General features: G+C 45.2%; 2 protein-coding genes across 3 annotated transcripts; one reads left to right on the forward strand and one right to left on the reverse strand.

Annotated features, from left to right (window-relative positions):
• The first annotated feature begins 22,043 nt into the window (after positions 1 to 22,043).
• Gng12 (G protein subunit gamma 12) lies at positions 22,044 to 119,667 on the forward strand. 2 transcript variants are annotated; one of them, XM_059257914.1, is made up of 4 exons: positions 22,044 to 22,105; positions 53,411 to 53,463; positions 117,363 to 117,481; positions 119,197 to 119,667. In XM_059257914.1, exons 3-4 carry the CDS (start codon positions 117,389 to 117,391, stop codon positions 119,320 to 119,322), a joined length of 219 nt encoding a protein of 72 aa, XP_059113897.1. In that variant the 5' UTR covers positions 22,044 to 22,105; positions 53,411 to 53,463; positions 117,363 to 117,388; the 3' UTR covers positions 119,323 to 119,667. The 2 variants fall into 2 exon arrangements, with proteins under 2 accessions (XP_059113897.1, XP_059113898.1); XM_059257915.1 differs by lacking the exon at positions 22,044 to 22,105 and adding an exon at positions 53,181 to 53,244.
• Positions 119,668 to 138,045: 18,378 nt separating this feature from the next.
• Gadd45a (growth arrest and DNA damage inducible alpha) lies at positions 138,046 to 140,373 on the reverse strand. Its single transcript, XM_059256705.1, has 4 exons — positions 140,194 to 140,373; positions 139,999 to 140,100; positions 139,644 to 139,881; positions 138,046 to 138,733 (listed from the first exon to the last, which is right to left on the reverse strand). The coding sequence occupies exons 1-4, from the start codon at positions 140,235 to 140,237 to the stop codon at positions 138,620 to 138,622; spliced, it is 498 nt and encodes a 165-aa protein (XP_059112688.1). The 5' UTR covers positions 140,238 to 140,373; the 3' UTR covers positions 138,046 to 138,619.
• Positions 140,374 to 144,179: the final 3,806 nt, after the last annotated feature.

Raw genomic sequence — 144,179 nt, forward strand, 5'->3', positions numbered from 1 at the left:
AGTATTTTTACCTCCACGTTCCTGTCACTGGTTAAAGACAAGATGCAGACAGTAAGCCGTGTGGTGGTGGCGCATACCTTTAATCCCAGCATTTGGGAGACAGAGGCAGGTGGATCTCTATGAGTTCAAGGGCAGCCTGGTCTACAGAGTGAGTTCCAGGACAGGCTCCAAAGCTACACAGAGAAACCCTGTCTCAAAAAAAAAAAAAAAAAAAAAAAAAGTGTAGAAAGAATGTTAGCTACCAGGCACTTCCAGCTGTCCTGTGCCCAGGCAAAGGACATCTTGAAGCTGAAGGTGGTAGTTTGACCATGACATGTAGATGCTAGCCGGCAAGAAGTACACTTGGAATCAGTGTTCTTAAAACTGGAGAAGGATCACAAGAGAAGACAACCAAATGTTAATGGAAATATAAGAACAGGCAAAAATGAGTGCTTGATGATCCAACTATGATTTCATGAGTGAAATTACTAACTGCAAAGGCATATACTCATTTATATGAAACAAGTGAGCCTATATATATTATATATACATAATGTATTATATATACTATCTATATATAATACTATATGCATATATATCATATGTATAAAATTTATATATATATAAATAATAGGAGGCATGGATACATGGAGATGGAATGTGAGTTATCGAAGTTCAGGAAACAGGTCCGGAACCATGGGTAAACGCACAAACTGTGCAAATACCCTGCATTTAAAACCTGACTCTGCCCCTTTCAGACTGAGTGGGTTAACTTTGCTGTGCCTACCTACTAGGGTTGCCAGGAGAATGAAAAGATTTAATATATGTAAGGCTCTTAAAGCAACATCTGCCACACAGGAAGTACTAGTTAAATGTTAGCTCTCACTGTTCTTGCCTTTTGGCTAAATGATCAGAACTTCCCAACTCTCTGTAGTACACTTGTCCCTCAGCACCCACAGGGGATCGGTTTCCGGACCATCCTCCACTGATACACTAAAATCTAAGGACGGAAAACTCTCAGATCAAATGACATAGTATTTGCATATAACTTACCTACATCTTACATATGATAATGGTTTAATTATTCCTAGATTATTTGTTATCTAGTTCTACACAGTGTAAATGGTAATTTTGTTAGACTGTAGTATAAATGAAATAAATAAAGACGAGAAAAGCATACTTGTTCAGAACAGACTTAATTTTGTTTTCAAATATTTTTCAATCTGTAGTTGAATCTGAGGGTGCAGATCCCACAGATATTAATGATTAACTGCATTTTATTCTTAATTTGTTGCAGGCTGATATTTTAGTACAAAACAGAGAGAGAGAGAGAGAGAGAGAGAGAGAGAGAGAGAGAGAGAGAGAGAGAGAGAGAGAGAGAGAGAGAAATACAAAATGGGGGAGATGGGAAAAAATAAAAGGCCACACTTCAAATGACTTGATTTCAATAGACAATTTCTGCAAAAGTTTGTACATGATCTTGGATTTTGTTCTCTCCTTATGGGGATAGCTGTTTATAGGCTGTTCTGTGGTTACAATTTGAAGAGCACTGAACCAGGCATTCTTCAACAAGCCACTCTGGTTGTTTCTGTCACAGACTAATGAGAGGAAAATTAAAAGTACAGGAAAACACTTACCTGAGCTAGAGAATGGTCACGAGATACAAATCACTGGTATGACTGTAACAGACCCTTGTTGTGTCAGGCCGCTCTGTTTAGGTTGCGTCCTTGAACTGCCCCTATTTGAATCAGCCAACTGTATCCTAACCCGGTACAAAGTAGGAAATAAAGGGCAGGCTGTGGTTTGCACCCCAACAAGAACATTCTCTGGAGGCTGCCAAGCAAGGCATACTGAGTAAGTGTAAACAGGAATGGATTTAATGCTATCAGTGGGATTCAGTGCCTAGATCCCAGCATCCCAACAACTCACCTCTCTTCCACAATGAAACTCCAGTGACTCACCCACTTCTTGTATTTATTTATTTTTTGATTATCACAAATATGCATGTGTTTCTTGTTTGATTTCTCATTTTAAAGAATATGTTTTATTTATTCTTTGACAATTCATACATGTATCTTGATCACACCCAACTTCCTCTCCCACTCTCCCATCACAACCGTCAACATGTTTCCGACTTCCTTCTTTCCTTCCTTCCTTCCTTCCTTCCTTCCTTCCTTCCTTCCTTCCTTCCTTCCTTCCTTCCCTCCCTCCCTCCCTCCTTCCTGTAATGCACTGGTTCCAATTAGAGCTCCCTGCTCTCACCCAATACTTTAAAGAAGGACTCTGCCCACATTGGTTCTTAGTGACCTACTTTGGCCTTCTATCTCTACCCTGCTAAACGAGAAAGTAGATACCTCGGAGTGCGCTAGCAGACTGCTGATTATTACCATTTCTGCTGAACTCGGGCTTTTTGAAAGCAAGCCTCCCTTGGGTTGGTATCTATCACGTTTAGCATAATACTTGACATGCAACAGGTGCTTCGTTTCGTTGGATGACTGTCAGCAGCTATTGTGGAAGCAAAACTGGCCCTTCAATCTACCAAACTCTAAATTCATACCAAAAAAAAAAAAAAAGACCAATCTGATCCAATTAATTTATTACGCACAACTTTGCCAAGTATGGGGCATTCGGAAGCACAAATTTCACGGGAATCTAGGGGGAAGGCACGGTAGATGATGTTCTTAACATTTCACCATCTGGCTTTACCTCCTTTCTTGAGAAACAACATTCCCGTGGCCCCAGAGCCCTTTAAATACGATGGTGGCCGTTTCCTCAGACCTTTCTGGATCAGAGCCTCACTTTTGTGTAAGGGTTTGGCAGACCTCATCTCAGGCAGGGCACTGCGGAGGACTTGGGCGGTGAGTGGTGATTGCGGCGCGTGGGTCCTACCGCACCGCAGCGAGGCGCACCAACCTTGCCGCGGTCACGCGTGTCCACACACACACACACACACACACACACACACACACACACACACACACCCGACGGCCGCAGCAGAGCGCGGCGGCGACGGCGTCCCGGGCCGGTGGTGCACCAACCTTGCCGCGGGCACGCGTGTCCCCACACACACACACACACACACACACACAGTGGTGCACCAACCTTGCCGCGGGCACGCGTGTCACACACACACACACACACACACACACACACACACACACACACACACCCGACGGCCGCAGCAGAGCGCGGCGGCGACGGGCGACGGCGTCCCGGGCCGGTGGAACCCAGCAGAGGGGGTGGCGGCGGCCGCCCCGCCCCCCGGGCCGCGCGCCCCGCCCACGCGCGCGGGGAGGAGCCGGAGCGGAGTGGGGAGGAGAGGTCGGGCGGTCCCGGAGCGCAGAGAGACCGACTCCCTGGCTGCGGCGGCGGCGGCAGCGGCGGCGGCGGCGGCGGGTGAGTGCCAAGCGATCGCGGGGACCGGGCCGCGGGGACCCAAACAGGACGGGGCGGGACGCCTCCACTTAGGGGCCGCCGGCGGGCCCCGCGAACCGGCCGTGGGCTGGAGCGAGGGAGCGGAGGAAGGAAGCGCGGGCTGCGGGCGCCCTGGGCCGCGGGAGGGGAGTGGGAGCGAGGCCCGCCGCGGCCCACAGACGCGAGAGCCCGCGGACACGAGCGACCCCCGAGGCTTGGGTCTCTGTTGCCACCCAGCCCGGCCTCGACCCGCCCGCGGGAGGCCGGGGAGTCACCGCCCAGCTCGCGTTTGGTGCGGGAGGAGCGGGTCCGGGCTGCCACGCACGCCCCACCTCTCCCCGCGACGGTCTCCGGACGCGCGTGGACTGGCAGCCTGGGTGCTGGAGTCCGCACAGGGCGGGTGGCGGCGGGGAAGGAGAGGATCGTGGAGAGAACTCGGGTGACACTCCACGAGGGACCCTGCGGCGGTGACTCAGACAGGAAGGTCGGAGTTTAAACTTGAGCCTTGCGTGATTTATTTCTTTTTTTTTTTTTTTTTAAATGTAGCGCCGGACGCTTAGCCCGTGGGTTAGAGAAACTCGTTTTCATTTTAGTAAGGGCCTGCCAATTAAACCTCATTTTAAGACGCCATTGCTAGTGTCTACTGACACTCATTTATCCTGGCCATGGGTGTCTTGTAAACTTGACTTAAATCATTCATAACTTTCGCAAAGGGAGCCGTGATTCTTGTTAAACTTTGAGCAACTGGGGATCAGCTGGAAGGATCTGCCAAGGCCTGTGGTTTCGTGGTCCTGTGCGGGCGTGGCAGTGCACAAACAAGTGGGTAGGCAAGGAAGCAGCCCCATGCCTGAGCTGGAGGGGAGGTCTGTGCCCATGTGCCAGGGCACGTTTAACCGCGGCTCCCAGTGGAAACACTGGGGATGTCTTAGGCCTTGTTGGACAGACTTCACATGATTCGCCTCATTCCGGCCAGTTATTTCCTCTCCCCTCGGCTGTCTTTGGACACTGTTTATATTTCCTGGGGCGGTCGTAGCGTCTCCTGAATAGATTGTCTATAATGAATCTTTTTGGATGTTGTCAGAGCCAGGCTCTGTGTCTGTGTGTTCTCAATTTTTAAAGCAATAGCTTGGCTTTGTTTTTAGAATGCTGGTCACCCTGCTGCACCATGGCTTGGCACTTCAGACCATGGATGTAAATTACCACTGGATTCCAGCCCTTCCCCAGGGAAGCCGGGAAAGCAGGCCACTCTAGAACAGTGGGGTTAAATCTAGCAGTCACTTTCAAGTAAAGAGGTTCTCCCGCTTTTTAGAACAAAAATGTATATGTCGGCCAGGCCATTTTCCAATAAATAAACACGTGGTTCTCACATATTTTTACTTTTTATTTTTGTCTGTTTCATACATGTGTACCCCCTTACTCTCTTTCAACCCCCTCCCACTGACCACCCACTTCCTCCTAGCCCCATTTTAAAAAGCAGTCAATTGCAGATTGCTAACTAGATAAGATAGTCAGACCCTTTGCCTTCCTTAGCAGTCAGCCAGCACCATAAAGCTATGGATTAAGTCCAGTGAATGCTGAACAGTAACTACGATGCCTTTGTATTTAGCACAGGCAATTTACTAGGAGTCGAACCCCAGTGCAGCGCACAGCACTTAGGTGTGTAGAGAACTGTGTAAAAATGAGGACCAGTGCTTCACAAGAGACTGCCAGTGTGGTATGGAAAGGCTACACTCTGTGCAGAAAGCGCTGGGCTTACTTGAAAGACAAAGTCTCTGACAGTTGGGTTGCTCTTGTCTCTTGTGACAGAACCTGTGTAGTGATCTGGTTGTGAGAGCGGAGGACTTCAGAGTAAAGGAGAGCTCTGGAAAAGTTAGCTAGTGCCCAATCATTTTTATTCCAAACCTCTCCCTAGTAGGAAGAAAATGAGACTGAGAATAATAATATCACTGACGATGCTGGGTTTTCATGAGGTACGTTGTTTTGTTGTTTTTGTTTGTTTCGTTTTAGTATAAGCCTTACCTAGGAAGGTAAGTTCTTGAAGTAATTTTTTTTTTTTTTTTTTTGGCCCTGACTGGGAAGAGAAAGGGTTTCACAGGGGTTTACTGTGTAGACTTTCTTGTCAGACCAGGATGAGAACAGTATTTAGCCTTCTCCAATCTGATTTGTAAAACAGGGATAATAGTGCTCTCTATTTCTAGAGTTTTAGTGAAATTGTGTCAGCTAGGTGTTGGAAAACTGTAGACTGAGAATAACTATGGTAAGTGCTTAGAATGATCGCTTTCTTTCCTTTTTTAACCTCCTTTACTCAGTCAGCAGGATAAATGGGTAAATTGTGCTAGCCAGAACCTTTTGGAAATGCCAGATACCACAGTTTTAAGTTCCAAAGAATGATGAATGCTGGCATGGTAATCACATCTGTAATCTCAGCAGATGGCAATGCTGAGGCAGGAGAATTGCTGTGAGTTGTCAACTCCAGTGTGGACAACGTAGTAAGTTCCAAGCTAGCCTAGTCTAGAGTGAGATCTTCCTCAAAAAACTAGAAAGTTGACCAGATTTGTGTGTGTGTGTGTGTGTGTGTGTGTGTGTGTGTGTGTGTAAATATGTATAAGCTTGTATGTCCTGTTTCTGCCACAGCAGTATGAATAATAATGATTGATGGACTAATAATTTTAATTTGCTTTTGGTGTTGTTAAATACATAATATTTTTAGGGCTAGGCAATTAGGAACATAAGTTAGCCTTTAAATTTAAAGAGAGTTTTTATTTCAAATAGTTATATTTATTAACTTGGATAGGAAATTGAATCAGTAACGGAAGCAGCATTTGTCGTTAATCAAGTGTGACTTTTCAAGTTTGAAAGTATTCGGCCCAAGAGTATGTTGTTTGCTCTTGTGTGCATGGCTGTCCGAGGCCAGCAGGTAAGCCATGAGAAGTGGGGACTAATCGTGTTCATTTTTGTGAGAGTGGGTGGTTAGTTAATTCAGGGAATTAGCTCATGGAGTCACTGCATCATTTGCTAAAATTTGCAAAATTCTTAATACCTATCAGATGCCTGGAATCCAATTGATCTGGATTGTAGCTCATGTCAGTGATAGAGACACAGAAATCCTAGTTTATAATGATTTCCAGTAGGAAGGGTACAGTGTTCATTATGAATTGTTTTGGGCCCATGACATTGTACCCTGTTGTAGTGAAAGACTTGATTGAATAAATTACCGCTTGCTTTCACTCCTAGAAGATTAGAGCATAATGATGGATTGCTGGCTTGTGTTCCTAGGCATATAGATTGGACGACTTGGCTAATTTCTCTGTGCTTCTGTTGAGGTTGTGGGGAATCATGAGTTTGTCTTCATACACCATGTGGAACATTGCCTGACATGGAGTCTGTATTCAATAAGTATTGGCATTAATACATCTTTGTACAAATAATGAGCATGCATTACTATTATAACAGGAAAATGGCCACACAAAATTTTCATATTTTTCTCAAATCCAAAAAGGCTATTATTATTCAAAACACCCTGCCAGATTGTGCTTACAAAGTAAGAGACTATGCAGTGATTAGGCAGTAGTATTTTATCTTTTAAATATGAAATGGGTTGTGATATCAACTTACTCAGCAAATTGATTCTAGATCTTAATTTCATTTTCCTTTCTAACTGCTAGTTTATACATGAAGTCTGTTTTGGGTTACACAGTTGGAAGACAGGTACAAATATAGTGCATTATTCACAATTACAGCTAGCTATGTATTTTTATGAAGGCTTGAAGGAAATACAAACAAGTGGATGCCTCCATTTTCTCCCAGTAAGCATGTACGTATAACAAATCATTTGTAATATTTGTTACTCAAAATAAGTTCTGGTCTTTAACTGCATGTAGCAGAATTTTGTTGCCTTGGAAAAACACACCAACTTTTGTGACATATGAATGCCATCAAATTAAGTGCCAAGGCCTTTGCAGTAAATGGGAAGCCCTTCAGAAGTTTTTAGGTTTATGTTTGTAAGAGGATGTGTGTGTGTGTGTGTGTGTGTGTGTGTGTGTGTGTGTGTGTGTGTGTTACTGATGATTGAATCTACGGCCTTGTACATGCTAGGTGGTGCTGTACACAGCTACAGTCAGGGGCCTCCTATGGCCACCTCCCAAGGACTGGGGTGACAGATCTCTGCTGCCGTAGGAGAGATAAGAAAGAGCTGTGTATAAGCCAAGTCTGAATTCACAGAAGTTGCTACTTCCCAGATCCAGGTCCTCTGCCTTGACAAGCTGCATTTGTAGAGCACCTCCAGTCTGCCCTGGATGAGGAAGAATGGGTGCACCGAGGCTAACAGGAACATTGGATAAATAAAATGTGGGTGCAGCACAGTTGAGTGCTTCTCGTCATTAAGCTACCGTACCATACACCCTGGGCCTTTTCTAGGCCTTTTCTGAGTCCAGACCTTGCTCAGTTCTCACCAAGGCCCACATGAAGCTGGTGTTCCTTAAGCATCCAAACCTCAAGGGGTAGAGCAAATTTTCCCCCAGAGTTGCCGTAATGCCAGAGCTGATTCAGCACTCTGCCAAGAGTCATAGGAGAGGCCCATAGGATCAAAGGAGAGAGAGCAGAGGGCTTAATGCGGGTGTGTGTGTGTGTGTGTGTGTGTGTGTGTGTGTGTGTGTAATGTACTTTGGAAAGCTGTAAATCAAGTCGAGAGAGATAGAGAGGACTTCTTACATGAGAGACAAGCAACCAGAAGAGAATTATGGGTGCCTCTCCACTGGGGCTCACTGCCTCTTCAGCCGTTGTAGTTAGTGCCCCATATAACATCTGAGACTCAACAGGCCTGAGATACATTCACAGGACAGTCTTTCAGAGACCTGTCTTCCCACAATTCCCAGAGGAAGCCTTGGCTGGGCAGAAGAGAAAACTGGCCTACAAAGTCCCGTCCCAGAGCAGCTCCTGCCAGCAGGCGCACAGCACCCTACATTTTCTCTCAGGGCCAGGGGAGCAGTAGGCAAGCAGCTTGGAGCGGGGCAGAGGGTGGAAGTGATTGAACTAAAGATGACTTCCAGCTGGATTCTTCCGTTTGTGCCAAGTCTCTCTTGAAAATCCTTTCTAGTGTCACTTAAATGTTTGGTTTGTCATGGCAGGTTTTATTGGGTGTCGTAAAAATGCTTTGCTTCGAGTGTCTGGTTGCTGTCCTCCACAAGGAGGGATTTTGTCTTCTTTTTTTATAGGTCTACATTGCAGAAAGTTACTGAACAGTGAGCCAGGGTGTTGCAGAGCTTTCAGACTTGATATGTTGTAGCTAAAAGAATTTCTTTTCTGGGTCTGTCTGAATGAATCAGTTGTTAAGAACTCAGTGCTTTTCACATTTGTTGACTTTAAGATTGCGCCTGTGGGGCCAGGGAGTCAGAAATTCATATATTATGTATCCTTTCTTGCAGAATAGCCTGTTGTCTGTCATTCCTCTTGCAGACAAGGTCATGTAGTTGACATTTGGCTGAGAAGAGAAGTAGGAGCCCAGGTTGGATTTGAGTGGGTGTGGTCACCAGTGGTCACTGAAGTGTGGGCTTCAGTGCCATGGACTGCACTTGGGTTTCCTCTGGAGAGCCGTCATGCAGCGTGGCTGTGTGCAAGCCCCTACGAGACAGAGGGACACTTCATTGATTGATAATCTGCAGATTGCTTTTTAGCTGTAGGTGCTGCTGGCCAAGGTACCCCTGGCTACTGGGCACGAAGCCAGTAGTTCCCACTGGAGTGCCACTGACTCAGATCTCAAACTCATGGTAACTTCAAATTTTGTCCACTAGAATCTCTGGCAAGTTAGGAAAAAAAAAATAGGCCAAACTGGGCATGGCAGTATATACCTATAATCCCAGCACTTAAGGGGCAGAGGCAAGAGGATAGCTAGAAAACTGAAACCAGCCGTGTCTACATAGTGATTTCCAGGCTAGGCAGGGCAGCGCAGTGAGACCCTATCTCAAAAACAAGCCTCCTCACACCGTCAAAACACAAAACCCCAACAGAACATAACCATGTCCTGCAATAGGACTGTTCTTCTAGGATGGAGAGGTGTTTCTTTCTAGTTCTCTTGGGGGTTTTGAGTAGTGGTGATGGGCTTTGCTTTCCTAACCAGAGAAATGTAGTGTCTGGCAATAGCTCTGCCTCTCAGAGCCTGTTCAGTTACAATAGCCTTCTAAGTGCTCTGAGCTGTAGAGTGTGGCACATAGTAGGAGCTTGATGAATGCCAGAGGAATGAGGAAATAAGGCCATGTTCCCTGAATGTGTACCAGCAAGGTACGTGAGCCACTGTCCTTTTTTTTTTATTTTTATCAAAAAAGAAAATTTAGTTGTATTTACTGGGAATCACACCTTCAGCGGTCCCCAGATCCTTGAATGACTTCTTTCTCTTGGAGTCATCATGCTTTCAGGGGCAGCTAAAGACCTGGGTGCCCTTGACATGGTGTAGTGTTGATGGCACAGCAGCATTCTGGGCGTCACCTAACACTTGCTGAACTGGAACAGTGCCTACATTCCTCTGCAATCGTCTCTGCCCCCTGAAGCACCCCAATGTCTGACTGACAGAGGGAAGGGAGTCGTAGGAACTGCTGGGGATGTGGAGAGGGATTCCTGTTAGGTACTGAACAGATGCGGCCCTGCTCTTTGGGATGAGATGGTGACTGTGGGACTCTGGGACTGCATCTTTTGGAAAAGCCTTCTAATTTGGGAGAGAAGTGGGGAATCTAGTCCCAGATCCACCAGAGCTTACCGGATCTACCAGAACTTACCTGTGGGTTTGTCTGCGTCTCCCTTCCCGCCCGCTGGCCCTTACCGTTTTCTCTCTTCAGCAGCTTCTCCATGGTTGCTGTCAGAATTAGCTTCCTCTCCTGCGTGTTTTGGGAGGCATCTGAACAGCAGGTGTGGACAGAGCCCTGATGGTGGGTCTGGCTATCGGGCCTTGCCTGTGTGAAGGTGAAGGGGCTGGTCGGTTCTCGGCCCTTTGGTTCACTGCTGTTTTATGGCCAGACCGCCTTGTGAAAAGATGCCAGCATGTCTAAAATACCGAATACTTTCCACTTTTAATTTGGTCAGATGGAGTCGGTCATCTTCAGTCGAACTTGTTTCTCCAAAGCGGAAATAGCAGATGACAGTTCCTCATAAAGATTTCCTACGACTTCCTTAAACGGCAGGCTCATCTGCTACATCTCCATGGGATCCCAGTTTTTAAAATCCCACGAGTTTCAGCTCTTGAGGAAACTCTGGTGCTGTGCATCTGCTCGTGCCTTGCCTCCTGTTGAGGTACTTAGTCTGTGAGCAGAACGCCTCAGCCACTACCTGGTCCAGATTGCAAACAAACACTCTGGCATGCTCCCTGGGAGGTAATGCTGGCTTTCTGCCTTTGCCTCCCCTTTGCCTCCACTTCCCTGACTTCCTCCAGGCCATAATACACTCACAGGGACTCCAGGCCACCCACACCCAGGAGGACAGAAGTCATCCTCTCCACACTCACTGTGCTCACCTCCTGAACTCTGGACTGACTGAGCTGCTCTGACGTACAGACTCTGGCCTGAGGACTTGTTGCCCACACCCAGCTCCCCTAGTCCCCTTCTAGGCTGAACTCCTGGAATTTGTTTTTGGTTTTGTTTTTCTAAGCTGATCATACTCTATTTTTCATACTCCTAGGGACAACTTCTTCATTAATAACAATAATAATAATAATAATAATAATAATAATAATTTATCTGTACTTCCCCAAGTTTAACAATCATATTAGAAGGGACAAATATTGAAACATGCTTCCATCCCTTTCTCATACAGGCTTTTCCCATACCACAGGTATCAACTTGTAAATATAAGCTATTAAGAATGTGTATATTGTGTTTCTTCCCATTCTTTCATGTAGATGGTTTCTATGCTGTTTTAAATTAGCAGTGTGTCAGTAAGTGCATAGAAGTGGCTTCTCTTTCAATAGCATCTGTCTTTCATTGTGTGGCCACTTCGGAGACCATTGTCCGCCCCTGGAGCTGTGGGTTGTATCTGATCCCTTGATCTTACAGTGCTGTGAAGACAGGTTAAGTTGTCATTTTGTTTGCTAAGGACAGACTCCCGGAAGTGGTCTGCTGAGCCACAGGACTCAGTGATCACCTTGGGTGAGTGTTGAGTCAACGTGCTCCTCAAAGACCACCAAGGGAGTGTCAGTTCTTTTTTATTTTGCTAATCTGGTTGGCGAGAAATGACAATTTAGAGTAGTGATTTTTTTTTTTCATAATTAGAAGTGAAGTGGAGGTTTGAGTTAATTGTGGGTCTTTTGTCCAGGATGGCAGGTTCTCCTGTGGCTCTTTGTAGCCTTTCTTCTTGTGTGTAGTCTGTCAGAATTTCTTAAATATAGACTTAAGAATGCCGCCTGGGTGGAGTGGGCTGCCAGACCATTAGTACAGAATCAGGCAAGTACAAAGTAGGGTTTTGTTGCATTTGCTAATGTCTGAATTACAGTCTTCAGCTAATGGGGTTATTAACCTGTGGCTTCTCCAAAGCCATGAAAAAAAAAAAAAACACACACACAAAAAACTGTCTTCCAGCCTAGAATTTTTCCTCCTTCTACACACACACACACACACACACACACACACACTCAAACCCTCAAACATATACATGTACACACACAAGTGTGTGTGTAGGGGATTGAAAAAGAGGTTAAAACACATAGATTCCAATGATATTTCCTGCAAAATCTTTTCAGAAGTCTAGAATTTTCCACATATTTGTATCTCTAGAAAGGTTATACAGGTCAAATTTGTTTGTTGCTTTGCTCTGTGTATTATATTAGGCTGTTCTGTTTGATTTTTACAACCAGGGAGTTATTTGGTCCTTCCAAAAGCAAAAATGGCTTAAGACCAGCAGTCTAGGAAGATGTTGCATTCTGCTTTTGTGGTGCCCTTTTTTAAAAAGATTTTATCTGTCCATCCGTCCATCCATTTGTCTATCTATTCGTGTGATAGTATCTGTGTGAGTGCACGTCATGTGCACACTTTGAATCTTCTAAAGCTGGAATTACAAGTGATGGCGAGCCTTCTGGTGTGGGTGCTGGGAACTGAACTCCGGTCATCTGGAGAAACAGGACTCCTCTTCACCCCCAAACCATCTCTCCAGCCCGCTGAGATGCTCTTTAGTCATATTAACCTTTTTGGGTGTTGTTAATATAAAACTAATTTTCATTTTTAATGTTTTTTTTAAGTTTTTTTATTTTACGTATATTGGTGTTTGCCTGCATATCTATGTGAGGGTGTCAGATCTTGGAGTTACAGACAGTTGTTAGCTGCCATGTGGGTGCTGGGAATTGAACTTAGGTCCTCTGGAAGAGTAGTCAGCACTCTTAGCCACTGAGCCATCTCTCCAGCCCCCTAATTTTCATTTTTTAAAAGACTGAATTCTATCAAAAGAGAGGGAATCTGATTCAGTGAAGAGGAAGCTATGGTCTTTTTTTTTTTTTAAGAAATTCATAAAAGGCAGTCCTATATAAAACTGGTTTACCACTACATTAAAAAAAAAAAAAACCAGCTGGGCATGGTGACACATGTCTGAAATCTTACCTTTCAGGAAGCTGAGGCAGGATGATCGTAAGTTCATGGTTAGCCGAGGCTGCAAGAGAGATTGAAGCCACTGTGGGCTGTAAGCAAGACTATTCTCAAAAACAAACAAAAACCCTCTAACAACAAACTATTTCTCAGAGCTCCCACACTAGCAGTAGTGAGGAGTGACCTGTGAAAAGAGTGCGCGCTCGCTCTCTCTCGCTCTCGCTCTCTCTCTCTCTCTCTCTCTCTCTCTCTCTCTCTCTCTCTCACACACACACACACACACACACACACACACACACAGGCACGCACGCACATGTATATGTATTTAATATGTGGTTCTTTTGTGAAAAGCAATGGAGTGCTCTAGATGCTTAACTTTTCTTCTTGCACTCATTGTAATGTGACATTATGTCACGTGACATTGATGTTCTCTGCTGTAGAGTCCACTCCATAAGGAAAAGTATATGACCTATTTATCCCAGTGCCTAGAAGGATACCCAGCACCTTTGTGTGTCTAATCCTTAGTAGACTAATGAATGTTTCTGAGGGTAAGCACCTTTGGGTCTTTGTTCAACTGTGTCTGGGATCCCATGTTAGATGTTGGCCTGGGCAGCATCCTTTGGCCTTTATGGTATATTCTAGCCATTGGGAGCTTTGTGGAAGTATACTCAATGATTTAGAACTCAAGCCTGCAGTCTGAATTACCTGATGGCTAATCTACTGTCCATTTACAAAACAGTTAACCCTATATTTCAACTCATCTAAGATGCTGTCAGTTGTAAAATATGCCTCTGGACCACTAGGGAAAAGAAATGCTGTCAGTTAAACCATATCAAACATCAGCATGAGAGGGTTAGTTTTAGATGACTGCTGTAATAGGTTATCATAAACCGGGCTTAAGACAGCGCAGATGTTTTATCTCACAGTTCTGTAGGTCAGAAGGTGTATGTGACTGTTGTGTCTCACTGTTAGCCAGCTTGGCTCTTACAGGAGGCTCTGGGAAGAATCTACTCAGGTTCTTTTGGGCTGTTGCTAGACTTCAGTTCCTTGAAGTTTGTTTCTTGCTGTCTCTCAGTTGGGGCCGTCCTCACTTCTTAGAGACTTTTCTGGTATATGCCATTGGGCTTGACACCTCAAACCCAGCATTAGCAGACTTCCCCTGCCGGCCTTCCTGCTCTCTTTTCCCTAGCTAGGGAAAATTCTCTTTTTCTGGGGCTTATTTGGTTATATTGAGTAGATTTAGTCTACCCATAGCTTGCTTTCTTTGCTTAAGGCCTGGGCAAAGTCTGGTTTGCCCTGTAGCAGCGTTCACAGGTTCCAGGGATTGGGCTTTGAACATCTTGGGAAGAAAGTTCCCTGAAGAGTCATCCTAGTATCAGAAGTGGCAAATGACTATCTCTGTCTTAGGCGTAGAGGAGCAACTGGTTTGTCTAAAGTACTGGGCATGATAGAAAGTATGCTTGAGTGTTAACTCTTTCCATACAGATGCTGTGATCACCGTGGTCCCACATGCCTACCACCTTAATCTCAATGCATTTGTTGAACCCTAGTTGAAAGAATACATTTTGCTGACAGTAAACTTGACAGTAACAAAGGTGATGGTTACTACCTAAGTGCCAGTGGTAGGCATGTGCTAGGACACTTTCTTACTCCTTTTGGGAACCTGAGGTAGGGTGCCCCAGCTCCATTTACAGGTTTGAAGTAGGTTTGGAAAGGTACAATAATCAGTGATAGTGACATTGCTGGTCTGAATCCACATATATATGATTCTGAAGTTGGTATATTTTTTATGGGTCCATGTTGCTTGGCTCACTGTCCCTGACAATAGCATATGAAAAATGCCACAAGAGAGGTGTCCACCCACTAGATCAGGTGGTCTGCTAGCTAATGGAGGAGATTCAGGGGAGGCGACGACATTTTCCTCTGATGTCTCCCTTGGTCCTTTGCTACTAAATGTCTATGAATTAGACAAAGACCCCGAGTCCTCATCCTTTTAAATACACAAATGATCTTTTTAAGTCAACAGAGCAGTTGTCTGGTCTGTAGAGATATGGTTCTAAATGTGATATGAACAGTTCCTTAGTAAAACCACACTAACAGTATTGATTCAGGTCAGGATAAGTACTGTGAAGGCCATAGAACTGGGAGTGAGGGGTAAGAGGTAGCTGTCAGGAGAATAGGAGAGCTGCCTTAGTGAAACCTCAGGAAAGACCTCTGTGCAAGATGATACTTTTGCCAAGACCTGGGTGAGCAAAAGGCATCCCAAGCTTAACAGTAAACTGGTTGCAGCTGAGCATAAAAAGAACCAACCTTCCTTCCTTCCTTCCTTCCTTCCTTCCTTCCTTCCTTCCTTCCTTCCTTCTTCATTCCTTCCTTCCTTCCTTCTTCATTCCTTCCTTCCTTCCTTCCTTCCTTCTTCATTCCTTCCTTATTGCAGGAGTAAGGGAGAAGTCCAAAGAGCCAGATAATAAGACTAGGATAAAGTTCATTGAGAGTGCCTGCGTAGCATGTGAAAGGCTGTGGGTGCAGTTATAAGCCACACACACACACTTGCCATGTGGTAGCTTGAATGAGAATGGGCCCCCATAGTCTCATATGTTTGAATTCTTGGGCCCCAGTTGGTGGAACTGTTTGGGATGGATTAGGAGGTGTGGCCTTGTTGGAGCCAGTGCATCACTGGGGATGGGCTCTGAGGTTTCAAAAACCTATGCCAGGCCCAGTGTCTTTCTCTCTGTCTGCTGCCTATGGATCAGGATGTAAAGCTCTCAACTGCTGCTCCAGCACTATGCTGTCTGCTTCCCATCATGATGATCATAGATTAACTCTCCAAAACTATAAGCAAGCCCCCAATTAAACGCTTTCTTCTATAAGTTTCCTTGGTCATGGGGTCTTGTCACAGTAAGAAAACAGTAACTAAGATACTAGGTTTAATGAAAATGCCAACAAGACTTCATAGAGAAATGGCTGTTCACAGATAAGCTGTAGTGAGCTGGGAGCCTGTACCCTACCCTGGTCATGACCTATGTATGGCCAAAGGGTGAAAGTTTTTTTTTAAACTATTTTAACTCTTGTTTTTAAAACCATTTTAAGCGTACCAAAGCAAAGCATATGAGGAGGAGAGTAGTTTGGCAGAACCAGATAAAAAGAGGGGATACCTGAGCTCAAAATACTCAGGGATTGGGGCACAGATTTTGCCAAGAGAATTACATTCAGGTAAACATTGTTGAAAGCTGATCTCATCTTCCCCTTTGAGTCTGCTTTTCTTTTTACCTCTTTCTAGATCATTTCAGGACCTGCCGCTCCCTGCAGGATGTCAGGATCTGAACTCCCGAGTTATCTGGAGCTCTCTCTCCCCGATGCCTCCCTCCATCCCACACAACCCTGTCCCTGGCCACTTACTAAACAGCTTCTGCCTCGTGCCTGACTTTTGCATTCTTCTGTCATCAGGTGATTTCTCTGAAATGAAGATCTGAATGGTCACTTCCTGAATGACAGTGGGTTTCCCTGAAATCACCCCAGTCCAGTCCTTAAAGACCCTTCCTGTCCAGGTTCAGGGCCAGCTGTGCTTCTCACCAGTCCTCCAGTCTCAGAAGCATTTGAAGCATTTTGTCTCAGTTTCACTTCCTGTAAAATGGAGGTGACAGTAGCACCTACCCCACATGTAGACTGTAGATTTGAAAGGAGTGAATAATGAGATTCAGCAGTGCCCGGTATACAGATTCTCCGTGAACATTATTAGCCAGCTGCCCTCTGTGTGGCAGGCTTAGCTGGTCCAGCCTGCTGCCTTCACATCAGCCTCACCCAGCCCTTCCAGCAGACAACAAAGATAAGTACAGAAATTGAGACGATACGGTTAGTAATCTGTGTAGCAGCCTCACCATCAATGTTGAGCTGTTAAATCCAGTTTTAAACTGGATTTGCATATTGTCCAGCTTATAGGAATTCATTTTTATTGCATTTTACAATTGCATTTACACAAATATTCTTATTTATTAGAAATAAATAGGCAGGTCTGTTCCTATGCCTCCTCTTTCTGCTAGAGTTTCTTGCATAGGCATACTAAGCACTTAGCATAAAGTTGAGGACACAAGGAGGTTAATGCCTTACTGTTGAGAAGTTTTCCTTAAATTAACCAAAGGGTTTCTGCCTCTTTGACCAGCCTCATTTTGTGGATTGTTGATACATTAAGAAGATGTGTATGAAACACCAGTGATTATTTGCTCTCCTCTGTCCTGAGGTCCATGAAGCTAATGAGGGAGACAAGATCTGGAAACAAAGAGTGTAAGGACAGTGCAGGGGGGCCTGGGCCTGGCTGGGGAAGGGGTTGGAGGAGTCAGGAACGGTGTCACAGGTAAGGCCGAGGCAGCGTGACAGAAGATGGACGTGCATGCCTTAGTGTCGAGCCAGTGGCGGAAGCCTTGCTCTAACACTCTAGCCTCCCTAACCCCGAGACCTTTCATTTGTGACCTGAGGCTAGCAGCATCTGCTCCTCTCGAGATTGTCCTGAGGCGCACAAACGCGTGCGTGCGTGCGTGCGTGCGTGCGTGCGTGTAAAAGTGCCTGCCATCAGAATTTGTAAATTACTGAGCATGACTTTGCTCTGTTTTAACTCATCTCCGGTCACATTAGTATTTTTTTTTTTTCTTGTCTGTGTTTACTGTAGCAAGCTAGTCAACCAGTATGCTAATGATTACCTTGGGCTAGGTAGTTTTGCCTATATTTCTGTCTTTCTTCTAGATATATTTTTTTCTCTTGAATTCAGTGGTGGGTTTTTTTTTTCATTCATCTTTACATTGCTAGTGACAGGCTGTGTTTCTAGAATATAAATCTATAGAATATAAAGTATAAATTATGATATTTATAGTATAAAGAAGTCTCTGTGTCTAGAGAATTTGTGTTTAATTAAATTAATATAACTGAGAATTGGATAAAAGTTTTGGGAAGAATTGGGTCAAAACATTAACCTTACAGATAGGGAAACTGAGGCACTTCTAGATAGCTTCTGCTATTTGCCCAAAGTCATAAAGCTAGCAGGTAAATGGCAGAGATAGGATTAGAACCCCATTCATTTTGTTTTCCTGGCTTTGTGTTGTCTTATCAAGTCAACCCCCAGAAGTAGGAGCTTTGCAGATGATGGGGGCAGGCTCAGTCCCGCTTTGTCACCTGGCTTTACCTTGCCTGGAATGGCTGAATGGGCAAGAGCTTGGCCTAAAGGAGAGCCTTAGGAAACACCCTCTCCCCGCCCAGCTCCCTGCCTGCTGCCCTGAAGGTATTTATGGGTGTGAAGGTCCACCTGGAAACCTAGGGAGAGGCTGGGAAGGGTGGCCAGCTGCAGCCGCCAGAGAGGGGAGGAAGGGGGAGGAGGCGTGGTCCCTGAGAGTGAGTGATCTGGAACTAACTAGTGTCAAGGAGGAGGAGCCAGATGGAGCTCTGGGGATGGGAACGCCACGGTAAGAAGTCCAAAGGGCAGTGGAGTCTGTCACAGACTACTTCTCGGTACACAACCCTTCCTACCCTTTCAGAGCATTCCTTTTTACCTTCTGCTGGGAAGCATGTTCCGGGCTTACTCACTCTGTGTTGTAATCTTTATTGTGTGGGCAGGCGGAGGGAAGACTGCACACCGAGAAAGCTGCCCTTCACTGCAGTAAAGCTAAGAGTTCTTTGACTTGGTGTTCCTTTCAAAGTGTTGTTTTGTTAGGAAGAAAACAATGCTCAGAGGGAGTAGGGTCCAACAGCTTTTCTGAAGCAATGTTCCCAGGGTATGGGTCACACACTTGTCTGTGTGCTAGCATCCGCTGGGAGTGACTGAAAAATCACAACACCCAACCACACCCAGACCTGTGGAGTCAACCCTTCTGGGTGTGATCCAAAGGCAGTGTCCCTGGGAAGCTCAAGCAAGGAACAGTGTGAGAACCTGGTAGGGAGGCCTGTGGAGTCTCTGCGTCAGGGATCAGAGACAGGAGAGACTCAGCCTCTGGCTGCTCAGAAGTTGTCAGGTGATGTTTTGTTTTCTTCATCTATGTATGAGGTCGAAGAGGAGCCTTTCAGCCCACGTCCATGTTCTTTGCTAGCCTCTTCCTTGAAACTTACTGGGACTTGTGTAATCCACCCTTTAAAAGGGGTGGGGTCAAACCAGAAACTTCCATATTTAAATTGTTGCTGCATCCTGCTGTATAAATACAAAACAGAGTGCCCTCAGGAAGAATGTCTCTCTCTGTTCTCTTTTCTACACAATAACACCACAGCTCAGCACAGGTGAGGCCCACGAGTACAGAGTGCCATTGGCTGAGGCTCCGAGGCCAGGTCGGCCTAGGAAGTGCTTTTACAGAAAACTGAGGATCTTGGAATTCTGGGACATTGTTACTATCGACCACCTTGTTGTGACGTGGAGCCTGGGAGCAAACTGTTCGTTGAGGGCCATGTGGACCTCTACATTTTACTAGAAATGGCTTTCATGCGCAACAAGAATTTTATGCCCAACATATTTATCCATAGCTATGAAGAAGAGAGCTTGGAGTATTTTGTGTTCACATGAAGTCTGCAGTCGTAGGTTCAGGACCAGGCAGGCTGATTTTGTTTTCTTTAGTTTTTGAAACAAAGGTTTTTTTTCTTGTCTTGAGTTTTTGATCCATATGTGTTGTTCTCTGGAGAGCAAGAAAGTTTCAGAAGAACCTGAATGTAGGTAGTCCTTTAGAAATTTTATGATCACAAACCTGTTAAAAATTAAAAATGAAATCTCAAGGATACAACTTGGTTTTGAAATTTTCTTATAACAGTTGATTATGAGAAGGTGTGGCATTTGTTTTATTTTCCCTCCCTCCTTTCCTTCCTCCCTCCCTCCCTTTCTTCCTTCCTGTTTTTTTACAACTTTGTCTCTGTAGCCCAGGCTGGCCTGGAACTGACTTTGTAGTCCAGGCTGGACTATTGATTTTCTTGCCTTGGCCTCTCCAATTTAAGGATTCAGGGATGAGTCACCATACCCATCCATGTGCCTATTCTTGACCAGCTATTGCCACCTTCTAAAGAAAGTGCAGCAGATTTTACCAAAGAGAAAAGTACGCCTAAGAGAGGTATAGTGACTTACCCAAAGGATGACACACCGTTCATGGGAGCACACCACCTCAGGCTCTTTGTGTTGTTGATGTGCGTTTTAGTTTCTGTACCTTTGGAAGATTGTCTTTTACTGGTCACAAGATGGTGTATAAAACACAGAAAGTATTTTCAAGCATTCTAAAGCCGGGGGCTCAGCAGAGTCAACATCTACAGCACAGAGTCCAAGGAAGAGAAAGTAGAACCATTCCTGGCAGGTTGTGCTTTCCTGAGAGCCCAGTTCCGTGCAGTCACATGTTAACCGGTTTATAGCAACTTGAAGGACTGGAGTTACCAGGACCCACTCAGTCCGTTTACTGTAAGGTGCCCTTGCTAGGAACCCAGCTGTAATTGCAGTTTTGCTGGTGGATAATGTCTTTGGGTTTTTTGGTTATTTTACCAGAAAACAGTGCTGAGGGAGTTTAAGAGTAAATGTTGGGGAAAGTGGCAAAATTAAAAGATTGACGTTCCCTGGAACTTCCAAACAGAAAAGATTCAAAGCTGGCAATTTGGAAGAGTGTTAGGGACATGTCTGGAAACTGTTTGCTAAGAAAGCCCAGTTCTTTTTTTCTTCTTGGTTGCACGTCCCTGAAATGTTTTCTAATGATCTTTTAAATGTCCATCGTCAGTATTAAAAAGGGGCTTGCGTACTGGCAGCATAGAAGCCTGACAGGACTTAAATCTCAGCCCTTCCACTTTCTACTTGTGTGACCTTGAAGAAGTTACTTAACCTGTCCATGCTTAGGTGTCTTTTACTGCAAAATAGAAACGACTTACGTGAGGTGTGAGTCAATTACCAGTGTGCTTATGACTGTGCTTGGCACTTCCTATTGCCATTTTAATTAACTAAAGCTTAATTAATGTAATTGCAGGAGCCAGTAGAGATAATAGGGGCAAAGGAAGATGCTAAAATTGCGGCAGTTCAGCCTTCTTTGAATTCTCCCAGGATAAATAATTCCCTTTAGCCCAGTGATTTGAGGCTTGTGTTTTCATTGGCACTGAACTCTGATTTTGGATTTCCTCAGTATAGTATAGTGAGCAGATCACCAAACCACTTTAACCCATACTGTCCTGGAACTCACTATGAAGGCCAGGCTAACCTCAGACTCATGGCAACTCTCCTGCTTCAGCTTCTCAAGTCCTGGGATTATAGGCACAAGCCACTACTTACCTCTTAAAACATACTCTTTGCTTAATTACTATTCTATTGCTGCAAAGAAATATCATGACCAAGGCAACTTACAGAAGAAAACTTTTAATTGGGGGCTTGCTCACATTATCAGGGGGTGAGTCCATGATCATCATGATGGGAAGCAGACAGCATGGCGCTGGAGCAGTAGCCGAGGTCTTTACATCCTGATCCATAGGCAGCAGGTAGAAAGAGGAGATACAACTTTAACATCTTCCCTTTCCCCCATTATCTCTACTGGCTCCTGAAATTACATGGCTTTATACTTGTCATCATAACGACCTGTCTGTGCTCAGGTCAGCTGAAGTTAACACCTAGGATGTGGGATGTTTAAACCTCAAAGGCTGACACATTTCCTCCAACAAAGGCCACACCATCTAATCCTTTCCAAACTGTTCCACTAACTGGCAACCAAGCATTCAAACATAGGCCTATGGGAGCCATTTTCATTCAAAACACCACACTCTTACATTAATCTTCCAAGAGGTGGTAGATACAGCCTCTGCTTAAGATGTTTTCCATGGGTGGAGATAAAGGCCAGGAGGAAAGAGGTCACAACTCTGTGCTAGAGGGAAAAAAGATGGTTACAGTTTCTGTGGAAAAGGGGCCTCCTATGCTTAGGCATTACTTCATACCTTATAGCCATGTTATTTCCATTCTGTGGCGGAAGGAAACAGACTCATTCTTCTGGAGAAACAAGATGGTGTGTGTGTGTGTGTGTGTGTGTGTGTGTGTGTGTGTGTGTGTGTGTGTGTGTGTTTTGTTTTTTGTTTTGTTTTGTTTTGTTTATTCTGGCCCTAAATTGCAACCTTTTCCTCATAGGTTCATATGGGAAGGACATTGGGGTGAGCCTCTTCTCTATTTCCAGCTGGCTTTTCTGGTGAGTAGTCTTTTTATGACCATTTCAGATGTTAACCCTTGGAATAATTAAAACATGTTATTTAATTTGGATTTAGTGACTGATGCTCCAGGAAGTAGTAAACACTTAATGACCTTTGGTCTGATTTGATAAAGGGCCAATATGGGTAGAAGGATAGGTCGATTCAACAGTCTCCCATCTCGGGTCGTGAGCAGAATCCTAGGATGTTGCTGCAGAAGGACCTTTTTAAAGAGAGTGAATGGAGGTTCAGTTTTGCCCGTGTCCACAGACCTGCTTGGAAGCAGTTGCTGGACTCCCAGTTCTGCTGCAGGTGCCAGCAGTGACAGCCCTGTACCACAGGGTCCAAGCTGCAGCATCTGCATGGAAGGGCACCCTCCGGTCCCGAACCGTCCATTCTGCCTAGCTTGGTGGGAGCCACCTGTCACCCGTGTCTCTTGAGCCCTGGAAATATGCCCAGTGTTGCTAAGACGTTGACTGCATTGCTCTGTTCACTCGATCAATTTAGAATTTAGATGTGCATAGTTGTATGTCCGTGTTGGACATCGAGGAAGAGTGAGTCCTGTCCTCACCTGCCTCACCGTGGTCAAGTGGAAGGCCCAACTTTCTCCCGCTTTCAGAAGGCAACTCTTGCCCAGTGAGGCTGGACTAGAGCTCTCTTGAGGCCCCCACTTTGAGTGCTTTCTGACTAGACTTGGCTTTCTACCTGACGTCGTAATGGCCTCTCCGTCCCTCTGTTTCCTCATCTGTCAGCTGAAGTTAACACCTGTTCTGTCCCTCCCAGGTGTTTGGAGAAGCTTGAGCTTGAAAGTCATGGGAGGAGCTTCCTTCACAAACTTCTTCCTTTTCTTTTTAAAAATAGTCTGTGGTGTCTGGAAGTGTTTCAGTTTGGGTACTAGTTATAGGTAGGTTTTCATTTCTCTAAGACGTCGTGGTTGGATGAACTCGGTGTTTCCAGATGATCCTCATTGTGGGACCAGAGACGCAGCTCTCTGCTCTTGTGAAACATGAGCTGGAAGGCGGAGTGCCGATGACATACAGGCCTATTTGGCCAGTGCGGGCGAGTGTTTGGGCTAACATTGCTGAACTAGGCATTCCCTAACCTGTCACGCCCATGAACTGTTTCATCCCAGAAACCAGAGCAGGTGCCCTTCTCCTGGGGACTTCGTTAGGGTTTCTAATGCTGTGATAAAACACCATGACCAAAAGCAGCATGGGGAGGAAAGGGTTTATTTCAGCTGATAGCTTTTATAGTCTATTATCCAGGAAAGGCAGCAACTCAAGGCAGGAACCTGGAGGCAGGAACTGATGCAGAGGCCATTGAGGAGTGCTGCTTACTGGTTTGTCCCCCACGGCTTGTTCAGACTGCTTTCCATGGGCTGGGCCCTCCCATATTAATCACTAATCAAGAAAACGCCCCACAGGTTTGCCTACAGGCCAATCTGGCAGGGGCATTTTCTCAATTAAGGTTCCCTTTTCCCATTTCTCTTTTTGGCTCCCTCATCTTTAGCCTTGTTAAGTCCCAATTTCAATGTTTGGCGCTGTGTGTTCTTCAGTAAGCAAAACCCTCTCTTCCGTGTCCATTTCCATAGATCCTCAATGGCTGTCAGACTTCTATTCCAAGACGGTAAGTGTTAGCTAGCAGGACACAGCATCAGTCACTAGGCTTCACCTCCCTCCCTTCAGGAATGTGCCACTCAGTTTTGACAAGACCACTTCCTCTGCATAGCAAGGCAGGGCCGCGCGGGGACCAGGGAAGCAGCTACATTAGCACTTCTGACGTGTTTGCTCTCAGCGGTAAGATAATGTAATTTAACCAGCTTCCAGGTTTTTGAGGGAACCCTGGAGTGTTGCTCATGTGAAGTGGCATAGTTAGGGATGCTCTTGGAAACCCCAGGAACATTATTTTATTACATCAGAGTCTGTTTTACGTTATGGTTTATGGGTATACTGAGCTTTTTTAATTCTTTAAGTGCCACCACCAAAAGTTGTAGTATTTGTAAAAAAAGACAGAGAGAGGTTAGGGTTCACTCTTTGTGCTGCATTTCCTATGGGCTTTGAAGAATCTATAGCCTGTATCACCATTGTAGTATTCTACACAATAGTTGCATGCCCTGGAAGTACTTTGTTCTATGTGTTCATCCTCCCTCAGCTCACACCCTCAAAACCACTAGTGTTTATACTGTCTTAGTAGTTTGCCTTTTCCAGAATAACCACTAGTTGAGATTGCAATAATATGTAACCTTTCAAAATGGTTTATTTCATTTAGTAATATGCATTGGATGTTTATCACCTACTAAAGGACATTCTGGTTGCTTTCAGGGTTTAGCAATTATGGGCAAACTGTACAGACATCCATACACACATTGTTCTCAGTTTATCTGAGTAAACACCAGAGAGCACAGTTACTGGATTGTGTGGTAAGGCTGCATTTCATTTTGTGAGAGGTTAGGAAGTATTTTCACAAGTGTCTAAGCCACTTTGCGTGTCCCTCATCAGCTCCTGTTGCTCTGCGTCCTCATCAGCCTTTGGCGGTGTTAGGGTTGTGGACTGGGGACATTCTAGTAGGTGTGCAGTAGATCAGCTGGTTGTTTTCTTATTGCTGAAAGGTTTTAAGGTCTTGAGGACCAAATCCAGGGCATTGGACCCCTAGGTAAGTGTCGAATTTTAAGAGTTTTTTTTCTTTTTGATAATAGGTCTTTATCAGAAGTTTCTTTTGCAAATATGTTCATTCAACCTGTGGTTTCTCTTTCCATTCTCATAGCATAGTCTTTAGGAGAGCGAACGTATTTTCATTCCTTTTTTTTTCATTTTAATGAAGGGAGCCTCATCAGTTCTCTTTCACTGGATCGTCTCTTGATTTTTTCTGAGAAGCCATTGCTGTTCCTGTCATGTATTTTCCTGTTGCTGTGGTAGTCCATCATGGTGCAGAGGTCAGGATAGCAGGAATTCAAAGCCATTGATCACATCACACCCAGAATTTGGATAGAGAGCAATGAATGCATGTGGAGAATACATACAGTCCAGGATCCCAGCCCAGGGAATGGTGCCATCTACAGTGGGCAGGTCTTCCCACTTTAGTTAGCACAAGCAGGATAGCCAAGATAATCCCCACAGATATGCCCAGAGGCCCTTCTCGGAGGCGATTTTAGATTCTGTCAAGTTCTCAATTGGTGTTAACCAGTATGCTACCCAAGTGCTCCCACATGTTCCTAGGTTATCCTCCAGTTCAGTGGTTCTCCATCTTCCTAATGCTGAGACCCTTTAATACAGTTCCTCATGGTGTGGTGACCCCAACCATAAAATTGTTTCATTGCTGCTCCATAACTGTAATTTTGCTACTGTTATGAATTATAATGTAAATATCTAATATGTGACCCCCCCCCCCAAAGGAGTCGAGACCCACAGGTTGAGAACTGCTGTTCTAGTTTATAGTTTTTAATTTTATGGTTAGGTCTGTCATTGGTGTTGAATTCTTGTGAGGGTTGTGAGGTCTGTGTCTGGGTTTGTTTTTGAATGATTGTGTTGAAAAGTCTCTCCATGCCATTGCCTTCCTTTACTTCTTTGTCAGAGATGAGCAGACTGTTTATGTGTCTGTTCTGTACGTCTGTATTTTTGCCTGTCAACCTGTCTTGATGACCACAGCTTTAGACTAAGTCTTACAGTCAGACTCAGACCTCCAAATTTGGTCTTTAATAGTGATTTGACTATTCCCAGGCTTCTGCTTCTCCACAGAAACTTGAGAATCAGTTTATTAATCTATAAAATGATTCAGTAGATTTTTGTGGTTGTATTGAATCTAAAGGTCAAGTTGTGGAAAATTGTGACCATAAGAATACCGAGTTTTTCTATGAACATGGACTGTTCAGTTCTTTGATAGATCTCATCAGAGTTTTGTAGCTTTCCTTATATAGTGCTTATAGATTGTTAATAGCTCAGCATTTCATTTGGAGAGGTGCCAATGCAAATGGTAATGTGTTTTTAATTTGAAATTGAACATGATCTTTGCTCCTATATAGAAAAGCAGCTGGCTTGTATAAGTTAGTTGGCCTTGTGTCTGCCAACCTTACTATGATCACCTATTAGCTTCAAGAGGATTTTTGATGTTTTTTCAGATTTGTAGATGATCGTGTCACCTGTGAACAAAAACAGCTTTATTCTTTCTCAGTTTATCTTTTACATTTGTGTGTGTGTGTGTGTGTGTGCGCATTCTGCCTTTTTCTGACTTTAGACAAGCCTTGAGTTTAAAGCTTCTTGTTTAATGCCATGAAACATTCTGTTAATTGTGAGGTTTTCAAGGTATTCTTGCTTCTGTTTTTGGAGTTTTTTAGGGGAGTTGCTTTGTTTTTGTTTTTTTGAGATGGGGTCTCACGGTCTAGCCCAGTGTGACTCGGAGCTCTCTGTGTAGCCTTGGATTGCCTTGAACTGCTGCTGTTCCTACCCCAGTTTCCCCAGTGGGACATTTCTTACCAGTTCACAGTGTTTATAAATGCTCTGTTTCCCCAAGTACCTTTTCTGCTGAAAACCAGCCAAACAAACATTTACCGTGTTTTACCTGTCAGAAGCTTATTATAGATTATGTACTTGTATCACAATAATATTTTCTGACACAAATATAAGCCTTCTTATGGCTTTTATAATAATGCTGGTTTTATCTTGATAACTTTGATATCTAATTTCATAACATTATTTGTAAGAAAATCAATTCTGTATTGTAATCATTGAATGAGTGTTGAATGGCAACTGTGTCTTCCCATTAACAAAACCAGTGACCTCAACATTGACCAAACATGTGTATATTTCATACGGGGCAAAGCACAGAAGCCATGCAGGAATGTTTCTGCCTAGGCCAGTCCCTTAATATTTCTTATTTTCTTAATTTATTTTAAAAGTTCAAAATTTTTTTGAGAAGTAATGAAAGCATATTTTAATCGTCATCCTTTAAATGCAAAATTTAGTTATCTCTATTCTGAACCTGCCGTAGTTTTTTTGTTTTTAGCCTGTTTCCATAATTAACATTTAAAAATGCCAGGTCCAAACCGTTTCACTGGGAAGCTCAAAATTAGCATTTCATTATCTTCAGTTTGTTAGTCCTGACTGAAATAAAGACTTTGAATACCATTGGCTTTTTACCTCAGTCCCAAACTTAGCAGTTAATTCCTGGTTTGGCTAGGCCTGGCTGAGGACCTGGAAAGCAGGTTTTCAGGAAGAAGCAGTGGGAGGTGTAGAGCAGGGGCATCGCATGGGAGGCCGAGAGAGCAGGTCACGCAGCCGTAGCCTCTACACCTGAAAGCCATAGTTGCGAGGCCACGAATCCTCCTAAAATGTTTATATTCATGTGTATACATGTACATGGCTTAATTTAAGCACATCAGTAATAATAATTTTAGCACACATTAAGTTTAAAATGAAGTCGTTAAAGATTAGTCATTAGAAATTTTAGTGATAGATTTAGTTTTGCTGCATGCTGTTTTAGACACAAATGACATATAATACAGTTACCGCTGGAGCTGCAGAGATAATTCAATGGTTAAGAGCATTTATTGTTCTTGCAGAGGACCCAGGTTCAGTTCATAGCATCCACATGGCGGCTAACAACCTTTCCTCCTACCAGGGGATCTGATGTCCTCCACTGTAGCTTCAAAAGTCTTATTAATAAAAACAAACCCAGTGCCAGTTATTGGGGTGAATGCTGGTAGATCAGAGAAGCAGAACAAGCCACAGCTACCTCACCTTGCCCATTCCTCAGCTGATCCTGTTTCCTCAGACTGGAAGCTTCTGTGTCCTCATCCAGAATGGATCTCAGCTGAACTGCTGCTAAAAGCCTAAAAGCTTAACCAGGCTAGTTCCTGGTCCTCACACCTTATATACCTTTCTGCTTCCTGCCATTACTTCCTGAGATTAAAGGCATGAGTCACCATGCCTGGCTGTTTCCAGTGTGGCTTTGAACTCACAGAGATCCAGACGGATCTCTGCCTTTGGAATGCTAGGATTAAAGGTATGTGCTACCACTGCCTAACCTCTATGTTTAATATTATGGCTATTCTGTTCTCTGACCCCCAGATAAGTTTATTGGGGTGCACAATATATCAACCACACTCCACCCCCTGGCCACTGTGAATACATGTATACATGTGGTGCACATAAACACATGTTAACATAAATAAGTAACTGCAATTTTTTAAACTGCAAAAACAATGGCAACAAACACACATAGCATAGTTGTATTCAGTCAGAATGTATTCTTAGTAGAAATCTTAGTAAAAAGATCAACCAGTGAAACTTGTTATATAGAGTTAAGTTAATCTTCCGTTTATTAGTTTTTTATTAATTTATACACATGGGGGATATACATGTTTCCCAGTTTGTCTGAAGGTCAGAAGACAGCTTTCTGGAGTCAGTTCACGCCTTCCACCACATGTCCTGGGAATCCAACCCCTCAAGTCTTCAGGCTTGGTGGCAGACACCTTAACAGACAAGGTATCCCATTGGCTCTTCTTGTCTTTCAGAGGTAATCAGCAGAGAGGGCCACCTTTACAAAAGGAAATTTATGATTCATTAATAAAGTCAGAAAAGTCTGCCTTATAATTTGTAATAGGGTGATCTGAAATTCTTTAGCAAATTCCAGAGTCCTGTTGTGACTCAGGAAACTCACAACCAGAATGTTAACCCGTGTTAAGCTCCCCTCTTAGGTTTTGTCTTAACTAAGGCCATAATGTCTTCATTTGATGTTGAATTTTGTTCTCCTTGGGTTATCTGAGAAGAAGGAAGACAGAGGAGAGAGGAACTGAAGTTTTTCTGCTGGAGGAAGAGCAGGACAGATGGGAACCTAACCCAAAGTTCGGATCTTTAGAATTTGTGGTTGGTCTTGACAGTCTCTAAAGTTTTCTTATCAATTGCCTGGTCTTCAGTATCTTTCTTCAATTCTGCTACAGTTTCAAAAACTCTTGATATTCATCTCTTGTGAGTTAGAAGCTTTATCATTTCTGCTTGTAAATGTGTTTAAATTCCTGTTAAAGCAGACAGCTGGTACCTCATCTTTAGTTCCATTGCCTAAGACTTCTAGGTTGATGTGCAAAAAAATACCAGTTTAGGAATACCACACGTTCCCCATTAAGGGAACCCTAGAGCCAAGTTGTCTTTAGTTACATTTCCAACACTTGGAAAGTTAAACCATGTACTTATAAAATGTAAAACCAGCTGGAATACCAAATGATAGGATCCCCCTCCCCAATATATTTCCTTCTCCCTTATATTTCTGTTCCCTATTTTCTCCTAAAAGTCACGAGTTGCTTGATGTTAGTGAGGCGGTATGTGTTTTGAGGCTGCTTTCTGTGTTGTGTATGGGATGGTTCCCCAGGTTCTTACTCCCGGGGGAATTTCCCGGGCTGTGGTGCATGCTTATAGGAATGTCAGGCGGGGTGGGTGGGCTCACTGTTTTATGACTGTGGATGTCACATGACCAGTTGCTTCCAGTGCTCCAGCCACTTGGACATTCCTGTCACAGTCAGCTATAACCTGGAGCTGTGGGACGAAATAATCCCATTCTCCTTTAAGCTGCTTTATCAGGGCATTGTATCACATCAGGAAGATGAACTGTGTGGGTAGGCAGGGGTACAGCAATGTGGGCAAAGCCTGTTGTAGGTTTCAGGGTTGACATCCCTAGGGAGAGCCTAGTGGTCTGCTAAGAATACATTTTAAACATTTTCACAGGCGCAAGACTGTTAGCTTGGACACAGGGATGGGATATGAATGACTTTCTGGGGGATTAAAAATAGCTGGGTTGTCTCTGCTCGGCAACATTTTACCATTTCCATAGTCACAAAGTTCGGTCATTTGGCCTTGTAAAGTCATTACCACAGATGTCCCCCCTTTTTTTTCTGGAAACTTGTTTATGACTTCATAAAATTGTGAGGCTGGAGTAAGTAATGAGGATAAAGTGCTTTCCTCAGGCTGACTTGCTGTGGGTGCCGCTCCGGAGGCCTGTGCACAGCGTAGGGAAGAGCCTGCGTGACTGCAGCCTCTTTGGCTGTGAGTTCCAGGACCTTTCGGACATTCTCCCACCTCCCATGCTGTCGCCATCCTCAGTGTCCATGCCTTCAACCTGTTCTGTCATTACCACACGAGGAGAAAGTTGTGAAGAAATTTGAGTCCAATAACTCAGTTCAATGGAAATGCCTCCCCTAAAGGTGAATTTAATACTGAAAGAATAAGTCATTGTAATTGAGTTGGGTTGTGCTTTGGCAGGCTGTACACCACAGTGATGCCTAGGACCCTCTGTGGCTTGTCCCACCAAGAACCAGTTCACTCCACGGTAATGTAGTCCCACGTCTCTCAGTCTGGTTCATATGATCCACTTGGTTCTTCTGAAGCTCTTGTACGATCTCTAATTCTAGCTTCTCCCGCCAGAGCAAACTTCCCGCCCTGCGTGCCCCACGGGGCTCTTCCATCTGCCTCCATGGCCCCCTCAACCATCTAGCATAGGCTGGTTGAGCATCCACTGTGTAGAGAGCTGTAGGACAGGTTACACCTAAGGAGAGGTGGACACACATAGCAGGAGCTGTGGGACAGGTGCTAAGGCTGCTTTCACAGGGCCAGGGGAGGATGTGGAGGCTGCCTGGGGCAGAGCTAGCCTACCTACAGCTGTAAGGGACCCAGGCCTTCAAAGGTAAATGTGGCACTGCTCACTTCAACTTGAATAATCTTTGTGTATATAAGAATGTTGATGCATGTGTATGTATTCTTGTGTGTGTGCATGTGGAGGCCAAAAGTTGATATTAAATATCTTCATCAGTTACTCTCTGTCGTAGTTAGGGTTACTATTACTGTGATAAAGCACCATGACCAAAGCAACTTGGGGAGGAAAGAGTTTATTTGACTCACACTTCCACAGCACTGTTCATCATCAGAGGAAGTCAAGACAGGAACGCAAACAGGGCAGGAACCTGGAGGCAGGAGCTGATGCAGAGGCCATGGAGGGTGCTGCTTCCTGGCTTGCTCCTCATGTTTGCTCAGCCTGTTGTCTTATCGAACCCAGGACAACCTCCCCAGGGGTGGTCCACATCAAAAACTAAGAATCTTATGGAGGCATTTTCTCAATTGAGGCTCTAGCTTGTGTCAAGTTGACATAAAACTAGCCAGCACACTCTCCATCTTATTTTTTGAGACAAAATCTCGCTCGTCTATCTGGCAAGACTAGCTGTCCAGCAAGCTCCCAAGAGCCTCCTTTCTCTGCCTCCCAGCACTGGGATTATTGGCATACCACCACACCTGCTTGTTACATGGGCTCTGGGGATCGGAATTCAGGTCCTCGTGCCTGTGTGGCAAGCATGGTACCCACAGACTAGCCGTCTTCTCAACCCATTTTGCCATGCTCATAATGTGATCTTAACATGCCACTTTTGAATAAGCATTGATTCTATAGAAGAGTTGCAAGGGCAGTGTGTGCCCACGTCCAGTGCCAAAAGCATCAGCTGTCGGGTTTGGTAGAGAGAATGGAATGGCTGGCTAGAGAACAGGGTGGGGCCAAACATGCTCGGCTGGCGAGAGTGTGGGAACGAAGTGGTTTTACAGGTAGGTCTTGAGCATCTCGTCTCCCTTTCTCCATCTGGCCTCATTATCAGTGCCCCACGTCCCGCAGGTGTGTCTGCCCTTGTATTCTGTACCTTTCTGAGACTTGGCCATCCCTTTTCCACTGTGGACCTGGGCGTGCTTTTCAGAGCCCTCCCCCTCTGCAACCTCAGCACTAGCTTCCTTGGTACCTTGGACCTGTGGGCACCTTCATATCAGCTCCATTTTTCTGGTCACCTCGACTTGGAACCTTGGAACGACATGGAGCTTCTTTCTTACTCTGTTAGGAAAGCACAGCAGGGCTGGCAGATCTGATCTCTGTGACACTGGCTGGCTTCACGCCTCTACTCGGTAGATACTCCTCCTCCCTCTCGGCCCCGTTCTTTCCCCCCGCCTGTTTTCCTGTTTTCCACCTCCTTCCTTTTTCCTCTCTTTCCTTTTTAAAGTGATGTTTATGAAGCCAAGAACTGTATTCCTTTCCCTACATGCATTATTTCTTTAAGTGCTCGCAAAATCTGTGAGAAATTAATATCAGTATCACTGTAAAGTGATACTCAGCAGTGCAGGAAAGTAAGGACCAAATAGGATGTACAACTTGTCAAACCCATGCAGTTCGGCCTTGGAATGGGGACAGTCTGTGAGGTTTGTCCAAGACCCTTCCTCCTGACCAGCTGAGTCGCTCGCCTGGGATCCAGACGGCCTCCTCTCGTCCTCCCTTGTGTGTAGTCTCGGAGTGGCTCGTTCTAATCTTCCCACAGCACACGTGTGGCCCTGTCACTTCACAGAGTACCTGTATGAACACCCACCTCCCCCAGCTGTGGTTTTCCTCTTTCCCTGTACTAACACTCACACCACCCCATCCCGGCCGTGTTTCCTGCCGCTTTGAAGACATTGATTTATGGGAAACAACATGGGTTTTGTGCCTTTGAAGGCCTGAGTTCAGCTCTAGAATTACTTCTTGTCCGTGTTACCGTAAGAGGTAGTTCATTTCTCTGAGCTGTTCATCTGTTCTTTTAGTGGGTGTTGACTGCATGTTTTCTCCTGCTGGTCCTGCATGAGGGACTTAAATGTTCAGATGTCCCAGACTGGCCGTCTGCTCACCTTTGACTTCTTGCTGGACTGTGTCAGGTGAGCCATGTGGAGTGCAGTTTGCCTAGTGCAAGGTGCTCATCCCCCAGAGCTGTTTTCTTCTGCTTTGCCAAGCTCCCTGTGTCGTGTTAACTTCTTGTTTCAGCTTCTTCTAGCCTTCTGTTCCTTAAAAGATACAGTGCCATCTTTACTTTTTCTCTTGTGTGTGTGTAGACACATGTCAACACATACATGTATCACAGCCCTAGTATGAAAGCTGGCCAGAAGTTTTCTATGGAGTCAGTTCTCGCCACCTACCTTTATGTGGGTTCTGGAGATCAAACTCAGGCTGTCAAGCTTGCACTGTTGGGTGACAGAGCCACCTCTCTGGCTCCATCTTGTGTCATCTGGATGACTGAACTGAAAAGCTCTTTTATTCATTAAAGCTTTTTGGACCCTCCTTGCTAAATAGAATTGTGTCATTTATGAGGGAGTTCAGCCGTTCTTGCTAAACACTTAAAAGCAGGTGATTGCCGAGTGTGGTCCACAAACCCTGAGGAGTCTCAGATTCTTTCCAGTGATTCAGATGTGTTTCTATAATAATAAAATATTACTTGGCATTTTCACTATGTTGACATTTGGAATATGCTGCAAAAGAAGTGATGGATAAACTTCTATTGTTTAATTATTAATTGAGCAATAGTCATATTCCTTATAACCTTATGTTCAGAGTGAAAAAAATGTTACTTAAGGATGTCCTTGAAGCAATAAAGATTATTTAACTAAGCCTCATTTCAAAACCCATCTTTTTAATCTACCACGTGACACAATAAAGAAATAAAGCTCTTCTGACCATCAAGCCTGGTGTCTCGGGAAACACAGATTATTTTATTGCATACTTAACTAGCCACCTTTTTTATTTTAATTGGTTTCTCCAGTGAGTTCTCTTATACACATTTCTGATGTATCCCAGGCTTGGCTATGGACAGTACAGCACTGGATAGGATCCTATAAATGTCTTCCTGCCTACCTGACTTTGGACTAGATAGGTGGTACCACTGTCCCAGGTCACAGTAATGTTCATGGCTAAACAGCATTACAGGAGCCAGCCTTTACTGAGGCATTTCAGTGACTGCGACTCTTTGACATGGGTAGTAATACAGTGTGTAATTCTTTTTCCTTTTGGTCTCTCAAACCTTCTGACACTCCTAAAAACTGAGAATCCCATGGGGCTTTTATTTGGCTTAATCTGTAGACATATATAATAACTGTTGGCGTATACCGTAAGAAACCGAAACTGAGAAGTTTAAAAATGTTTAATGCATTACAAATATAATTATTCTCATGGTGCCCCTCCCATAGACAAGGAACTACAGGCAATTAAAAAATGCTGAAAGTGAGAGAAATAGTCCTTTCCAGGGATGAACCCCCTAATTCCTTATCCAATAGCAAGTGGTCAGCCTTGAATTACAGTGTTTAATATGCTAATGAGATAACTTAAGGTAGGCAGCCCTTAGGTAGCTTCAGGATGAGGGTTGGCTAAACAAAACAACAAAACATCCCAGTGGCAAGAACAGAGGGCTGTGGCAGAACCTCCTTGGAAGGAGAAGGTTATGTTGGCTGGTGACTTTAATTGGCAGCCATGCCTGTGGAATGAAGCCTCCATAAAAACTGAAGAGTGGGTTTGGAGAGCTTCCTGGTAGTTCCTGGAAGTTGATGCCCCTGGAAAGGGCATGAGAATTGTTTGTCTCTCCCCACATGCCCTGTTGTAGCTACCCATCCCTTTATCTGGTCTTCATCTGTGTCCTTTTTAATATCCTTTTAAATAAACCAGAAATGTTCCCTCAGTTCTGTGAACTGCTCTAGCAAATTAACTGAACAGAAGACAGCAGTTGTGAAAAACCTGTTTCTAGCCAGTCAGTCAGAAGCATGGATAAAAGGACCTGGGGCTCTTGCCCGGAGTCTGAAGTCTTAGGGGTGTGCTTTAAGAATGGGACACAGTGCTCTCTCCAGGTAGATGAGATGAGAGGTAAGTCAAATGGAAGGACATCCAGCTGGTATCTAGCTTGTTTGCTGGTGTGTGCAGGAAGACTCATACACACTTGGTTGCAGACATCTGGGTTAACTGTTGAGAAAACCAAGACTGGTTTTCTTTCCTGTTTTCAGAATCCCACTGTACCACAGAAGAGAAAGGCTCCTTTTGTGCTCAGGAAGAACAGTGGCAGTTGTCCTAACTAGTCCTTACCCTACCTCTACCCAGAGTCACAGCTGATGGAGGCTGATGACAGGAATCCTTAAATCCAAGTCAGCTCACCCCAGGTTAAGCACCATGTACCCAAATTCTTTATATGAAGTTGGAATAGGAGATTTGCATGTGAAGATGAAAGACACTGAGGTCAGAGGTCAGGGGACACCTAGGGGAGAGTCAGCCAGTGGCTGGGAAGACTACTACAGAGGCCACGAGGCAAGCTCTGAGTGAATAGAGGGGAGGAAAAACTCAAAACTGTAGCAGGAGCTGTAGAAGCAGACCTAGAAAACTTAGGTGCTCTTCAGTGTGGTATCTGGCTCCTGGTGCTGTCTGGAGAGCAGAATCCAGACCCTAGTGTGTTCTTTTTTTTTTTTTTTTTTAAAGATTTATTTATTTATTATATATACACTATTCTGCTTGCGTGTTTGCCTGCAGACCAGAAGAGGGCACCAGATCTCATTACAGATGGTTATGAGCCACCATATGGTTGCTGGGAATTGAACTCGGGACCTCTGGAAGAGCAGCCAGTGCTCTTAACCTCTAAGCCATCTCTCCAGCCACCCGCCCCCACAGTGTGTTTTTGATACCACTTATTTTTTCAGTCTTCATGGCCCTTGTTGTCATGGATATTTTTATGATTACAGTAGGGGCTGGAGAGCTGACTTCATGGTTAAGAGCACTGGCTGCTCTTCAGAGAACCTGGATTTGCTTCCCTGCACCCACATGATAGCTCACAACTGTAACTCCAATTCGAGGCCCTGGTGCCCTCTTCTGGCTTCTGTGGGCACTGCATAACCATGGTGCGCATACATATGTACGTATATACATACATACACAAAACATATAAACTAAAAATAAAGTCTTGAAAAAAACTTGTAATAGAAGAAAGCTTTTCCTTTCCATAAGAATTTAATGTATATAAAGATGACTAGAGGTTAGTCCAGAGAAGGAAAGGTCCTTAGAGGACACGGAGTTAGCGAGACCTGGGGGGACTAGAGGAGACCAAGGCCGAGAGGCAGGGGTGGAAGGGAGAGGAGATCATCAGAGCAGAGTAGGGACTAAGTTGTTAGCTCAGGCTGCCTCCTTTTGGGACGTATGCCAGAAAGCACACACAGAAGAGACCCCAGAATCAGGAGAGGAAAGAAACCCCTCAGGGTCTTTGAACAGGGGAGTGAAAATGGAGCTTGGGGAAGAGTGAACTGGTTTGGGTGGCAGAAAGAGGTGAGGAGAGATTATTCTAATGATCCACTGGTGACAGTGACAGGGCTCACCACCTCAGCCTTGTTTACAGTAAACTTGGGGATCCGGGCCTGCCTGTCACCTGGGAAAGGCCATGACTCTGAAGGAAAAGCTTTATAGTTAATGATGTGTGTGTGTGTGCGCACATGGTATATGCCCCCCACAGGTAGCCCTGAAGCTGGACCAATGTTTCTTTTTTCTATTTTCCAACCCACTTTCAAGGTTAAAACCTCTTCTGGTGGTGTGGAAAACTTAACTGGGAATTATATGAATGAAATCAGTTTAGGGGATTTTTCCAGAATTCCTTAGGAAGGGGACTTTCTGCACAGGCCAGCGACGCCCTCATGGGCTTCCTCGGTTCTTGGTGTGCAGTTTTACTTGTGTGCTGTCTTCATCTGAGTCGATATCTTGTTCTCATACTTACCTAAGTCTCTGGTTTGTGCTGCCTTCGTTATGCTCAGCCTGCAGCAGGATGGCCGTCTGCACTGACTGCTCCAGCATCCACAGAGACCTCAAGGAGAGGGTTTTCCTCCCCAGTCATGAGCTTCATGACAGGACAGGTTAGGTACTATTAGAAAACTGATCTGAGATTTTAATTTGGGGGACATGATACCTATACTTTATCTGGTACTTGTTTTTGGAGCGGGGGTTTTCGAGACAAGGTTTCTCTGTGTAGCTTTGGAGCCTGTCCTGAAACTCACTCTGTAGCCCAGGCTGGCCTCGAACTCACAGAGCTCTGCATGGCTCTGCCTCCCGAGTGCTGGGATAAAGGCATGTGCCACCACCGCCCGACTCTTATCTGGTACTTTTTAACTCGTGAAATCTTCCAAGTGAGAACAAGCCAGAACTTAGAGAACAGTGAGCTGAGAATGAGCCTGAGTAGTCTGTCTCTGTCAGCCTTGGCAAACTTGTTAGCTTGAAGCGACTGACTCTGCCTCCATAAAAAGGCTGATAATTACAATACTTCCTTCCCAGTGTGGAATGAGAGGTCCGTGAGCTAAATTGTGGTGCAGCCAGCACCGTGTCTAGAACTTACTGAATAAGCCAGAATTGACTGAGTTTAAGAGCTTCTTGAATAAGTCAGAATTAACCGAGAGGAAGGTAAAGAAATACACACCACTGGCAGAAAGCATCCTGGGTGTGCTGGCTCGGCCAGGCATGTGTCTGGAACAGAGCCTAGATGTCCACATCTGTAGTGCATTAATGTATGGGCTTCCATACAGCATTCATTTTTGTGAGGCCTTCAGATACTAGAAACAATTTACATGTTTAGTCTGCAAGTAAATGGATGTCCTTTGTCAGGAAGGCACCCTGAACAAAAAGAAAAAGAAAAAGAGAGAGCATTCATCATGCATACAAGGAACACGTCTTTTCAAAATCAGTCAAACATTTAAATTGTGAGCCTACAGTTTGTAAGAATTTGCAGCATTGATAATATAATGACTCTAAAGATAAGCAGTAGAAAGAAGAGCCAGTTTCCATTATTTTATTACAGTCTAAACTTGCATTGTACACTGAAGTGTTCTTATGAGTCCAGATTCACATTTTCACGTAGATGGGAGCCTGTGTGTGAGTCTCTTAGTCTATCTTCACATCTGCCCTTGTGTATATTACCCTTTGCCATGTCCTCATGCTCCAAATCCTTCTTGTAGTGGCAGTAAAATAAATCGTGCCCTGGTAAGCTGCTGCTGGTTTAGTTTGTCACCTGAGTTCTGGATATGTGGGTGGTTTCTGGGGTTTCACGTTAGGACATACTTGCTGTACACATCATGCACAGAAAGCTTAGTCGGCCACTTTGTAGAACACCTTCTGGAACAGGACCCTGCCAAGGCATTAGAAATGTCATCAGCTCATTGCATTCAGAGTATCAAGAGCTGGCCTGCAGGGTTCCTGGGGGCAGCATCTTACTCTTGGACTTAATTTTCTCCTCATACACTCAGGCATCAGCTCTGTGAAGAGCTAAAAGAACCACCGTGCCCCAGGGGGTACACCGTGAAATGGTTAGCAAGGCCGAAAAGGGCCTCACAGGAATGCAAGATGAAGCTGTTATCCCCAGTGGTTGCTCGTGGTCGCACTGCTCTTCTGTAGGCATGGGTTGCTCTGCCTGCCAGGTAAATGATTTGGAATCATCTGTAAACTGCACTCACATTCCAGGTGTTCCAGATGCACCACATGTCCAGAGTGATGAGACACAGCTAGTAACTGGAGTAGTTTGTGGTCAGTCAGAATTGCAGAATATCAAAAAGCGGTGGTTTCTTGGTAGACGAATTTCTAAATGGTCTTATTAAATAAAAAACACAGAGCCAGAAATTTGGGTTAAAGCCTTAGAGAGATCAGGGAAATAAGGAAAGCCACGAGCTAACTTTACCTCACCAACTCTGCAGATTCCAAGGAGTGCGACTTCCTGTCTACCCAGGCTTATATGCCTTGCTTTTCTGCCCTCTCATTGGCTCTTAGCCCAGCTACCTCACTTCCTCTTCCTACACAGTTCTGTCACTGTCTGTCTTGACTGTACAGACCTCCACGTCTTTATGATTGGTACTAGGATTAAATTCTATATAATTTGTATACAATATATAAAAATCCTATCCAGTGTAAAGTATTTAAAACTAGTAGTTGTCTTTTAAAAGTAAATTCAATAATCTACCTTTTTATCTATATCATGTCTGTATCGTCTCTTTTTTCTTTTCAGAGTAGATTCCACAATCTACCCTTTATTCTCTCATTTCTTGTGAAATGTAAATTAGGCAAGTGAAGCAGTGGCTAACACTTGAAGCATAATGAAAAGCGTGAGAGTTACGCATTCAGATGCTATAGATTTGAGTCCCAGCAAGGTTGCATACAGATTTCTAATAGAGAAAAAAAAACCCATTTAGTCACTGGGACCTTAGTGTCTTTGTCTCTGAAATGGGTATAATTGTTTTATATACCCAATGTGGTTTGTATCACTTGTGCCTAATGCACTTAGCTGTTGCCGGAAGAAGGAAGCACTGATTGGTGGACGAATGGTTCCATTGATGGATGGAGCAGCTGTGCGGATAGAGAAAGCCCAAGGGCTCCTGTGTTAGATGACATGAATACGTCTAGAGTAAGCTGCCAGCTGCAAGTGTGCCAAGCAAATGTTAATTAAGAATCTGTAAGCTTTGTCATTTCATGACTATTAAGACTAAACATAACAGAAAAGCAAACTGACCAGTCGTGACCCTAAAAGTTGGGGGATGTACCATGGAGGAGGGAGCTGTTCTGTCTGTCATGAAAGGTCTGTGCTTGTCTCAGCCCACTGAGTCACCCTCTTGGTTGTATTGCTTTTTAATTTTAAATTTCCCCTAGTCACCAAATGGCTGTCACAGCTTCCAACAGTTTCAGAGAACCAGCCGTGTGCTCCCATTTTTGCTGAGGAAATAGACTCCTTCCCGACATCCTCCCGATGTTTCCCCTCAGGTCTCATTGAATTGACCTCAGCTTGGCCACCTCTCCAGCACTCCCAGCATCTCTACACAGGAACCCAGGTTCTGTCAGCAAGGACACATTGGGGACTGTCTGCTGAGTGACCAGTAGTGGCCCTGCACGGAGCTCAGGGGAGGAAAAAAGAAAAGCAAAAGATGGGCGTTCATTAGACAGGATTGATTGGTGAGATTCTGATACCCGTGCTAAGGGATTCAGGAGGTGTAAGTCCTGAATTGTGGCTTTAGGGTTCTGTTAGTTTTGCCTGTGGAAGGAACCCATTGTGAAGATGTCTCTGTTGTGTATGTGAGGTTTTTCATCCCACCCCTGCCTTTTAAAAAGGTTTGTAAAAATACTTTTTCATGTACCCATCTGTTTGTGGGTACCCACTGAGGTCAGAACAGAGCAGTAGTTCTCCTTGAGCTGGACTTACAGGTGATTCTGAATCATTTATCCTAAATGCTGAGAACCAAACACTGGTCCTCTGCAAGAGCAGTTAGCAGCCAGCTCTCCAGTCCCAACCTACTGTAATTCTTTTCTTTTTACTTATTCTTTCACAGTGTCCTATACATATATGTATTTTGACCATATTCACCCCCATTGCCCTTTCGTAACCCCTTCCTATGTCCTCTCCTTTCCTGCCGCTCATCCCTTACTTTCATATCTTAGGGTGTGTTCACGACTCACGGAGTTTAGTTAAGGTTGCTTAGGTAATCATGGCGGGGGGGGGGGGGCGGGGGCGGGGGGTGTATTTAAAAATGACTTCCCCTTTCCCAGCAACCATTAACCACCATTAGCTCCCCAGGGCACAGTGGAGCTTCATGAATGTTGATGGACCCTGTCTTGTGCAGGCCGTGAGCAGGTAACCACAGCTGCTGTGGGTTCCGGATTATAACAGTGATGGCTTGTCCAGAAGACAGCATTCTACAGCACTCCTCCCACCATCCAGCTCTTTGTAGTCTTTCCACCCCCTCTCCCATGGTATTCCCTGAGCCTCAAGTGCTCACCTCCTTGCTTTCTGATGGCAAAAGAATAGAGGAATTAAAGAATTCAAATAGGGAAATATTTGGAGGTTAGTGTTACACATCTGAAATGTTTTAACCCTGACTCATGCCAGAAACACTCTATCCAAACTGGCCGAGGGACTATTAACAGATTGATTATGCAGCCCAGCTCAGGGAGAAGAAACTGTGAAGCAGTATTTGGGTAGGCAGGCACATGAGACAGGAAGAGTGTTTTCAGTGAAGCTCTGCAGAAGAGTGCGGGAATGTGAGGGTCGCTCGGAAAGTCACCAGCCCTTGGTTTATGTTGGCTCTGCCTGTGCTGGGTGTTCAGAGAGTAGGGGAGAAAGGAAGCCAAGTAGCAGAGACCCCGGCATTCAGTCCAGAGTTAAATTGTGCTCACATTCCAGGAATCCAGATTTGTGATTTTAAAGGAAGGAAAGAAAGAGGTCTTGCAGGAGATACTAACATGAATAACAACATACTTCTCTTATAATGCATATTTAATATTTTCTTTGGATAAACTACCCAAAAGCTTAAATTCCTAAATGGTTAGAGAGCATCCTTATCACAGACAGAACCAATGATAAGAGAACACCATAGACAGGACCAAAGAAGATGAGAGAGGGGGTACAGCATCACAGACAGGACTAACAATGAGAGAAGATTATCACACCATAAACAGGAGCAACAGTAAGGGGGGTTGCCACATCATAGACAGGACCAAGGGTGAGAGAGGGTTCCACATCCCAGATAGAACCAACAGTAAGAGGGGGTACCAAATCACAGCCAGGACCAATAATGAGAAGGGGTTATAGCATCACAGACAGGACCAATAATGAGAAGGGGTTATAGCATCACAGCCGGGATCAACAGTGAGAGAGGGTTTCAGCATCACAGACGGGACCAACAGTGAGAGGGGGTTTCAGCATCACTGACAGGGCCAACAATGAGTGGGGTACCATATCCCAAACAGGACCATTTAAGCATTAAAGAAACTTCATGTCTAAATAAAAGTCCAAGACGCCTGCATGATTTGCTACGTTGTATTTATTGAGGAGGTCACTGGACAGAAAAATCAGTGTTTTTTTATTTATGTTATGTGTAGTTTTGACCAGATCCTTGAACTGTACTGTGAATTCTCAAGTGATTCAAAATTAAGAATATCTTGTTTTGGGGCCGGAAAAATCGGTAAGTGGATAAAGGAATTTGCTGCCACATCTCACCTGAGTTTGATTCCCAGGACCTATGTGGTAGAAGGTTAGAACTCACTCCCTCAAGGTGTCCCCTGACCTCCACATGCATGCCATGGCACGAGTATACATACCTCCTCTACCACTATGAATAAGTGCTTCCAACATTTTTAAAAGAATACCATATTTTTTAATGGAAGAATTCCAGTCTCATCTTTAAAAGCTCCAGAAAGATTATGCTTGAGAAGTAAAGGGCTGGAGAGATGGCTCAGTGGTTAAGAACACTGGCTGCTTTTCCAGAGGACCCAGGTTCAATTCCCGGCACCCACATGACAGCTCACAACTGTCTGTAACTCCAGGATCTGACACCGTCACACAGACAGACATACATGCAGGCAAAACACCAAATGCACATAAAATAAAAATAAATAAACCATTAAAAAAAAGGAAGAAGGAAGAGAGAGATGAACCAGGCGGGTGTTATACACCTGTATTCCCAGCACTCAGGACACCAGCTCAGGAGTGCTTCAAGTACTAGGCAAGCCTGAACTGTAAAGACCCTGTCTTACAACAGACAAAGAAGAAGGAAGAGCAGCTGGTGAGATGGTTCACCAAGTACAGTACTTGCTGAGCAAGCCTGACTCCCCGAGTCCCCTAGGCACACTGTGGCGTAGCCCCTACCCACAACAATAAGAAATAAAATGTAAAAAAAAAGAAAAGAAAGCCAGTCTGAAAAAGAGAAGACAAGACAAGTAGACGATTGGCAGTTGATCAAACTTGCTGAGGCTGACCGAGTCTTGTTAGGAAAGCAACCGAAGAAAACGTGAAATTGTTGGGAGAGAGTGGGCTCTGTGGGGCCCCCTATCCCCACCCTGGGCAGATGCCAGGGTAGAATGGCTGTCCACTAGAGCTGACACTGCCCACTTCGTGTGTCCTGTCAGTGGGACTCCTTCATCAAGAGAAGCACCACTCCTCTGAAAGACATCTGTGTCAGCCAAGCCGCCTGAACCCAAAAGGATCGGAGACACTTGGGAAGGGTTTGTGCCTGTTCCTAGGACTCCCCTCTCCCAGGGGTTTTCTTAATGTTCTACAGCGTTTCAGTGGCTCTTGGCCTCAGACTTTATAGAACGATGCAGCAAGAGTAGTGGTACAGTCCACTTGGCACTGAGATCAGAGACAGCCGTATTCAGAAATAGCTGGAAGAAACTCTGCTGCTGACTACAAATAGGGCAAACAGGAGTGTAATGTTGAAAGTAGCAAAGCCTTAAGGCCTTAAGAGACCGAAGACCAAAAACATCAATTGCCTACCAAACATTTAGAGGACAGCCGTGATCTTTTCCATTGAATTCATGTCATTACTGTGCAAGTCAAGTTGGCATTGTTTATTATTTAAATTTTATGGTACTAACTGAAATACCATTCAGTAGACAGTATTTCTGGCCAGGTAAAAGTGTGTATGGGGGAGGTGGAGATGCTTCCGTGGGTAAAGCGCTTCTGTCAAATATGAGGACCCGCGTTTCCACACTCCAGCACCCATTAAAAGCCAGACAGAGCAGCACCGGTGGTACAGGCAGGTGGATCCCAGAGCTGGCCGGCCAGTCTCGCTGCATCAGTAAACTTGAGGGTTAGGCTGTAGAGTGACTGAAGAGACACCTGGTTTCAGCCTCTCAGATCACATGCATATGCTCCCACACACACTACACATACACATAAGTAAAATATTTTATTGGATGCTTATTTTTGTTAGGCTTTCATTTTGGGCCCTGGGGTACAGCATTGAGCAAACTTTATTCATAGAGTTTTCATTCCTGTGAGAGAGATGCATGTAAATCAATAGACTAGAAAGGAGGGCATCAGGAGGTACTTGGACATACATAGCAAAGCAGTTTTAGGGATGAGGGAGGAGGGCCCTTCTGAAGAAAGCTGGAGAACCTGAGGAAACCAGATAGGCAGGTGTAGGTGTCTGCCTAAAGTCCCAGCAGAAGGACAAGTAAATTTGGAGGCCTCCAGACTGGTGCCTGCTAGCGATATTTGAAGAGAAGCAGGGTCCATGTAGCTATATAGTGGGCAAGGCCAGGGGGGCCTGAAGGCCAAGGGATGGTCTTCAGCGAGCATGCTAAGGCCACCGAGACTTCTGAGTGAACAGCCGTTTGCTTACTGGACGGAGAGCAGACTGAGGAGGTAAGCAGCAGGAATGAGGTCCAGAATCTAGAGAGGATTATTATAACATCTTCACAAGAGATGCTGGCTGCCCGAGAAAGGTGAGAGTAGAAGACTGAGTAGTTGGAAGGTATTTTGAAGGCAGGGGTAATAGGATTTGCTTAGGCTCTGAATGTAGAGATTTAATTATAGTATTGGAGATGAGGTGATAAGAAAGGAGCCAGAAATGGCCCTGTATGGCAGCTCATGCCTGTGATCTAGTCCCCTGAAAGGGTCAGGCAGGATGATTGCTGTAAACTTGAGGTTAGCCTGGGCTACATAGCAAGACACTTTTCAGTAAAAATCCAGGGGAGAACTAAGCCATGTGAACAGAATGATTATTTTCACATAAAGTCTCACTGCCTAGAGAACTCCAATAAAACTGGAAGTTGTAGAAGGAAACATAATTTTAACATACATAACCAGTAATAATTGCTGCTAAACTCTACTTTTTTTTTCATTTCCTAAGGCTAAAACCCCTTCTTTCTTAAGTAGTTTTAGGTCTTTCTTAAATAATTTGATTTAAGCGTGTTAGACTTTTAACACTGTTCTTTAAGAATTAATGGTGTTAGATAGCATTGCTTTTTGTCAGAGAAAAGTATTAAGGCTCACGTTCCCATGCATTCTTCTGACTACCAGGGAAGTGAAGCTAGATGGCGTTTGCTAAGCTTCCTGGGTAGATGCATTTGAACTAGCATTTAATAGCAGGCCATTGGCTTGAAAGCTTTCTGCAGCTCCTGCTGGAAAGCCATTTAACATTTACGTTTTACTCACTACCCTGTTCTATAGAAAGGAATATTCTTGAGTAGTTCTGCTGCTTTAGTTAACAGCCCAAGTATATCCTACATCTTACACAGAGTCCAAGTAGTTAAGTACCTGGCTGTTAGTGGTTTCCTTGATAGCCATTGTCTTTAATAAGGTTTCAAAGTGAGGATGCTAGAGCTTACTACGTGGTTTACATTGTAGTTTGCTCACTTTAGGTTCTGTGAGACTGGTGTTTCTTAGGTAGTAAGGCATCTCTCTTATCCCGAACTCCTCACAGTAAGCTCTTTGTAGCTCCTGAGTACCTAAGAACTCCTTCCCTCTTCTCATAGCTCTGGTCCCTTCACACCATTTTCTCCAAGAAGCTTCCCGTGAGCACTCTGGACTGGTACAGGCACTCTCCTGTGCCTACTGCCTTCGCTGCTGTCATTCACAGTCGCCCGATTGGGTATCTACGTGATTGACTGGAGCTTCTCAAGGAGAAGGTTTGTTGTTTTGTTCGGTCTTATATCCCCGGCATCTTTCTGCCAGGCACATACAGATAACAGATAGGCTTAGAAGAAGCAAGGCGGTGGAAGAACCAACAAGCTACAAACCTTCCTTCTGCCTCTACAGTGTATCTGCTGTCCTCCTTCCCCTTCTCCTTGGGAGCGGATAACACTAGATCTCTCAGAATGGCTCACCCTCGCCATCAGGGACTGCCATCCAGTTCAGTTGGGTCTTAGTTTGTCCTATAAAGCACTGGAGATTTTATGAAAATACACAGCCCCCAACCAAGCCTGCCAAAGTGGCATGAATATCAGTGGAGGCGAGTGTAGAACCTGAGAGCCTGATACATAGGGTGGGTGCAATGTCTATCTGCATGTACATAGACTAAATACATTCTGTTATGACAAGTATTTCACAAGATGTGACATCATCCCCACAGTTCAGAAGATGAGATGACACACAGGCTCTATTCTATTCAGTTGTGAATATTAGATGGTTTCCTTTCATGCACTGCTGCAGATTCTTCTGTTTTCTTGTCAGTTAATGTTAATTACTTCCTGTGAATTTTACTGTGTTAGGAAACAGATGTTCCATATTCCTATGAGTTCTTTCCAAATACTAACCAAGACTTCAGTACTTGTGGGATATGCAGATGTGCATACACACTGGACTTTGGAAGAATGGGTTAGATGTGAATTACAAAAGTACACCAGATATGTTTACAGAACGGCACAGATTGGTGCCAGGTTGTAAATATCTTGGGACACTGTTTAATAATTTAGCATTGTTTAGCTAGGGCAGACTGTGGGCCTGAGGATGCTTCAAAACTGTCTCATGATAGAAGCTTGTATGTGATGTAGCAAAGAACATACAGTTAATGCAACCTACACTTTATAAAGTTTCTACAAAACTCTACTCTGTTAACCATTGCCACTTAACTGTATAACATTCTTTTATCCCCTTGTAAAGCACTGAATTAGTATTCTTCTGCACAGAGCAAGGTGCTAGACAGTGTGGAAATAGAACCACAAAAACAGTGGACCCTTGAATTCTTCTTCTCCAGTTTAAGTACAGTGTATTGTAAATTACAGTTGATAAAGGAAAGGTTAGATCTTCAGGGAGTGGAGAGGTTTCACTGAACAAAGAATGAGAAAACCCTTGTGAGAAACTGTATGTTTATGCCAGGTTTAAAAAAAAAAAAAGTAGTTGTGGTGGTGCACGCCTGTGATCCGAGCGCTTGGGAGATGGAGACAGTAAGTCCACCGCCGGTTCTAGACTAGCCAGGGCTACACAGTGAGACCCTGTCTCAAAACAAATAAAATAGACCAAAACCTAGGTTATATCTAAGTGATTTAAACTATTAACTTCATAAAAGACTGGGTAAGGATGATTATCACTTTGGTAGACTTGCTGGATTTACTAACGTTTCTTGAGAGCCTCCAGTAGAGCAGATAGTTCCTTGGTGTTTTGTGTAATGGTTTCCAGGAAAAAATGCTACAGATTGGTGTTGTGAGACTTTATGAAAATACAGAACAAAAAAAGCCAACAAAACATTCCAGAGTGACATGAATATCAGTGGGGGGGGGGGAGGTTCAGAGCCTGAGGGTATAATGTTGCACACAATTCCCCTCATTTTTGTTGTGGAATGTTAGTTTAAGATGTGTTACATTTGTTTATGCTATGGAATATTGGTTAATGATGCAAAAATGTGTTGCATTCTTTTATGTTGCATTTGTTTAACTCTGTGAAGCTGTGTTTCTTTGCCTGTCTAAAACAGCTGATTGGTCTAATAAAGAGCTGAGTGGTCAATAATAGCAAGGCAGGACAAAGGACAGGTGGGGCTGGCAGGCAGAGAGAATAAATAGGAGGAGAAATCTAGACTTGAGAGAAAAGAGTGAGGAGTGAGAAAAGGAGAAGGAGAGGAGGATGCCAGGAGCCAACCACGGAGTAAGAAGGAAAGAAAGATACATAGAATAATGAAAGGTTAAAAGCCCAGAGGCAAAACATAGTTAAAGAGAAATGGGATCATTTAAGTTAGAAAAGCTGGCAAGAAACAAGCCAGGCTAAGGCCAGGCATTCATAAGTAAGAATAAGTCTCTGTGTATTTATTTGGGAGCTGGGTGGCAGGCCCCCCCAAAGAGAAAAAAAAAAACTATACATTTTATCTCACAAACTTTCTTTCCTGAGAGACCCAGAATCTGGTCTATAACTGAAGGACTCTGAGATCCTACCATGTCACCTGTAGTTTGCATCTCAGTTTTCTGTGGTACTTGGTGGGAACTGTTATACCCAGAAGCTTCATAGACTAATTATAAAGTTCAAAGTGGATGGAAATGGATTTTGAAAAGCATTCAAAAACATTTCACCAAGAAGCAACATCATAGTTTATGTGGCTTAGACAAATACGGCTGTTGCACATTTACTAAATGTCATTACTGAGAAAAACTACCTCAAAATGCTGCTAGTGTGGTGGTGACGCCTTTAATCCCAGCACTTGGGGGTGCAGAGGCAGGTGGATTTCTGTGAGTGCAAGACCAGTCCAGTCCACATGGTGAAGTTCTAGGTACACAGCAGCTGCATAGTGAAACCCTGTCTCAAAAAAACAACGAACAAACAAACAAGAACAACAAATTTGCCAAAGTTTTAGGAATATATTTGTAGCAGTATATGTATGTTTCCATATTAATTGTTGGTCATGAACTATGAAGAAGGCATTCATCATTATAAGAAAAACAGTAAACTAGTACATGAATGAACAAAGAATATGAGTGTTTTCATTGTAACAAATAATAAGTGGGAAATCTCCATCTTTATTAATTGTTAGAAAAACAAAACATTAACAGTAACATTTTATTTATAAACATTAAGATGGCTCAGTGGTTAACAATGCTTACAGTTCTTACAGAGGATAGGGGTTCTGTTTCCAGCACCCTTGTGGCAGCCCACTGCTGCCTATAATCCAATTCCAAGGATTGGACATGTTTTAGTGACCTCCGTGGGCTCCTGTGTGCATGTGGTGCACATACATAAACACAGGCACGCACATGTACATACACACATAAATCTCCAGAAATGCTTAGGGAGCAGATCTTAGGAACTGTTCATGATTTTGTTGGTGGTGTGTTAATAAGAAGGACTCACAAGCCCCACCCCTAACTGAGGAGATACTGACAACTGATAGCTTCGGGAGGAGAAAGAGTCAGTCTTCCTTAATGGTGTGTCAACCCCTAGTAGGTCAGCACACTTCAGTGGATGGCCCTACACCCATGAGTCAGAGGACCTGGGTTTAGTTCCTGGCCCCCACATGGTATCTCCCAACCACTTAAAACTTCAATTCCAGGAACCCTTTTCTAACCTCTGCAGGCACCAGACATGCATGTGGTGCACATACATACATGCAGGCAGAACACTCATACAGAAGATAAATAAATCTTTTTTAAAAATAGACTTTTAGTCTGCATATTAAGGATGGTGTCTTACTCTCAATGGACAGCTCAAGCCAGGTCTGTCAGCAAGGAGCCCAGCTTGAGGTGGAGGCAGAGTGGTAACACCTTTGGCCGGTTCACCACCCTGGGGACATGCTGTTCCTAGGATAGAAGACCCCCATCTACACCATTGGCTAGTCTTAGTCATTTTACCTTCAGAGTCCGTCCCTTCTGTCCCTCCTGTCACCATTCGAGGCCAGGTCACCACCATTTCTCACCTGAATAGCCAAATGGGCTCAGAATTAGTTGCCTCAGCCCACTGTTGCTTCTAGGTACCTCCATGTAGCTGCAGAAGAGAAGCAGCTGAACTCCTCAGGTAGTCATGACACTCTGCTCTGGTCAAGACTGTTTAGAGCCACTCTTGATTGAAATCGACTTCTTACTTTGTCTGCACACCATTACCCTCTACAGGGTCAAAAACACTACTGACCTTATTCACAGCTGCATCCCTAGTGCCTACAGCTAGGCCCAGCACAGTATTTGCTTTGTAAACACCCCAGTAAGAGTGGAGATAGCAAAAAATTGAAATACAGATGCATAATTTGGTCATAAGTGACAGATGCTGCTGATACATTCATGAGAAGGTAGTACATGATGTCTCTACTTCAGATGGGCATTATAGCTAACTGCATTTGTCTGTGAGTGTTGTATTGGTGCAGTCTTTGGAATAAACTAGAAAAAGCTCCTTCTCCCCGGAGGTCTTTGCATGTCTCTGATCCTGAAGAGGATCATGTCCTTATACACAGTTGCTTTTTGTGGTCATCCAGAAGGAGTTTAGAAAGATGCTGTAGAACTCTGGGCCATTTCCTGGCAAGTAAGGAGACTTTTCATTGTGGGTCTCTTTTCTCCAGACAAAACCATTGTATGCTAGCTAGGCATGCTTTCCACAAGAGACCCATATGTAGGGCCAGGGAGGTAGCTCATCCTGGTAAGTACTTGCTTTGCAAGTACGAGAACTGAGATCAACCACAAGCACCCATGTACAAAAGCTGCCTAGAGTAGCACACAGTAATCCAAGTGTTGCAGAGAGTAACAGGCAAGGCCCTTGTGGCTGGCCAGCCTGGCCTTCATGCAAAGTTCTAGGTCAGAGAGAGCCTATCTCAAAAACAGGTACACAGTGCCCGAGGTACAACAGCCAAATTGCTCTTTGGCCTGCATACACAAGCAGAGACACGCATGCACACATGATCCATATGCAAAGCAGAATCAAACCAATGAATAATCCCTTGGAGATAGATATGGCTAAGTCAGTGAAGTTCTCGTTGCTTGTGTTCCCTCATGTACTGAATAGACCTAGGAGGTATTGCTGCCTTGGTAATGGCTGGATTTAAAAGACTAAGGTAGAGCTTGCTTTGTTATAGCATATATCTAGTCATTCTTTATGTTTTTATGAGTTCCTGTGTCCCATCCTGACATTGCTGCTTTTCTATGTGTCTTTATTGAGCACCTAACTATATACTGAACAGTTCATGAGGTCTTGGAGACATAAAAATGTGATATAAAAATGGTTCTCAACTTTCTAGAATTCTGTAAAAGTCTGCAGGGAGACCAGCACATCACCAACTAAAACCTGAGAGCTTCCTGTGACAGTAGGTGTAAGGGTGGTGAGAAGGCAGTCGAAACCACATGGATGGGGTACAGTGCAGTTGTTAGAGTGCAGGTTATGGAAGCAGATTGTCTGGCTTCCCCATCTGGTGCTGTTACCAACGTGCCTTGTGACCTTAGGCTACCAACTTAGTTATGCTTGTTTACCTACCTGCTAAATGGGGCAATAAAGGGTGACTCAGAATTACTGACAGTATACAGAAGCTTGTGGTACCTTGGTACCTGGCTCCGGAAAGACCAGCTCTTTCCGTAGCTGCTGTTTCCTGTGCATTTGTCAGCTGAATTGAACGAACGCTGCAGCGGCAACCACGGTTGTTGCTGGTTATCGCTTGACAGGGAGGTCTGGGTGACTGACGTATAGCATGCCCATGGGGAATGGTAGGAATGAGACAAGTGGGAGGTTCGATGAGTCTTCTTGCAGGTTTGAGGCCCAGTGTGTGACTCTGGTGCAGCAGCCTTGGCCTGCAGGTTCTGCAGTGTCATGGATGAGCTGGCCTGTTCATCCTGTGGGTCTAAGTTTCTTCACTGCATGTGATGTCTGCCCAGGCATTAATAAAAGAATGTGTTTTTTTTTCTGAATCAGAATTTTCTGTTTTATTCTTTCTGTCTTAACTCCCTACTGCTGCTAAAACAGATGCGTAGATGCATAGTTGTGACTTCTTGGAGAAGGATGGAAGTGATGGGCCTTGAGACAGATGGCAGAGACAGGGTGTTCTGTAGATCTCATACGATCCTCCCCTCCTTCCCTCCCTCCTTCCCTCCCTCCTTCCCTCCCTTCCTCCCTCCTTCCCTCCCTTCCTCCCTCCTTCCCTCCCTTCCTCCCTCCTTCCCTCCCTTCTTCCCTCCTTCCCTCCCTTCCTCCCTCCTTCCCTCCCTTCCTCCCTCCTTCCCTCCCTTCCTCCCTCCTTCCCTCCCTTCCTCCCTCCTTCCCTCCCTCCTTCCCTCCCTTCCTCCCTCCTTCCCTCCCTTCCTCCCTCCTTCCCTCCCTTCCTCCCTCCTTCCCTCCCTTCCTCCCTCCTTCCCTCCCTTCCTCCTTCCTTCCCTCCCTGCCTTCCCACTTCCCCTGTCATCCACACAGATGCCAGATTCATTGCACTCTGCCTGACTCCAGGCCTGCTTGTGGTTTTCATATTCCCATGTCAAATTGTTTTTAATTTTCAAGCATAAAGTAACTTTCCCATCTGCCATTATTGTGATTGTCTAACCATGTTATCATGAGAGCTGATTTGGATAGTTGGTGGGTATTATTAAAAACGAAGGGAATATCTTATTTGGAGATGTTCAGGCTTAATTGAGAGTAGAGTAGCGTTGCTACAAGCATGGACTCGGGAGGCAAACTCTTAAAGCCTTGGGTAAGTCCTGTCATCTCACTGCACTTCTGTTACCCCATTACATACTTACCACATAAAGTTACCTTGAGGATTAGCCGAGGTAAAAGGAACAGGAGCAGGTCCTGCAGGCCCCTGAATGGTGCTGTGGAATATTTGCTGCAGCCAATTTCTATCATAATGAGCTGGTGATGGATTATTTCGAAAGAAATGATGACTGCTATCTCCGTTTGGGCAGCTGGGGAAATGTCTCAGTGGATAAAAGTCTTGGCTGCCCAAGCCTGAGGACCTGAATTCAGGTTGCCAGCACCACATAAAAACTTGGTGCAGCGGCATACCATCTGTTACCCCAGTTTTGTGGAGCAAAGACTGGCAGATCCCAGGGGCTCGCTGGCCAGACAGTCTAGCTAGAAAGGTAAGCTTAAGATCTGGAGAGAGACCTTCTCTCAAAAGCGTATGGTGAAGGAGCTGGAGAGGTAGCCAGCGGTTTAAGAGCATTTGCTGCTCCTGAAGAGAACACTGTGGTGCGCATACATAGATGTAGTCAAAACATTCATATGCAGAAAATAATTAATAGATAAAATAGGATGAAGAGCAATAGAGGAAGACATCTCACATTAACCTCCAATCTCAACACATGTATGCCTGGGTGTGCCTCATACTCATATGTGTGTATGTATACACACACACACACACACACACACACACACACACACACACGCACACACACTCTATTTCAATTGATTTGCTTTGTAGCTTGGATTTCACTGAAAGCCGAGAATATCTTTTTCAGTCTGTTCTGTTCTATGTACAGCCACTGGCTGGTGGCTATTCTGAGTTAAGAGGTACTGGATCTTCATGATTTAATTTTGAAACTAGAGCAGAGGAAGAATTGAACAGCTGCAGGTCAGAGGGTACAAAGAAGCAGATGTGAGGTGAGGAAGTAGAGGATGCAAACACAGATTCAGGTGGTAATTTGTAGGAAGGATTTGAGCTGTTCTTGTTACAAAGTAACTGTGAGATAAGGGGTTAGTCACTGCTGCTGTGGGGACCATTTTTTCTATTTATATAATTATTTCATAATGTCATCTATAACCTCAAATATATATAATAAAGTTTATTTAAATGAAGAAATGTAAAATATCTTTATATTAAAATTTAATTTAATTTTCATGTTGCAGTAGTGTTGTTATTCATTCAAATCTCTTGTGAAGACTTTCATCCATTTCTTTTTACTTTTGATGTAGCTTGTATTATATTTCTCTTGGAGCTATTTACATGCTCAGGTGACTGCATTGCAAAGCCTGGCACATCCCTCCTAGTGTCCTTCAAGTTAGGCTTAATCCTAGAGCATCAGGGGGTTGTGGGACCAAAGCAGGAGCGACAACCGAGGAGGCTCTTGCTCACTTAGAGTTTGGTTGAAAACACTACCATTTATAGTTATGCTGGCCCCAGCCTTCCAGCCACTCTCTGAGGCAGATGAGAGAATGCCTTCTATTCAGGAAGTTGAAGTATGTAGGCAAAAAATCACTCCCTACTCTAGTAGGAGCCAGGAACAAGCTTTGTTAATCTTTAACCAAAAGAATAAATACTCAGCATTACACAGTCACTTGGGATGAAAGCATATCGTTTCCACATGTGACTCACTTCTGGAATGTCTGTTTAATTCTCTTTCAGATTCACCCCACCATTTAAAACCTGGAGACATTGGACCACGAAAAGCCTTGCTGGTAAGGTCTCATTCATTCGTTATTAAAACAAAGTGACTGTATAAAGTTACTTTTGAAATGCTAGACACACTTTAAGTCAAATGCATCCCTAAACATGACTGAATATTTATTTGCACATTTTTTCTCTGAATGATTTATGAATTTTCCATGCCTTAAAAAAAAAAAGGGTTTTTTTTTGCTAAGAATTGAGGCAAGGAACAGATCTGTGACTGCATGCCAGATGCTATTAAAATAAAAATTCCTGTATACTGAAACCATTCCCAGGCCCATGTTGATGTTCTTCTTGTTTCGTATAGTCTCCCAAACAACAAAATGTTCCTTGCCTAAGGAATTTGCCTTGAAGTATGTTGTAGTGAAAATGGGTGCACAACTACAACACACCGGGCTGTATCCTCTTTCAGACCAGTGTACAGTTCTTCATTATGTGTACACATGTGTGGCTCTGTGGAGGTATGTGCACATGAGTGCAGCTGCCTGCAGAGGCCAGAAGAGGGCCTTGTATCTTCTGGAACTGTAGTTACAGATGGTTGTGGGCCATCTGAGTGTTGGTGACTGAGCTGGGTCCTCAGATCCTCTGCAAGAGCAGCCAGTGCTCTTAACCACAGAGTCATCTCTCCTGCCCCAGGCCATTCTTAGTGCTTTGTATTCATTCTCCTCTAACCTTAGTGTGACTGACTATCGGACTGACAGTACTTCACTGGTAGAAATCATTTTTTAAGGGACAGGCATCTGAGGATTAATATGGTATCACTTCCTGGTCTTGCAGCTTGCAGCTGTAGTCTCTTTTTGTGGTGTGAGCTTTTGCTCTATAATAAGCCACCCCAAATTTACTCCTCAAATAGCAGTTGTTCATGTCTCTTCAGATTCTGTATGTGTGTGTTGGGGCGGGCGGGGGGGGGGGGGGTTGTTATGTGATTCTTCGGGTTTGAACTGAGACTGTTCATGAGTAAAGTCCAGGTGAATGAGGCTTTGTTTCTGGCAGTCACATGGGTGACTGTTGGCTGAAGTGTTTAAAGCCTGAACATGGATAGATGCCACATTAGCTGTCCTTCAGGATGTCCCTGCTCTGCTCACAAACCATCCCTGTCTCTTCCACTCCCCATCACACCAGCCCAGGCATCCCTCTCTGGCTTCTCTACTCCATCTACCTAAGCCCAGCCTCTCTTGCTCACTCCTTACTGTTCTCTTTAGTCATTGTGTGTGGTATTTGTGTCCAGGCCAGAGGTCAGCCATGAGTGTCTTTCCTCAGGAGCCACTGACCCTGTGCTTTGCTCTTTTTTTTTTCTCCTCGCTGGGACCTGTAGGTGGCCGATTAGACTAGCCTTGCTGGTCAGCTAGCCCAGGGGTCTATCTCGGCATCTCCAGCATTGGGATTATAAGCATATGCCACCGCAGTGGCGTTTTACGTGGGTGCTGAAGGTTGAATGTAGGTATCAGGTTTGCCCAGCAAGCGTTTTATCTACTGAGCCGTTTCCCCAGCCCCTCTGCCTTCTGTTTTTGTCAGGCTAATCTGTCCTACCGTCACATAGAGCATCTTATTTCATTGTGCTTCCCTTTCTTCCACCTGAAGAGCCGGGGCGTTTTGTTTTGTTTTGTTGTTGTTTTAAGGGTTGGTCGAATCCTTTCTTAATTTTGTCACCATGATCTTACCTGCCCCAGCCTCCTTCCGAGCCAAGTGGCGCCCTCTTTTTTCACCTTGCCTACTCTACCCTTCTTGGTGTTTTGTTAGCTCTTGGAAAGTAGGAACTTCCATATGTCTTCCTTGTGGTCCAACAGCACAAGCAGAAAGTACAACAGATACTTAGTTAACCAGAAAGCAGCCAGCCCGGCACTCACTCACACCACCCGGCGGCGGCCCAGCCCATCAGAGGCACACTAGGCTCCTGTTGCTTTCATTCATCAGGCTTGGGGAAGACCACTGGAAGCAAGTGGCCTCACAGCTGGGAACCACCTGTTAACGCAAGAACAAGAAACTTAGGTAAAGCTTGGGCTTAAGCACAGCTCTAGCAGTTTCCTTACAAAGCCACCTTTCTGAGCTACGGTTTCCCTGTCTGGATAGTGGGGATGATACTTAACTCAAAGCTTACTGGAAATGGGGAAAGAAAAAAAAAAAAGATTGTGTGTAAAAATGTTGTGTAGACCATAAAGTAGAACTGAAGGACATCAGTTGCTTTTGGGTCTCTAACTACTTTATACTTTGAGGAGGAAAGTTACCTATATAGTAGCGGTAGAGGAGCAGACAGTGGGAAATTGAGTGGAAGTGATGAAAGTGAATGATTTACTAGAACAGCATCAGTGGTCATAATTAGAGTCTGCTGTTCATTGGGTGGTGACTGTGCCAGGCAGTGTGCTGTCTGCTTACACACAGACTTCCTGGAACATTCCCATCCATTTGCAGGCCCATCTTTTTCTTGGGACAGGCTCTCACTGTTAAGCCCTGGCTGAACTGAAACTCAAAAATCCTCCTGCCTCAGGACCCCGCGTGCAGAATTGCAGGTGCCACCACCACACCCTGCTCTCATGCGTACTGTCCTTATAGTATATTTTTCTTTGCCATTGGTGAGTTTTTTGGGTATTTTCTTTCATATTCTTCAAAATACCTCATTAGATGGACCTGTCCTTGGCAAAGGTGTGGTGTTGAAGTTATTCCGTTGACAGTTAGACTTCCTATAAGAATTTCATTCAGAGAGATGACTGTAATTCGGTCATAATTCCACAGGGACTGGTCTACTCATAAAAGGAAATATCCTTTGGGCCTTTATTTTCCCTTAAATAAGGTTTATTGGTTACAATTATTCTGCTCATAGTCAGCAGAACTCCAGCTTACACTAAGTTATTGACTTACGTGACTGGCATGTTTCTCCTTGCATGAGCTTTAGGCACAGTTGTGTTGAGGGACTCCAAGGCCTTCATCCAGCCACATATTCCCTCTCTCTCCTGTTTTCTGCCACCTTAAGTCCCATCAGCTTCATTATCATCCCTGTTCCACACTCCATCTCTGCACCATGGTGATAGATGGAACCATCAGCACCAGCCACCATTCTTTGCAGCAGATCTTAACACGAGTAATTCTTCTGCCGGACTTCTAATAGTAGTACCAAGGAGGTATTTTGACTGGCCTGGATGGATGGCCTGTTGGAATCAGCATGATTAAAAATGGGCAATGGACAGCAAGCAGCATGTCTTTGACTACACTATTCATATGTCCCATGACGGAAGGCAAGTCCACCAATACCAAATGTGGTGGGTTCCCTATGAAGGAAAAAACATTTTAAAAAAAAAGTTTTTCCAACAGTATGGGTGGGGAAAGAAGATGCCAAAAATCTCTAAGTACTAAAGTGGTCTGATTTCAAAATTTACTAGTTTGGAATCAATTAAACTTGAAAGGTTGGAAATTAGATAGAGCCTTAGTGTTGCTGCTCCTGGTTTCAAGATGGGTGTCATGGTCCAGGCCACCAGCAGTGAGCACATGACAAGGACAAGAGGGAGTGGCCTTACTGTGGGCTTGGTGGGAAGCTCCTGAGTTGAGGATTTCATGTTGCATCCCGAGGAGCTGTGGAGTAGTTGGCCTAGAGGCAATGGTTGAGCTTCGGTCGATCTGCAGACCTTCTGTAATGATTTGTGCATGAGGGAACCTGGGTTCCATTCCTGTCTCATTGGACCCAGCTGATAAACCATTGTTTGACTTAACTGTGGCTGCTTTGGATTTGGCTAGCTTAGTCTTGGGCATTATTCTCTGTTCTTGTCTCACCTATCAAAGTTTAGTGTCCATTGTAAACATGGCTGCTTGTTGAACAGACAATGATGTCAGTGGCTGAGCATTTTGTCTTAAATTATATATTGAGATTTTCCAGCTTTATAAAGTTTTCACAGTCATAGCTGCCATTTACCTAATGCCAGGTTCTGCTACATACTTTATGTGCAGTATCTGAACTGCATATTTATGCGCATGACTAACTCTGAGAATCTTAAGTCTGTCACAGTACATCCTGCTGGGACCAGCAACTTCCAGCTGCCACTCAGGAAGCATAGAACACGGACTCTTTCTTCTCTCCTTTGTCTGTTCCAGACCCTGTCTCCACCTTCCCACCCACCGGTGATAGGATCAGAATCCCAACTTGGAAGACACTGCTAAAATCATGTGGTTCATTGCTTTCCCACTCTGCTCCAAACATGTGCATTCCATAGAAACCTGCTCAGCTGAGAGAATAAAACAATTTAGGCTTAGCTCTCAGACTTGGTTCCGTACAAAACAATTTAGGCTTAGCTCTCAGACTTGGTTCCGTACGTGATCTGATTACTCTGCTTGCTTTCCTGTGTGATCCTGGACAAGCTGCTTGCCTCTGAGCCTGTTTCTTGTCAGATTGGATAGATACCTGTCTTATGGAATTATTAAAGAGACTAAGTGAGATTCATACCTCACCCCTAACACACACACACACACACACACACACACACACACACACACACACACTCATTCATTTAGAAAATTGCAGTTCTCTCTAGGGAAGGCCACCTGCTCTTCCAGCTGCTTAGATTAGGATCTTTCTGGGTGCCACAGGAGAGAGAACACAGTCTCACAGCTGACCTGAACCTAAGGGCTGTGTTGTATTAACTCTTCCTGGGAAGATGTGAACAAACGTCTGTTCACCCCAGATAAGGCAACAACAACCAAAAAAAACAACAAAATATAATTCCACCAAAATCCAACTTGGCAAACCAGTGAGTTTATTGGGCTTTTTTACAGCTCATTGCGGGAGGTGCTGCTTTCATGATTATCCTGAATGTCCCGTGTCAGAAACAGACCACACAGTTGTGTCTTTCCAGTGTCCAAATTTCTTGAATAAATTCACAGGGTGTGGTGGTTCCAGTGTTGACTACTACTAATACTAATTCTCAGATCACACGCTACATATCACACACTAAATATCTCTCTGCACACGCATATGTGTAGGTTATAGAGTGGCGACAAAGGATTAAAGAGGCAGGGAATTTAAGGGGCTTCGGAAGCCAAAGATGGGAAACTGACAGGGATAGACAAGTCTCCATTGATAAGATAACGAAACCAAGATGCAGAGAAGCTGATTTCGCAGTTCAAGTGTCAGGTTGAGTTAAGATCTCAAAGGACCAAGGCCAAACAGCCTCGCAGGAGGACGAGCAGGTGGCAGTAGGAGAAAGCTGTGACCAAAGTGGGGACCAAGTGATGCTGAATGGACAGTCTGGAGTCCTCTGCCTGTTGGTCGTTCGATGCACACATCAGGTGTCAGATGACAGGTCACTGGGGCCTATTGTTATTAACACTGCTAGGTATCCATCCATGGTGTCCAGGTTAGGGAGTTCTTTCTTTGGTCTGGTGTGTCTGATAAGTATTTGAGCCTGTTTTTTCCTGATAGGATTTCAGTATTCCCATGGATGCCTATAGTCTCCATTTACTCTGATGAATTTATGGGGTGGCACTTCCTCTACTCCCAGGAATGGATTGTTTATCAGTGGGTGCTGCTGGCCACATGGTGCTGCTCTTGTGTCCATTCAGGTACAGAGTCATCTTCCATCCTTAAAACAGGGTGAAAGCTGCTTAATAAAACACAGTCTCAGGGCCTGGGTCTGTCTGAGAATGCTTTTACACAGTGTGGGTGGCTTGGAGCAGAGCAGAACAGAATCTTGGCAGCAGGTGAGCCCAAGCAGCAGCATCTCCGAAAATGCCCACCTCATGGTGAATAACCACCACATGGAGGCCCTCTTTCAGACAACCTTCTACTTCCTTTATAATTCCAGCATCTCTCAAGATCCTTTGTAGCTGGGAATGTGGGGAATGGGAAAGAGGACCTTGTGACCTACCCTTTCTACTAGGACACCATCAGTAGCTGTACACCAGTGCCATAGACCTAGCTACCAGTGTTTTGTTTTGCTGAATAGGGGGTTCTTGGTACCTTACCAAAACGTCTACTCTGGGATGGCATACATGGGCTGCGCATGTTGTGCCTGGAGGGAAAAAAACCATACTATAGCAGGCTGATGGAGAAAGGTGATCTCTTTATTGATGTCCTGTGTGGCTTTGTCCAGGTCCCGCCAGTGAACCTCTCCATACCTTCCACGATCCTGCAGCATTCTCCTTCACAGCTTCTGGTTTCCAGTCGCCTCATTGATCTTTTGTAAGGGACACCCAGGCTGCCTTCTGGTGCTCAAGTTGTTTGTGTTCCCTTACTTGTATGAAGGAGGGTTCAAAGCCACTTACTCTGACATTTTGAACAACCCCTCTCACATTTGGTACCTGTGGATAGAAGCTGCTGCACTGTTGTCCTGGGATTCTGGCAGAAGCTGATTTAAAACCTGCCTCTCTGAACTTGAATCGAAAGGCCAACCTTGTCCCCACCACTTAGTGGTGGTAGAAATCAGAACATTTTCAAGGAATCTTCCTCTAATAATATTGTCTATTTCCACTGCCCTGTCCTGTTTATACCCTTGTTCTGGCCCCCAGAACTGGCTAGGTTGACTTCTTAGAAATTTCCATGTTATGGTCTATCTACCCCTTCCTTTGGAATATTTCTTATGTGTCACAGCTTGATGGCTCACTGGAAACTTCCACTATAGTGTCTTGTCATATTAACTCAGCTCCTGATCCAGGACCGGAAACCCCTCTCCAGAAACCTAAAAAGGGTTTTTTCACCCCATTCTACCTTTCCAGGTAAAAGAGTCAGGAGGGAGTGTGTGTGTGTGTGTGTGTGTGTGTGTGTGTGTGTGTGTGTGTGCCATGAGGTACCTTATTTGTGCAGGAGGGTTCTAAAGTGAGTCTCAGACACCCTGTTCTCAGTGACCACACGGAAGCTTTTGACTGATGTCCCTGGGTAGGTTTCACTGCCCTCATACCAAAGTACACTTGACATAACCCTGCAGAAAGCTGGTGCTTCTGAGGAAATGGCTCAGTTACCATTTCTCATGCTCAGCACCCTGGCATAGTTTCTCTTGATCAGAGAGCTGATTTGCTGCACATCATGAGGGTGTTTTGATGAGGGCTCTGTGCAGAGCTTATGGGTTCCACAAAATCGAGCCTTGTGGAATGTTCCACCTCTTCACTGGAGAAAAAAAAAAAAAGAGGCCCCTTTTTTCCCCCACTGCGGAAATAGTTCTCTTTACCTTTTTCATCAGCTTACAAAATAGTGGATTCATTGTATCTTTCATATGTTTGTTATGTTCTGTTTCTATCCACCCCCCCATCACTGTTCCTTACTCTCTTTCCTCCTCCCACTGGTCTCTTTCATCACCCCAAATAGCGTTCTTACAAGTCAGCAGCGGCCTCTCCCTTCCCTAGCTGAAGCCCTGGGAACAGAACCTTGAATCTGTGACTCTGCTGCCTTAGTTTCCTCTGTATTGGGATCCCAGTGTAGTACCCCCTCCTGCAGTGAAGGAGCAGTCCAGTCCAGTAAGTGACACATGTTACTACGGTTTTGGGGTCAGTTAAATTTGCAGTCACTTTGGGCACAATGGTCTAACAGGATATTAAATGCATTGGGAACAGATTCCATCCATAGGGCTGAGCATGACAACATTCTAAGTGTGAATCGTGTTGTATTTACTGGCTGTTGACAAAGGGGACACAGGATATAGTTCTCCACCTCCCTCCCAGAGACCCACATGAGCCGCATGTCCAGGTGATTCTGGGAGTCAGGACCCAGAAGGAAGAACTGAAGTCCTCCTGAACTGCTTACCTTCTTCTTTTAGCCTGAAAACCTATGGTGGTTTCCACATGACCATTTGAAGACCCGGGTACAGGCATGAAATAATTCCCACACTCTTAGCTAAAACAGGCTATTTATGCATGTTTTTCTTTTTGTTGTTGTTGTTGTTACTTTTCTAATGCCGTGTTAAAACACCATGACCAATGCAACTTATTGAAAGAAGAGTTGATTTCGGGTTTCCAGTTCTAAAGTGATAATAGTCCGTGGATGGCAGAGCAAAGGTAGCAGGAGACGGGGGCAGCTCACATCTCCAACCCCCAGTGGGAAATAGTGAGTGCTAACTTAATGCTGCCTTTCAAAACCTCAGAGCCCGCCCCCAGTGACACACCTCCTCCAAGGAGACAGCACTTCCCAATCCTTCCCAAACTGCCACCAGCTGGAGACCAAATATTCAAATATGAGTCGCTGGGGCCATTCTCATTCAAACCACCACACAATGCACCTTTTGAAGCAGGGAAGTGGATGCTGGACTAAAGAGGCCATGGGTTTGTGTTTTCTTCAGTTACTGAGACACTTGAACAGTGACCCATCCTTGCCAAGTCTCAGCTGCTTCATCTGTTAGTGGGATAATAAGTACATAAGATCTGATCTCCCCACCAAAGGAAGCGCTGCACGTGATGAGCTGAGTGCGGTCTCCATCTCTGTAGTCAGTGGTCAGTGGTCAGCAAACAGTTTCTAGATTATTGGCATGTGGCTAGTAAGACACTTTTGAAAACTTTTAAAGTCGTTTTTAAAGTAGCCTACTTCACCGGATTGTTTCTTTAAATCAAACAGGAATTTGAGAGTAACCTAAAATATGTATGTGGTTTAGAAAAAAACAAACAAACCTGTCTTGGCCTGGATTGATGGATCAGTGGATTAAGGCCCTCACGGCCAAAACTGGTAACCTAACTTCTATCACTAGAACTCACATGGAAGGTGAGAACTGGTTCCTGGACATTGTCCTTTGACCTCCCCACAGCCACCATGATATGCTGTGCACAGTCACATGAATAAATAAATGTTATGTGAAGTTCATTATAGTGTGAGCACTAAGTGCTGAGATGGTAAGGCTTACCTTCCTAGCTCAGGTTTACACGGGGATAATAGTGTCCGGTGTCATGGAAAGGGTTAAGTAAAACTGTTCAGTGCTTGGTACAGGCATGGCACACCGGAGCACTCCAGTTGTGATGGCCATTGTTTTCCTATCACCGTATCAGCTCCATTGTATAGACAAGTATTTGAAGAATGCTTTGTTCCCTGTGATAAATGACAAACAGCATCACGAAGACACTTTCATATGTAAGAAGTTACTGTTTTGTTTGACAAAGATTTGGCAGTTGAGAAGCTTGTAGTCACCAAACTAGGACATACAGAAAGCAGTTGCATTGACCCAATTAAACAGCTCTCTTTTTTTTTTTAGACTCATTTCCCTGTTAAAATTTGAGAAAGTGATTCTGCTACCAGATTAGGAAAATTATTTCTATAATTTACAAGGATTAGAAAAACACATATTTACAGCTATATTTAACTAACTGCTCTAAGTTCAGATGTTTACTTTTCTTTCTTTCAATAAAAGAGCAGGTGCCAACTAAAGGAAGCTGAGACTTCCCTTGGGAGGAAACTGGGAGGAAGCAGGGCCTGGGACCGTGGGATGATACATACACACAGGGACTGATGGTTGGTCAGGCAGGTGTGAGAGGTGGACCAGAGCAGAGATGGGCTAAGCCAGAAGGTGCCTGTTTACATGGCAGGCACTCACTTCAGCAGCCAGTCTCCGGGGCAGTCAGAAGGAGATGGAGCTCCAGCTCCATTATCCTGTGTCTTCCCGACCCAGTGCCATGCTGTGTCAGGCACAGGGAGTGTGTAGAACGAGGGCAGCATTATTTTGAGCTGAGCTGATTTTGTAGTTTGTGTTTTGTAATAAATACATGCCCGTGCACTTTTGGTGAATGAATAACCAGATGAGCAAGAAACCCATGCCTGTGCTGGTCACGACAACGCCTTTTGAGCAACAATCCTCCTTTGTATGGAAGGTGAAATATGGCTATGTAGTTGGCAGCAGGGAGGTGGTGGATGGGTCAGCGGCAATCAGCAGACCACTTTCAATGACTGGATAGCAAATGTTTAATGAGTATCCACCTTGCACTTGAGGCTGTGGGACTTTCTTTCCAAGGTCCTCATTCTACTCTGAATGGCCTTACAGAAGCACAAGGCTTTTGGGAATCCCTGGTCTGCATATTTCTCAACCAGCAGGGCCCACCATGAGCTAACTGTGGTCTCAGGTCTTGCCCTAGCAGCAACCACTCCCATCCCTGTAGCTCCTGTGACCTGGCAATTTTGCATTATTTGAATGTTTATTTTTGACACAGGTTCTGCTCTGTAGACCAGACTATCCTCAAACTTGTAATGATCCTCTGCCCCTGCCTTCCAAGCCCTCTGATTACAGGTATCTATCAACATGCCTGGCTTTAATTTTGTATTCTTTATTTAAACAAGACTCTCAAGGTAGTGTAAAACTCAGAACCTACAGAAACCAGATCTGAGTGTAAGTGTAGCAGGGTTGACTGTCCCGTCTCCAGGCCTGTCCTCCGATGTGTTGTGTGGTCACCAGCATGCCAAGACTCAACCCTACTCCCTCCCCCAACAGGCTTTGGCCCTGTGTGTGCAGCTAGATCTGGATTTTCAGTGGGGACACCTGACCCTTTTATAACAGGAAAACAGCCCAGCGCGGAACTGCTTCCGAGTCATTCCTGGCCTCCCAGCCCCTTCCGTGGTATGATGAAGTCCCACCACTCCTGCAGGAAGGGAGGCCTTCACGCTCAACCCCTGCAGCTGGAGTTGGTTAGAAGCTCCCCAGAGGAGACGTTGGGAAGGAGCCTTGGAAGAAGCATCCACTGTCTGAAGCAAACACTGTGGAAAGTTCTCTTTAAAAAAAGAAAGCTGTATCCGCTGGCAAAGCCATGGCTCCGACTCAAGCCTTAGGAGAATGGTCTAGCCTACAGGACTGTACAGAGGAACTGTTGAAGGGCAGCTGCTCACTCTCAGCCCTTAAGTGTCTCCTGTCTCTTTCTGCAGAACAGCGCAGAAGCGCTGTGCTAATCAGTCTGAGTGGTATGTGTTGAGCAGAAATCGGGGGGGTGGGGTGGAGGGGGGACCTGTGCTATGACTTTGAAGCACTTTGGAGAACTGGGGTGACAGCGCCTTTTCCAGTGCAACACTAGCCTTCTTTGCCCCCTGCAGGAGGACTTGAGTGATTTACACAAGCCACCCCAAGCATAGTTCTCCTTCTACATTCCTTGAGAGTATTATTAGAAACTTAGAATTGTACACCATTTATAGTGGTAAAGAGCAAAATGATTAAGATGCCGTAAGTCGAAGTTCCATACTTACTAAATACACAGTGAACATTTAGCAAAACCTGTGTGTATACCAGATTATCACTAGTGTTGTGCATCCTCTCCCTCCTTAAGACTTTATCAAAGGGGCTGTAGAGACGGCTCAGTGATTAAGAGCATGTACTGGACCACTGGGAGACTGCCCATGCTCCAGTGAGTGTATGGGCAACACAACATGGACATGTAGTTTGGTTTTGTTTCCTTTCTTCCTTCCTTTTTTTGGGGGTGTGGGGTGGGGTGGGGAGGTCACAAGGGCAGGAGATAGGGGCAGACCTGGGAGCACTGGGAAGTGAGCATGATCAGGGTATATTATGTGAAATTCCCAAATAATCAGTAAAAATACTGTGTTAACTACAACAACAAAAAGAGCACCTGCTGCTCTTGCGGGGGGCCTGAGTTCAGTTCCTACCATCCATATCAGGTGGCTCACACCTGCTTGTAATTCTAGCTCCAAGGGATCCAACTTTTGGCCTTAGCAGGTGTCTGCACTCACAAACAATTAAAAATGAAAATAAGTATTTTTCAAAGATAGTTTGTCAGGGTCTGGAGAGATGGCTCAGAAGTTAAGAGCACTGGCTGCTCTTCCAGAGGACCTGAGTTCAATTCCCAGCACCCACATGGTGGCTCACAAACATCTGTAATGAGATCTGGTGCCCTCTTCTGGCCTATAGGCATATGTGCAGACAGAACACTGTATACATAATAAATCTTTAAAAAAAAAAAAAAAGATAATTTGTCAGAGACAGAAAAGCGATCAGAAGGCAGGAATTTTCAACTTTGAACTGAATATCTGCAGTCTTGAAAACAAAGTGAGTAATATTGTTAGTATTGCTAACTAGCAAATGCGGGCCCAGATTCCAGTCACAGTGAAGGAGCAATCTTACGACAGCTCTCCACTTTTGTATATTCAAAGAAGAATTGAGAACAAGCCAGGGGTGTGGATACTTGCTATCTCATCACTTAGAGGTGAGGTAGGATCATCAGGGGTTCAGGGCCATCCTCAGTTATATTGTGAATTCAAGGCGAGCCTGGACTATATGAGATGGAGAGAGACGGGGTTTACAAAACTGATTCAGAGGTGTAATGGTTAAAGTACAGCAGCCTTCTCATTTATTCCATCCTTCGTTACACTATGAATTTGGATCCTCTCAGCCGTTTATCAGTCACTCAACTGCTTTTATTTGTAAGATTTGTCCTGATTTGTCCTTTAGCTTTTATTGGGTGCTTTATACATGGAGAGCCTCCATAGTAAAAATCTCACCCATGGTCCTGTGTTCACCAGCAGTACTTCCATCTCTGATGACCACGTTGTCATCTTCATCCCCCGAGGGAAGGACACGGTGGCAGTGTTTATACACATGTGATGGGTTTGTCTTCTTTAAACCTCTTTTCTCCAGAACCCTGGGGTGCACTCCAATATTTGAGGGCTTGGCATTATCAAGAGATTATGTAGTATTTCCACATCAGATCAGTTGTTTCTTTAGGGCTGTTTTCCTTAAAACACACGCACATTGTAAGTTATTGTTAATTTTTAAAACATTTGCAGAAGCATCTAATAATTACTGATAAAATTCTTACATATTTTGTCTTGAACTTATATCTCATGTAATTTTTATTTAAGAAAAAGATGACCGTATCATCTGTTTACTTTTTTGCCTCGAGCTTCTAGAAACCAGTTGCTCTAAACAGTGAACAGGCTTCAGCTGGAACAAAGCGATGGGATGTGTTTCTCCAAAGACAGATTCTTAGGGGACCCCTCTCTTTTCTTGCCTCTTCCTGAGGCAGACGTCTTGAGGTAACAGTGGATCCTGGGAAGCTGGAATTCCTGGTGAACTAGATGAGTCCCCAGTACTGGCTGATCTCTTTTGTTAACCCCTGTCTTCTTTCCTGCTGACCTTCCTTGCCACCCCTGTTACTGGAAAGCCACCATTAGGAATCCCCCGTGGTCACTGCAGTTCTTTGTATAAAGTGGCATGTACCTGCATATCGTGTACACATATGCTCATGTATGCTTTTTGATTTTTGAGGCAGAGCCTTGCTGTATATCTCAGATTGGCCTTTACTCAAACTGCTCATGCATTGACTTCCTAAATACTAGGGTTATAGGTATGTGTCACCACACCTGGCCCCTTCCTGTATACTTTAAATCATCTGTCGATTACTTTTACTGTCCAATACAGTGGAAGTCCTATATAAATGGTGTTGTGCCATGTTGTTTAGGGAATAATGACTCCCCAAAAGCCTGTACATGTTCAGTGCAAACACAGCTTTTTTCCCCCCTAAATGCTTTTGCTATACAGTTGACTAAATCCACAGATGTGGCACTCGTGGATACAAAGGCCTGCTGTGATATAAGATGAAACTACTCATGCCTCAGAGTCCCCACCCTCTTCCTCCTGGGCTCCCAGCTACAGCCTTACCTGCTTATTTGTCTTTCTTGAAGAACTAGGCTCTTCCCTGCTGGTTTGGAGTACTCCTCCCAGATATTCAGAAGTCCTCCCTATGTGTTTCATATTCCCTACCCGATTCTGAAATACTTGCTTTGTGCTGTTACTGGAGAATGGGATAGAGTCCCATTCCTAGAACACATGTTCAGAGTAGACACTCAGTAAATATGAACTCAATAAGTAAACAAGAGAACAGACAGATGTATTCAGGGTCGTGAGAGGACAAGACTTTTGTAGCCATACTTTAAGTTGAAAAGCCATTAAAACAGCATTGCACCAGGCATAGTTTTAGTCATAGCATTTAGGAGGCAGAGGCAGGCAGATCTCTGTGAGTTCAAGGCCAGCCTGGTCTATAGTAGAGTTCCTGGACAGACAGAGCTACATAGTCAGGCCCTGTCTTGAAAAACAAAACAAAAATAAAAAGTAGAAAAGAAAGTAAAACAGCATTGTAATACTGCCTTTTTTTTTTTGTCTTTCTAATTAAAATATATTTTATACCATGTCAGTATTCAGGACTAGAAAGGTACCCTAAAACAGAATTCCTTGCCAGACTGCAAATTGAAACCTATTTTTAAAAGTTGTTAATAAAATGAAATAAAAGCCTTGAGCCAGGTATGATGGTTGTCAGGAGGTATGCCACTGGGGGGTGGACTTTGAGGTTTCAAAAGCCCACACCAGGCCTGCCTCCCTCCCCCACTTCTCTCCCTCCTCTTCCTTTCCCTCCTTCCTTCCCTCTTCTCTCTCTGCCTGCAACTTGCAGGTGAGATGTGAGCTCTCAGCCACTGCTCTAGCACCGTGCTGCCTGCCTGCTGCCACGCTCCCCACCATGGCCATATTCATGGAGTTACTCTCTGAAACTGTGAGCAAGTCCCCAGCTAAATGCTTTATTTTATAAGTGGCCTTGGTCATGGTGTCTCTTCACTGCAGTAGAACAGTAACTAAGACCCTTGTGTTGAAAAAGACTCAGGAGTCATGGCAGTGGAACATAGCATATAACTTTGGATTTTCTTTTTCTACAATAGACATTATTGGGACAGTTGCCAAAATCTGAATAGGGCTATAGGTTAGATCTGTGTTCATTTCCTGAGTTGACTAATTAAAATATGGCTATATAAGAGAAATCCTTATAGTAGGAAATACATGTCTATCTGCCCGCTTGTGTGTCTGTCTTCCTCTCTTCCCTTAAGAGTAGGTTGGGATTAAAATAAGTACTGTAAAATATTGAAGTTGGAGGGATCCGACTAAGTAAAGGGCATTAGCTAGTCTCAGTGCTAAATACCTGTAGCCTTGCTCCTAAAGAGACGAGGTGGAAGGACCACTTGAACTGAGACGTTTCAGACCACCCTGGGCAGTATAAGGAGACTTGCACCTTAGAAAAGTCCCATAGCACGGTGTTCATAAATAATGTATTATAAAGAATCCCATATAGAGATGTCTTGGCTGAAGTGCCATAGCAGAGATTAGGAAAGATTAGAAGGAATTAGATGTTTTGAGACAGGGTCTTGCTGTATGTCCCATATTGGCCTTGAACTCAATTCCCATGCCTTAGCTTCCTATATCCTGGGATTACAAGTGTGTGCAATACTTGGCCCCCTCCTGTGTACTTTTGTGATCTTTTATCCACTTTAATATGCTTTGCACATTTTTCTCTAAAAACATATTTCTTGAAAAATTAAGAGGAAAAATTTTATTTTTTAAGATAAAAATTAAGAGGGGCTGGAGAGATAGCTAAGAGGTTAAGAGCACTAGCTGCTCTTCCAGAGGACCTGGGTTCAATTCCTAGCACCCACATAGCCGCTCACAACTGTCTATAACTCCAGTTCCAGGGGATCTGGCACCCTCGAACAGACACACATGTAGGTAAAACACCAATGCACATAAAATAAAAATAAATAATTTTTTAAGAAGTTAGAGTTGGAGATAAATCTCTGTACAATGAATGCTTGCCCAGCATGCATAAGGCCCTAGGTATGATCTGCAGCAAGAACAAGAAAAGGCTGTGTGTCATATAAAACAATCAGAGTGACCTGTGATCTTTGTTTCTTTATTACTTTGTTCTCCATTCTACTAAATGGATGCCATGTATATACAAATGTGTGTATACAAAACATTACATACATGTGCATCAAGATAGGGTCTCAGAGCCCAAGCTAACCTCCAAAGATGACCTTGAACTTGTGGATGTGTGGCCAGCCACTAGGTGTCATCATTGGTCAACTAATAGTCCAAAAAAAAAAAAAAAAAAAAGACACTGCCTGAGCCTGTGTAATTATAATTAGAGGCTGGTTGCCTCTGGATGAGTTGGCTGGCCTGCCTTGAAGAAAGAGGCAGGAAGTTGCTTCAGCATTTGCATATGTGGACTTTCCAGCTAAGTGTGATTGAGAGCCCACAGTTCTACTCATACTCAAACACAGGGGAGCCTCACAGGCCTCTTGGCCGCAAATGCCAAGTCCTGTGTTCAGGTCTCTGCCAGCTGATAAAAGAGCTGTTCGCTGTCAGCATTAATTTGGGTTACTCCTGGAGTCCGGTACTGTAAAACAGAGCTATTCTGTTGCTTGCCAAGTGGGCCTGCCAAGGGCCCAAAGGCTCCATTCCTTGTTCTGTTTCACAAAGCCAGCTTTTCAAACAGCCTCTTAGATAGCAGTGTGGTGCTATGTCAACATGAGGGCAAAGGGCAGCCTGAAGTATATGACCAGACATCACAGCTACTCGGGGTATCACTGTGGAGCCTAATTAGCAGCCAGCAGGATTTCGTAGGTAACTGGAACTCAGGGTGGAGGAAAGCTGATGTCTTTGGTGCAATCATTCCAGGACAGGGTTTCTTGCATGAGCTGTTGTTTTTTATCTGAGTGTTTGATTCTTGAAAACTACTAGTATTTATTGCAAACGTAATAACCATAAGGTGATACGCTTATTGCTGCCCATGATTTTTTTCCACTTAGTCCTCACAAAGTATCCTTTGACAGAGGTGTAATTATCATGTTCAGTTTGCAGCTGAGGCAGCTGAGGCATAGAAGGAGTTTTAATAGGTCCCACACTTGCTGCAGGTCAACTATGAGTCTAAGGATTTGACTGTCACTCTCATAACAACCCTGTCATGCATGTTCTATCACTGCCATCATTTTCAGATGAGGAAACCCAGACACAGCGAGGCTTTGATGGGATCACCTCCAGAAGAAATGGTTCAGAACACAAATCCATACTTGATTCCAAAGTACTTTAAAAAAAAAAATGCTTGCTGCATTGTACTTTACATTAAGTAGCTACTTGGTAAATGTCTGTGAAGGGAATAGTTAAGGACCTATAATTCCTCAACACAGAGAACTACACAAGGAGAAGCCGTACAGTTTACTACTTCACCCCAAACTGCACTTCTGCCTGCCACCATTAGTATTCTGGGACACAAATGCCATTCCATGTGCTAGACTCCACTGTTCAGTTTTTGTTAGAACTAGCGTGTCTTTCAAGTAGAAGTCAGGAAACGGCTTCCTCAGGAGAATCTTAGCTCATTTTATTTTATTTAATTTCTGACAGGGCTTGGTTGTTCTGGGATGTTGGGTCCAGGATAGTCTGTGTCGCCTCAAAAGGCCGGGGCCAGAAGATTGCCATGGTATCAGTCTATCTCTCAGTATTGCACCATCTGTGTCTACTATCACGTGCACAAAGCTCTGTCCAGTCACTTGGGAGCATGCTCCATGCTTCTGATACCAGCCCAGTGCCCAGGGAAGGTTCATGAAGGGTCATTGCCCAGGTCAGTTGGGCTGGGTCGTGGTGCTGCCAGGGACTGAGGAGGGGAGCAGGGCTTGGGCTTGTTCATCATTCTCCAGGGGCATTGGTTCTTTTGATGGTGCTGCCATAGTAGGTAGTTCAAATGGAGCTGGGAGAAAACCTTATCAGGGCCTCAGGTCTGAGCAGCTGGCTTGTTTGCATGGCCGCTTACCCCTGTAGCATGCTTACATTCAGCAAACAGCCATCAAATCTTCCTCAGATCTCAGCATTCCCGAGACATCTCAGGGGACCCTGACTCCACCCCTTTAAGAAAAGCAGTACCTTTCTTTTAGAACTTCTCCCTCTAAATGCAAGAATGCTTTCCACTGTAGCCAGAATCACATCTGTCAGAAGTGGTGGGGAGAGTGTGGAGCTGTTGGGAGGAAGGTAGAGGAGGCGTAGGGTTGACAGCCCAGGTGGATAGGGTTCCATTTGTCATTGCCTCATTAGCCCGATTGATCCTTGCCTTCTAGCCACACTGGCCATTGTTTACCTTCCCAATAGGACCAGCTTCTGGGGAGCTAGTAGACACAGGGACTAAAGGAAGAGGATGGGAGGCCAGCGGAGAGTGGGGGCTCCTGTGGATGTCTTCCTTCCTCCTGTCTGCATCAAGATTACCTGTGCTCTCCTGATGACACACTTAGAAAAATCATAATGTTGTATGGAGGAAGGTGCCCATGTCCTGTCTGAACTGGGCTGCCCCGGCCCTGTCCAGCCATCTGTGGCTGAGGTACATCAAAATCCACACAAGGTACCGCTGCCTAAAAAACTCTGGTCCAGACAGTTGTTAAGTGCAGATTGCCTCTGCAGTCTGTTTGATGTCAGAGACTGTGAGACCCGGCCACTTGGTGGGGCTTGTGAGCAGAGTAAAAGACGTATGGCCACTTGAGCTGGATCATAGAGGAGTCAGTGGCTGTGCTGGAACCAGAACCGATCCCATGCTCACACAGCTGTGGGAAAGGGTGGCTGAAGAGGCAGAGCCTCACATCACACACGTGTACATTCAAGGTTCAGCAGGAGCCACTCCCTGCCTCTCTAAAAGTATCAGCTTTCTATACTTCATTCCAACAGGTGTTTGACATATAAAAAGAAAATTTAAAACTACTGCATTCCACCATGTTGCCTTTAACTCAGACTCACCCCTGATCACCAACCAGAAGACTGGAGGCTGGTACCCAGAGCTGTCACCTTGAAGCAACAGCCAGGCACCGTGAGGCCTCGAATCGTTTGTTGTCAGCCTGTTTCAGCTCAAGAAGCCCCTGTGGCTCTATGGTGAATTACTGTGGCAACTCCTGCCCCGCCCCACAGCAGGTCTGCGTGTCTGTACACTTCCGCCTTGTCAGTTCCGTTCCTGGTGCAGCCACGATGGGCTTCATGTCAACTACACACTTAACCACGGCACTCCAGTATTTCTTTGTTTGGCCCTCTTTGGAGGAACTGCCCTTTTGTGTTCAGGTACAATGTAGATGATCCTCTGGGAAGCTTGCTCAGTACACATCTGACCTTACAATCCCTACCATGTCCTGTGACTTCTTAGAGCGTTCACCACACTGTTTTGTTTCCGTGTGTGTGTGTGTGTGTGTGTGTGTGTGTGTGTGTGTGTGTGTGAAAATATTCACAGGGGCCAGAAGAGGGCATCAGAGCTCCTGGAGGAGGAATTAAAGGCAGTTGTGAGCCACCTGCTGTGGGTACTGGGACCAGAACTCCAGTCCATCAGGAGAGCAGCAAACACTCTTAACTTCTGAACTGCCCCTGCAGCCCCGCCCGCCTCCAGCTTGTTTTGAAGTTGCTTTTCATTGTCCTCTGCCCCCAACCTCTAAGCCCATTGAGGTCAGTGGGTCTGGCTGATCAGTGGTCATAGTACCGGGGCCTGGCATAAATAAGACAAGCAGTCAGTGTACATCTAATTTCTGCTTCACAGTACAATGCCCAGCTCTGCTTCTTCTGTTTAAAGCTTCAGCACCGCAGTGTTGAGCCTCTCCTGTGAACAAACAGAAACTTATTTCTAGTGAGGGCCTAGAACCTTCCAGTGATGTCCTAGGACCAGGATATACTTAGCACAGTTTGTTCAAGATTGCTCTTCATTGTTACGATCCTGGAATATTGTAAAATTCTTAAGTGCTCTTGACTCATCAGAGGCAAATTAGATTATTCATTTAGCAAACATTTTGAGTGTGCACTTTGCACAATCATGTGCTCAGTGTGATGGAGTATGTCAGGGTAGGCTGACAGGTTTTGCTCCTAGGATGGATCGTGGGGCTTTTAGATTTTCTTCCTATGTTAAACATTAGAAAATAAAGCCAGCCTGAAGAAAGCTGATCTTTAGAGTAGAGTTATATTTAATATAAGACTGAACACCAGAGGTAGTTCTTCACTCAGATTCCACCAGCCTTCAGGAGAAATGAAAATACATCAAATGCAAACCTGCCCTTATAAGCCCACAGTCTAAAGGAAGCAGGAAGGGTTTTTACCCAGATATGTCTAAGACAAACAGGATGTGAAAAATACTGAGCTGTGGAGTGAGTTCCAGGCCAGCAGGAGAGAGAAAGTAAGTCGGTGTATAATCTGGCTCCGGCATACTGACCCAGCAGAGCGAGACAAGATCAAACTCTTTACCCTCTGTAACTCCATCCATCCTCAGAGCACCAGACGTCTCTTCTCATACTTCACAGAACGGTCGCAACCTCTCATACCAGTGCCAGTGCAGAATGAAAAACTACTTGTTACGTACCTCTCTTATAAGATGACATTACCTCTTGAAGCCCACTAGTCAGCTTCCCCTCCTGTTTCCCTGGAGAGAATTAGGACATTTGGCCTCCCTTAACTCATCTCTGACATCTCTGATATGATCTACCCAATCTAGACTTATCGTAGTCACATGAAGAGGGAATTTAGCATGGCCAGCGGAGAGGAAGGGAAGATGACTACCAAGTATTACTCAAGAAAGCACACCACCACAGAAATCCAGAGACTCCTTTGGCACCATGGATAGCTCAGAGGATAAGTGGGTCCTTCTGAGCTGTTTCTGGTAGAGATGCCCAAGGAGCATGAGCCTGTTACCCTACAGGAAATAGAGAGGCTATGGAGTGATCAGCAAGGCTTTCTGGAAGAAGTTGAATTTGTGGAAGCATGGGGAAAAAGATCTTCCTTTCAGAAAGATCACTCTAGTGTCGAGATAAATTGGAGAGGACTGCAGGAGGATAGAGAGAGCAGTGGGGCAGCTGTCAGAGCACAGTACAGTTACCAGTGTGAGCTATACAGGATCAAACCATACCAGGAAAGAAAGACCCAGGAGGTAGAGTGAGGAGAGCCTGGACATGGTGGAGGGGAGGGTGTTTAGGATGACTCTGGGGTGTTTGGGCCAGACATCTGTGCTACTCCCTGAGCTGGAGACCACAGCAGTAGGGTGAATTCTGTAGTGGAGACAGAATGATGAGCAGGGGTGTAACTAGTGGTCTGTGAGGGGGTCAGGATGAGCCTAGGTAATCCGGGGCAGACTGGGGTTGTGCAAAGAGGCCACACACACACCATCCTCTTAAGAATGGAACAGAGACAATGGTGAAGAAAGAGAGATGGGAGGAGATGCTGAGAGCAGCAGGTACAGGGGTCCTACCTTTCAGGTCCAGGCAGGGACAGCAAGTTCTATCTATGTGATGGTAAAGTGAGCTGCACAAAGGAGATTAGAGTACAAAGAGTCTCACCCCAGTGATAGCATTTGCCCTGAGTAGAGCAACCTTGTAGCTTGGCAGTGTGCTTACATAGACTGTCACTTAGTGCTGGCCACTTGTCCTTTGAATACGGGCATTCTTGCATTAACAAGCATTGTAACAGCCCAGGCAGGAGCTGCTGAAGGGAGCCAGGGCATGTCTGAATGTGACTCCTTGTCCCTTGTCTCAGGTCAGTGCTCCGATTACTAGAGACCTCTGCAGAGGGCCTTTATTCATCACTGACCAAGCATTTCCCAAAGCATAGTCCGGTACAGGAGACAGGGAAAGGCAGCAAGACGGCTGCAGAGCACAAAGCACAAGTCCCTGGGGCTGCCATGGCCCTGGCCTGTGGTCTGGCTGGCCTGCCCAGTACTTGTTGATGAATAACCTCTAGATAATCTGCGCACTCTAGAGCATGAATTAGAACTACTAGACAAGAGCTTCCCTTCCACATATTAAACACCCACTGTGTCTCAGCAGCATTTCAGATACTGATTGTGCACGACAAAGTTGTGGATCTTGCCTTCGTGGAGCTAAGTCACAACAGCAGAGCTTGACAGGACAGTGAAGCAAGTGCAGTGATGGAACTGGAGGAGACAGAGGCTTCCGGTGCCACCCTTCAGGTCCCAGGGAAAGCTGCAAGAAGCTGTGATAACTCCAACTCCCGCTTCCTTTGTCTCTTTGGCATCTTTCTAAGGTCATAGGGATGGATGATAGCATTGAGTGTCTCACTGTATCTGGCACATGACAGTTTCTGGAAATGCTGAGAGATAGCTGTCACTGTAGCCTAGACAAGTAGAGGGATTTTGTGTGGTGGACTAAGGAGAACATTACTGGCATAATGGTGCTTCAGTCACTTGTCAGCCATGAAAGTTTATGAAATCCACTACAACAGGGCTAGCTCCTGGTTTCTAATGCATGTTCTGTCCACAGTTGATCAGGTTGTATTTGTCATGGGTCATTAATTGACCTGGCATCTCTGTTGTACTGTGTTAATGCTGAGGGGAGATGTATGTCTCTCAGTACATATGCTCAGCAGGTTAGGCTAGGGAGGGGCTCCTGTAACCCTTTCTACTGGGAGTTTGGAATAGAGACATTAGTGAACTTACCTCTGGGCTGTGATCCATTAATGATGACTGACATGCCCACAGAAGAAGAAGAAGAAGCAGCCTTGATACCACAGATCTGCCATGCTGAATGGTGTGATAATTCAGCCAGCTCTGCTCCGACACAAAACGTGTTAGTCTCAAGCACCTCTGCGTGTAACCATTTCTCAAGAACAAGTTTAAAAGGCATACTTGGAAGAGTCTCTTGGAGCACAGCACATTGTTGGGACCATCTCACATGCTTCTGCCTCTACAGAGCTGCCCTCCCATCCCTGACTAGACCTAAAAGCAGAACAGCATTTGAATTGCCAAGAAATGGTAGGTGGGTAGGAGCGGTGATTAATTGCTGTGTTGACTATCACAGTCCTCGCAATGGGGAGTAAACAAATATGCATTAGACTCCAAAGGACATAATCTGAGTGTTAGCAACAAGACTATCTTGTTATCCGGAACTTCACATAAGAAGATCACTCCAGTCAATCAAGGATGGGCTGTGTAGAGTTACTAAGGGATGTGACAAGGAAGGAGACTGCTGTTTCTTGGCTCAGTCACAACTCTCCCTGAAAGGCAGATGTGATATGAGTGTGATGACACTTGCCACACTTAGCAGCCATTAACCTGACATCTCTTTGCTCCCTGTTAATGCTGGTTTGGGTTAGAAAGGCAGCAGCATGTACTCCCAAAAGATGTGGGGGCGTACATCTCATTTAGCGCACGATGCAGGGAGCAGGTTGGGTTTGCTTGTCAACCCTCTAAAGCACCCACAGCATATTAGGACCTTTCATTGGCACAGAGATAGAAAAAGACATCTTGGTCTTCATGCTAAATGGCTTAGAAAGCCATTTAGTCTTCTCTGTGAGTGCTATTGGATGGGAAGAAGGGCAAGATGAAGCTTTCTAAGTTAACACAATGTCTGAGATGCTGGTACATAGGAGCAGTGCCACATTGCAGCATTGTGTGCATGCCCTTTGGTATTCAAAGTACAGCAGCCGTAGCCTGCTTGAAGTTCCCACCCTGGAGAGGGGACACTGTCCTCTGGAACTACTTCAGCAGGCTCTAAAAGCTGGACATAGAGACTCCATGCATTTAAAGGTATTTGTCCTTCCCTCTGAGCCACTGAAGGCTTCTAGCCCAGTGAGAAGGTATCTATAGACTTCCTCCTACTGTGTGTATATGAGTTCATTCATATGTATGAATGTGATACACTTACGTGGCATACATGGACAGGTTAGTTAGTCCGCGCCTTCTGCCTTGCCTGAGATGGCCTTTGTCGTTTACTTCTTTGTACACGAGACTTGATGGCTTGTGAAACTCCAGGGATTCTCTTCCTATCTCCCCATAGGAGCACTGGGATCCCAGGTTATGCTACTGCACCCTACTTTTACTTGGGTTCTGGGATTTGAACTTGGAGCTTCATGCTTGCACAATGTTGTGGTTTCAGGATGAAATATCCCTATAGGCTCACCCTACATGTTTGGACACATGGCTCTCAAGCACTGTTTGGGAAGGTGGTAGATGCTGTGGAGCCTTGCTGGAGGAAGCACATCTCTGAGGGTGGGCCTAGGGTTTATCAGCAGGCCCACTTTCTTGACACCATTTGCTTCTTGAGTGTGAGTGTGAGTGTGACCAGCAACCCCTTGCTCCTGTAGCCTTGCCTTCCCTGCCGACTGCCATGCCTTTCCCACCATGATGAACTTCATCCCTCTGGAACTCTGAGCTAGAGTAAGCCCTTCTCCCGTAAGTTGCCTTTGTCAGGGTGTTCAGTCACAGCGACAAGAGCAGTGAGACACCAGTGTACGTGGATTCTCAAGTACTGGGGTAATGGGCCTTTAGCTTTTATTTTACAGCTAATGTCTATTATTTCTTTAGTGGCTAATAAATGTTTTTAAGTACCCAGAGACTATTTAAAGTGAGTGTAAATTACAAACAAAATATGTATATAACCAGTCTTTAATTTTTACTCTAGCTCTCTTTTGAAAAATAAGTAAAATATAAATAGGAATGCATGTGTGTAAATGTTTGGAAAACCCTGGAGGGACCTAAACAATAATTGGAAACCATTAAGAATATTTTAATATAAAAGGAAAAACAAAAGCACTTAGATCTTTAACTAATGAGCAGAAATGAGCCCTTGCCTCTCCAATGTTAATGAACCTAGTGCAGAGTCTGTTACCTGGCCCTACATACATGTACACTAAGAAAATATAACCACAAGATGAAAAATCTGCAGGAGTTAATGTTGCTGTAACAAATGATCATTGAGGTAGATTTAAAGACATAAATGTATTCTGCAGTCTGGAGGCTTCTAAAATAAGCCCTTTGCTCCGTAATGTGCACGGCCTATGCAGAAGTGGTTCCCAGGGACCAGGACCGCAGGTGTTTACATCTGTACCCTTCCTTTTGATTCCACGATGTAGTTATTTGAGCACTGCCCGTGTGATGGGAGACCCGAGACAAACAGCAGCCCTCAGTGAGACGGCAGAGGAGCATGTAAGGGCATTCTGAGGACGGAGTGGCCCTGGAAACCTAAACTCCAGCTGTTTCCATGGAGAAATATGCCCCATGAGGACCTTCTTTGAAATCGACTTTTGAACTCCTGCTGATTTATAAGTTGGGGGCTAATGGTATAAAGCCATCACCTACGGATGTGTGAAATTCTCAGCACTAGCCTGTCATCAAGAGTTCATTGAGTGACTGCTGGGTAGATTACACTGATAGGCGTAGCAGAGAGAGACAAAAGACAGAAAGAAGCGCGCGCCGAGGCTGCCCTCCAGAAGTCTAGTTGGCCAGGGGAGAACTGACTGTACGGCGGCTTCTGGGGTGCCTGAGCCAAAACGCAGGAGTCTGCAAGCAGCAGCAGGGAAGGGGATGTGAAGCCAGTGTGGTTAATCAGGAAAATGCAGGGTTCCACCCTGAAGCATGTTCTCTATTCGTTTGTAATCCCCAGAGGCACCAGAGACTTTCACATTCTTCCTGGAGAGCCAGCCCTGTGGGTGAAGCCAGGGCTATAGAGATCCTGGCGTGGGCAACTTGAAACCACACAAGAGAGGTTCAGGCCTTCTCACCACCACCACCACCACCACCACCACCACCACCCCACTCCCCCCCTCCACCCCCGTTCCCTTCTCCTGCTTCTGCCTCCTTGTTACCCTCCTTTCCTTTCCTTTTCCCTTTATCTATTTTTATTTATTTTTGATAGTGGTTTCTATTGCTGTGTTTTGGTTTGGGGTTACTTTGGCAGCAGGCTGGGTTGAGGATACATCCCATCCCAGGTTCCACCTAGTGCATCAGTGTCTGGAGCCTGTCATTTGAAGCTCTTGGTAGTTTTGAGTAACTTTCAGTGAGTCTCCAGTGGAGGTAGGTGCTGGCCAGTGATTCACCTGAGAGGTGGGAGCGGTGTGTGTGTGTGTGTGTGTGTGTGTGTGTGTGTGTGTGTGTGTGTGTGTGTGCAAGGACGGAGCCCTGGCTAAGGCTTAGTTGTGAGCAGAAGTCATTGCTTTTCATTTCCATCAAGTTTGAGGTTACCAGAGAGAAGGGAAAATGAGAGAGACAAACAGATTGGGAGTAAAATTCTCAAATGTGGGCTGTGCTCCAGCCCACTGGGAAAGCTAATGGCAAAGGAAGTTTCAAAGCTGCTAGGTTGAGGTATGCAGATCAACCAGTCTGGCCTGCCTCAAAGCTCCTAAAATAATCCCTTCACTCTGTTGTACACAGGGCTCCCTGAGAAGTGCTTCCCAAGGACTGTCATTAGCAAGGAACCACATCCAGACCTTTCCTTGTGATACTGTAGTGTGGCTTTTAGAAGCAGTGGGTCTTGGCTATGTGCATTAGCAGAAAGAACGGCATTCCCTTCAAAGGGTTGACCACATTATCGCCATCATTATCATCACCATCTTTGGCTTCCTTTCCTGCTGCAACAGAATTCGTGACTAAAGCAACTGAAAGGGCAGGAGAGACCGGCCAGTGGTGGGGAGCCTGTGCTGCTCCTGCGGGGAACCCACATCAGGCAGTTCCTCTCTGCTTGTAACTCTGCCTTCAGGAGGATTGGATGCCTTCTGCCTTCAAGGACACTTGACTGGCATGCACATAAACACACACACACACACACAGCACATAAACACACACACACACACACAGAGCACATAAACACTCACACACACACATAGCACATACACACACACACACACACACACACACACACACACACACACACACACACTAAAATAAAGACTGTTTCTCATAAAGCAGCCTTCCCACTTTGCTGGATTACTAAAAAAAAGCATAACTTTTCCCTTCTTTCCTCACCTTCCTAAGCACGTTTTCATGACACTCTTTCTAAATACCTGTTTAAAGGCCTTCACTCTTTCTCTGAAGCCTCCTCCCCACCATGTGGCCACCTCCGTGCCTAGAGCGACTCAGACTACATGGATTTCCCCAATTAATTTTCTTCATTGGTGAGACTCACACCTTGACTGCCCTGGGGTTTCTCTTTGAGACTCTAGTAAAAAAATATTTTCTTTGAATAACCTTTGGCTTTGTTTAACTTTCAATACAAGACAATTAAATAAAATATCTGAAAAGAGAGAGTAATTTAAAAGAAGGAGTTTTTATATTGACTTACAGTCCATTATGGAATGAATTCTTGACAGTAGGAACATAAGGTGTTCGAACACGCCGTACCTGCAGTCAGGAAGCAGAGAGCAACAGATGCTGGTGCTCAGCGTGTGTTGCTCCTGTTACTCAGTCTGCAGGTTGGCCCGTGGGAAGGTACTACCCACCCACAGCTAATATGGGTCTTACTTCAGTTAGTAGAAGCTCCCTCACAGCCATGCTCAGAGGCTTATTTCCAAGGTGGCACTAGATTCTATGAAGCTGGTGATGTTAGTCACGGTAGCCATTAGCACAGAGCGTGTACTGAGTATTCACTATGGTTTCAGTACTGAAGTACTCTGTACAAGTTTGCCTCATTTAACATCCCTGGAAGTGATGTTACAGTATCAAAACTCCAAATGATATCGTGCTAAGTAGCAATTGGCCCTACTGGCAGTTGCATTTGAAGAGAGTGACATGCAGGGAGGTTCCGTAACCTGTCCAGAGCCTCGTTCCTATGACAAACACAGGCACACACCAAGGCTTGCGCCTCCAAATACAGTATTCTTAGATCCCTTTTTATTTACTGCCTTCCTGGCCGGGGCTGCTGGAGGGCAAATAGAGATGGGAAGTGAGGAGAGGGAGGAGCCTCAGAAAAGTAAGTCAGAGATGAAGTTCTTTTCCGCAGGAGGCCTTGCAAGGGAATCGCTGTGCTGGCTGGCAGATGCTGAGGGTGGAGAGGCTCTTCCTAACTTCTCCTGTGCTGTGGGAGGATGCATGTGTGGAGAAACAGAAAGTAAACCAGCACACAGCAAGATCACAGAATGTTGGTCAGTCAGAAGGAGACTGCCTTTATAAAGTCCGAGTCTCCACCCGCTCTCTGCAGGTTTCTTATTTGGGGGTTTTGCTTCCAGAGAACGAAATCAGTACATTGGATTCTGAGTTTCTGTAGAGTCTGGGTAGACTCACCACGGGAAAAACAAGAATGGCAATACACAGTAATCACTTCGCAACTCTCAGAGGGACAGACTTCATCTCTCCCTGCGCCCCTCTCCCCCTCCATCTCCAGACTGCAGCTCTTCCTCCATGCTTCTTGTACTTCTAATGAAGATCCTACATCTTCCCCAAGAGGATGAGAAAACACATGCACACTGGAGCATTCCACAAGGTTTCTTCCCTCTGGCCTGTGGTAGGTTTTGGGTTACTCTGACTTCGGTCGGACAGAGTTGTTACTGGTGGCTACCACCAAACCCTTCAGGCTTCTCTGCCACTAGCCTTGGAAAGCCAGAAACCTTTATTGACCACTCACCAAACTTCAAGAAATAGTGTGCAAACAAAAGAATCCCTTGAATGTATACTGCAGTCTGTGCTGCAGGCTCCCTCCTCTGATTTTCCCCCTAAAAGGGACATATCTTACCTCTCCCCCCTCGTCTCCCCATTCCCCTTGCAGGACTCAACAGCCTCTGGTTCAAAATACAGCAAGTTCTGTAATTCTTTGTGCTTTGCAGATTGGGAGACTGAAACATTTCAGCCACTGCCTGTGGGTTTACACTTTGCTCCCAAAGGGCAGATCTGTGCTCCACCACACTTCTCACAGCCAGCGGCACCCTCAAGGCCCACTGTATTTCAGCTTTGGCATAGAGAGCCACGTGGTTTGCATAGCATGCATTCCTGAACAGTAGAAATAGCCAGTTCAACTTCCATCGCGTTCCCACCAGGTTGTGGGTGTTCCGGTGAGAGGAGGAGGGACGGAGCCTTTCATGGTCCACACGTGATGCTACCCACCCACCACACACACATACCTAGGTCTCCAGAGGCTAGCTGACGTAGTACTGCTCTAGTTCAGGGGCAAATTCAAACTTTTAAGTACTTCTGTCTTTTTAACCAGAGGCAGGGAGTGTGAATACTTGCCTCTTAAAGCATCACTGTGCAGCCTGCCCTTAGTCCGTGAAAATAGCCCGAGCTCCTGTCCAGTTCATCTTCGTTAGTGAAGCTGTCACGGCACACTTTCAGAAATGAACGTTCTCGTTGGGAATGGTGCCAACTGAGAGAGACCTGACACTTCTTCCAAAGGCATGACCTTGCGCCACCCAGCACCTGGAGGATTCCTTATGCTAAAGCTGCAAGTTGGGAGTTATTTACAGTTTTGTTTGTATGAAAGTGTATCCAGAAATGACGACAGGAAATGTTGAAGTAACTTAGTTGAAATTCACTCATTTTTTTCCTGCTTCATTGGAGGAGTGGATTCTAGCACCCTCCCAAGGAAAGCATTTCCACACATGCTGCTTGCTCTCAGACATCTAGCTGCCACGCCTTTCAAACTGGAACTTAGGACATCCATGTCCTCTAACTCACATACATTTCTCTCACTTTCATCCTTCCTCAGATTCTTAAAGATGTTCACAGCGCTGGAGTTCAAATAAAATGACCAACTCCCTGAATGAATTGCTCGCCAGCTTTACAGCATATTGTTTGTATATAATTTATAAGTCAAGACACCAACTGGTGGGTCTAAATCAAACTCTTTTTAGAACAGCACTAAAAAAAATTGCATATTTTATTTTGAGCCACATGGTGCACAGTCAAGGGAGGTTCCTGGGTACTTCTCTCTCACTCAGTGAGAAACTAGTGTGACACCTCCTCCCCTGTACAGCTGCCTCCCTCCGGATCCCTCCCCAGCACCAGCCACGGAGGCCATGACAAGTGGTTAGGAGGAAGAAGGGGTGTTTTGCAACATTCCTTTTAGTTCTGGTAGATTTAAATGCTTGTTGAGCTGGAGGGGTAAATAGAGACTTTTAAAATTAGGAATGGAGGGGGAAAGTGTCCTCCTGTCGTCAACGTAATTATGCTGTGTCAGCAGGTAGTTTATAGGGGCGTCAGTTTCTGAAAGGAGAGGCGCTGGCCTTTAATTATCCCAGTTGGTGTTCAGCTTTAGAAAGCCTGTGGACTTGCTGAGCATGTTAATTTAACCACTTTATAGTTGGCCATTCTAGAACCCAAACCCCCTCCCTGGAGGAAAGAATTCTAGGATCAGCTGATGGGGAGAGCCCCTTCCGTTTCTGTTCCTCGGCCTCTAGCTCTCCTGGAACCTTAGGTGAGTTTTCAGCTCCTCCGTTCATGGATTTATACCCTTCACAAACCGTCCATGAGTACAGTTAAATGATGACCTGCCCAAGGCCTCCCTGTTTCAGGGGCCCCTGGACTGTAAGCCTGAGAGATGCCGGTAATAGACAAGAGCAGGAGGTCGTTTCAGGTGATAGGCACCACAGATGTGTGACTGCCCACCTGTTACCAGGTACAGGCTGTGCTCTTGGAGAGCCCCTTTGCCTCAGTGTCTATCAAATTCAACGTGTCTAACCCCAACCCTGAAAAATGGGGAGGGAGCACTATTTTGTCCATTTTGTAGAAGTAAATTGCAATCTGAAGAAATAAAGCAGTTTTCCCAAAGTTATAAACCTTGTTGACCCAAACAAAAGATAGCTCAGCTCAACCTAAAAGTGTACTTGCTGAGGTATCTGATGGCCTGAGTTTGATCCCTGGAACCCACCTGAAAAGAGAGAATCAGTTCCCCCAAGTTGTCCTCTGACCTTCATACACTGATGGCATGTGCACCCACGGATGCCCCCTCCCCAATATATATGCCGTAAATGTAAAAGAAAAGTGCATTGGTAGGTGCCGACTCCAGGGGATCTGGACCTGTGTTCTTTCCCCGGGTCTTGCTGTCTTGTCACACAGGCCCGCCTTTACCACTGGAGGAAACAAGGCTCACAGAGTCAAATGCCTTCCCAGCTCCATAGCCCATGCACCACCAGGTCTGCTATTCTTCAGTCAACAGCTAGAAAGGCTGGGGGCCCAGCCACATAGGTTGTGGTCTTGTTTACGGCCCCCTGTGGAAGCCAGCTGACTCAGGCACATTCCACCGATGGTTCGTCCATTGTCTCTCCATTGGCCGTCTCTGCGAAGGTTCCCACATAAGACGGACCTTGTTTTCTTCTTTCAAGGCACTAACCTTTATTCATGCTTAAAGTTTTAACTAAATTTTTCTTTTCATATATTAATTGTATGAAATAATGGATTTCATTAGTGTTCCGTGCATGTATGCCCTCTACTCTGACTGCATTCACTCCACTTTTTCCTTGTCTCCTCCACCTTCCTGCTGATCTTCTTCCCAAACAGTCCTGCTTCTACTTAGGTGTTACATATACATTTTTTTCCACATGTGAGAGAAAACATTCTGCATTTGTCTGATCTGGCTTACCTCACTTAACACGATACTGAAATTGCATCCATTTTCCTCCAGATGACGTGATTTTGTTCTTGTGTATGGTTGAATAGTGCTCCATTGTATACTGATCACATTCTCTTTATCCTCATCCTTGGGTACCTGGGCCAGTTCTGTAACCAGCTGTTGCTAATAGCACGATGACAAAGATGAGAATACAAATGTCTGTCTTCTGTGCTAGCTGTGACTCTGGGAAAATAGACCCAGGAGCGGGATGATTAGATTGTATGGTAGTTAAGAGACATGCATATTGTATTTGTTTCACACAGTTTAACATTTACCATGTGTCCGGCACATTCCAAACACTTCACAAGCATTGAAACATTCATTTTTCTTTTTTCTTTTTTTTTCCAGAGCTGAGGACTGAACTCAGGGCCTTGCACTTGCTAGGCAAGCACTCTACCACGGAGCTAAATCCCCAACCCTGAAACATTCATTTTTCAATTAATAAATGTGCTAGGAGAATGTGAACAATTATTCTTCCCACTTTGCAGATGTGGAAAATGGTACAAGAACAGAAGCAGTTTCCTCTTGGTCACAGAGGAAGTAGGTTACACAGCTGCTCAGATCCAAACAAACTGGATTTGTGCTTTCATCTGTGAACTTGATTCTGGCTGTTGTTTCCAGTAGGTCCTATACCCTCTTAGATGGTAAACTAAGAGAGACAGAATATCTTGAGTGAGAGAAGCCTACATTCAGAATCCAAATGTTCACATTACTGTGCTTGTGACGTAGGCCTATAAATGAGACACATGAACGAGGACCATTCCTTCCTCTGGGCCATGGAGCCTTATTCATCTTTGTAGACCTCGGGGAGGCTAAGATGAGGTAACACACACATACACCTTGCCCTTGCGGCACTCCAGTCTTCTACAGCTGCCCTGTGCTGCGCTGGACTGGATATGTGGACTCTAGACTACATTGCCCTCTTCTCAAAAGTTCTTTGCGTTTCTTAAGAGAAGTGCCAGACCACAGTGCAGGGCACTGCAGAGAAGAAACATATTCTTGGGACACTTAAGAATTTGAATGCAAGCAGGGAGTGGCTACATATGCCGTTAATCCAGGCACTTTCAGAGGCAAGTGGATCTCTGTGAGTTCAAGACCAGTGTGATCTATATAGTAAGTTCCAGGACATGTAGGACTGTATAGCGAGACCCTGTCTTAAGAAAGGGAGAGAGGGGGGCTGGAGAGATGGCTCAGTGGTTAAGAGCACCTACTGCTCTTCCAGAGGTCCTGAGTTCAATTCCCAGCAACCACATGGTGGCTCACAACCATCCGTAATGAGATCTGGTGCCCTCTTCTGGCCTGCAGGGACACATGCAGGCAGAATACTGTATACATAATAAATAAATAAAATAATTTAAAAAAAAAAAAAGAAAGGGAGAGAGGGAGGGAGGGAGGGAGGGAGGGAGGAAGGAAGGGAGGGAGGAAGGAAAGAAGGATTTGAATGCAGCCTCTGCTCTAGACTTCCATGCAGCTGTATAAAGGCCCCACTGTTTAGCTCCAGACCCTCTTGCTTAGAAAACTGCAGAGTGGTGCTTGAGTTCTTCCATTCAGCTGCAGTTTGCTAGCCCTGGTTGACTTCACTTCTTCCTGCCTTTGATTATCTTTATATCAAAGTGGGAATGGCAAGAGAACTCTAACAGGATGAGCATGAAGGGGTGATGAGGTGATGTTGAGTAGTGTCCGGAATAGAAGCGCTCAGCAAACACTGATCCAGCTAGCCTTACAGTGCCTTTAGTCGGTCCCTCCCTTCCTCTCTCTCTCCCTCTCTCCTCACTTCCTGTGTGTGTCTTCCTCTTTACTGAAAGTAGCTTATTACATGATTTCCACTGATGTTTGTAGTACTCGATTGCCAAATAAACTTCGCTCTCCCTTTGGTACTTCCTAGAAAACTGCTTGACATCCAGCTGGTATTTCCAAATCTCTTGGGGAGCGATATCTACTTTTTTACAAATGTGTTGACTGGCTTGCCTGGTAATTTACCTCCTGTTTCTACACATATACAAGTTAATGGTTTAATTATATCTGGAATGACCTAAGTATTGCAGAAGTCATATTAATTGCTATTTGAGTTTTTGAAGTTCTAACAATAAATTATAAATTTTTAATTTGTTTGGGGGAAGGGGAATCAAATTCAAGCAGGAAAGCTGGGTATAAATAATCTGTTTAATTTTGCCAGGAAGAAACCCTGTGTGCAGAGGCCTTCTGGGTTGTCCTGGTCCTAACCTACCCCTCCACTTTCCTTCTGGAGCCTCTGGCTATGCTGAAAACAGATAAAGAATCTGTCTGTACTGTATTAAACCTCCCTGCCATGGTTTAGGACCAGTTTTTATTATCTGTTAACGGAAATATGTTACATTTTACTATGTCCGATTGTATTACGGCGTTTTGATAGCGCCTAGGACCACCTTGCTGTTGCTTCAGGTATACTGAATCTAGATGCCACATGCAGACTCTTAAATCTGGAGGGCCTTCGTTCCCGACCAGTTGTGCCCCTTCTCTGTGAGGCTGGAGTTAGGAAGGTAGCTTCAGGGACTTGACTACCCAGTGACAGATGGTGGTGAATTCTGTTTAGTCTATGACTTTTGAACTAAACATCTGGAAACCTCTGTTTTCCTGATTGTTAAGTAGGTATACTGCATCTCTGCCTTTCTGGTAAATCCTGCTATTTTCTATACCACTGCAGGAATCATCATACCTTCTTCTTTTCTTCTTCTGGAAGAGAAGCCAGTGCTTTTAACTGCTGATCCATCTCTCCAGCCCCCTAACCCACAGTGGTGGTTTGAATGAGAATGGCCCCCACAGGCCCATATATTTGAGTGCTTAGTTCCTGGTTAGTAGTACTGTTTGGAAAGGATTTGAGGTGTGGCCTTGTTTCAGGAGGTGTGTCTCTGGGGGTGGGCTTTGAGGTTTCAAAAGGTCCATTCCATTCCCAGTTAGCTGTTTTTCTTTGCATCCAGATATAACCTACTCCAGTGCCATGTCTGCCTGCAGGCTGCCATGCTCCCTGCCATGATGGTCATGGACTATCATTCTCTGGAAACATGAGCCCCAAATTAAACACTTTCCATAAGTTGCCTTGGTCACGGTGTTTTATCACAGCAATAGAAAAGTAACTAAGACACTTTTCAATTTAGTCTTATCTCACACTGTCACTCATTAAAACACTGGTTTAATATGTAGTGTCTTTTTCTAACAAATACCAAAATAAATATGCTGATTTTTCCTATTAAAATGAAGAGGGCATGTTTGTTATCCCCCAAATATTGTATGTCCCAAGAATGAAAAACTGCTCTTTAATGGAGAGACCAGATGGTACAATTCACCTCTGATCTCTCAGTGTAGTTAATGATTGTGTTTCTACCCCACCCCCACTCCTTTTGGATTTTAGCTATATATGTCATTTGTCCACTCTCTTCTTTATAAGTGTCTCTCCATTTTCTTCAGACCCTAAGTGTCATGTCAGCCCCACTTTGTCCTCCAGATAATAATTACACCTGCTGGGTAATTTTGAGAGCAGGGTCCCCAGTCACAGTGCCTAGGGTGTTAGGGCCAACTTCTCTGTTCTTCTAGGCCAGTTCTTAAAGTCAGAGAATTTCTGAACTTCTTGTGAGTGTGTGGTTCAGTGGCTTGCCTGTAGAACATGTATGTATTAAGCAGTTACAAAGACTAGGTAGTTCTAGAGTTGATCAGGAGAAGTGCAGAGAGTCTGGGGTCAAGAGAATAAAACCTTCTTGGTGTTAGTTGATTAGTGAATGTTGTGGTGGCCGAGTCTTATCTTGTGTTTTATAAAGCCTTATTTATGCACAGTACACCTTGCTTGTTTCGTGAATGCTGACATCCAAACTGTAGTCCTCATGATTGCCCAGCAAGATCTCTTAACATCTGAGCTATCTCTCTAGCCCCATAAATTATATACAATTTTTAAGTAACTTATTCTGTGTCATCCAACTTATACAATCATTAGAGCATCTAACAATGCTGGAATTCGAGAGTGACATATACCTTTGGGCAACCTCAGTGGGCACGTGCGCACACATGACATACTTTCACACAAACACATAAAAATGGAAACAAAAGCTAAAGTTTCTGTTTGGGACAAAGCCAGGGCACTCTCAGCCCATGCTTGTGACAGTATACTGCCGATCCCCAGGAAACAAGACAGCAGATGCCAGACAGACACTGTAGGCCACTCCTTAGGGACTCTGGGTAGACTGTGATGAACTTTCTCCCAGAGTTGACCTATTTTCTTGTAGTACAGTAGAAACAGTTTTGAAGAAAAGTCCGTATTATGTGTCTATGATCTTACACAAGAAGATGTGACTCTAAAGCCCAGGTGAGCAGGCAGTTGAAACAGCCAGGATCTAGAACACACCTGTAATCCTGGCACATTAGGATGTGAAAACTGGAAGGTCAGGAGTTCAAGGTCATCACTGGCTGCTTATGGAGTTTGAGATCAGCCTGGGCTACATGAGACTTAATCTTTTAACAGAAGCATCTCCAGGGGCTGGAGAGGTGACCCAGTGGTTCAGAGCACCTCTTCTCTTCTAGAGGACCCAAGTTTGATTCACAACTACCTGTAACTCCCGCTCCGTGTGATCTGACACCCTCTTCAACCTCAGTGGGCACGTGCGCACACATGACATACTTTCACACAAACACATAAAAATGGAAACAAAAGCTAAGAAATTAAAAGTTTTAAGCAAAGAGGAATTTCTTTGTCTTTTCCCAGTCTGTGTTAAGAGAAAAGTAAACTAAATCTCAACTTGGGTAGTAAGCTTGTATTCCTGTGTAACCTTAGATGGCACCTTTCCCAAGTGTGGAGGAGGCATTGAGTTCCTCTGGGCCTGAAGCCTGTTTGTGAAGATCATCACCAAGGGACTACATTCCCACAAGAACTTTGAGGGATTCAGACCCCAGAGTCGTATATGTGGTAGACTTCTTGATGGAGTGGGATGGTCTTCCCTTACTCTGGATCGGGGTTTGACAAGCCTGTTCCATGACAGGATAGACAGTAAATAGGCCGACTTTGTGGACCATGTGGTCTCCGTCAGGACAACTGCTCAGTTCTGCCATTGTAGGGTGGTAACAGCTGTGGATAACAGATAAGCAAGCACATAACCTGCGTTCTAAGAAAACTTTATTCACAAAAGGAAACCTGACAGTAGACTAGATCCAATCCAGAGGTTATAATTTATAGACTATTGCTTCATATGAATAGGGAAAAATACAAACATCCTATTTTCCATTGTTTCACTGCTTAGGCAACAATGGTAAAAGAATATTCATAGTCCTCTCTGGCAAATTAACTTCATTTGTTCTACGCACTCAATGTAATATGTAGTCTTTATATGCTTGTGGATTATAGAAATGAAATTATATATACATACATATGTATATATAACATAATATCCTGTAGGTGTTTTATATACCAATAAAATCTTCAAAGTTTGTACCTTCAGTGGTACAGAATGCACTATCCTGCTGGCATGCCATATCACACACTATTCTATGTTTAGGAATTTTTTTTAATCCTTATATTTTATTTTCAGTAACTAATTTTAGTTTCTGTCTTAGTGCACATATTTTGGATTGTCTCCATTGGTTAGAATTACTGAGCACAAAGTTAATGTGTGGGGGTGACATGCGGTGCTGTGGCTTGAACACACAGGGCTCTGAGTGTTCTAGCTAGGCAAGCATGCTCTCCCTGAGCTGTAGTCCTAGACCTCAGTGTTTATGCTTTGGGGAAAAACTGAAGCAGTGGCTTTGTAACAGCTGTGACTATTCCTGGACCGTGTGAAAGTCCAATTCCATGGGGGTTTTCATGATTAGGCTCTGAAAATTGGAAGTCATGTGTCTGCTTCCCACCCAGGGCTGACTTGCTCTGATTGGCAGAAAAGGAAGCCAGACTCTTTTCACCTCTGGAATTCATCTATCTGACATTTGGACCCGTATGGGTATCATATGAAGTAAATCCCCAACTTTTAGGGGTGTAGAGTTGAGTGCTTTTGCTCTGTGACTTCCCGCAATGAGCACACCCCCACCCGATGCCCTGTCTCACTGGTATGATGTTGGCTTTGCTGTCTGTGATGTCATCCATTCCTGATAGTTCTCTTAAGGATAGGAGCTGTTCAGTAAACATGGTGTGAATTAAGATTGCATGGCCCCTGTGATGAGTTGTCTATACATGTTACTTTAATCGGGAAGATGTCAAGTGGAAGACCTTCAGGTCTGAGCATTTGGGTTAATGATTTTACCATTCAGAAAGGAATATCTCTGAATGCCATAGGAGAAAGCATTTTGGCAACTATGACGGCAATGTATTCCAAGATTCGCCTTACACACAGAGGTTTGAAATGTTAAACAGGTGGAAGGAGATGAGTAACCAGAGCTCCGGGGAGAAGTCAAGGCTGGAGATACAGGGAGGGTGGAGGATCTTGGTTAAGATGCGTGCGTGTGTGTGTGTGTGTGTGTGTGTGTGTGTGTGTGTGTGTGTGTGTATGTGTGTGTGTGTGTGTGTAGTTAGTTAATCTATAGCTGTTGCACAGTGAAGTAGGTTTAGTGCAAGACAGAACTAACTGAAAATTTGCTTCATTGTTACAAACAAAAAATAGAAACCTATTGTGAGTTTCTTAGAAATAATTATTGCTTTATGATGAAATCAGACCTTGACCCTTCAAGGTCTATTAATGATGACTGGTTACTGCCAGGAGCAGAATGTGTTTGCAGAGCACACACAAGCTGAATACCATCTTAAACTTACAGCCGTGACGCATGTGAAGATGTTGCTGTAACTGTTTGTCATCGCACGTTAATATCAGAAGGTTCCAAGGACAGTTGTCGTGGGGAAGGACAGTTTAGTGTTTGGACACATTTGGAGACACTGATGTCCAAACCCGTTGTTTCAGTAATGCAGAACGGGAAGAGGAAGAGACGACAAGTGACCTGCATAAATTTTCCAGCTGCCTGACAACTGAGCCTGGATTGGCCCTGGGTTTCTTGAAGGCTCTGTGTGCCATCAGTGTGCCAATGTCTTTTGACACTCTCTTTAGACCATAAATTTCATGTTGCTTTAGTACAGAAGTCATTTATAGTGGGCCTTGGAATTGTCTTAGTGATTTATTTTGCCAAATGTTTTTATGAGCGTTTTAATGAGATCTTGCTTTAGCAGATTTCAAAACCTACCTCCAGTTTGCCAAACACTCGCCATTAGTGACGGGAAAGTGTGAGAAGCACAGGAAAGGTTGCTAAAGTAGGATTTTCAGCAGTCAGTAACAGAGTAGTGCTCGAGTTGGAAGTTAAGAATTGATTTTAGGTACAAGCATCATTTTTTAAAAGCCTGTATAAGATTTCAGGAAGGGACACAGTCTTCAGTTCTTGATTCAAATTCTGGCCCCAAAACTTCAGTAACTAAACAGATGTTGGCTGTGTTCACTCCTGCAAGCCACAGTTTGTACATAGGCAAACCAGAGATGAGGCTGTCCCCTGTAGCACTGCTGTGAACACTGGATGCCTGCAGGAGTGACCCTGAGAGAGACAGGCCTGTTGTCTTACACATGAAGAAACAGAAACCATTTGGACGTGACCCAAGAATCCAGCTTAGAGCCCAATCCCTAGGTTTTAATTGTCCACCAACCCATGCCCTGTCTCCCGAGGTTCCTGGCTGTCTCCCCAGGCTGTTCTTGCCAGAGAATTGTCTGTTCTTGCCACATGGATGGGTTCCCTGGCAGAGATGGTGACCCATGAGGGCCACTGTTCCTGGGGTTGGCATCATGAGTCTAAGCCTGAAGAGCTCAGCAAGCAGGTTCCACTGAGAGGCCACTCTGGCACTTCTGTTATGCACATAGCCCTGCCGCACAGCAGCTGGGTCCTGGCTCATCACGGCAGCGTGTACTTACACTAGTAAAACAACAGAAGCAGGTCAGGTGTGGGGAGCTCAGCCACTCCTGCCCACTGAGAGCAGGTTACTTCCGGGGCCCTGGAGCCTGAGCCAGCGCGTCCATGTTTGCTTTGGGGAAAGTGGCCCTCTGCTGCACTCTTCTCCCTCTTGCTGCTTGATGGACTTCCTGTTTCACTTTTCTGTCGGCTCTCACATGTTTTCCAGGCCAAAATAAATATAATATATATAATAAATAATAAATAAGTACAATTTATAAATAAATGTATATAATAAATAAGTATAATAAATATAATAAATAAGGTAGGTAGGAGTGCCACATGTCTGGGAGTCAGCCCCCATAAACAGAACCCCAGAGCACCCTCCCATGGTGCTGACAACCATAGGTGAATGTACCCCACTGATGCCATGCCATTTTCTGCTCAGCAATGAGAATCTATCGCTCCAAAATTGACACCTTCTCCATTTCCTGAGCACAGTATGTCCATGAGTTTACCCTGTCCCTTGTGAAGGACATCTCACTCCATCACCACGCAGGACACGGGACATGTCCTTGTCTGCATCTGTCACACTGTCAGGACTGTCTTTGTCAAAAAAACAAAAGCAGAACACTGAGCAATTTTTAAAATGTTGTTTTTGTTATTTTATAATTATATTGTGAGTGTGGACATATCCATGTCCATGCAGGTGCCCTCAGAGGCCCGAGTGGTCAGATCCCCTGGTGCTGGAGGTGTTGTAAGCTGCCTAACATGGATGCTAGGAATGAAGTTGGGTCCTATGGAAGAGTAGTACACACTCTTAACTGCTGGGCGTCTCTCCACATCTCTCACCCTCTTGATTGTGTGGCATTCTCTAGCACCATAAGAGATTGTCCGCCTTTTTAAAGTATTATAATTCCTTTGTTCTCAGTCGTGTGGCATTTTCTGTCAGGAGAGCTCTCATGTGTTGAGAGCTTAGAGCCAGGCACATTAAGATCTTTGAAGAAAGATTTATTTCAGATTATGTGTATGTGTGTGTGTAGAAGGGGTGTGTGTGCGACAACACACTAGTCTAAGAAGGCAGTGTAATATGGTACCAGGCACATAGATTTTGGAAGCAGAGGTACCTGGCTTCCAGTCTCAGATGTGCTACTCCATAGGTAAAATATGTTGGTCTCCTGTGCCTCACAAACCACATCTACATAACAGGGACAGAATTACAGCATACATTTAGGGAAACTTTGTGAGGATCCAATCACTCATGCACCTAAAGAAACCCGTCAGTGTTGTGCATGTAGAGACATTGTAGCTGAGATGAAGCAGAGAGATTAAAAACTTTTGCCTCTTGTTGGGCTCTCACCAAAATGCTGCCTCATTAGATCTTGAGAAAATGTTGGAGAGAAAGCACCCCCACACTGTCTCTCAAGCTGTCTGGTCTTCTCTCTGCCCCTTCCCATATGACTGCTCCAACCTGAGCTCTGATCTAGACAGTAGGTCTTTGCCCTTGAGTCAGGATTAGCATTCACTTCTCCTGGGACAGTGTAGTTGGTTGTTTTTACTCTTTTCTCTTTGGGGGGCCTGCCACCTAACTCCCAAATAAATCACACAGAGACTTATGCTTACTTGTGGATGCCCGGCCTCAGCCTGGCTTATTTCTTGCCAGCTTTTCTTCAGTTATCTTGTCTACCTTTTGCCGCTGGGCTTCTACCTTTCTCTATTTCTGTATATCTTTTCTTTCCTTCTTACTCCATGTCTGGCTGGGTAGCTGGGCCCTGATGTCCCTTCTCCTTCTTTTCTCGCTCCTCGATCTTCTTCTCCCAGATTTCTCCTCCTAGTTATTCTCTCTGCCTGCCAGCCCCGCCTATCCTTTCTCCTGCCTAGCTATTGGCCATGTAGCTCTTTATTAGACCAATCAGGTGTTTTAGACAGGCAAAGTAAAACAGCTTCACAGAGTTAAGCAAATGCAGCAGAAAAGAATGTAGCACACCTTTGCATCATTAAAGAAATGTTCCACAGGATATACAAATGTAACACATCTTCAATTATATTCCACAACAGGACAGAGGTGGCTATCATGGGTAGCCACATGATGTCGGTGGCCCAACAAAAGCTACGAAGAACACACTGGTGAGAATGGAAACAAAGCTCTATTTGAGCAATGCCACTGCACTTGAAAACCTCTGGCTTCTGGGCTTCCAGAAGTGGAAACACCCAGAACATTGCTCCCATCCTTGAACAGCTCCTCCAAGGAATGGCCACTGGCTGAGGAGCCTTAGAATTCTCTGGCATTGCTTCTGAGTGTTGCTCTCCTTCCTGGCCTGCCTGGGCCACCAGTCCGTCCCCAGGCAGATAGCATGTGGTTAGGTCTGCTCATTTCCTCCCCTGGAGAAGAGACAGTCATCAGCCACAGAGATTTCCTAACTTCCAGAATGACCCTCAGTATTGGATGCATTGTCCAACCATGTGTCATTCATTCCCCCACCCCACCCCCGCCCCCCACAACTCGTTCTTATAAAAACTTTAATGTCTCAAAATTGAAAATAAGATCAGGAAAATAGGCTAGCCACCTGTGCGGCAAAACTGATTGCCCATGGTATGTGTAATATTGTGTGAGAAAGCAAGTTGCAGAACTATATGCAAATAGACTCCATTTGTTTAAAAACTCCTATCCATGCACATGGCATGTTTTTGAACGTCAGTAGAAGGTGTATGGGGTGGGGGAAGACTATGGACAGTAGCTACCCCTTTGGGATGAGGTTAGAAGGAAGGAATTTTAGCCTTTTGTTTTGTTCACATGAATACAGTTTGGATTTTGCAGCATATTTCTTGTTTGCTGCATTTTAAAAATGAAGAAAAGACAAATACCTGAGCTAGCTTCAAACCCCAGAGCCAAACAGCGGTGGCTAGAAGCTGGCCGTAGCCTGGCTAGCCGGAAGGCTCTGCCTGAAGGAGTTCAGACAGAACGTGAGCTCATTCCAGGCGGCCCAGCCCTGCATAGCACACACTGCTGGAGCTCACACACTGCCTCTGGAGCTGTGCTGTTCAAGTGTTTCACTTTCCCTTCTCTGTGGTTGCTCTCTCTGAGGTGGGTGGGGACAGCTGCAGCCTCTGCTCACACCCTTCACGCCTCAGCTTCCCATGAACTTCCTGTGTCCATGAGGAAGAGCCATAATCACCCAATCTCGATGAGATGACGGGCCCGCTCCACATTCCAGGACAGGTGGGAGAGTACCTATCACCTGAGTCACCTCTGTGGAGCCCTAGGTGTGCAGGGTGAAAGCCTCACCCACAGAGTATGAGGCAGTAGAGAGTAAGTACCTCATTGGGAGTCAGGACTCTTTGTTCTGAGGGACCTCAGGCAAGTTCTCAGCTCTCCTTTGCCCGTTTTCTCCTGGGCTGATGTCCAAAGTATTACAATTATAGGGCACTAATGAGGTCAATAATGAGAGGGAAAAGCTTCAGAAGTAGAAGGTGCACACCATGGAGGGGAACAGCACAGTGAGGAACGTTCCCAGCGGCTGCCTGAGCCATGAGGCCACCCCAGCTGTCAGCCTCCCAACGCTCTGGGAAATGACAGTTCTGTCAGAGCAGGTCTTTCTTGACGTGGATGCAGGGCTCTTTCCTCGTCAGCATCTAAGTTCTTCATGGCACACAAGCAGTCAGTGGTTCATCCGAGGATGGTGGCCGGCCGGGACACATTTCTCACTTCCACCCCGTGTATACTTGTCCACTTTCTGACTTTGTCAGCTGACTGTCTCCTTTGCCCTTGCTGCGATTCCTCGGTATTGGCCATCATAGTAAACACTGGGATGCAAACAGGATGTGCATGTGGAGCCTGAGTTCACCCAGATCATTTTTATTGCACACCGTGTGGGGATTTTCCTTCTTCCTTTTGAGCATTCCAACTTTCCTTCCTCATCCATTTAGATGTATTTGAAATGGATGCTGCACATTCATTGGTTCACCATGTGTAAGATGGCACCCCAGCATCAAAACCATCTGTCCTTAAAGTGAGAGGACAGTACCAGATCGTAAGCAACAGATAACCACAGGATAGAGCAAAAAATGAAGCAGAACCTCACAGGCAGAACAATGTGTTTTAGCTCCTCCAGAGAGGAAGTGATCCCTCAGTACAGAGGCAGGCACAGGCACACCTCCGATCCTGCAACTCCAAAACTCATGCTCCCAAGCCTTTCTGCCAAACTTTCCACCCCAGCCCACCTCTTCTCCCTCTCTCCTTCGTAGCTCTACTCTGCACAGTGTGCCCTTGTCTTCACAAGTCCGGGGCTTTCACTACACTAACCTCTGCCCCTCCAAGTACACTGCCCTTCCCTCCTAGCCCCAAATCCTGCAGCATTGCTGCCTCCTCCATGAAGCCTGCCCAGATTTCCCTCAACCAGGCAGGGGACTTCACCATGAACTTAACCTGTTTCTCTCTTCTGATAATTTTTTTATTAAAATTAATTTATAGATAGACCTGTTGTCTGCCTGCTGGATAGAAAGTCCTCTGTGGTCAAAGATCAGAGGTGGTTTATTTGTAAACCCTAAGTACCTCTCAAGGTACCATAGCCTTCCCTCATGGAGAATTGTGAAAGGGAGAGGGGAGTTGTTTTTTATCTGAAGGATGAGTCGAGACTTGATGGAGAGGTAGTATGACATGACCTAGAAGCAGACATCGATTTCCCACAGAGAGGGGGTGGGAAAGGGAAGTGGTTTCTAAAGAAAACAAAACAAAAAGCAGGAGCAAGTTGTGGAGTTCAACTCGGGGACCACTTGAGGGAGCAGGAAGTAGAGTAGGTGTTCTGGGCTCTGGGCCCTTTGAAAATCGTGAATGCTGGGGTGGGGGGGTGCCTGCTGGTAACTGCTGTGAGCCTCCCACCAGAAAGGGCCCACATTTCTCCAGGCATTTGGGTTATTTAAGGTTGGAGACCGCCCAAAGAGCAAGAAGCCAGAGGTGCTCATGCCAGTTCAGCACACGGAGAAGGTGGAGGGAGTATTCAGATGGCAAGCGCTGCCCCTCACCTTTAACCGCCGTTTACCACTGCCCGCCACCCTGCCTTCTGACAGCATAGAGCAGTTTGTCCTGTTTCTCTTCTGCATGTGGCTGAGACCACGTGGGGTACACTCCATTTTCATCTTTGTGGCTGGCTTCTCTCATTCAGCCTTGTTTATAACCCACCCCGGGTCACTACAGGTGTTTAAGCTTCTTCTTTGCCAAAGTCTTTGTGTACATGAAATCCATTGAGTAACTCTCGGCGCTCAGTTGGGCTGTCCCATTCGTGACCAGCTTTGGCTAGGGCTTCAGGTCCGCTGGTGAATGAGGTGCACATTCATTGTGACTATTCCTGTCTGAAATAACAATATGCAAATATTCTGTTTGCAGGATTGCAAATGGAACTCACAGTCTTGCCAACTTGCTGACGTAACCCGTCAGAGCTGAGTTTCAGGAAGATGGTCCTGACTGCGGCATCTGTGGTGTCTGCGGTGTGGTCCCAGTGTCCCCTCAGGCAGGCCATGGGGAGAGAAGGGAAATGGTGATGCTCCAGGCTCTAATCCCACCCCGTCAGAGCAGCCCCCTCAGGTCTGCTGGGCTGGCTTTGCCATTGTCAGGATCTCTGGGTCAAGCACAGTTGTCCCGTAGTTCAGAAAACGTGGAGTAGGGCATCCGAGAACCCGAGAAAGCCAGAGCTGCCGCCGCCGCCATCCCCCAATACATGTTAAGCGGGGCTTGAGTGGACAGTTGCTGGTGGGCACCTGGAGAGGGGAGCACTGCAGGAAACTGGAACCAGCTCAGGCCAGCTGGTCCTGGGGATGTAAGGAGACAAGATGCTGATCTCAGAAACAGAACTTCTGAAATGGTAGTGGTAATGAAAGAAAGATCTTCTTGGATCATTTGAGGAAAGCCCCGGGACTTACAGGCAGCTGCGAGGCCAAAGACAGGAGGGGCTCCTCAGCACCCCCCAGGAGTGGTGCGGTGAGTCGGACCGGAAAGCAGCACCAGGGCGGGTCTTCAGGAACAGCTGTGTTTAGAGGCCGGCAGCGGGGCAGGCTCGGTTTGAAACATGAACACACTGTCCTAGATTGCTGTCTGTGGCTGTGATAAAACCCTAACAGTGATGAAGTAGCAACGAAATCATTCTGTGGTTGGGGTCACCACAACCTGAGGAACTGTGTAAAAGGGTTGAGGCACTAGGAAGGTTGAGAACCACTGCCTTAGAGAAACACAGCGTACAGGTTTGCCCCCCAGGCTAATGACCAGCTACCTTTCTTTTCCAGTGCAGGCCCACATGAGGGTGCCACCCCCAGTGGGCTGTGCCCCATAGACACGCCCACAGGCCAAGCTGGTGGGGGCAGTTCTTCCATTGAGGCTCTCTTCCCAGGTTTGTCAGACTGACAGACAAGCTCCTCCATCACAGGTGGAAAGGCCAGCACCACAGCCCACTGGGCGGGCTGTTCTCACTGCCTCTGTGCTCCCCTCTCCTCTGCCAGTAGCAGTTAGCCAAAGCTTGAGCTTTGTCTGGAAACAGGAAGTCTGGTGGAAGTGCCTTCTCTCCCTCCTTCTGTGTAACGGATTTCACATGTGGATGTTGTTCCCTCAGAGACAGCTGGAGGTGTGTGGATTTGTTTTTCACCCCCACTGATGGCATTTTTCTCTCCTGGATGCTCATTTGCCTTAGAAACTACCCAGTAAGCAATACTACCCTGCCTTACCCTCATGGAGCCCAGCCCCCAGCTAGAAGGTCTTCTAGGATTTCAGAAGAAGCTAAGTGATAGCCCCCTGAACCCTCAGCCCCACAGTTCATGGCTCCATCTGCATGAGTGAGCTGCTGTAGACCCTTCCTTGATCATCGGGGCAATACATACATATTAAAAGCTTGTCCTGGGGTCTGGGTAGTTCTAAACAAGAGGAAAGGAAAGTGCAGGACACCTACCTTGTCCTGTGTTAGAGATGAGGACTCCAGGTTAGCCTGGAGGGAAGAAGTAACTTGTCCAAGGCTACAAGGCAGAACAGTCAGAGGGACCTGCTTGTTACTAAGCAGTCCTGGTATCTTCTAGGCATACGGCTTTCAAGGAGGAGTGCCCATCAGAATCACACCCAGCTCTTCCAGAATGCACCTGGCCCAGGTCCTACCCTGGCTACTCTGAGTTTACAAGAATAGGGTGAGGTTGGAACTTGAGTGTAATTGTAGCATTTACTTGAGTGACTCTAAAAGGCAAACCTAGTAAGAATGTCTTCCTGGACACGTGCTTATTGATGTTTTCTTTCATGTTATAATATCCTTTGGCACATTATAAAGAAGTTAGTTTAGGTCACAGTTCTGAAGCCTGGAAGCCTAATGCTTTGTGTCTTCTTGTGTGGCATCAGGTGAGAACATCATGACATGGTATCACAGTAGCAGAGATACATGCAAAGAGACCACAGTGGGAGACAGGAATCCAGGCTTGGATTATAACAACCTGCTTTCAAAGGAAGTAGCCAGGGTTCTGTGAGAACTACATTGATCCCTTCCAAGGGAGGCGTGCCCCCAGTTACTTAAGGGTCTGTCACCCGCTTCTACCTTGTAATGGTGCCATATTGGGACATAATTCTTGTAGATGATCCTCACAGGGGGTCATGCTCAAACAGTATCCAAGGCAAGCAAATGAGTTCATTTAGCGTGGAGGACAAACACTTCCTCTGTTCGCTATCCCTGTGAAATTACTGAAAGTGAAAACATGCTAAATATTTAAGAAGGAAGCCCTTGATAAGCTACTAGGAAACAGTCTCTTGAGAAAAAAAATCTGGATTTTTAAAAATCTTCTTCAATAAAACCAAATTAGCATAAAACCTGAATTTAGCACAAATTTGTATGCTAAATTCAAGATGTTTACACAAGCCTACAAAAAGAAATTAAAATAAATTTTAGCAATTAATTGACCCTGTCCAGTATAGATAATATTTAAGAAAGGACTTGTATTTTAAAATCTCCTGATGACATTCTATCCAGCTTCCCAGGATAGAAATGCAAGACCAGGAAAGGAAGAAAGGACAGAAGGCAAACAGCAGCACCTGCTGACACCTAGGCATGTTTCCCAGCATGCATCTGGGAATGGTCTTCCTACATACCTATCTCCCTCCAGCCCAGGGAAAACATGAGCATGTGAGGACCATGAGTGCCAGGTATGCAAACTTAGAATGCTGACGTGGACAGTAATGGCTGCTTAGTCCTCCTGTAAATTCAGCCTTATGTGTCTGTGTGTGATACACACACGGTATTTATTTGGGCTTACTTGTGCATAAAACAATCTCTGAAAATGCTTCCAGGACAGGCAGAATCTGCTTCAACCAACAGAAGCTCCTGTTTGGTCACAGCTGAATACTGCTTTCCTGGGGCCTTGCTCATCATTTAATCCCTGGGCTCATTACAGGCAGAAAAGCTTAATTCACTCGACAGTTACATGAGTAAGAGACAGGGTTGTTGGTGCTGTAACTCTTAGGGTGGGCTCCTTGCTGTCCCCCCACCCTTTGGCAGAGAAGGCATTTAGGTCACTTCTTTATTTCCGGAGCTCCCAGCTTCAGGAGAGTTTTCCTGGGTCAGTATTGAATATAAAGGGACAGTGCCTATGTGCATGCAGCCTAGAGGAGAGCTGGGTTTCAAAGCAAAGACAGCCTGTCGCCAGATCACAGTGAGCATCACCTTCCCATCCACCAGTGCAGAAGTCCTGAGTACACTGTGGGTGCACCGTAGAATTACAACAGAATTTTTCTCCACATACACAGGAAATTATGTAAAAATGCTGTGTTTTAATTTTGGAGGTGCTTGTTGTGGTTCCTAACTGGTATTTGATTAGAATCATTGCTAAATAGTTTCTATACCTTAACCTTTGTCCAGTGGATGATGCATTTGGGGAAGCATTCACTGGAGGAGACCTTTGGTTATGTGACACCATCCCAGTTCATTTGAGAAGTCTACTTTTCATTTGTGTGTTTATTGGGGTCTTGCTCTGTGGTCAGCTCACTAAATTGTGTTGTGTCTTGCTCTGTACACAATTCCAGAATGTTGTTCCTCTTATTTGCTGAGTTATGAAGAAGACTTACAGAACAATCTATTCCTGCTACCCACGTGGTCGTAGTAAATTAAACCATCCTGAACTTGCTGTTCGTGTGCTGTGCACAGAAGACCTAGGAACTGTGGGCATATGGCCCCATCCCTCCAGGAGACCATGAGATAGATACAGGATTAGGCTGAGTGGAAGACAAGGGAAGCAGATGTCAGCATCTGTAGAACTTTCCCTGTTAATGGCATCTCGTGCGAATCACCATCTTCGAACGTGATTCTTGCTGCTATGCCAGGCAATGTCCAGTGCTTCAAATAGGTCAGGCCCAGAAACTCCAGGGCTGACAGTAGCCCTGGCAGATCTTCTCCAGAGTTTACAGAGAAGAACCTTCTACTCCATTCCATTTGAAAATCTTACTTTGTAAAATCTTTTTAATTTCAGTGAACCAAATTTACCAGGCACATTGTGTATAGTAACCTACTGAATATTCAGTGTCTGTTGTCCAGTTGTGCATGCGTGTGTACGTATTTGTTTGTGTCTACAGTTGTGTGTGTAGACCAAAGGTTGACATCAGGCGTCTTCCTCAGTTGCTCTCCATCTGGTAGGGGTGTGGGAGAGCCAGAGGTCAGTGTCAGATGCCTTCCTCAGCCGTCCTCAACATTATTCTTTGAGACAGTTTTTCACTGATTGCTGGTTCAAGCAGATTGCCCTACCAGCAAACGCTCCCTGTCCCCACCTCCTCAATACTAGGCATGCCCAGTCTTTTTGAAGGTGCTAAGGATCAAACTCCAGTCTTTACTTGTACAGTGGTGCTTTACTGAGTGAGCTGTCTCTCCCCGGCCTCTCTCCGGGTGTCTCAGTGATGTTTTGTAATAATTTGTCTCAACAGTCTTTTTTTTTTTTAAAGTGACTGTCTTTTGAGAATAGTCATATCCAGCAGGTTCTAGGTTTAACCTGGAGATCCTGCCTCAACAAATAAGGTGAGAGAGCCATAGAGGGTGATACCCAAAGTCAACCTTGGGTCTTGGGGTGTATGCACACACATGTGCACACTTACCCCCACACATGGAAACGTGTACACATGCATACCACATATATACTCGTGTGAAAATGAGGAAGAAAGTTCTTAAAAGCCAGGTAGCATGCCTATAATCCCAACACTGGGGAGGGTAGAGGCAGGAAGATCAAGTTATAGGCCAGCCTTGGTTATTTGAGACTGTGTCTTGAGAAAACAAGGGCCTGGAGAGATGGCTTAGTGCTTAAGAGCACATACTGATCTTGCAGAGGACTCCAGTTCCAAGGGTTCAAATGCCTTGTCCTCCACAGGCACCTGCTTGCACCTTGTTTACATAAATTCATGTAGGTATACATATACATGCACAGATTTTTAAAATCTTTTTAAAAATTAATTTTAAAAAACAGAAAAGATTTGTTTATTTATCAATCTATTTATTTATTTGGAGACGGGCCTGTAACTTTCTATGTAGATCAGGCTGGATTTCTCAAAGAAATCCACCTTCGTGTGCCTCCCAAGAGCTGGGATTAAAGGCATGTGTTACCATGCCTGGTTAACAAAACATATTTTAAGTTAACTTCTCTTTTCTTTCATTTTTTTCTGTGCCTGCTTTCAGCCCAAGCTCCCCACCGTTTCGTTTCCATGCCTTTACCTTCTAGGTGTCTCTTCTACTGCCGCCTCTGCCTGGTTTCCAAGCCCGATCCTGAGCTCATCCAGTCAGCTCTTACAAAGACCCTTCTCACATCTCTCTATTCCTGACCTCCTCGTGTTCCTTTCGGAAACACTGTCGCCAGCCATCCCAAACATCTCACGGTCGTCTTACCTTCGCTGTCATGCCCCTGCCCCTGCTTGATGCTTCTCTCTCTGGTTTCACAGTGTGTGTTACCCATCCTTCCTTCTGGAAACTACTTGTTCAGAGAGCCCCCACTCAGAAGTCCCGTGAGGGAGCCTTGCGCTGTATTCCCTACCCTCCTCCTAGTTTAGTGAATGACAGGGGGGTTGAAGGGGGCTGTTTGTTTTGAGACAGGAGCTCACTCTATAGCCCTGGCTGGCCTCAGTCTCACAGAAATCTCTGCCCTTTGAACGCTGGCATTAAAGGCATGCACCGCTCCACCCTCCCAGCTTCTGGTGTAGCTGAGGCTGGGGCAGACTGGCAACTTCTCCATGCACCTTCTTGCTGGTCTTGGCTTTTTCTAAGCAGCTGCCTCAGTTCCTGCAGTTCTAAACAATGATAAATAGTAACAGCTTTATATACCGTTCAAAGGATAAAGTAAGTTGTGTTGAGCCCTAGAGAACAGTAATTGGCAAGCATAGGTACTGTCAAAGCATGTTTCGTTATCCAAACCCAAACCTCACAGCTACAATGATGTGTAGACAACACTTAAAAACCCCTAGAATTCCTGTCACTGGCAAGAGGTACATTTTGGAATGTCTTCCTCTTACATGCTTTCTGAATATGTTTTTAACTACAAACACTTCCATGGCTTTAACTGCCTTCCGGAAGCATTTCCTTACTTCCCCTGGCTCTTGTGACACCATTGCCCCCTCTCTGCTCCCCTGAAGATGTCCTATAAGGTAAGCACTCCCCTCATCTTGTTCTACAGAGAATCTGGGAGTTTGAGGAGATAAACATCTAAACACCATTCTGCACTGAACGACAGGGCTGAGATTTGAACCCAGTTCTGTCCGACTGCCAGACCTTATCGTACTGGCTGCTGCTAAACCTCCCTTGAGTAGAATCTGCCTGAACTTCTCTGCCTCACTTGTCTCCCTCCTGAGATTGCCTACTCACTTTTTCATCAGCTCCCTTAGGCCTATCACTTGTGCCAGGAAACCCTTGGTGGCCTCATTTCACCAAGAAAATCACTCTAGGCTGTTCTCTACTGTTCTTGCCAGTAGCCATTTTGAAATTCATTTCCCTCTCGTCTCCACCTTTAGTGCCAGCCAGTCCTTTGAGGATTGAATCAACTGTGTGTTCAGCCTACCCGAGACCTCACTACCCGAGACCTCACTGGCCGCTTCTTTCTCCAGGGTCCTAACTCCTGCCTTCGGATGTTTCACTGTCCCACTTAGTTCCTCCTCGTGCTCAGGAGTTAGTCCATCCTCACGGGAGCCTAAGCCACAGATCCAGTAGCCCCCACGCATTGTAGACCATGCTCAGTAGCTACATGCCCCCTGTAATCCAAAATGGATGCAGCAGAGTCTTGTTGCCGCATTTTATCTCTTTGGGGTGTTTGGGGGTGTTGTTTGGATGCACTCTTGAGAGGCAAGCTCCTGTCTGCTTAGCAATGACAGAAGGCATGCCCTCAGCTTAGTATGGAGTAAAGGCTAGGTCTTTAAGGCTAGAATCCTAATCTTGTCTCTTTTGCACTCCCAGCTGGCCAGGAACTAGGAGAACAGCTGGCTGCGCTGTAGACAACATCTAGGATAGGTAGGAGGTCCTCCTTCCAAACAGCCTTCAGCTCTGCTAAGCCAGGGAGGTAACAGAAGAGCAAAGCCCTGAGGTCCCCAGGGAAGGCTGATGGGGACAGCACTCAGCTGCTCACATGGATACCAAGGAAAGTCTCTGGGTTCAGGTATGCAAAGGGTCACAGATGACTTTATCATAGGTAATTACTGAAGCCCCCAACCTAAACAACTGGGATATTCTGCCTCCTTCCTCTATCAGACTGATCTTAAGTCATTGCTGCTTTTCGAGCTGTGTGGAGGCTGTGCACAACTGTGCTTAGTTGTGGGATAACATCAGGAATATAATCACGTTGGTTTAAATAGAACAACTGTTTTATTTATTTATTTATTTATTTATTTATTTATTTATTTATTTATTTATTTATTTAATAGCCAGGTCTTCCTGATGTTTGATTGCTCTGCTTTGCACCTGTCCACAGCAGTGAGCGCTTCCTAAACTTTAGGGGCATAAGAATCAGCTGGGGACTTTTACTTTCTTTAGAATCTAAAGTGGTTCTCAACCTTCCTAATTCAACCCTTTAATACAATTCCTCAGGTTGTGGTGACCCCAACCATAAAATTATTTCACTGCAAGCCGGGCGGTGGTGGCGCACGCCTTTAATCCCAGCACTTGGGAGGCAGAGCCAGGTAAATCTCTGTGAGTTCGAGGCCAGCCTGGTCTACAAAGTGAGTTCCAGGAAAGGCGCAAAGCTACACAGAGAAACCCTGTCTCGAAAAACCAAAAAAAAAAAAAAAAATTATTTCACTGCTACTTCATAAATCTAATTTTGCTACTGTTATTAATTATAATGTGAACATCTGATATATAGAATATCTGACCCCAATTAGGGTACAAACCACAGGTTGAGAACTGCTGCTTTAGATTTATTTTTATTTTTAATTATGTGTACATGTATGTGTGTGGGTGTGAGCACATGTGAGTGCAGGTGCCTGCAAAGTTCAGAAGAGAATGTCACACCCCCTGGAGCTAGAGCAAGCCTTTCTTTCCCTCTCCCCTCCCATGCTGGTGATGGAAACTGAATGAGGGTCTTCTGCAAGAGAACAGTCTGAGCTCTTAACCACTGAGCTATGTCTCTAGACCTTCACCTGGAGTAGTGGAGGGGGGCTTCTAGGACACACATTGACAAAGTCCACCCCAGTTCTGATTCACTAGGTCTGGGTTACCATTCCTGAGAAATGCTCAGATAATCCTGAGGTTGCTACTGCAAGTGTGGAGACCACAGGTGGAGAGCCACTGTACTGGAGAACACCTTCACTGGAGTCTGTTACCTGTTGTGGCTTCTTCCTCTCACAAATGTAGAAAACCACCACATGGCACAGTGAGAACTGCTGTATGCCATTTGGAAGTCCTGCTATTATTACAGTAGCGTGTGTCTACTATAGTAACCTAAGGCGGGGGTGTGCCTGTGTGTGTATCCTGGTGTGTATAAGAATAGAAGCCAGAGCATGACATTACCACCCTTTGCCTTAAAGCCTTGAGACAGAGTCTCTCAGTGAACCAGAAGGTCATCAGTTCAGCTAGGCTGGCTGACCAAAGAGCTTTTAGGATCCATCTGATGAGGGGTTAAAGGTAAACACAGTCAATACCCAGACTTTTTTTTTTTTAACCTGAGTGGGCATTTGAATTAAGATCCTTGTTTTAGTTACTTTTCTAATATTGTGACAAAACACCATGGCCCAGGAAAATTATTTTTTAAAAAAGTGTTTAATTGGGCTTATCATTTCAGAGAATTAGAGTGGAGCTCATGATGGTGGAACACAGTCATGGTGCAGGAACAGCTGAGAGCTTGAGTCTTGATCCACAAGCAAGAGGCAGAGAGAGCTAACTGGAGATGGTGTGGGTGCTTGAAACCCCAAAACCAGCCCCAAGCCTCAAAGCTCACCCCCTCTTTCTCCAACAATGGCCAGGCCTCCTAACAGTTCCCAAAACTGTCCCACCTAGAATCAAGTGATCAAAGGAGCCCATGGAAGCCGTTCTCATTCAAACTACCACACTCCTCGTGCTGTAGAGCAAGCGTTCTCAGCCACCGAACTATCTCCTCAGGCCCAGATAGCTGTGTGTTATTGTAGACCCTGTGGGGCTGTCATTAGTGCTTCTGTGTGTTAATACTCCTAAACAAAAACACTAATGAATGAAATGACGGTCATTTATTTTGTAGGGGTGTTGTAGGGAGCAGATAAAAATGTGGTATAAAGCCCTCAACACAGTGCCGAGCACAGAAAAGCACCTTCTGTGCTCCACACAGCTTTAGAGCTTGGCCTGCCTTAGTGACAGGGAATGAAGAAAGGACAGAGAGACATAGTACAGAAAAGCTGGGGTCTGGTGAGCTGTGCTTGCTCCAATGGAGGACACCATCTGCACAGGCCCGAACCTTACTTTATACATCTGAGTCTAGGAGGTGGGCTTGTCGTATACAGCAGAACAAGGAGGTAGATTTAGCTAATCTAGGTAGGAGGTCTCTGTACAGAGCAGTCTCAGGCTACAATCATCCTGGAGGAGGAAGCTGTGGTTGATAGTTTCTGCATATACTGGTCAATCATTAGTAAACACTCCCGCTTGGACCAGAGGAAGGCTTTGCCACTCTCACAGATCTGAGGCACTGTGGTCCTTGACATGGCGCTGCTCATGCCAACACACATTGAGTCAAGCCTCCCTCTGCTCTCCACATTACTGTTTTCAACATGACATAGTTGTAAAATTCTTTCATTCCTTCATTCACTCGTGGATAAACACATGAGACACTTAGCTATCCTAAACCAGTCATGAAAAACGTAAACAAATCTTTTCTGAGCCACTCTGGCTGTATAGGTAGCAGGTAAAACTTGTTCATAGCATTGTTCCCAGTGTTGACTATAAACATTTGTCTGAACGGATGGATGGAGTGTGGCCCAACATAAAAGGTCGGGGGCTAAGGGCTACGCTGCTGTAGGTGACAGGGCACCTTCTCATGGCCCTACCCAAACAGCTGAGAACTTGTTTGGATACCTCACATGGGTACACAGTAGCATGGCCCTTGGAACCTGAGTGCCATCTCATACTGGAGGTGAAAGTTCAGAGTCTGAACATTTTTGACCTAATCAACTATAGGGAAAGACCAGGAATTCCCCCTGGCTTCTAAAATCTGTGCAAGGACACATACCACTAGGTATTCATTGACTCAAAATAGGCAGTTTTGCTGGATACCCATGGGAAAGACCAGCAAAATATATCCTGTTTCTAATACAGTAACTATCAGACATTAAAACACCCCCGGGTGATAGTTTCACACTAGCTAATACAGTCGCTGAGCTGTATGTCTTAAACTAACCCAGGTGTTTATGGAGGTCTCTTTCTCTGCATTAGTCACTGTGAAAGGGCAGGTGGAACAAGGTGGTCGGGACATGGATTTGATGTCGGAGAAATATGGACTAAAATCTGCAGCTTTGTGATCTTGGGAATTCTGTAACTTTCCTGAGCTTTAGTTGCTATGGGCATGATAAATCGAGGCTCTAGGGATACTAAATAAACCTGTATTTGCACAGAGCACTGAGCACTGGTCACAGTCACTGGTACATGGTGATGAAGACACGTAGTCACTACATTACCGTGTTTATATGAAACCAGTTATGTAACAACATACATTGAGCAGCAAATTGTTACTCATGCACAGCTTGCCCTGCCTGCCCTTTCCATGCACGGGTCAGGCCCTTCAGGAATCCTTGAGCCCCTGAGCTATATGCATATGTAGCAGGAATTAATTAATAAAAGGGATTCGTTGCTGCAAGTAAAAGTAGCTAAGGAAGCCTGCTTTGAAGTGGGTAGCCGTGTAAACAGGAACCTAAAGCAAGAGAAAATTTAAATAGAGCCAAGAGGCTGGCGGAGAATTTGAGTGGAGGCTCAGGACTTGAAAGCACAATGTACGAAGTCAAGGACTTGAGCGTCATACGCTGACGCTGTTTCTGGGTAGCAATGAAAATTCCAGGCCTGAACCCTAGAATCAGCTTGTCTGGTCTCAGATCTTATCCTAGCAGCTTTTTAGCTGTTTCTTAACACATGCCTAGTGTCATGTATGAAACTAGAAATAAAATAAAATAACCTCCCTGGGGTTATTGTGAGGACTTAGGACAGTGCACTGAGAGGCGTGACTGTCACCTGGTACCTGGCGTTGGTACATGCTCTATAGAAACAAGATTCTTTTGTGATTAGGAGTTTGATTATGGATGCAGAATTGTGAGAAGGCCTGGAGTGCAAACCCTTTGGACTTTTTGATGGGCACCCTGGGAACCCCCTGGATCTTGCTTAAGTCAGCTTTTCAGAGATAGAAGCTGGAACTGGACTGGACTGGTCAGGACAGATGAGACTGGAAAGTGTTATAACTATGGAGTACTCAAATGCTGCTGATCCAGTTAAGATACAGTGGGTTTCAGTGATTCATTCAGCACCCCAAAATGTAAACCATCTCAGTCATTTTTTATGAACTTTGAAGTAAACCATCTTGGAGTAGCAGGTGACAAGCTGGGATTTTAGTTTATCCAACAGTAAAAGCCCTTGATGGTTCTGCTACACCAGCCCCTCAAGACAGCCCTGAGAGGACCTGCATTGAAGACAGAGGGAGCACTGTTGGAGGGATGCCACTGTGTGTGGCAAGCATGGACTGTCTAGCACTGTGGCACTTTCCAGAAGGAAGTGTCTGTCGTGGAAACAGACTTTATAGCAGAGAAGAATGTCAACCAATAGAACAGGCTCATACTGAAGGAAGTCAACCCTGTAGGCTACTCTCATCAAATAGAGAACCATCCAAAGCTTCGTCAGAGCTTTGAAAAGTCATGCATAGACAGAAAGCAGCATTCTTCTGAACTGGCCCATTTTAATTCCAGGCGGAAGTAAAGATGGGCAGGAGCCAGAGGCAGAGTCTGGCCATCACTACTGGTATTTCAGGAAAGTCTTCCAAGGAAGCTTTCACATTGTTTGTCTGGGCCCTGCTGCAGACCTCCTGAAGCAGGTTTCTGAAGCAAGCGCCCCAGGTGTTCTTAGATACTCCCTAAAGCCAGGGCCTCACTGCCAGGGCCAGCAGCTCCTGCCCACTGGATTTACTATGGAGATTGGCTAATTCTCCTGGCTCCCTCCCAGCGCCTCAGCCCACACAGGATGTTGCAATCATCTGTGTCTTTAGCAGTAGTCTCACCTAGGATCTGGGGCAGTGGTCCTAGTCTCCTTAGCCTCTCCCTCCCTTCTTACAAATTCACTCCATGCCACACTTGTGCTCACACTGCTATGGGGACCAACTGTGCGAATGACCCACTGAATGGAGTCCAGTGCCTTCTTTATGCAGTAAGGCTAGCTGACACATGCCACTCCTTTCTGCCAGCTGCGTCCTGGACTCTTGCTGTTCAGGACAAGCCTCACAGAATGATGTGTATAATAACATCTTGAGAGTCTTATAGCCTGAACTGCAGTTCCACCATGTGTGACCTTAGGCAAAGATCAGCCAAAGAAAAATGTTAGAGAAGAGCCACACAGGCGAGCTCTGCTGAGGTCTTGCAAGAGATGTTCTCCTTTCTGATTGGCTGATTCTGAACTGTGTAAATGTCTCTTAGAGATCTCTAGATGATCTTCTAGATCGATACAAAATACAACACCTTCTTCCTGCAAAACGTGTGTTCCTACTCTCCTGCAGACCTCTCTTATTGCTTCTTCTCCTTTTTCTCCATACAAACCGTCAGTATGAGTGTTTGCAGGAGCTGAGTGGCATGTGCAGCTGGGCCACAGGCTTGGCTTGCCTTGACCTCACACCCATAACCTCAGCTGGGAAAAAGAGAAGGAGAATACTAAGACTCAGTCCTTCCTCCACTGAAGTCTGGGAGTCTGAGGTGGTCAGCAGTGATAGCAGGGCAGTAATAGAAGTCCTAGCTAATCTGCAAGCTATTAACAGCAGGTTAATAATTCCGTGTGACTCAGGCTTCAGGTACAGCCAACAGAAAGCACTCCGCAGTTTTCACAGAACTGGTCTGTGTAATCATTGAAAGGCAGAACAGGCTTTCACTAGAGTCCCTAGGAAGGACTCCGAACCACCACAAAACTGAACCCAAGGTTGAGTGCTGGGTGCAGAACCAGAGAGCTGCCATGCCCTATGGCCTCTCTGTAACTGATTGTTGACTAGACTCTGGAATAGCCCACCACCCACCTCCTCAAACAGCAGCCTCCGCCCTTCTTGTCGGCAAAAATTCCTGTCACTCTCACCTGCCAGGTCATTTCGAAATGCTTTGACCACTGTGCTGGTGGCAGGAGAACCTGGGTGTGGCCATTTGCTGTGAGACTCTCTAGTTACCACAGGCCAGGGGCTTAAGCAACAACAGTTTGTTTTTTATTGTTTCTGGAGATTAGAAATCCGAGATCCAAATGTTGGACTACTTGTCTCCCCTTTGTAAACCTCTAGGCCCAAATTTCCCCTTCTTATAAACACAGTGTCCCATGGGCTATGGGCCTGCTCTCACGATCTCATTTTAGCTTAGTTACCTCTTAGAAGACTCTATCTTCAGACACAGTCAGACTCTGAAGTGCTGGATTAGACCTTCAGCATAGGAATTTAGAGTGGGGAATACTTCAATCCTGTTAATTCCTCCCATTAACATTGGGACATACCATTTCTTTCTGTCTAGCCCTGCAGTTCAGTTAGGTGTGCCAGGAAGAGGGCAGACCTCCGCCAAGCACCAGGAAGTACAGTAGGAACTACAGAGAGTGTGGGGCCCACCACACAGTATCTGATAAGAGGATACAGGTAACCACTCTGAAAATTATTCTTTCTATTTAAATTAATCTACATGCTTTTCCCCAATGGTAGGGATTGAATCCAAGGCCTCTCGTAGGCTAAGCAACCATCCTAGCACTGGACCATACCTATACTTGTACTAGTTTTATCTGATATTTTTAACAATCCTTTGAAATAGTAAAGTAGTATTGTCCCATTTTTACCACAAGAAAATCAAGATTTCTGTAGCTATCAAGTCTTACACACCTTTTCTGGGAAGAACAAGAGATCTTGCTAACCCTGGAACGACATGTCCAGGGTATGCAGAGCAACATTAAAACTAGCAGATGTCAAAGGAGCAGCTGCCCATCAGCTCCAGCTAAGGATTTTCCATTTTTCTGGACATCCTCTGTCTGTCTGTCTGTCTGTCTGTCTGTCTGTCTGTCTATCTATTGTTTATCTGAGACAGAGTCTCACTGTGTAGCCTTGGCTAGCCTTGAACTTTTAGATGTCTGTCTGCCTCTGCCTCCTGAGAGCTGGGAGTGAAGGCGTGCACCACCATGCCTAGCTGAAGTTTCTCTTTTCCGAAGGGTGACACTCAATTTGAAGTCAAAGCACATACTGTGCAGTGAGTGTGGAGCCCAGTCACACCGTCTGAGGCTGGCATAAGCCTTTAGGTGCTGATATGAGTGGTAAGTGCTCATGAGGATGGAGGCCTCTAAGAGCCAGCTCTGCCGTCACCCCTCTTAGGCTGTGTTAGAAAGCTGTTACTACCTCATCACATAGGTTTGTAATTCTCCAGCAGTGCTCTAATCTTGGGTCACACCAAGAATGTCAGCCCGAGCCCAGCATTTCGTAGTATCCAGGCATCTGGTGCATTGAGAATAGTGTGTGTCTGGGTCCCATCTCCCACAGCCCTAAGAGGCAGGTCTTCTTGTCCCCCTTGTATAGACAGCATGGAGAGAGCTGGAGTAAATGGAAGGCTGCTCTTTTGTTACGCCACAGAGGATGTTTGCTCTTGGAAGTTGTTTCACCCCAGTGATTAGCTTTGGGCCAGGCCACTGTGACTTGTCATTCAGACTACAGGCTCCTCTGTTCCTTCTGCTGAGTGTGTGCTCAGTGACACTTTTTATGCCCACTCTCCTCTCTGGCTCAGGTCCTCTTGACACAGATTTAAATGTCTGTTTTCCTAATGGAACATCTTGTTCCTAGGATTTCTAAGAACCTGAGAATTTAGGCAAACCATGGTATCAAATCCAGTGCAAACCATTTGATCAGCCAAACGCTCCCTGTTTATTCCATTCTGTTGCCCCTGTATGAAGCAGAAAAGAAGCAATAGCCAGGTTACATCAGATGAACCTTGGCTCAAGTTCCTGAGTTTTACCTCTACTGGGCAAAATGGAGTACTCGGATATTCCACGCCACCCCCACGCCCCAGTGCTGACTTTAGCCCTTGCCTGTGAGCTACAGAGACTATTCTTTGACGACAACTGGATGCAAGAGTGAAGTCTACTCTGGCCATGGGCAAGATGAGTCTTGTGCCCCAGAGACTGATGCATAAACACCAGGCAGCCAGCAAGCCCCTACTCCTGTTAACAGAGTGCCAAAGGTGCTCCCAGTGAAGAGCCATGTTGTGGGACGTTCTGCGATGCCTCCAGTGTTGATACCTCCAGTGTGCATGAGGTCATCCTCATCTGTGGGGCAGGTGGGAAGAGCGACTTCTGGAAAGAGAAGTCTCACCTGCTGCACAGTGCAGACTGGGTTACCTGGAAGCCAACCTTCCTAGATCCAGTTGCCTCACCTTTAAAACAACAGTAGTGACCCGCTGTGGGCTTGTATCGAGGCTTCCTGAAATGCTATGTGAAAGCAGCAAGCGAGCTCCCAGTTTCCATGAGGATGCCAGGTGGTGTTTGCCCTAGAGTCTGTGCTTGGATAAAGCAAGCTGGTGCAGAGACAGACAGCCTGGCTCTCCTGCCCAGAATAGAAGAGTGGAGATGTTCGTGATTGTTTTCCCAGTCTCTCTGTCCTCTGGCCCAGGACATTAGTTGAGGTTTTACCAAGTATCTGCAGCGACAAAGATCATCTCTAGCCAGTCCCAGACCCAGAAAGGCCTCCCTCCTTCCAAGCGCTGAAGAGCCGCAGCCTCTGTCTAGATTTGAGGCAGCTTAGTAGACGAATTCTTTGTCTCTGGAAGAGGCTCCTCAACTTAAAATTAGAAAATTTTGATCTGATTTCTCCTTAAGAACAAATCCATAATCAGAGATTCCTTTCCTTCCCAGTGGCCCAATGGCTGTTTTCTAGGGCTGCCCACAAGCAAGTACCCCATTGAACTGACTTCCCAAAGCTATCACTACAGAAATACAATCGAAGCGCTTTGTATTTAAGAAGGAAGCTAAAACGCTTTCGTCTCTAAATGTTCACTAGTTTTCTAGGTAGGATTATCCCCGTACCAGCAGAGAGGAAGGAACTGGCAGAAAAATTGCATTTGCGCTGGAGACTGAGAAGGGTGGCAAGCGGTGTGGCAGGGATGGGCTCCCCTGAGGCAGAAAGGGAAAGCAAGCATTTACTTACTCCCTCAGGGCTGCCTCTGTGAGGGTGAGCTTGTGTCTTTCTGTCGCTCAGTCTCAGCACACCCAGCCCAGTACTGGTAGTGCTTACCTGATAACATGTTGCTCTATGTGGTGTCTCAAGCCTGGCATTCCAGCGCTTGGAGGGAGGTGTAAGGATTGCCAAAAGTTCAGAGCCAGCCTGAGACAGTATGCTCCTACCTGTGTGGCCATCAGCAAATAATCCACAGTCAGGCTCTACTTACAAAAGCCTGGGAAGGTCCCTCTCTTGGTGGTTAGAAAAAATACCTACCTTTTGAGATCCTGCCTCAGAAAAGGGGATGGGGAAATTACTAGGCCCAACATGGTAGCTTTTGCCTCCAGTCCCTGCTATTTGGAAGGCTTCGGCAGGAGAGTTGCTTGCACCTAGGACACTGGAGCCAGCCTGGGCAGCAGAGTGAAGACACCCTCCCCCACCTCCACCCCTCACCCCCCATTTCTAAGAAGGAAAGAGTCGGGTATGGAAGGAAGAGTGGGAAAGAAAAATAAAGGCCTGAAAGTATTGTATGGACCTCTTAGAGCCTGGGAACTGGTAAGATCCCCCTTTGGAATGGGGCTGCGAGATGATCAGGTCCAGTGAAGGAGCAATAGAGGCCTGAGCCAGCAAGAAGGAATTGTGAGTTGCTGTTTTACCCTTTTCCATCTTCTTTTGTTTTGGCTTATAAGCTAGCTGCTTTAAATATTAGCTCTATCACAGTGGGGAAGGGGAGACACCCTCCGTGTATCTCCATCTAGGTATCTTCACTGGGCGGGACCATTCCAGGCTTTTATAAATAGAGCCTGACTGTGGATTATTTGCTGAGGGCCACACAGGTGGGAACAATGAGTGATGCTGTCCCTGTGTGACCTCTTCTTCAGTTACAAGAAAATTTTCCCTGGCCCTGGAAACAGCACCCTGAAGGTTGAGAAAAAGAGAATGCTTGGCATTATTTTCATGCAAAGGGAACATAGCGAAACCCTGAGGGTGCCGCCTACAAACCACAGGCCACTCAGACAAGGAGTCATGGTCACATTCAACCAGCCAGCAGCTGGAAGGAGAGTCCCTTCTGCTAGGCTGCAGGGACAGGCTTTTGTCACCAGCTTGTGTACATCAGGGCCCTGCACAGAGCAAGGCGAGGTTGCCCATGCCTCAATGGCGCTTCAGACACCTGATTAACAGACCCTGGCCAGGGCCTCTCCCCTGGGCAGGGCTGCATGACTGCAATCTGAGGAAGAGTCTGCTAGTACATGTGTTGAATCAAGGTCACTGAAGGCCTGAGACAAGGCAAGGCCACCCTGTCCTGCCGTACACTTCCTCCTCCTGTTTCCTGTACCTCTGTCCTGCTGGGGCTTCCCTATTCCTCCAGTGTCCTATTGGTCATCACCACTCCTTTGTTTCTGTCCTGGTACTAATGTGACAGAATTGCCTAAGGACCTGTTCTAAAGGGCCCCGCCTAGACCACATCGGTCAAAACCTGAGGTCCACCAAGCAGGTAGGAGAAGCGGGGTGGGCAGCACTAGGTGCATAAGCAGGGGATTCCAGATTAGCAGCTGCATTGTTCAAATCACTAGATACGCATTCATGATTTGAATTTGCCCTACACTGCAAAGAAGAAAAAAACCATTTGTGAGGTGGATGGTGGTGTCCTTCTGTTACAAACAAGAAGATGATCACACGAAGGTGAAACAGCCTACCCGGTCTCAACCTCCTCTAGAATAGCAGTGGACCAGCCAAGCTTGGTGACAGGAAGGCTCACTCTGAAGTCCTGCACACAGATTGATGGGCAGTGTTTTAGTTCTGTTTTTTTTTTTTTTTTTTTTTTTTGAGGTAGTGTTTTTTTGTTTTTGTACAAATGTTCAGCCCTCTCTGCTTATTGACTCAGGCCATGGAGACATCTGTGTCTGGGGGCACTCATGCGTCTGTCACTGGTGTTTTATACCTCGTCTGGTCTAAGCTTTGTGCAGTAGCAAGCCTTCCCGAAGAGTGAGTCAGCCTGGGTTTGCTGCTGGCGCCGTGGTGCCCTAGACTGCTGAGTCCTCACATAGTGCCAGGGAGGCACACCTACTGCCCACCTGCTCCCATGAGTCACGCAGCTGCCGCCCTCCTGCCGGCTCTGCCTTTTTCTCCAGTTACCACCACTCTCGGTGTGAATGTCACCATATATGGCAAGGGCACCGGGCAGCACTTGCCCCGGGCCTGCCTTCCTCTTGAAATGGTGCCATTGCCTAAGCAGACAGGTCAAAGGACAAGGACCGGGCTCTTTGCACTGCTTTGCATCAGATGCTTGTGAAGACAAGGCAAGAGGGCAGCTTAGACTCCAAGGGCGCAAGCCGGAGAGGAGGATCAACCCTCCAATGTGTAAGGGCGGTAACAGGATGGGCAAGTGTCCTGGCCACCAGCACGAGGCAAGAAGGAATGATAACACTCTACTATTCCAGACTCTTGTACGTTTGACATTTACTGTAGCTCTATCATGGAGAGTCCTTCAGCTGAAGATCCCCTCCCCTTTCTTTAATAAAGACTTGTTTAGCTCCCAACAGTCTTTACACTTGCTGCACATCTGATGACCCCTGTGGGCAAATTTCTTTAGAGGCAAGCTTCTCACCATTTCCTGTGGCTTGAATTTTTTATCAGGCTAATAGAAATGAAGTGAAGAGCCGGGCGGTGGTGGAGCACGCCTTTAATCCCAGCACTTGGGAGGCAGAGCCAGGTGGATCTCTGTGAGTTCGAGGCCAGCCTGGACTACAAAATGAGTTCCAGGAAAGGGGCAAAGCTACAGAGAGAAACCCTGTCTCGAAAAACTGAGAAAAAAAAAAAAGAGGAGAAATGAAGTCTTGTGTTATGGGGGGTGTGGTGATAATTACGTGCTCTGTGACAGTTGTTTGCTTTTGCTGTAGGTCCTGTAACTACTGAAAGTGGCCTTGTTTTTCTTAGGAAGTTCTTTAAAGGACACTTTTCTGTACTATGTTGGGGCACAACCAATTAAACTGATTAGTGCTCGATTTCTGCAGAAAGGTTTTCTCGATACTCAAATGAATGGCACATCTGGATCATCACCAGAACGGCTGTGGGGCATTTCTGGCTGGGATGGTTGGGAAGATGCCGTCTTCCCCCTTCAAATAACACATCTTAAAGGGACGTGCCGGTCACCTTCTTTAAAATTCTCTTCAGATTTCAGGGAAGACTAATCGTCCAAGATGTCCAGCAAGACAGCAAGCAGCAACAACATAGCCCAGGCTAGGAGAACTGTGCAGCAGCTGAGATTGGAAGCCTCCATTGAAAGAATAAAGGTAAGTGTGAGCGGACTGGCCGTGCGTCCCGCATCATCCCCACCCTTCCTGAGCAGAAGCACAAATCAGAGAAGACACAGCCATGAGCAGCGTGCTTCCAGGCTTTTCCTGGAGCAGGCTGAGTGAGAGTAATTCCGTTTTCATTTCCTACCCAGCACAGCTGTTATTTTAAAACCGCTGAGGGGCCAGATAGCTAAGCTAGCCTCTCTGTCAAGCCCTAGGCAAGATTTCCTGGGAGTCTGCCTTTCCCGAATGACTATGATCCAGCCTTGTCATGACTGTCTTCTGAGTGGGGACAGGATTCCCAGTGGAGTTGACAAACATCCTTGTCACCCTTCTGGAATTTATCAAGTATTATAGAGTTATCAGAGGGTTGCAAGTCAAACTATCAGTCTGAATCTTCCTTTAGGAAGATGCTGCCTTTCCGTGTGACCACTCTGTGGGCCCTGGTTTAGTAGAGGCTCCGGGCCAGGTACATTTTCTTAGGTACCTTGACCTTGAAGTGTCCCCCACGGTCCTGAGAGGACTGGCCAGTGAGAGCCCTGAAATGTTGTGACTGTCATGCTGTCTCCTGAAACAGAAGCAGTCACCTGTGTGAGAAGCGTGAGGTTTCTGTGGTGGCCCTCAGAGCTCTGCTCTCATCACTCCTGAAGTCTACCTCCAGACTCCTTAGTGGTGCCTTCCCCATGCCACAAGAGAGAAAAGGGCCGAGTTCCCGCCTGTGCCACACCAGAGTAAAGCACGGTGCCTTCCTGTGCTGGCGTTGTGCCTTTCACTTCCCACACTAGGTCACTAACAGTACCTCTCCAAGCTTAGTCACGGGTGGGCTCCATAATTCAGTTCTTAAACTCTCTTCTGTGTTCCAGTCTCCTTTCTCTTGGATAGAAACTAAAACATAACTTCCTCTTGATTCACACACCTTTCTTTCTTTGCCCCTAACTTTTATTTTCAAACATTTCATACTACAGAATGGCAGATATCCAAATACTCATTTTTCATTAATAATTTTTTGTTGTTGTTGTTGTTGGTGGTGGTGGTGGTGGTGGTGGTGGTGGTGTGTGTGTGTGTGTGTGTGAGAGAGAGAGAGAGAGAGAGAGAGAGAGAGAGAGAGAGAGAGAGAGAGAGAGAGATATGTGCCAATACCAGAGCACACATGTAGACTTTGAATACAGTTTTTAGGAGACTATTCTCTCCTAGTGTGGGGGTCCTCGGGTCCTAAGGCTTACAGCAGGAGCCTCTGCCCACTCTGTCGTCCGTTCTCTCCACCAAGATTTCACAGCCATTTGTTTACACTTGTTACTACTGAGCACTGTGAAATGAGACTTGCTTTTCTTTTTCTCTCCATGTCTCTCTTGTGTTCCACATTTATACAGGAAACACTAGGACTTTTTCTTTAAGCTTCTTGAAAAACCATTGCCCTTCAGGGTTCTATAACAACAGTATTTAACTGTGTTTTATGGCAGATCCAGGCAACTCATTTCGAAGTGTTACCATTACTTAGAATCGAGGGTGATTGTTACTCATTTCTAGTTAAATGTTTTCGTACCTTGCTGCTGAGGAGTCCTCAGACGATCACTTGGTTGAGGTGCGTCTTACCTGCCAGTGCCATTATCCTTGCATTTGACAAGCGATCTGAAGGCCGTGCTGTGACACTGATTATTGGGTGAGGATCCTGGTTGGTGAAGTCTTCTCTTTTTTATTTGTGTCCACCATAGGTCTCAAAAGCATCTGCAGACCTGATGTCATACTGTGAGGAGCATGCCCGGAGCGACCCTCTGCTGATGGGCATACCAACCTCGGAAAACCCATTCAAGGATAAGAAGACCTGCATCATCTTATAGTAGACTGGGAAGCAACCCCTCGCCTCTTAACGCAAACCACAGCAGCAACCTGAAGAGATGCCTTCAGCTTACCCAGTAATCACAGCTAGTAACTAAAACACTCTTCTCTTGGAATAACAGACCCTGAAGTCTCTCTCTTCCAAGTTGTCCTTTCTTCACCCTTTACTGATTTAATACAGAATAACAGTCTTACTTTCTATTTGGTATCTATGGTATCATGTTGGGTTACTGTATAAGGAAAGTGGCAGGGGAGTTGGGGAAGCTTGTCTTTACAATATACAGTTGATTAAGATGTGTTAAGACCTAAATTGTCTAAGCACCGGTAAATTAAAATGTCAAGAATCACTTCAGTCCGAAACCTTCATATTATGTTCTTAATAAGGCTTTTGCCAACCTGTCGCCCACACAAGGGGCCTGGGGAGGCAGATGTCTACAGCCATGTCTTTTTGCACTATCGACACTAATCACACTGAAACTTCCTGCTGTAAGATCAGCCCCTCAGAGTTACACCTTTATCTTGAACTCTGTATAGGTAAAATAACAGATTCCTTCCATATAAGTTTTTGTACAAAAAAGGTAATGAAAGAATGTCGTGAAGCTCATCTTCATCATAATGAGCTGATCTGTTGTCTCTCCTCTATGGGAAGCATGCTGGCCCCTAAGTCTGCAATAAACTGTGCCAATTAAAACACTAAGACTAAACTGAAAGCCCTTTGATGAGGTATTAGTTCATATCAGTCATTTGAGCTTCCGTGATTCTGAGGTTAAAAAAGGGCAAGAGACCCTTGGGAGGACCCTGGGCAGCTTCACCCCAGGGCTCATAATCTCCGCTGGATTGGGGGTGGCCACCTCAGAAACGCCCACCCTCATGGCTGGAATGCAAGAATGAACTGTGAACCTCAAGTTGAGGGGAGCAAGACTGGAAACAGCTGCTCTCCAGGGCCCAGCTTGGCAGGCAACCCTCTCCCTTCTTCCTGGCCAGCAGGATGCCTGACCCTGGCTGCTGGAGCAACTGTTTTCACGGGGGACCTTCTCGACTACCCAGATCCAACTGGGTGGAACACAGCAGGGGAAAAAACCGGTCAAGCAATATAAAGACACTGAAGCTCTTTGCAGATGCGTGCAGTTTCATCACCACCATGGTCACAAACCACCCGGGGGAAGGGACCCTTCCACGGGGAGGCTTGCATTCTGTAGAACAGTCCAACACTTCCAGCACTTGGGTATTGAGGTCATCAGTTTTACTTTGATCATGAAAATAGCCCACATACCCTCAGAGTGTCCAGTGAGGACCCCAGAGGCACATAACCTGCCATGACCAAGGACATATCTTGACTTTGTCACAATGAGAGGGTTCATTTAAAATATTCATTTAGAAGCCCGAACCAAACACAAGGCCTGTGATATTTTAATTCATTTTCAGTTCATTAAGGTAACTACTAAGGCAGGACTTTTAAAAAGTGTTCTCAGAAAGGACTTAGCCCTCAGGAGTTGTTCAGAGAATTTTCCCTACTTGTATACAGAGTGCCCTAAAAGAAAATCTCTTTTAATATCTAATGCCTGGACTTTGAGCATCTTGTTTCTTGGTAATAAACAGATGCAGCACTATTCCTAAATGGCTCTGAGACATTCAGTATTTCTCCCAAGTCACCCATCTGGAACTGGACGTGGGAAAGCCGTAGCACTGCCCACAACCTGTTCTCTCCGATCGCTTAGTTTCCAGCTGCATTAAAGGCACCTGTTCAGGAGAGAGAGAAAGCTTTTTTACCTTGCAAAAGGTAAAAAATGGAAATGTACACCAAAAAGACAATTTTTACATTTAATGAAACATTCTTTTTTTACAAGTATATTTTTCTACTGATGGTTTCAGAACACTAATCTTATATTCACTCTAATTTTAAACATGTTTCTTTAAACATTTATAAGGCAGTTTATTACAGAATATTTTTATGCAATCATGTGCACATTATTGGTAGCAAACATAGTATATTCTTTAGTACTTAAACATACGTTTGTTAATATGCTTTTAATGGTAAGAAATGAACTTGAGGTCCCAAGATATTTCGTTGCCTTTTCATTGGTTAGAGACAGTAAATGTCTTGTAACTTCCTAACCAGATCTGAGCTGTACTCACAATAAAAGTGAAATCAGATCCTTTGATGCTGGACCCAAGAGGGAAAACATTAAGCCAAATGTTGATTTACTTATAGCTAAATGTCTATGTGAGAAAGTATAATATATGTATACATATATAGATGACATGCAGAAGTCACTTTTATTTATCTGTCTTTGTTCACTTATGGAAGCCAGATAACTAACTGCAGCAGTATGATGATGGTCCGAATGAATGGAAGTCCTGTGTGGGATTTTTTTTTCCTACACTGACAACTTGGCTTCGTTTCTCTATGTTCAATCTGTTGTGTCTGTAGTGCCACTCCTGTGAGCAATATAGTGTTTATACTCTGGTCCCCACAGTTCATCATAAATTGTCCAATTTAAGCCTTGGGGCTGTGGCAAGATAGAGTATGCAAAATTCCATGACTCCAAAACATTTTGAAGAAACACATGTATTTATAAACGGGGGAAATACTTTGTATACTAGGTGGTTCATAAGCTGTGGGTTGTAGCTAAATATTTTGTTTTTCTGAAATCATGTTTTTCAATTTTTTACCATATGGAAGTAAAAGAGTATCATACTTCATTTTCACAGGAAGATTTGGTCTGCTTTTTCTGTGTTTGGGTTATTTTGTACTTTACTAATCTTTAAACTATCCATGGGGAGAATTTTCTACCAATGAGTTAATAATGTTGACTCATTGTTTACACAATATAAGATGTGTCAAACTGGGACCAGCAGGACGGCTCAGTGGGTCAAGGTGCTTGCTGCCAAGCCCAGCAACCTGTGTTTGATCCCTAGGATGTACAAGGTGGGAGAAAAGAACTGATTCCCACAGGTTGTTCTCTGACCTCTACATGTTCAATGTGTTACCCCTGCGCGCGCACGCACGCGCACACACACACACACACACACACACTAAAATAACACTTTAAAAAGATGTGCCAAATTACCTATTCAGGTGCCGCCTCTCTACCAGCTTACCACTGAGGTAGAACTGTCAGACTCATCACTGAATCTGTATTGAAAGTGTGTCCATGCCCAGGCCCAAGAGTCCTTCCCAGTGGAGTGAACGTAACACAGAAGTGTGCTATGAAGTTAGTTGTTTTCTTCCATCATAAACCTGTTAGTAGGAAAACTCCGTCAAATCAAATAGAATAGAGCGCTTACCAGTGGTTGGTGGTCTGCTCAGTCCTGTGCTGGGTGACTTTGGACCGGACACTTCAGCTCTCCTTACCCCCATTGTCACAAGGGAGTAGAAAGAGATGCTGGCTGAGATCCCCCCTCTTCCCAGATGCCTTGGTTGAATGACCTGCCTCTGCTGGTCCTGCCAGTGTGTTGGTGCTATGAGCTGCTTCAAATGCTGGCTTGTCTATAATGTGTGCTCACCTAATTGCTTATGTTGCATAGTGCCTGTCCTGGGTCTATGGACTTAGTTCCTGTAACGTCTCGTTTTTTAGCCATGTTAACTACAAACCCATATTCTCTTATGTCTCAGTAAAGTTTCATTTGATAAACAGTTGTTGAGATTTTGTTATTTGATAATATTCTTTGGCTACTCGTCCAACATCTTACTCATTTTAACTCTGTGATTGTTATTTGGAACTCTGTTCTGTGGAAAGAATAAAAGCATTTTTTTTCACTTGCTAACATGCTCACAAATGTGAGAGAAGAGTCATTAAAAGCTTGCTTTACTTACTGGGTCACTGCGTCATTGACTTCTTCCTGTGTTTTGCTCAATAAATGAATAAGAGACCATTTCTCTTCCCTCTTCCCTCCATTCACTTGACATTTTCTAAGTACCTTCTGAGAGCCAGGTGCGGATGACTGCAGGCAAACAAGGCTCACCCAGGCTCTGACAGCCTTCGAGTCTGGTGTGAGGAGGATGGGACAACCCATACTTACCTCGCTTGTTGCAGTACCACGTGTAGAGTATGAGTCAAAAAAAAAAGGGCATTCTGGGAACCCAGAGGAAAGACAAGTGTCACAGCCAAATCTTCTAGGAGGGCGACTAAAGTGGTATGTATGTTGAGGCCTGAGAAGCAGGAAACACACTACAATGGCTTGAATCTCATGAGGAAGAGAAAGTAGACGCCAAGCTCAGGTGTAGGTCTCCCACACTGTATCTGTCCTGTCAGAATGAGAGGTTTACGAGGTGAGTTAGGAGTGACACCACCCTGAACCCCGTTGGTGACCATGGAAACAGGGAACACTGCAGTTGCTGAAGACACCCCGCTTGCAACCCTGGAACCCTCTGCAGAGATGAAGGTCAGACCAGCTTCTTTGGAAACGTCAGGAGATGGGAGCAGCCCCCCCCCCCCCTTCGCCAGGCAATAAAGCAGGTCTGCTAGGGAAGGGCCCTCCTCTGCAGAGCCCCACCCCCACAGCAGGCACTGTGGGACCGGAGTTCTCAGCCTGTCTGGTCAGGACTACAGATGTCCTTCATTACTCTGAGAGTGAGGCTACAGCGGACGGACGAGCACTTAGACCAGTTGTTTTTAAATTTCCCTTTTCTCATCCCTGCTACACCCTCTCCCCCAGTTCTTGTGATTCTTTGAAGACAATTTGTACTGGGAATGATGGTGGAATTTAGTCAAAGTGATTTTTTTAAAGAGACAGGAAATAACAAAACTGAAAGGGAGTGGGCAGTAAGAGCCACAGTTGAGTGGACACTCCCCTGAGGGGAGGCACCTGCCCACGGTGGTGTGAGTGGACACTCTCCTGAGGGGAGGCACCTGCCCACGGTGGTGGGTGAGTGGACACTCCCCTGAGTCACAGACAGCAGACACCTCCCAACAGTGACAGGAAGAGCAGCAGGTGAGTGTACACTCCCCGAAGGTGTGGACAAAAGGCACCTCCCAGGAGTGGTAGGTAAGTATACACTACCCAAAGCTATGGACAGGAAACACCTGCTGACAGTGGCCATAACAGCCTGGGGGTGCATGCCGCTCAGGGTTTCAGCCCTTCTTGACATATGCCATCATCTGCTTTTCACTGACAAGTGAGTTACACAGAGCCACGTGGACAGTTAATCTGAGCCTTTGTACTGAGGGGTAGGAGTCTCACACCCATGTCCCTCGCAGTCCTCTGTCTTACCTCCCTGAGCCTGTTTGTAGAGTCCAAGCCACCGTCTGCTCTCACGGTCTTTGTGCAGCCTTGGTACGGTCAGCACCTTCACTGCATGGTCTTTGTGCAGCCTTGGTACGGTCAGCACCTTTCACTGGTCTACACCTTTCACCGGTCTGCCTTTGCTCTCTGCTACCCCAGCCCGGGACTGCCGTGAGCAGCGAATAACCTTTGCCTTCAGCTGGGCCCTTCCTGTGCTGTGTCCTTGTGTGAGTCATTCAAATCCACATTTATCTGTAGGCCATCCCAGGACAAATAAAGGTACTGTGAGTCTTAAGAGCATTCACCTCAACAGTTCATTTTTTCTGAATCCAATATTGCCTTTGCCCCGCAATAAATTACAGTCTAGGGCCAGGTGGGATGGTTAAGAGCATGAACTACACTTGAAGACCTGAGTTAAGTTTCCAACACGTTACCTCAGGCAATGTAAAAGTGCCTCCAAGTACAGAGCCAGGGGATCTGATGCCTCTGACTTCACCAGGAGTCTGCAGGCACAAGCACATACCCCCCCACAGATACTTAGACACATGACTACAAGTAATAAAATCCTAAGAAACTGTAGTCCAAGTAAATCGATGCTAAGGTGTTAGTGGCTTAATATGTTAGTTTGCTGGCACCACAAAATAGAATTATGAAGGAAGGAAGCAATGCTTACTCACACAAAGGAATACACGATAACAGTAAATCTTTAGGTATCAGTGGAAGCTGTTACAAATGCAGTATCCCAGACAGTACCTTCTAGTCCTCACAGGCAGTCTGTGCTGCTATGAAAGTGAGTGATAGGAACAGTTAAAATACAAACGCTGATGCCAGATTTGAAAGGAGACTGTGCTTTCATGCAGATTGTACTTCTGGTCTAGATAGTAGACCCAGCACTAAGAGCAAGAGGACACAAACCATGTGACCCAGGGACCTTGGGATCCATTAGATTCTGAGCTGGATGGACCTAAAGCAGTCACATGAGTGAGAGAACCCTGCTGACCCAGGCACCGGCAGACTGAGTTACTAATATGCCCTGGGATTTGGATGAGGACAATCGTACAATGGGCGTGTGAGGCTTAGGTGATGGTATACAGTTGTTTTCCTTTGATGATGGGTACTGAAACCAGCACCTCAAGCTTGGTTAAGTGCACCCTCTATACTGAGGGAGACACGCTCAGCTACAAATTAATCCTTTAGCTCACCAGTTGTGAATGTCCAAGGAAGCTAGAACAAGTGTAACAAGTTAGATAAAGTCAGCTTCGGAAGTATATTTTTAAAGAAAACCAGTTCACACTCTTTAAATGTAAGTAGTACAACCTGCCTTTAGTTCAAAACTATACAGAGGCCTCATGGTTGCTCTTAGCACAGGCTTACATTTCTCCTTCTCACCTTGATATATTTTTCCATGGCCAATGTATTAGAAGTGGTTTGTTCTAAATAAGTCTCTGAGATCTGACATCAGTGAGGCACATTTCAGTATAAGCCATAGTAGAATGTCGGTCTATAGTTCTAGGCATTTGTGCAGTTGGAGAGGGAGACCAACAGTGTGGGCATTGTGCATGTTCTGCTTATGGCTCACAGCCTCTGTTTAAGGGAAAGCAAATGTGATTTCACCTCACAGGTCAAGAAACGGGCTCAGAAAGATAACATCATATCCTGTTACTCAAAAGTGCTGGAGAGATGACTCCACAGTTAAGATCACCTGCTGCCCTTCTAGAAGTCACAAGTTTGGTTCTCACCACCCACATTGAGTTTCTCACATCTGTAACTCCAGTTCACGGGATCCAGTGCTCTCTTCCAGCCTCCACAGACCCTGTGGTAATTCAAATGAGAATGGCTCCCATAGGCACCTATATTTGAATACTTGGTCCCCAGCTTGTGGAACTGTTTGGGAAGGATTGGGTGGTATAGCCTTGTTGAGAAGTTGTGTCACTGGGGACAGGGTTAGGTTTCAAAGTCTATGCTATTGATAGTTCTCTTTCTCTGCCTCATAAAAGATGTAAGTTCTCAGCTACTGCTCCAGCACCATGCCGGCCTACCTATTGCCATGTTGCCTGCATGGACTTTAAGCCTCTGACACTGTAAAACCCCAACAAACTCTTCTATAGGTTGCTTTGGTCATGGTGACTTATCACAGAAAAAGAAAAGAATGAATATAGGCACCTGCATCCATGTGCACACATACATACAAAAGTAAAAGATAAAATGAAACCTGGCATGGTGACCCACACTCAGGAGGCAGAGGCAGGTGGATCTCTGTGAGTTCCAGGCCAATCTGGTCTACACAGTGAGACCCTGTCTCAAAATAAATCTTCTGTTTTTATTTTTATGTTTTTAGTGTAGATCCTAAGCCCGTGTCATCCAAATTCTATACCCATGTGTGCCTCCCTGTTTTCAGTTTTGAGTAGGCATTTTTTTTAATGACAATAACTTTGGATCTTAAAATCAAGAAGGTAAGGGCTGAGAGATGGCTCAGTGGTTAAGAACGTTGGCTCGAAAAACCAAAAAAAAAAAAAAAAAAAAAAAACATTGGCTCTTCTTCTAGAGGACCCAGGTTCAATTCCCAGCACCCACACGGCAGCTTACAACTATCTGTAACTCCAATTTCAAAAGATCTGACACCCTCATGCAAACATGCAGGCAAAACATTGATCAATGCTCATAAAATAAAAAATAAATAAATAATTTTATAAAAATCAAGACGGTAAGGTAAACAAATAAGTTCTTTAGTAATCAAGAGGAACAGGAGGTATGATGGTTCATGCAGGGAATCCCAGTACTTAGGGAATAGAAGCAAAAGAAACTCTGAAGTTCAAGGTCACCCATGTAGTGAGACCAGCCTGGTCTATATGAAACTCTGTCTCCAAGGATCAGAGTTTAGTGTCTGGGCAAGTAATAAACAATGGCATAGCTGAAGTTTTCCTGTGTCCTGCCTGGCCCGCAGTCAGGACAAATCTCTCTCACCCACCAGTCCTGCAGCCCCAAATAAACACACAGAGGCTTATATTAATTAAAACTGCTCGGCCATTAGCTCAGGCCTTCCACTGACTAGCTCTTACACTTAAACTCAGCCCATTTCTGTTAATCTATATGTCACCATGTGTTCCGTGGCTTTACTTGTGTGTCATTACATGCTGCTCCCTGGACAGTGGGCTGGCGTCTCCTGACTCAGCCTTCCTCTTCCCAGAATCCTCCTTGCCTGCTTATCCCACCTATACTTCCTGCCTGGCTACTGGCCAATCAGCGTTTTATTTATCAAACAATTAGAGCAACACATTCACAGCATACAGAGCAACATCACCATCACGGTGGTCTAGTCCAGGTACTGTTTGTAGCATTTTGCATCTATTATTTAATTCTCACAGCAAATCCAGGCAGTAGCTACTATTTTTGTCTTAATTTACATATGCAAAATAGAAGCCTAGAGAGCTCCAAAAGGATATTTAATATGCTTTTCAAATTAAAATTCTTAGAGTTTAATTTACGTAGAAAAACACGTGGCCCCCATTGCCCCTTGCTGCCTTTTCCCAACCACAAGGGAACACTAACACTGCCAGTGGGTGTCCTATGTAGACTGCTTTTTCTTGTATATACATACTTATGATGAAGTTTAATTTTAAATCGGGCACAGTAAGAGTTGAATAATAGTAACATAATAATATATTATAAATATGATATAATAAAATATTTGAATTGTTGAATTTTCCATTTAGCATCTTTCGATCTCCGTTGACTACGGAGAAGAGCCTACTGAACCTTACAGTCTAAGTAGCCCCTTCTGGTTGCCCGTTTGCTGTCTCAGCACAGGATAGCTAGGACCTCTGGTTTTGTTTTCTTGTCTAGTAAAAAGAATTCAGGCTAGGCAACACCTAACGTTTCCCTCTGTCTTTAAATTGCATCATGAAATTGAATTTCATCATGATCACTGTCTTAGGTTTCTATTGCTGTGATAAACACCATGAACAAAAACAACTTGAGAGGAAAGGGTTTATTTCAGCTTGTTGTTCTGCATCACAGTCTATCGCTAACTGAAGTTGGCACAGCAGCTTAAGCAGGACCGGAACCTGGAGACAGGAACTGATGCAGAAGCCATGAGGGAGTGCTGCTTACTGCTTGCTCCTCCTGGCTTGCTCTGCTTGCTTTCTTATAGAACCCAGGGACACCAGTCCCCCTACCCTCTGGGGGGATACCACCCCAAAGTGAGCTGGCCCCTCCCCTATTAATCACCAGTTAAGAAAATGCACCACAAGTTTTCCCACTGGCCAGTCTGGTGGGGCACTTTATCAATTATTGTACCTCTTCCAGAATGACTCTAGCTTGTGTCAAGTTGTAATAAAAGCCAGTCTGTATAATCACCAATGTGTACCACTTTTGCTGTGTACTATTAGAGGTGTTTGAAGAGTTACTTCCTGCTGTTTTAGCTATGGACTTCTCACCAGGGCTAGAGAGAATTTTTAAGAAAAAAACTAATTGCAGAAAGGTATTTTCAATGTTAATTGTCTATAAGTATTAAACTCTTGGATAAACCCCTAAAAAGACAAAGATAGTTTTGCAGGGAGCTGGTGAAGTCCTAAGTGAATGTGTATTGTTGATAGGCGCTTGGCCATGTCCAAGGACTCCAACGCCTCAGACCAGTGGGAATGGCAAGGTCTTCCTTCCCTTGGTTCCAGTATGGATGTTGACAGTACATGCTGAAAGTATCAACTAAAACTTCCTCCTCCCGATGACTGCAGCCTGAGACTGCTCCTCTATAGAGACTGCTCCTCTGTAGAGACCGCTCATCCAAATTAGCTAACCTACCTCTTTCAGCTGTACATAATAAACACTGAGTTTCCAGACTACTGGTGCCTCCACATGAGAGAGCATGGCCCACTCAACACCAGCTTTTCTCTACACATGTCTCTGGTGTCTTCATTTCCCATTGCCCCAGGCAGGTCAGTTACATCATAGTTTGTTTGGAAAGAACGGAGAATGGGCAGTAGGATGACAAGATACAATGTTATCCAGCATGGCAAAAGCTATGTTAGCTGTTAGCTGTTGCTGTGCCTGGAGGAATTAGCAACAGTTTCGTGGAGAAGGCGAAGTACCAGTTCGGCCTTTGAAGGACCTTTTTGGTGAAGAACGGGGAAAGGATTGTGGAGTTGTTGCTTCTTGTCAATGACAGAAGCAATTTTAAGGGAGGAGTAATTTATTTGGGTGCATGGTTTAAAATGATACACCATCTTGTTGGGGAAGTTACCTGTGCCTGCACAACTTTGTAGCACAACTAGTTATATCTTAGCAGAAGAGTATGCACAGAGAAGTGGAGCCAGAGCAGGAGCCAGGCTATCAGCCATGACTCATACCTTTGGTGATCCACTTCTTCCAGCTAGGCCCCACCTCCTAATGGTTCCACAAAACAGTGCTACCAGCCAGGGGTGAAATGTTCAAGCACATAAGCCTATCGGGGGAGGGAGACATTTCACACTTGAGCCATAAGATAGAAGCTCAGCCGTGAAAATAATGTATGCACCGGTCTAGGTTCTCAAGAAGCCTGGAGTGTCATATCAACAAAGATCTTTGGGGCAGAAGTATGGAAGGCGAATACAGCTGAAAGGGAGTTTGAGTCAAGCCACCGAAGCTGCACCGACATGTGTGGGTGGAAAATTTTGAGAGGGTCTGGACATCTTCATTATGAAGATGTTTACAGTGAAAAGGAGACCTATAGAAGGGAAATGTGGCTGCACTGTTTCAGTCTCTGCTGGGCCCCGATGGTACTTCATAATCCTTTTGTTGGTCATTGTTGAAGTCCTCCATCAGAAATGTTTCACCCTCCTCGCCACTGTGTGAATAAGCATGTTATCCAAAAACATACATGTCACTTGGATGTGGTGGCCCATGTCTGTGACAGTAGCTCTTGGGAGATATAGTCAAGACCATCTGAAGTTCAGGGTCATCTTCAGCTACACAGTGAGCTCGAGACAACTCTAGGATATTTAAATCTCTATCTACAATAATAATAATGAGGAGGAAGAGGAGGAGGAGGAAGAGGAGGAGGAGGAAGAGGAGGAGGAGGAGGAGGAGGAGGAGGAGAAGAAGAAGAAGAAGAAGAAGAAGAAGAAGAAGAAGATTTACCCCAGAGCTAGACATCTCTATCAGTATCAGTATCAGACTCTGTAAAGAGAGGTCCTATTCAAAGCCACACTCCGTAGGCTGGGTGTTTTCCCTTTTATCAAAGCTTTCTAATCAATGTCCTACAGCTCCTTTTCCCACCTCCCAGGGGACTACAACCTGGCTTTTACTACTGACACTGTTAAAATGAAGCTGGTTTTCTCTCTCTCTCTCTCTCTCTCTCTCTCTCTCTCTCTCTCTCTCTCTCTCTCACACACACACACACACACACACACACACACACACACACACACACACACACAAATACAACCAGTAAGCCCCCAGTTTCCAGATTCAGTGGAGCATTCAATCACTGACCTTCCTAACTGACCACCATCCTCTGTGACCTCAGACTTCCCCGCTCTCCCTCCACCTCCTGTTCCAGTCTGTCTCTTGTTTTCCACCATGGCCTCAGGTTTCTATTCATGATCCCCCAGTAACTTCTCTGGTTTTCCCTGTTTTTCTTGGGAGATCACACCAGCTCTTCCTATGTTATGCTGAAGGCTGGATGGTGTGGGGCTTCTTTTCCTTAGGGTTCTTTTGTTTTGATGCAAGGAGCCTTTCTGCATCTTATTTTCTTTGCTTGCCTTTGAGATAGGGCCTAGTTGGCCTAACATTCATTGTGTTGGTCAGGTTGGCCTAGAACTTTCCGTGACCCTCTTCTCTGCCTTTGTTTCCCTGTGCTGAGGTTATGGGTCGGTACCACCATGCCTTACCTAGGTTTTGTTCTGTTTGGGGTACTGGTTTTTTTTCTTTTGTTTTGTTCTGAGGTAGGAATCCCACTGTTTTACCCTGATTGCTCTTGAACTCTTGGACTCATGTGACCCTCCTGACCCAGCCTTTTCAATAGCTCAGGCTTAGGAATGGGCCACCATGTCTACCCTGCTGGACATTTTTTTTTTTAAAGATTTACTTATTTTTATTTTATGTGTATGAGAGTTTTGCCTAGATGTAAGTGTGTGCAGTGTCCGTAGAGGTCAGAAGAAGGTGCTGGACCACCAAAGAGTTTCAAATAGTCGTGAGCTGCCATGTGGTGCTGGAAACTGAACCCGGGTCCTCTGAAAAAGCAGCCAGTGCTCTTCACAGCTGAGCCATCTTGACTCTCTGGGGGACATTTTTTTTTTTTTAACACATTAGGACCCGAAATAGAAATCCAAGGCTAAACTCTCCCCTCCCCAAAGGTGAATTGGTAGCTCTGGTATCCCTTAGTTGCCTGATCTAAAAGCCCAAGAGGAATTCAGGAATTACCTCCCGTTTCTCAAACTGAGAACCAACTTATGCCTGCTTGAGTCCCAGATACATCTCAGACCCATGCCCCAGTTTCCTAGTTTTCCGAAACATTCCTGCCCTGCCCTGACATTGGGGTTTGTCTCGATTTACCCTGCTTTCAGCTGCAAGTGAAACAGGTTCAAGGACATCACTGAAAATCCCCGGGCTCACCCTCAGGTCTAGCTGCACTCAGCTCTGCTCTCCAGCTTCTTCTCCGTCCTTTAGACTCTGTCCCTAAAACAGGCAGCAATGATGCCCGTGTCTATCCCCAGGGTAGCACCAGACGAAATTCTTCTCTGGAAGAAAGGTGTTAAGAAGATCTCTGACTGGCTGGAAAGTTACTTACGTTCACTATTCCCAAACCGTGGTCAGGAGGATAGGTCCCATGTACATGATGAAGTCCACCCTGAGGCTGGGGTGACAAGTTCCAAAGTATGGTAAGCAAAGTGCAGGACAGGGGAAAAGGCAGACAGGAGCAGTAACTAGCCTCCTGCCTGGCAAGCTGGTTAGATAGATCCTTACAGCTCAATCTACCTGGGCACCTGAATCTACCTGAGAGGAGAACACCAGAAAACATTCAGATCTGAACTTTTGTTTTGGTGGGGGAAGGGTATAAAAATCTTCAAGCCAAGTGTGATAGCATGCACCTGTAACCCCAGCACTTGGAGGGTGAGATAAGAGGATCGGGAGTTCAAGGCTAACCTTGGCTACAATACTGAGTTCAAGGTTTACTCAAAATCCTTTCAATAAATAAACAAATATAAATAATACTGAGTCGCCTCTTTGTCTGCAGAGCAAAGTCCACGCTGCTGTGACAGGCATGCAGAGACCTTGGTGTGGTGTCTCTGCCTTCCCAGCTTGCCAGTTTCTACTCCTTAATTCCCAAACCTGGGTCAACAACACAGAGGGATGTCCGCGTGTGCCACACCCTCCTCCCTAAGAGGATCCTAATGAGGCTTCGTGACTCAGGTCAGGCATCACCCTTTCCTGGAAGGCTTTCTGACCATCACACTGCACAGGCGAAGGGGTGCGGTTGGGAGTGTTTGCCAAGCTGGCCTTGGTGCCACACTGATCTGAAAGCTGTCGGTGTGCCTCTCTGGTGACTGACTGCAGGCAGAAACCGCATGCAATCAACCTTATGGAGCAAGCTCTAGCACAGGGTTGAACACACAGCTTGTGCTCGGTCCCAGATGTTTGTCTGGCTATGTAGCAATCCTCCTGCCCCTGTCTCCAGAAAATTGGGATTATAGGTACCAACCTGGACTTTGTACAAAAGTGTTCTGATAGCCCAAATGAGAGAACTAAAGTGAGCGCTTCTATAGAGACGGGTAAGTGATAACGTGAATGCCTCCAGGAGCTCCCTTGATAAAAAGGAAGCAGATTAGTGATGCTGAGCGCCTCTAGAAACTGAATGTCTGCAGCATCGTTGCCTTTATTTTGACTGATTTTTTGGGCCCCTCTAGACAGTAAAGTTTCAAGAGACAATCGAAGTTTGCCCATGCTTAAGTGGATTACACCTAATTTTTTTTTAATTGCTAAATATTGCGCGCACAGGATTTCAGTTGGCTGTGCTTTCTAACCTCTCAGGGTTTTGCGAGTCAAGCCATCATCTTTCCAGGCTCTCTCGTGGTGTGATGGTATCCTGTGTCTTCCCTCAGTTGTGCCGTATCAATATATGTATAATTTATATATGTGTAGATGTTCATTTTTTTTTCATTGCATTGTACTACTGAGCTACAGCCCTACTGTTCCTGAAGTGGCTCTGGCCCCAACAAGCTACACTCAGTAGGGAATTAAAGAGACAAAAGTGAAATGCTGAGAAAGGAGATTCCCACTGGGAAGAGGAACAAATAAGAGGTTTGGTGACCTCCTCCTCTGAAGTCCTGACATGAGGTTTAGATTTAAATTGAGGACAAGAAATGTGCAGTCCTGGTCAAGGGGTGGCCCTCCCCGTCATTGACACATCACTCATTGTCTTGGCCACTGCCTCCAGGTCTGTCCTGCAAGTGTTCAACACTGTGTGACAAATCTTCCCTGCTGGCCGGCAGCCTCAGCTCTTTTCTTCTCAGCAGGAGACTCCTGGGGGAATTCCAGTGCCTTGGGGTCCATTGTCTCAAGAGTCTGATAGCCAAAGGGAAGGGCAGGCTTACATTAGAATGTCTTCATTCCTCGCAGCATAGTTACACAACCCCAACTCTACCGGTCATTTTTAAAGAGCTTTCCATCAGCAAGTGGGAAAAGCTTGCCTCTCAACAAAATCATGGTTTGGTGTCCTCCATCTTTCCCGCCTCATTCCCTGTCATCAGTGGACATGATACACCTTGGCTTTGCCACTCACTAACGATATGCTTCTGGGCAAATTAGTCTTCTTTCATCTGAAGCATGGGGATAGGAGCAGAGCCTACTGCCATAGGACTGTTCTGAGTGCTAGTGCGTTGGTAAAGTACTTGGCGTGAAGTGGTGTTGGCGTGCCCCCAGGAACTGGCCCCACATATGCCGCGATCTGTGATTCCCTCTCCAAGTGATCTGTGATTCCCTCTCCAAGCTCCAACGTCAACCCCACCACCTGAGCTCCTCCGGCAACAACTGCTTCAGTTTCTCTGGGAAATGGTTCACTTTAACCTTAGTGTCACTGGACCTGTCTTGTCTCCTAACATCAGGAACCCTGAGGTATTGGGTACCTCCCACATCACCCAGTGTTAAGGCAGCAGTCACACTTAAAAAAAACAAACAAACAAACAAAAAACTACTCTCCCACCCACCACCTTGCACATCCTTGAAGGTAAGTCACTGCTGCTTTTATGGCCCTGGGACCTAACACAGTGCCAAGTGCCTGATGGGCATTCAATAAATCCATTATAGGAATATGCTGGACTTCCTTACAGATTATAAACTTCTCAATTGCCAAGAGGCCCCATAGGCTACATCTCTGCAGCATCTAGCAGAATTATATCCAATCTGTCAGTCAAGCACTGTTTTGCTGTTTGCAAAATACAATGCTAACTCTGATCAAAGAATTTACAACCTTTCTCTCCATTCGATTCCATTTGCCCTGAGGAAACTTCTACCCTTCACAGGACCACAATAGTCCTTTGTGTGTTCTGTTGCTGGGCTCTGCTTTAGGCCAAAACAATGGACTTTCTGTTTCACTAGACTGTGAGCTCCCTGAGGCCAGTGTCTCTTCAGCCAAGGCCAACGACTGTAGTAAACACTCACTAAATAGTTCTTGATGGTTTCATAAATACAATTTTTTTGCGAGGTCTTATGTTTATGTAAGAATTGTTTAAAAGAAAAAAAAGATAAGATTCAGCTCCTAGTTTGAGGAACTCTGGCTTGGCTGTGTCAATATCATTGAGCTTTGTTCATCTGAAGAAAACAGACCTTTTATTGGCAAAGAATAAAGCGTCTAAGAGTGAAGGTAAAGGAGACAATTATTTCATGTTACAATAAGGTCATAAAGCACACTCTAGAAGTTTCTAGGTAGGAGCTCTTTCCTACAAATAACCCCTTTTCATTTCAGTTGGGGAAATAGTTTATTATAGCAGATTAATTACTTTCATGGACTCTTCTCATTATAAAGCTTTAACTTACAGAAGACCCTGGTTAACCAGACAAGGACAAAAGCAACATTGACTCTGGTGAACCTGTGGAAAAATAGGTATCTTCCACTTTTCAACAGATAATATACCCCAGGCAGGCATGTCAAGTTTTTGTTCATGTATGTAAGGAGGCCAGGTGGCTTGTTTGTTTTTTTTTTTTTTTTCAAGAACATACCAGGCTGAGTTGGTACTGTGTAGCCTAATGGCCTTAAACTCAAAGTAATCCTCCTGCCCCAACCTTGTTTGTTTAATAATTTTTAAAGCAATTAACTAAATATTAGCATAAGTTAGAGGCATATTTTATACATGCAATTGTGTACTTATTTACAATTAACTCAGATTTTTTATTATTATTTATTAATGTGGTGTGTGTGTGTGTGTGTGTGTGTGTGAGATGGGTGTGTACAAGTCACAGCACTCGTGTGGTCAGAGGACAACTTTCAGAAGTCAGTTCTCTTCTTCTCCCTTGGGTTTCAGAGATCAAATTCAAGGTGTCAGGTTTGGGTGGTAAGCACCTACTGAACCTCCGATGGCTCATAATTAAGATTTTTTGTTAAAAGTCATGTTTAAATTATGTTATGAAAGAACAACAAAGCAAAAATCAAAAGAATACCTAACTGCAGTTATTGTTGAGATTTTCAACAATTGGAGTAATCTTAAGATTGTATCCAGCTACTTCATATCGCTAAGTACTGTCATTTAAGTGACTCAAACTCCCTTTTAAATAATATGTGTGATAAGTAACAGATCTCTCTGAGGCCTGAAATATTTTCCTGTTGCTATCATCTGAGCAAATACCATGTACCAGGTGGTAATTATTTTTCCCAGTGCCGGAGACTGTCAATGCAGGATCTCATAATGCTCTAAGCCACAGCCCCGGGATTATATTCATTATTTCTAATCATTCACTTTTTTAACAAATATTAACTCAGCACCTACGGTATGGATACATCTATGGACCAGATACTAGTTCTTCTTCCCAAGAGATTACAAAGCTATAAAAGGTACCTCTGTAGGATGGGAAATGTGACCTTTATTTTACAGATAACGAAATCAGGATGGAGGAGGCCTAATGGAGATGTGGCTGTCATCAATGCTCTTTCCAGCAAACTGCTGCTTTTCTCCATTCATCCTACTTGGTTTAACTTACTCATCTTACTTCATGAAATACAACAGTTGTGAAAACAGATTGAAGGATCCTTTAGTGGGAAGGCTAAAGGTCTCGCTTCAAAGTCACGGCTCTCAAATCTTCTGCTAATATAAAAAGCAAATGTTACTACTCCAGTTGTTTAGGATTACACACTGGCTTAAAGCAAAGGGAGACGAAATAAGGCCTAGACACCCACATTTCTAGGAGTAGAAAAGCAGAAGGTTCATAAGCCTCTGAGATATGCAAAAGCTTAAGGGTTTTGTTGGTTTTTTTTTTCTGCTCTACCTCCCATTGTCACAGGAAGGGTGGCAAACAGTAGGGGACCCAAGGAGCTTCTCTGGAGCTTCTGTGAGAGCTGGAACCTGGAGACCACAGCTTTGTCAGGCCTTGTCTTCAGCATGCACCTTTGCTTCCTCTGGCTCTGCCTGCACGGGAGCTCTAACTGCATGCTGCAGTTAATTATCGGGTGCAGTTCTGAGCAGACACAGAATGGTGTCTGCTGCAGCCTTTCTTTCGCTTCCTTCTCTGCCATTTCTTCCACCTCACCTAACCAGATCCCTCACAGCAGTAGTGGAAAAACAGCTGAAGGCACCATGCCCTAGGAAGAACCTCAGGGCATCACCAAACCTGTCTTTTGTCATGTTCTACACAAATGCATTGCCTTACACTAGCACCTACTAGTACAGCCAGCCAGCCACACAATTAACTATCGCTTACAGCCCCAAGGTATCTTCCTACAACACTGACCATAAGTCACTTCCTTCTGCAGACTGAAGGCCTCTGCAGACTGTGGCCAATTTACAGAGGGAAGCTCAAATACGTAAGGATGCTACAAGAATGCCTGCCAAGAGTTTGAACCTACCCCCCACCTACTCTTTCCAACCCTCCCTCCCTCCCTTATCTTTCTGCACCAGAGGCACTTTGCAGAGTCAGTCTCTGTGCAGGCTGTGATCTTTCAGGCCTCCACACCTTTGCACAAACTGCTGCAGCTGTTAGCAACATCCCCTTTCCTCTCTCTGGCTAGAGAAAGTAAGCTCACTTAGGACCCTAATAAAATGATTTCTCCTTCACAAAAGCTTCACACATCTTTCAAGCAGCCTTGGTTGTCTTCCTCTCTGCTTCCACATTCTGCATAATTTTTTTTTTGTAGCATTAAAATAACTAATTGTAGTTATTTAGACTTCGCAAGGCGAAGCTCTAAACATTCCTTTTCCCCTTACCCAAGCCATCTAAAATCACCCATTTTTCTGCCTGGTGTAAAGCAAGGCTTCAATACAATGTCTGTTAATAGAGTCAATGTTGTAAAACACAAACCACACACTGAGAAATGATGCAATTATTCCATACCAGTTTATTTTAGATATTGTGCTTCAAAAACTTCATCATAAATAACCTTTCATATCATAAAATAACTTAGTACAATTTATAATAAAACTTCTGAGAATTTAACATCTCATCAAAATACATTAACCTGTGGCTTTAAAATACAATTAATCCTTTTCACTTTCCTTTTACTTGAGGGCATAAAGACCAGAAAAACAAAAACAAAAACAAAACAAAAAAAAACCCAAACTACTGCTACACATTTAAGGTTCCAACAAAGCGATATTTGGCTTATTTCAATGTAACTCGGCCATCCAAAATTAAGTTTTGTTTCTTGCACAGTTCTTTGTAGTTTTTGTCTCTTTTGACTTAGATTTCTGTTTCCACACAGCTTCCTTCTTTATTTTCACCTCTCTCCATGGGCAGAGTCACCTCCTAGCCCCATGTAGTTGAACTCACTCAGCCCCTTGACAACAGTTTCTGTAATCCTTGCATCAGCGTAGGGAGTAACTGCTTGAGTAACTACAAAGGTATTTCAAAACTTCAGTGCAATTTGGTTCAGTTATTTCCATTCAGATGCCATCACCGTTCGGGGAGATTAATCACTGGAACCCACTGATCCATGTAGCGACTTTCCCGGCAAAAGCAAATAAGTTGACTTAAGGCAGGATCCTTCCATTGTGATGAATGTGGGTTCTGAGAACAAATTTAGAAAAATTACTTGCCAATAAAATGATCAGCTTATGCTACCAATTGTACTACTTTTGAAAGGGCCAAAACCTGAACATTCTGTTAAACAGCATGTGGCAAAGTCTAAACACCTGTAATGCACACGGAGCCACACAGAGCTTTGCCTAATTATCTGTACCATTGTGCATGAGGTTATCATTCATAAGTCCGCCCTACCAAGCACGTACCCTAGTGGGGTCATAAGGAAAATAGTTCTGAAAAAACATGCTGTGCGCACAATGATGTGCGAGCTGCAGGGCAGGCAGCTAACGCCAGTTCTTATCTTCCTTGACGACGCATGGCACTTCTTCACTGGCAGCAAAAGTAATCAGGCTGCCACTTCCCTACACCAGTCAAAACAGAGAAGGGGCAAAAACAAAAAACAAGACCAAGACAGCACATTTCTCTCTGAAAATACCATCCATCCATCCGAGACTTTTAAAGGGGGTGGGTGGGTGGGTGGGTGGGTGGAGAGGGCCCATCTAAAACAAACACAAATGTGCAGAGAAAAGAATTCCACTCTGTACACTTCAGAGTATCTCCAGGGAATTAATAAGGCTCTGTCTCCTACACTATTTCTATCTTTAGCTTTGACAGCAAATGAAGAATGAAGCTGACTTCTTAATGAAGGGTGAGCCGGGAATTTATTTGGCTTTATCTAATCTGTCCTGCTCAGAGAATTAGTCACGCGAGGTAGTGCAGAGGTAGGCAGGGGTGGCTGGGCAGCCTGCTGACTCACAGGGATATCTCCTGCCGCTGGAGGCCACCCACGAGCTTAGACACGCTCGGTACCATCAGAACCCCCGCGAGATCAGCGTCCCGCACGGCCGAGGTCCACCCCAGCAGATTCCGAGGGCTGCAACCCCGGGTCCCTTACCGTCACCAGCACGCAGTGCAGGTCAGGGGGCTGCGCGGCGCCCCCGCTCTCTGCCGGGCCCGCGTCGGTCTCCAGCAGCAGCAGCTCAGCTAGCCGGCCGGGGTTGCTGACCCGCAGGATGTTGATGTCGTTCTCGCAGCAGAACGCCTGGATGAGGGTGAAATGGATCTGCAGAGCCACGTCCCTGTCGTCGTCCTCGTCCGCAGCCAGCAGGCACAGTACCACGTTGTCGGGGTCACTGCGGACAGCAGGGGCAGCGGTGAGTGCACAACGCTCCCGGGGAGCACCCGGTAGAGACAGGCTGGCAGGCAGGCGGGCAGGCAGGAGGGAGGCGGGGGCGGCCGGGGCCACTTACACATTGAGCAGCTTGGCGGCCTCGTACACGCCGACGGTGATGGTGCGCTGACTCCGCGCCTTGCTGAGCACTTCCTCCAGGGCATCTCCCACCGTGTCCATCCTGCGGACGGGCAGGGCGAGAGCGGGTCAGCCGGGTTCCCCGGGGCGGCGGGAGGGGCAGCGGCCACCGAGATCGCAGGCACACCACACTTACCTTTCGGTCTTCTGCTCTGCAGCCGAGAATTCCTCCAAAGTCATATTGCAAGTGCGAGTCCCTTCACGCGGCGCGCGGGCTGCTCCTGCCCCCCCCCCAGTGCGCGGCGCCCGCTCAGCGCTCGATCCCACCCGCCCGCCAGTCGCCGAAGTCTCGGTAAGTGACGACGGCACAGCTGCCTCCGGGCCACTGGAGGACAAAGGGCCCGATGCCCGAGTTATGGGGGCCAGCCCTCAGCCAACCACGGCCGGCCTCATTTGCATACAGCGCAGCCATTGGCGCATGCAAATGAGCAGACTTTGACCCGCCCACCCTCGCTCCACCGAGACAGTCGAGCGGAAGGGGGCGGAGCTACGCTGGAGGGAAGCCCCCCCCCCCATGAGAGTGGTGCAGAAACCGGGTTGGTGGGGTCCCGAGCCAGCTCTATGGAGTTGGTGGAGCCATCTGGTGCCGAGGGCTTTGCAGTGAGTGGTTCAAGTGTCCTCAGCTCGAACTGAAACAGCCTGCCAGTTGTTTTTCTAGTTGTGGACATCTTTGGATTGTCGTTTCGGGTCGTTTGTGTTAAGGGGCTGCTTTTAAAACTTGTTTCCAGGGTTAATGCACACCCCGTCTAGCCGTTATTAGCAAGCAGATTACATTTACAAAGTGTCCAAATGTACCAGGCAAAGCTTGCTTCAGACGTGTTGTTTACATGTAAGTGTCAGGTAGTGCAGCTTATTCACAGTAGTATTCTTTTGGTGCCCTGATGGCTGGCTTGATTTATTTTTGGTTGGTTGCAAGAATTTGAAGCTCCAAAGAGAAAACCCAGCACCATTGGTGTGTGGTGATGGCATAGTACCAAGCTGGAATCTTTTCCACAAAAAGCTGGTAAAAATTTCTGCCCATTCCATGTAAGGTGGGGGGAGCTGGTGATCACATGCCTAGCGAGCCAAATTGACCATTAAAATCTTTCCCGAAAGCACCTTCTGATCAGGTAAGAGCTGAGAGACAAATTATGGTACTCGCAGGAACCACAGTCTAAATTCAAAGTGCTCGTGCCATTGCCTGAGCTTCCCTTCACAGGCAAAAGAGTATATGACACTACCTTCCACTGCCTATGATCTCACTCTGAGTTATTGATGCTGAATCATAAAGCTGTAACCGTAGAACATTTTAGCCATGTGCTAAAATTTCACCTTTGCGATAATGGCAACTTGTAGGTGGGAGGCAAACCTTCATAACTGCAAGCAGGAGTCACACATTAAAAACAATGTTTAATGCAGACTTTTACTGAGTAGTTCAAAAGTCTCTTGTTTTATGAGCTTATTGGATAAATACAAAAGCATTGCTTGACCCTACCAAAGTAACCAAAAGTGGTGGAATTGCCTCCCATGTGCTTGCATTCATAACAGTGTTTATATTGAGGTCACTGGGCAGCTTACAGTCACAGAAGTCAATTTTACAGGGTTACATGTGAGTTTAGTATCCTTAAGTTTTTATTCTTGTGGACAAGATATTTTCCAGTTTTCTTGATCTTGACATAATGGAAAGTGGTAGGTTGGTTTTCTAGTTCACTTATTGGAGATAAGAGTTTTCCATTCAATCCCTAAGGGCTTCGTCACCGAGAGACAATGTTGAGTAAAGGAATGAGTGTCAATGTATGGCTCACCCTAGGGTGTTTGTGTACCTCATAACTGTACCTTAACTCTACATGGGATGTGCTTGTTAAAGAGTTTCTCAATGTTGGGCCTGGGAGTCCAGCTCAGTGGTCAAGCAGTAGCCTAGCATGCTCCAGTCCCAGGCCTGAAATTTGATCCCTGGCCCTGCAAAACAGCAACAGGGACAAAATTTCAACATTGAAGTTTAAGCTTCTATTGTGATGGTTAACAGTGATTGACACCTTAATGGGGATCTAGAATAATCACTAACGTAAGCCTCTGGGCATGTCTGTGATGGATTCTGTAGATTAGGTTAGTTGAAGTGGGAAAACCCACTCTTCAATGGACACCATTCCTCACTGCATGTAAAACGGAAAGCTAGCTGAGCATGGGCATTCTTGGCTCATTCCTGACTGGGGATGCCAGGTGAAGAGCCACTGCCAGCTCTTGCTGTCAAGCCTTCGATGGACTGTCCCCGGGGACTATGAGCCACAATAAACCCTTTCTTCCTCAAGCTGCCTCCATCGGGGATTTTATTCCAGCAACAAGTATCTAACACAGGAGAGCACTAAAGCATTTTTCAAGTTTGTAAAACTAAAATTACACGAAATGATCTGAGTCATCCTTTGGAGATAGGTGAACTGTGTTTCCTAGAACTCCAGGGTTCTACCCATTAGAGATTTCTTAGAAGTTCTCTGGAAGGAATTGTGATTGTAAGCTGACAGAGAAATTAGAGGACCATGTGACAGCAGAGACTATGACTTCATCAGCATGGTGTCCTCAACACCCAGCACAAGTCCTACATTCAATAGTAGAGTGGGTGTCATGCGTTGAAAAGAATTGGAAAATTAATTCCAGCACAGCACAATCCCACAGTTCTTGCATGAATTCTCAGATAACCCACCTTTAACATTACTTCAAAAATACAAACACTGAACAATTCCTGGTCTTTGACCTACAAAGACCTAATAATCTAATTGTTAAACACATTGTATTAGTCAGGGTTCTAGAGAGTAGCACAACTTCTAAAATGAATATGTGTGTGTGTACACATATATATGTTGGGTCCAGGGTTTCACAATAATGGAGGACAGACCACCAAAGTCTATTAAACCAGAAGTAAACTTTATTCCAGAAAAATAAAAAAAAAAAAAATGAAAAAAATGAAACACCACGGAGTACAAAAGTTTATCAGCTAGCTGAGACCACAGCCAGTGTTGAAATTCTGAGGCTGTGGCAATGGAGGTAGGTACTGGCCCGCTTTTGTAGTATCGGGCACAGGGTGCATGCTGGGAGTCACATAGAAGCATCAGGCATGGGATGCATGCTAGAAGTCACGGAGAAACAACTATTAAAAGTTAACTTTGGTCCAGGCAGTTGTTGGCTATAAGGGGTTAAAAGTTAACCCCTGGCTGTTGACAGAGGAGCTGCTGTAAAGCAGAGGGCCGTTGTTAGCAGTTAACCTGTAGAGCTGATGACTGTCAGTTTTCATCTCTTATAATTTATATTTCTATATTCCTGGACCCTTTATATATAAAGGGGATTTATTGGAATGACTTACAAGCAGGATATGGTCCGTCTAGTCCAACAATGTTATGAACAGAAAGCCCAAGAATACAGAAGTTGCTCGGTCCACAAGGCTGGATGTCTCAGCTGGTCTTCAGTAGATGCTAGAGTCCCAAAGAAGTAGGCCCTAATGCCAGTGAAGGAATGGGCTTGCTAGGGAGGCTCAAGCGAGCAGGCAGAGAGCAAAAGCTTCCTTTTTCCATGTCCTTATATAGACTTCCAGCACAGGGTGTGGCCCAGATTCAAGGTGTGTCTTCCTGCCTCCAGACCTACATTAAAGGTGTGTGTCGTGCACTTCAAGATCCAGATTAAAGGCATGTGTCTTCCTGCCTCAGAATGTGGATTAGAAGTAGATCTTCTTACTTCAAATTAAGAAAAAAAAATCCCTCACTGGTGTGCCTTCCATTTTTGAAGTTCAGATGATTCCACCAGATGTAGTCAAGTTGACAACCAAGAGTAGGCATCACACCCATGCTTTAACTGGATTTTGATACAAAATTGTATTCACTGTCATCAGCCAGCTGTGCTGAAAGTCCTATAACTTTCTCATACGAGTGGAAGTTGTGGCACAGGAGAACCATGGGCTGTTTTCATCAGTTCAGGTAAAACGTAGCACAACAGTGCCCCAATAAAGACAGTTAAGTTTAAAATGTGTATAAAATAGTAAACTATGGTATTAATCCCTCAAAAGCTGTGTTTAGCCTTATAAGCAAGGCATTTTATCCAAGTCTTGAAGGAGTCTTCTGGTATTCAAAAATAATCATGTCATACTCTCTGACTCAG

Source organism: Peromyscus eremicus, chromosome 3, assembly GCF_949786415.1.
Source record: "Peromyscus eremicus chromosome 3, PerEre_H2_v1, whole genome shotgun sequence".
NCBI lineage: Eukaryota > Metazoa > Chordata > Mammalia > Rodentia > Cricetidae > Peromyscus > Peromyscus eremicus.

Coding starts and splice junctions, on each gene's coding strand:
- Gng12 (XM_059257914.1), top strand. CDS start 117,389: ATGTCCAGCAAGACAGCAAGCAGCAACAACATAGCCCAGGCTAGGAGA. Junction 117,482..119,196: donor CCTCCATTGAAAGAATAAAG/GTAAGTGTGAGC, acceptor TGTCCACCATAG/GTCTCAAAAGCATCTGCAGA.
- Gadd45a (XM_059256705.1), bottom strand. CDS start 140,237: ATGACTTTGGAGGAATTCTCGGCTGCAGAGCAGAAGACCGAAAG. Junction 139,882..139,998: donor GCCGCCAAGCTGCTCAATGT/GTAAGTGGCCCC, acceptor TGCTGTCCGCAG/TGACCCCGACAACGTGGTAC. Junction 138,734..139,643: donor TGCACTGCGTGCTGGTGACG/GTAAGGGACCCG, acceptor ATTTGTTCTCAG/AACCCACATTCATCACAATG.